Source organism: Amblyomma americanum, chromosome 4 (genome assembly GCF_052857255.1).
Source record: "Amblyomma americanum isolate KBUSLIRL-KWMA chromosome 4, ASM5285725v1, whole genome shotgun sequence".
Classification (NCBI taxonomy): domain Eukaryota; kingdom Metazoa; phylum Arthropoda; class Arachnida; order Ixodida; family Ixodidae; genus Amblyomma; species Amblyomma americanum.
Window position 1 is genome coordinate 147,022,647 of NC_135500.1, and position 144,179 is coordinate 147,166,825.

Here is a 144,179-nt window from a genome sequence, read left to right on the forward strand (position 1 = left end):
ATTGATGGCCTGCTCTCGTTATTTTTGTCTGCGTTTTAAAACAGAACTTGAACCTACGTCCTTCTCAGGAAAATTCCACCTTAGAACACATAATTGTTCCCTCTGTAAAATTTTACTTTATCATTATCGAATAACACAACATGTAAATTCGAAACTGCGTGTGAATGGCTTGAACAGGCTAGAAGGAGTGTGATTGTGGTATCGAATTGACAACGGCGCACTTGCCGGTTGTGGAGATATGGCACGAAAGCAAGACAAGCATCTCCGCGGTGAATGTGGAGGCTTCGTTTGCTTTTTTTTTGTTACTACGGACATTTCTCTTCATGACCTTCAGCACCGAGTATTAGATAAAATATGGAAAGTTTCACATGCGAAAGCTTTATTAGCGTTGTACAAACCATGCATTTGAATGACTTTAGGGGGTGCAGCAGCATTCGTGTACCGTGTTGCACTTGACACGTTTTTGTAGGTGGACACCACCGCCCCCTCATAGCGCGATTGAGGTGTCCACTGACTGAGTGACCACCTATGCTCCTTTACTTTCCTGAAAACCAACGGAGAGTTTAGGCAGCGAATAATACAGCACTGGAAACTAGGCTATTCGCTTCGTGCAATCCGGCGCTGGAGTCCATGAAGTGCGCCGGGAAGGCGATCGCACCGAAGTCCGCAAGTGGAATAATGCCGAGTATGCACAGGAGCGTATAGACACCAAACCGTGACTTTCAGGTGCCCAACCGTGCAGTCGCCTGTGAAATATCAAAATGGGCCAGCCACTCCAGTCCTCTCCGCCACTAATGCCAGTCAGCTTTCGCTGAGCACTGTGGTAAACCAGTAAGCTTAGACCTAATATTTTTTCGAAAGTTTTATCCTCAGCGATGCGTAATTGCGAAGAAAATTCCCTTCAAGTTATATTATCTAAATTAAATCGAATGAGATGGACCAATGAACGTAAGTCTTCTTGTGGCCATTATTTCAATAGGTAGTCTTTAAAAGGATTTTGCAGCAAGAAAACTGAGAGCAAGCATACTGTACCCAAATTTCTTTAGCACTGTAGTCTACACAACTTCGGGTTCAAAAAATATCTGCAAGTAAACATAATCTGTTTTGAAGTCTGATTGCGTGCAGACAATGTCATATCAGCTAATACATTAAAAGACGTTTCTACAGAAAGAAAAGTTGGATACTCATGCGAACATACACTTTACGCTTCCTTAGTGTTCGCAGTTGCGAAGCTCTGGCACATGGAGGATAAAAACCACAACTCAGTTTAATAACAACATTCAAATCAGCTTATTTTATTATCATTTGCCAGCAAGTCCTTTTTCGTACATGTTATGTCTTCTACCGAGCAAGCCACAAAGCTATGCTGGGCAGAACAAAAAGTTTTCGATGATATGTTCACTTTATTGGCGCTTTGTCCTCTATGTTTAAACTCAAAATTCCCGCCGCAGAACAGCACGGACGAAAAATTGAGGGACAAATTATCTTCGCGCGGAGTCACGTCATTACTACAACATCGTCATGCCGCCTCGAATATTTTTTACCGCTGTAAATGCGACGCTCTTCTAAAGTTATTGCACGCTGAGGTCTTTCTTGGTGTTAATACCGCAATGAAACACCAATTGGATTCAGCTATAAAAGCGAACATTTTAAGTATCGAGTCATCAAGAATTACTTAAAATCCATTCCTTATATCGCCGTGAAGCCGTCTCGTCACACTGATGTTTTTGTTCGCATTTCTTGTTTGTTTTATCTTCCAGATTTTTCTTTGTATTAAGAGCGTACCTTCCTTTTCTGCAATTTCAGATATACGTAACTGGCCTTGCAATGATAATTTCATATATTAAATCCACTTTGACGCACAAAAGCTGTACCTACTGGCGCCTTCGAAAAAACAGCAGAAATGGACACCAGTCCAGTCCAAGGATGTGACTGCCCATGCAAGAGCAGGTACGCAGGCGGCTTGTAGCTGAAGTGTGAATACAGTGCAGTTTCAGCGAGTTATGAGTTTTTTTACACCAATGGAATTTTTTAAATATTTCTCTATCATTCCTTATTTACGCCTGGCATGATCGAAATTATCCCGTACCAGCTTACCCACCGTTAACGTTCACATAGAAAGCACGAGTTGTTGGCAAAAGCAGCTAAAGCTATTTGATCCCATTGTTTCTTTTCGATCCATTGACAGCTAGTGCTACTCCTCCTTGTTAAAGATCTAAGGCTACTTCATTTCTTCAAAAACAACATCGAGCTTTAAAACACACAAATCGTTGTGCTTTATCGCTGGAACAAATTGAGTAAGTCGGTCTGAGTCGTGTTTAACCAATGGAAGTTTTTTAAATAATTCTCAAGCATTCCTAATTTACGCCTGGCATAATCGCAATTATTTGACTGCAGTTATGCTGTAAACAATTACTTTGCATTGCACTCATACGCACAAAAAGCTGCCGCTTAGTATTTGTGTCCCATAATCTCAGCATAACACATTACAGCTTTCATTTTTAACTGCCTCCTACTTTCACAATGCGGAGCGGGAAAGTTTGCCCTGTAGTCGTTTCCGAGCAGGACCAAAATACCTTATCCTAATAGTTTTGCACACGACTAAGGCTTTTTAGTAACTGAGAAAAAAATGTCTGTTCTGCGTTTTTTCCACCTTAAATAAGCTCGAAAAACATATAACGTAGGCAACAGCATGGGCTATACACTTTCGTGATGCAATACACCAATGCCTTAAATACAAACCCCGAAAACCGCTACACCAATATGTGGCTGCTAAAATAACCTGAGAACTGTTGTCATCTACGCGGGTGCGCGTCCGTGACCAACTTCAAACAGCTCTCACCTATCAGTTTCAGTAAAAATGACCAAGGCTAAAAAACAAAAGATGCTACTTCATCCCACATACGCGTAGTCCGATCTGTACATATATTTACAAACGCGCAGCCGTAAGCACAACGAAAAAAATAGACTTTAAGCGAGTTCTACCTCGACGAGGGGAAAATAGCGCCGCTAAAGAGACTTCCTTTCGTGATTCGTTGCTTCAGTCTTGGAAAGTGCCAGTTAAGTTGTGGGAGGTTGAAACGGCCCGCGCCGCTCTGCTGTTTGTCTTTCTCGACGGCACTGAGCTCAGCATCCTCGAGGTTCCGAAAAGAGTAACAGCTCTGCGTCCTTTTTCCGGGAGGCGGCTGCAGTGTTTCTGTCCTTTCCACGTCGCCAAAGTTCACCGTCATCACCTGAGAGAACATGCGCCGCATCGGACAGGCCGCCTTAGAGTCACCGTCGTCGCCTTCCGAGACCGCTAACCTGTCTCCCGCTGCGTATTCCGGTGACTCTGGAGGACCCAACGAGTCTGCAGTTGTCACGCGCGCACTGGCCGACCTCTGGTGAGATTTCTTCTCTCCCTTGCGCAGAATACTGCGCAGCCCAGGAAAGAAACCATGCGCTCCCTTGGCTGCTTTCACGACCATGGTGGGGACCGCGCACTTTGCCATAGGGTCTCGGAGGTCATTTAAGGAAAAACGAGCCAATGGCGAAAGGCCACCCCTTTCTTTCCAGCTTCTCGATGCGGCACTGTGATGCGTCTCGTCTTCGTCTTCGTCTCCCCCCAACCGAAACGGACACCTGGGTTTAAACTTTGATGCACACGGTTCATCGTCTTCGAGGTTCTCGTTGTGGTCCTGGTTCCTCGAACCGAAAGGGCAGCATTTCAGCGCCGTGCGCTTGGAAGCCGCCTTGCTTGACTTCAAAGAATCAGAGAGTGTGTTGTCTTGTTCAGGCCTTTGCACATTCGACAAGATGTCTTGTGGACTACCCTCAGATCGTTCTTTAGTGACCAGAAAACTACTGGTGAACGGAGGGTGGGCTGCTTCTGCTTCTTTCGGAGGAGACTCTGTCTCAGGAGCAGATGATTTGCTTGCAGAAACGCTGCCTTTGGGCACTGTCCTGCGCTCGACGCAGGGAGATGCTCCTTGAGAGGAAAGCGTGTCGCTACTCAGAGACGGCTCATGGCTGCTGGCGAGCTCAACGTTGATAATGCACACTACATCGTCAAAAGGATCATCTGCATCGAGGCTGGAGCTGTTCTGGCGAACTGGATCGGCGTCGTCGAAGCTCTGCAGGAACTTGACGTCAGTGCGAAAGTCGGGTGTTGAGTCCTGTCGGCTCGTGGTCACAAGAGGAAACTCGAACACTTGGCCTCGTAGTTTCCGTCTCATTGGCGGCGTAAACTGGCCCGGGTATCCCTGTAACCAAACAGAGTGTGTAAATTAAGGTTCCTCGTGATTATCCATGCGGCAACTCCCAAAACCCGTCTCATTCACTCCTTTGCTAATTTTACTTCGTCTGGGGTATTTCATGTAAAGTCACACATCAATCACAAAATAAATAAACGCGCTACAACGTTGTTCGTGCATGCAGAATCCTTATCCGGTAACTCCAGTCTGGAAACCCCGAAGAAACCTCAGTTCCCGCTGGATCAGTCAGTAAGAATGACTTTTTTGTGATGTAGAAAGGTAACAAAAGAGCTTAAGAAAGGTAGTTATGCTTCATCGTAGCGCTTACTCTTTTCAGGACACTACGCCTGTGTATTTCCCACAGACGTGCATTAAATAGCATCCCGAAGTTAAGAGCCCAGAATGCAGATGAGGGCATGAGACAAGACTCACGCCACTCGTGTCTCCGTCTCGTGTCCTTCCCTGCGTTCTACACAGTTGACTTCATAATAAAAAACAAGACCTCCCGTTGTTCTTGAATATTATGTTTCATATTGCATAGGAACCACAGCTTGTCATAGCAGGTTAACAGTGCAAATATCATTCTGTGCATGTTATTATAGATTCAATAAAGGACGTACACTAGTAGAGCAGTTCTACTTATGGTTCGTATGGTTCCCACATTTTCCTAGAGAAATAATTCTGGCTTTCACAACTAGGTCGATTTCTTTTTCTCTTTCCAAAGCTTATCTCCTTTTCTTTTCTTTTGTTGTTGCCACTGATTTTAACGGCATATGACCTGCCTTCTTAGCTGTGCCCGAAGTGTATTTTGGGCACTTAGATGTATTTGTTGTAACATCAGTCCCAGCTGGTAATTCTAGCAACTAGAAGCAAAAGATTACAGTCACTGACCAAGCCAAAGTAAAAATAAATTGACGCTTCGGAACCCGTACGGGTTCCTTTTCTCACTGAGGCTAAAATGGCAGTGGTCGAAACTTAAATACTCAGAATATGACGTAATGACTGCATGTACACGGGTGGCATCGTCCGTTCCTTCCGGTTCATAGTATCACATGTCGTCTGAATGAATGATGACTCAAGCAAAAGGCGTGTCGTCAGGATCCACTCTTTGGAAAGAATTGCGGCGTTCTCCCAGACGATATCATGCGTTTTTTCATGCGCGTGCACGGCAATCGCATTGGAAGCACTTTATGGTTATCAACATCGCGCTGATGCTCTTTCAATCTTCTGGGGGATTTTCCCGTTTCGCCTATGTAAACCTGGTTACAATCACCGCACGGGATTCGGTAGACAACGCCGGAAAAGCGGTTATCTGGCAGGGTGTCCTTGACTATGAACCGGAAGGAAGGGACGATGCCACCCGTGTACATGCAGTCATTACGTCGTATTCTGCGTATTGAAGTTTCGACCACTGCCATTTTAGCCTCTGTGTGGACAAGAAACCCGTACGGGTTCCGAAACGTCAATTTGTTTTTACTTTTACTTGGTCAGTGACTGTAATCTTTTGCTTCTACTAATGCCTGACCAGACGAACTTTCGTCGAGCCCTTGACTAAATTATAGCAACTGTGCACATGATTATATGAAGCGCATGTCCTGAAAGTGAAAATTCCAAGTTATACAAGCACCAATCTATGCCACATAGCTCAAGAGCGAGCAGCTGGAGCAGCGGGAAAGTAAGAAATTCCATCGGGAGAAGAACGATCCCTACCGTGGCGGTTGCGTTTTTATAGAGGCAAAACGCTAACGCGCCCGTGTGCTGTGAGATGTCAGTGAAAGCTAAATAGCCCCAGGTGGTCGAATTTATTCCGGAGCCCTCCACTACGGTACCTCTTTCTTCCTTTCTTCTTTCACTCCCTCCCTTATCCCTTCCCTTACGGCGCGGTTCAGGCGTCCAACGATATATGAGACAGATACTGCGCCATTTCCTTTCTCCAAAAACTAATTATTATTATTATCCATCGGGAGAAATTCTGCGAAGAAAAAATCATCTGATTTGTGGGAAGGTGTGCGTTGTCGAATGGAATGCGACTGGTGTTTGCATATAGCTAGTCGTTGTTGTTGTCTTTGTTGCCTCAAATACGATGGATGCGTATGCCAGTCGCTCCGAAGAAATATATTTGCTTTGATTCCTCGATAGTTCTTCAGGTTGGTTTTTTCCTTATCCATTTGGAATTCAGCGTTACAGGGGTCGAGTGGTAACTACTAAAGACCCAGGTGTTTTCGTGTTTGCAACGGAAAGATGTGGCCAAGGTGCTGGATACCGTCCCGGTTTGCCTAGGAACGCAAGAGGAGTTTTTATGATTATATTTTCCCATCTCTTGATACGCTGGTTTTAAGCTGTATAGCGAGCGTCGCACCTAACTTTAGCCAAAGATTAAAAAATATATTTATCCACAATAGGCGGATGCCAATTCATCCACTTTGCTGACCGCTGTGTAATAAAGACATAGCTTTTTATATTTTATTGAAGTAAAAAACTGTATGAACTAACTTTACTGCTATTACTCTGTGAACGACCATTGCAGTGCACATTAGTAGAGAGTCTTAAAATGTGTAATTTATTGTTTTTACTTTCACCAGTTTTTTCCGTTTTGAAAACACGGCCTGTAAATTGTGAAGAAAAAAATCCCACTTGATGCGACCGCCCATGCTGCAGTAGGTGTGCTCTGAAATGTGGGACTCGTAATCGTAACCGCAATAGCTATGACTGTGGCGGTGGGGGGAGACAAAACAATGAAGTAGGGGAGCGCGGCAAAATTGAAAGTAAGACCAGCGGTATGGCAGAGCTCACCAGAGACAATAGCGGGCGCGTTGGTTCGCGGTAGAGATACGCTGACCAAAACAGTAAAAAGCGTACCAGTCGTTCCGCTAAACCTGCTCTGGAGATTTTTAGCTCATTCTGCCGACGCCTCCGACGACGCCGGTTTTCCTATTAAACAGGACCGTAATTACAATCGCATTAAAATTCAAGATGCGCGTTCTTTGCACAACTCACTTGCGATGGCGGCTGCTTTACCATACGAGCTATAGGTAGCGCGAGAGAAAAATCAGTTGAGCACTTTACTTCCGATAACGTCCAAAACTTGCGATGCGCTGGAATCCGAAGCGACAGGACTGTTTGCAGTTCGGTTTTGTAGCGATAGCTACATTACGGTAGCATTTCGAGCCTTCAGCGTGGCGGCGCCGCCACCCTGTGGCTGCACCGTCACCCTGTGGCTGCGCGCGGCGGCGCCGCCACAGGATGGCAGCGCAGCCACGCTGTCACGTGGTTGCTCACGTGGTGCGGAGCACCTGCCGGCGGCGCGGCGCCGTGGCTGATCACGTGGTTCGTCACCTGGTTGGTCACGTGACCAACCACGTAGTGCGGAGGAGCTGCTGCTGCCGGCGGCGCGGCGCTCTGGCGAAACCGAGCTGCCACAGCTGTGCGCATGGGCCATGTTAAGTGGTACGAAGTTAAAGAAGGAACGCCAAGCGAAACGGAGCGGCGAAAGACTGACTTTACAATCAACTGAGCCAGTTCCACTCCACCAGCTGTAGCTGTCGCGTCACTCCAGGTTTAAACAGAGCTAAATCACCGCCAATTTTTTTTTGCTTCCCAGGCTAGTCAGCCGTACTGCACGCGGGTGTGATAGGTGGGGAAGGTACACTTTGCTATCGCATTGATATCTGTTTGCCTTAACTGCCTTCTTCGTAGACGCGTTATTACGCGTATGTTATTTTGACATGCGCTTGCCGGGGTTACAGTACAGAACTGTGAAGAGAGCGACGACGGGTAGCATATAAGCAGATATGAACGTCGTTTTGGGCTTGAATTTACGTTCTGCTATATTCAATTTCACGAGCATGAAAATCACATACAGGTCAAAAACAGGTGCAAGTTCGAATCGGGTAAATAGGGTACTTTCTTTGAACCTAGGATTGGTCGGGGAGGCTGTAAACCATTATCAAATACAGCGAACACTGTTTATATGTGCATATCAATAATATACAAGATATAAATTGTATTTCACCTAGATGGGGGGGTCTTTGACCCCAGCTTGAGTAATCGAAAAATACCTTGTGCCACGGCGCTCTTTGGCCATGGACGCGCCCTTGCGCCATCAAAATCCATAATCATCATATTTCCCCTAGATGAGGTCAGGAGGTGGAATGCACCGTTGACGAAAAATTTGCTCCGCACAACGTTGCTCCCGCCCTTATAAGATTTTGAATGCGAAATTGAAATGATAAATGTTTGCTCCATCGGTATTGAAATACCCGATCCTGTCAGTGGGAGCCAAGATCTCTTCGCTTCAATTATAATCTCATGGAATATTCTGGTATGTTGTCGGCCTCTTTAATACACGCAGCTACAGACACCAGCAAGCAGCTATCAAATTTTAAGCAACAATTCGGTTTCAGCAAATAGAACGATGAGAAGACAGCCAACCCTAAAAAGAAAGTTTGAAAGACTTAGTGGTCTAAAAAAGTTATTCCGACATTGCTTGTGACGATCCCATTATCTAATGTCCCATACCATAGCTTTCCGTCCAGGGCACTGACTGCAATCAACTGAAAAGAACACTAAAAAGTGTTCAATAAATGGTACTCTCAGTGTCTATCTAAATCCACGCAGAATTGTAAAAGTAGTAAGAGGGGAACATACTATTATCAACGTATTGTTTGTGCATTGACTATTGCAACGTTCGAACGGCGTGTGTAAATATCACTTAGCTGAAGCCTGCAGTTTAGCTCCTGCTTTGAAGTGTGCAAGTCAAAATAATTTTTTTTTTGTAGGCGAAGTTTTATTCATGCCGTCAATGAAGGTAGAAAATCATCAACGCGGGAAGTCTGCAGAAGTTATTTTCCTAGTCGTCAAGTTTGACTAGACTGTTACGCACCGAAGCCTTGACCATGTCTGCACCGGCGAGTGGCGAGCCCCCAGGCGAAGGAGTGGACGAGCTCCGAGAGCCAGTATTCCTGTCCGAGTGCACAGGTGAGCCCGTGGGAGACCGGAAGTGGCCACCGGCGCCGTACAGCGCTGGCCCAAGCGATGCTGGGTCCGGCGCCACTGCATCTCCCGGTCGCGAGACGCTGTAGCAGCGAACCGACAGCTCGGGAGGAGGCTTGGTCGCCAGGAACAGGTACCCGTCTTTCACGAGGTGCCTGTTTGCACACGGGAGATTGGGTGGCAGGGTGCACTTTTGTCACTCCACCCTTAACAAAGTGTGGGAGTCACATCATGCCATCATAATAGTCAGAGGTGTGAAGTTTCTTCTGCCATGACAAGTCCTGTAATTTATTGAAATGTAGCCCGCTTGCGGTGTAAAGTCCGCAGAGCTCAGTTTTGTCTAAGGCAAAAAAAAAATTGAAAGGTTTTCTAAGCCCCGTGTATAGCCCACAAACAAAACATGAGGAGAACTGCTAATTGCTTTGATCACCGGTCGGGCACAGTATGGGGCACTCTCTTCTTTCCGGAGGCATCGCGACCGTTCTTCTACACGAATATACTTCAAGCTGTTCCTAACAGGGGGAAAAAATGCCCCGAACTACAAGTATTGCGCAAATCGGGTGTTTTTGTACTCCACGGGGATCTTTATAATTGCGAAGAGAAGTAGGGCGAACAACAATCTGAGAAATGAAAATGCCAGTAAGTGCTGGGAAGCAGACGTAAAACGTCAGCTGGCCGATAGTGACGGATGCAGAGTTGGCGTTTGTTTGTATGTATAAAAACATTGTTCTAATCAGAACATAGTTGTACAGGACACAATAAGATGGGCGACTTCTAGAGAGTACTGTATAATCCGCACGAATAGATTGTCCGCAATAAAAGGTATGTTAACTTTTAAACGAGTATATTCGGCGGATTGTATACTGGCAATAATAATGTAAATGTAAGATTTTAAAGGTTTTATGTTTAAAAGAACAGACATCTTTTAACATATCGACTTTAAATAGTCATTTATTTAAAGCCTCAAAAAATAAAAGATGCGTAGAGTTTCGTAGGGTTCAAACCGTATTTATCTAAAGTATTACTCTCATAGGTACTCACCGCTTTGTTTCCTCGCTGATGGTGACATGCTTTGGCAGCCCGTGGCTCTCCACCTTGTTGGCCAGGGTCACCGTGTGTCCGAAGAGACAGTAGCGGGGCATTTGTGTGCCGACAACACCGGCCATGGCTGGACCGGAGTGGATGCCAATGCGTATCTGGGCAGTGCAACAAGATGAGTGCGCACGGGGGTAAGCAACGCGATAAGAGCCAATTAACTGTGGCGTGATTGGCGTAAGCACTTCGGTACTGAAGTCGTGATGCACTGCGATGCAGCCGCAATTATGCCGATGACATAAATGGCACAACTTATTAGTGCAGAGTCAGTATCGTGACCTTAAAAATGAAGGAATAGTTTTCAGTCGACTGCAGTAGACTTTCACGAAAGCACATACACGTGTCAGAATTAAATTAAAAAATAAATATTAAGAAAGAATATTTGCGTTGCTTTTACCTTTCTACACACAAGATTCTCATAAGTGTAAGCACCAAAATGTAGGCGTACTGACCTCACCACGAACGTATATGTGGTTTAAAAGTTCTTCCTCATTAGGAGAACAGAGTATGAATAAAGCTGAGGTATCCATAAACCCTTCGATCAGTTGGAAGTACTCGCCAAACTTTTATTGAGGAAGCGATAACAAAAACTTCGCCTGGAGTTCCACTCCGGAAACAGGGATGAAGCTGAAGTTTTGTATTGTTTTATTGCTTCTAAGCCAACGGGATGCAGTTTCCGCTCTCAAAGTAGGGACAGTTGAGGTTGTCATTCAGACGTCAGCTCACCCGTAGCATCGCGTGAGCGGAATAATAATGCGGCAATAAAGGCGCCCGCCGCCTGAAAGACGCGGGAAAGAATGCTATTGCGTTCCCTCTGCTATCGCCATGGGCCGTTTTTCATCGCCGCGTGTTTTCGATCCATCCTCAGTAGAGCCATTAATTTTGGCAGGACCGTTGCGTGCTTCGGACTCTTTACAGGGGCCACTAGTGAGGATTGGCTCAGAGAGGCTTGGCTATAGGTCAAGCGTGCGTTCAAAGAATGGTGGAGATGAGCAGCATTTTATAGAGCTGCCGTGTTCGAGGTATTTATATTGTTTGAGTCTACCATTGTGTGTATGCCTTTTTTTGGTTTTTTGCCTATCTTTCATAAAGAGAATCATCGCTTTAGCATGCAGCTCAGTGTCATGAGACACGCTCAGAGTTTTCTGGGAGCCCAGAGAAAGAGCAGTGCATTGAATGGCTGAATTTATTCTTTTGCTTTGGGCGCGAACATGCGAGATAGTTGGTGAAATTTTTGGGAATGCAAGATGAAGCCAGTCCTTTTGTGCTATCACGCCGCCCAGTTAGGTCGAGAAGTTTCATGACCTTGAGAAGTGAGCCCGAAATCGGTCCTCTTACCAAGACAGGACTATTGTGGAGTGCTCAGTTTAATCGAAGTGGAGCTCGTGATCTTAATGTCTGCCTACTCATACTGAGAGTGCGAATTTTAGATTTAAAATGTTAATATCGGGGGAGCGGCACCTCAGGTGCGTCATGTACAGGTAAACAAATTTCGGCCATTTCAGCGAGCTACATACAATGCAGAGGTTTATTTGTCTGCAAGCCTTTCGAAACCGGATGCATTTTGGCCCGATGTAGACAAAATTTGTTCAGCCACACAAGCAAGAGCAAGTGCGTTTTCGAAATTACAAAAGCTGGCATACATATTGCTTACGTAGGTCTACAGGCCCCACAATAAGTAAGGAGGCTAACAACAATAGTTATCAGTTAACGATTTATTATCTCTTAGCCAGCCTACTAGTAAGCTCGTCTTAGCTGTATTCTGATGCGCTACAAAGCTGACGATGCTATGCTGAAAGAAGCGCTCTTCCAACAATTCACATAAAACCTGCCTGGATGTACAATGCTACAGATCTTGAATATGCCAAATCTACCTTGCGAATCTTTCTAGTTTTTGAGTGAAGGGTACAAAGGGGTTACAGACAATCTCATTACTAGATACCATTCGAATGTGCATAGGGTGGGTTAGTAAGTTGCCTGAGGCAAACTGCACCGAAAGGACGCATTTGTATCTTGCTGATATTCAAGCAGTCATATTACACGGTGAGACCGTGTGATACGCGTGTTGCACATGCAACACGGCGTCAGACTATCGGTGTCGCCTTTAAAAACGAATTCAACTTACAAACTTTAGTTGGGGGCCACGATACAAAGCACGTCTCTTTAAATGGCAGTGCGCAATTAGAGAGAGGGTATCCCGATTCCTACTTCCCAGTCGCATTTACACCTTTAGAGTCCAAATTGCATTAACTTACATCTCATGTACGCGGTAGTATAGTTTTTTGGAGTAAGTCTCTTTATTCTGGTTAAGATGTTATACGTACATTTGGCATTGAAGCATCTTTTTATCAGCTAAAACCGATGTCTGATGCTGTAGACCCTGAGAGCCTTAAGGATTAACTTGCTAGTGTGGACCAATATATCTGAATATAGTTGTGTCTGTGTAAACGATCTAATGCTTACACTGAGACCTCACTGAGACCATACGTCAGGCACTTGAGTGCTTAAATCATCCCGCGGATATCCTGAATATTCTACCCCTGAGCGTTTTTCCTGAGCAGCATAGCCACATGCAATAGCAGCGCCTGTGCAAAACGCGCGGATTAGAGTATCAGTATTATGCTTTTCCGGTATTAATGCGCGCTAATTTTCAAAATGAGAGCAGTTGCCTCACTTTGCGGACGTGTGAAGTTACAAACATATGTTCAGCGATAAATAAAAATAGCTACCGTATACTAAAAAAAACAAAATGATGTTAATGAAAACCATTCGAGCGATGTCAAAAGTCCAAGCCGTTAACAGCGGCTGTTCTTTTGTTTTCCGCGACTTTCTTTCTTTTATCCGTTAGCATTCTCAGGACCACATTAATGCACTAGCACAGTGTACTGACTAGCTTATCAAGCAGGGCTATAATTGTAAGAAGTGGGTTTACGAATGTACCACTGCCTGCTGATTTAGTGACTCTCGCTGTCATCAGCTTGACTTGTTCTCCTATGTTTTCAGGGGTTGAAGCATACGTGCTGCCTAACATACTTTGCCATCTGAATTGTGTGTCAGAGATTCTTCTGAAAATTGAAAGTGCCCCCCAGAGATTAGAAAAAATGACCTTTTTTTTTGCACTGTGCAAGCTTCATATCTATTCAAGATCGCACAGCCTGTGCTGGCGCGCAGTAGCGTGTACGCAAAATGTAGGAAGTCTTTTTTTTTTATTTTTCAAGAAGGGTACCCCGTAGTTGCCTCTTTTTTTGTGTCTGCTTTGTTTCATTTTTTTATGCTGAACTCTTTATTCGAGAACCGTAAACCTTCAGTGGCCCGCTTTCCAACCTAGAAACTAAGCTCGCATGGAAGTCCCTTTCGAATGTGTCAGTAAACGATATCTCGACGGCGCATCTTTTTCGGAGAAGGGATATCTTTCAGCAGTCCCATTTTGCATGATTTCCTCTGTCCATCCCTACTAAACTGCCCTCAACCGTCCCCCCCCCCCCCCCCTACCATATATTTCCATGACGTGTAATACTCCACTGCCCTCACGCCCAACTGCTCTGCCGGAAGACGGATGGAGAGCCGCGCTAGAACCGCTCTTCATTTTGAAGGCCAATTTTCTCGCCTTCTCTGAGCTTAGCCGTTGGCCGACTGCGCTACGGATTTCCGTTTGGCGTGGAGAAAAGTTTCCGACGCCGTCACCGGCGACTCTCTTCAGCTGTCCTTAATAGTTTGTGCTGCCTCTGTGTGTGAAATATTTTGCCTCCCTCCTTGAGTGGTGCTTCGTATACAGGCGGAGTTTTCCAACTGTCCAGCCTCGTTTTCCCACACACTCATGTTCTGCGGGACGCCAGGCCACACTGGTGACCTGAGCAAACGGACGTGTCTCCGGAATGCATTTGTCGAAAAGTGTTGGCGAGTGCTCACTCATCCATATTGCGCGTGTTTCTTGATAGCATGTGCGGAAGTAATATTTTGGAGTCGTATGCTTATTACCTACGGTTTCCTTAACCATGGACGTTTATCTTTCAACTATTTTCTCCTCACTATTGCTGCAAGCAGATTTCAAAGAAAAGGAGCGGCGCTTGTGCGACTGCGTGGAACATACGGGCAGCTCTCTGAGTGTGAGTACCGGTTGATACGCAAATAAGGTATTGAGTAGGTAATCAGAGAACAAGTCTGCGGCTAACTCAGTGGTATTTGCATAACCTGAATAGCGCCAACTTAGTAAGCACCCAGCAATCACATCTTTAATGGAAAGATATGTAAATGAGGCCCCAGACGGCGCCACACATTAGGAAGAGAAATGAAATTATTTTCTTACTCTCTAGCAGGATGCGTGCAAAGTAAGCCTCAGATTAGCAGCCTGATTTGTCTTAATCTGCTCGAATGTGTCTTATTATTTACGCATACTTCAGAGGATTACGTGTGGCCAGTCACTGACATGATTTCGAAAGCACAGCGAGTTGAAAAGCCTTGTAAACACACATACGCATGACGAAAACTGCGCGTATTAACAACACCAATCATTTCTGCAGAGCACGTAGTATATGGATAAAAATTCGACGTGCACTCCACACTCGTAGAAGAGGCGGAAGAGTTAAATGGAGGTATAAGTAGACGCAATCTTATCAGATAGGAAGGCAGTAGCCAGCCCTGCTAGAATCTTTGCTGATTATGATGATGATGATGATGATGATTATGATCATAATCGTGATAATGATCATATTTTAAGAGAAAAACGTTCGTGCGATATTACTGAGCACAATGTTCCTGAAAACTCATTGCGCAGTATCCTCTGTAATCATTGTCATGCACCTTATAACATATCAATTTCATATTTTAAAATCATTAGAAAAGTCCTGCGGGTCGATCGTTGAACTCGCATGAAAATCTGTGGAAAAGCTGGTGGTTGCCGGCCATCTCTGTTTATTAAAGCAGGTTGGTAGCCTCGGCGGGTGAGTTGGCGAAGCGGGCTGTCGTCCTGATGACTTAGCTGGATGCTAATGGTGTTCTATCCTGAAGCTATGGCGCTGCGCTCTCGCTTAGGCCTCTTCGTCAGCACGGCCTGTGGCGTCAGCACAGCCACTACAAAATACTGAACACTGTAAGGCATTCTATAGCCCACTGAAAGAAATTGTTTTCGTTCTATCTACGAAACGGTTCTTCTTGAGCGTAGATGCGTTAACATTTGCAGCCATTGCGCTTAAATTAACCTTCTGTTATATATTTATTGAAGAAATGCTGTTTGCAACGTTCCTTTTCTCTGTGACATCCGCTTGATTTGCTCAGTATTTCTCCTTCGCATCGCTCCATGCAATCTTCGCTCGACTGCAAAGTGGAGCGTTTCGTGTAAGACACACCACAAGCTTTTCAAAAGTATGCAGTCCATTGGGTTTATTTCTGGGATATCAAGTGCGGCTCATATTTCATCGCCAGTGTTCAAAATCTTTCCAGATCGAAAGGAACTCTTCTCTTCCCAATCCGAAAGCATAGGAGAGCATCACACGCACCATAAAACGAACTGAACTTTCTTTGTTTTTTTGTCACCTTCTTTATATTCCTTCCCACGCGCAGTGTTGCCAGCAAGTTAATGCTTGGTCAGCTTCGCTGCTTTTTCTTCCCCCTGTCTCTCGCCAAAGCTGCTAAGGATACCCATACACTGCTTAGAAGCAAGTACCTTTCGATATATATTTTTCTGAATGGCTCTACAGTATACGATGGCGATGCAATCTCTAAAACTAAGCATCTGCTTCTCTCCCAGTAATGAATGCGCTCCTTTACAATTATTCAACAGCCTTCGCAACTGTAACCTACCTGTTCATTCCTTGAACTTCTATAACGAATACAAGCAACTTCATCTGTGTAAATTTCTTTCCAACAGCTAATGTCCACGACGTAATTCGATCATCAACCGTACATAAGCACCGTGAGGTGCCTTGTAAGGCTTGACATATAAAATTACCCATAAAATGGCCCAAATATACAAAAATTTGTTCCGAACGTCGCCAAGTTCGTCTCGTGGTTACTGTACCTCAATGGTGTGTCCCTCGACAGGTGAGAGGACGGTGCGAGTGACCGCCTGCATGGCCAGACCCATGGCCACCAGCCGGTCGGCGTGGTCCTCAGTGAACTCGGGTACACCAGACACCACCAGGTACGCGTCGCCGATGGTCTCCACCTGTGCAAGCGAAATGAAGGATACCAGATGTCCCCCCCCCCCCTCCCCATTTCGTGTATTTCTAAGGCGCGTGTGTTCGAAATTGAGGTAGGCAATGGCCTCTGCAGGGTACGGTGGAACCTCTCTGGCGTCGACACATGTATGCTTTTCCGTACTCAGCACTACTAATTTCCAGATACTTATAAAATCATTCTATTAAATAGCCTGTTAGATATCTCCCATCCTCACCTGTTTCTGTATTCTGTTTTATTTTATCGGACCGGCTACTTCAAGCGTCCACCGTTCTGTGAGGCAGTTGCTGGGCCGGCGGCGATTACTCCTCTCTTATTTTTATATACAACCTCTATTAGTGCCGCTATATTTATTGTTGAGAGGTTCATGGTTTTCTAACCGCCGGCGAGCGCTTCTTTAGTACGGCGTCAGGCAGTATGCGACCAGGAAGAAGACATGTGAAGACATGCAGACCTAATATTGCCTTTTTTATACCATTCATACTGCAGGATAGACTACGTTTTGCAATCACTGCAAATTTATTTGTCATAGCTAGACATTCTGATCCTAAATGACCTAAAGCTTATTTGAAACGAAAAACGAGAATACCTACAGTTCAAGGTATGTCTTACTCTGTAGTTGGAGGTTAAAATAGAGGAAAAATTTGCGGAAAATGAAATTAACCTTTCGGGGTGATTTGGTTCACCTAGCTTTTCTATAACTTAGCGCTATGTTAAAAAATAAATAAATGACAAAATAAATGCATATTGAAATGAATCTAAACGTTAGAAGTTTGGTTTCCTTTAGGCGCCTGTTTATTTTCCCCCAATGCTTTGCTCAAGTTAGTTTTCGATTCCAGGTGCTGAATCATTTAGGAACAGTTTGTTTGCCTGGATTTAACAAAGTAGTCGGACATTGCGTAATTATGTTAAGCAGCCAGCTTGTTCGTCATATATTCAAGTGGTATGTACCCTACAAAAATGCCTTGTAATACAGAAAATGCCTTGTAAAACATATTCTCTCGAAAAACAATTGTATTATCAGCTCCTTGCGCTAGAGGATCACTAGGGATTCAGCTAAGCCCTTCTTCGGAAATCCGATCTAACCGTTCCCCTGGAGTCGCCCTGAATTTTGAGTCATGTGTGTGTAGGAACCACCCTTGGTCCCTTGCTGGCGTGCTTCTTTGTGAGCACGTCAGTATGCACGCTTTTTATTCCCCGTACTTGTCACAGCAGGGTTTCCAAGAAGAAATTTTTATCCGTGAATTACCAAGCTATTAGAGTGAACAGCATTCGCCAGCGTTGAAGATTAATGAATAGCATAAAAATGTTAGCTCTCCGGTACTGCTTCAGCAAATAAATTCATTCCACGGCGTCAACAATAGGCGCATTCTAAAGGCTCGTGCGAGTTCTGGCCATTTCCTCTTCTGTTTCCAATTATACTTCCCGGTCCTCAGGAACTTGTCTTTATTTATATGGAAATGAGCTTCGCACAAATGTAATCTGCAAAGCTGCGAACGGAACCTGTTTCCTTCCTTTGTTGCAATCCCATTTACCTCCCTTTGAAATGTCCTGTTTTGCAACTCCGCATGATTTCATGTTATTTGCTCTTCTAGCTCATTTGAGGCTTATACAATAATTAACGAATCGTTTCCTACCCTCAGAGATTCTTTCGCCAGCTGTCAAATTGTCTTCGTGTCACCTTAACGTATACGCTATTGTATAGCTCTAGCGTATATTATAGCGGAAAGTATAGCCATAGTCACCGTCCGATATTCGGGCCGATTCCTAAAATTCTGTAGCAGATATTTACTGAGCTTTCCTAATTCGTTGCATGTTATCTAATTTCCTACTCCTCATTCGATAGACTAAAGGTGTCATATGGGCTGAATTGATTAAGTATATACGGTTTTACTTCGCAAATGTCAGTGCGACCAGTACTGAAAATCTTCCGGTTTGTTCTAAGATTATTATTTCTTTTAGATTGCCTTTTCTTCTTGCAGTGTTCTCTTCGGTCATTATTCATTACTGTGGAAAGAGTCTATTATTAAACCAGTCCTTTGTTCAAGAGATGCATATGCCTTGCTTAGCTTTCGTAACAGCCCATGCCACCGGTTTTAGAACAAAGATGTGACTTTGCGCTGTTTTTCTCTACGGCATGCTGACGGGCTGCTGGAATCTGCCAGACCTGTGAAGGAACCTTGTTAGGTGTCTATAAGCACTCGTTTGCGCGAAATATTTTTCGAAATGCTTTGCGAGATTTGCATAAAATTAGCATGACTAAAATTTTTTCAGAAGCACTATCTTATGCAGGAAGCACTACAAGCGCTTGTCAAATGAATCTTCAACAAGAGGCTTAAAATGCCAACTGTAAAGTACACTCGTATTAGATCTTGGAAAGCAAATGTAAGCCAGGCTCATTAACAATTCTAAAGATAGTCTTTGCGGCTTCGACGTGAAATCAAGGTGGGTTAGTACTGAGATTCTCCCGGCTAAAATTTTCTTTTTTGCTGTTCATGTTTCATTTTTGTTACTCACATTTCTTTTGTTTGTGATAGTAAACCCGGCATCAAATTTTTACTGGGGCATGTGATTAGCGGCAGAGAGCTGCTTCCTTGATTATCACAATGCGCACAGGCGAAATAAAGGTGGACATTAAGATTTTGGTTACATGCAATGGCTGGAACAAATTTTATGTCTTTATCGATTCGCGTGCCCCGCATACTTTTCACGCCAGGTGCCTATAAAGCGCATCTTATTGAAATGACAATCTCGCTGCATTCGCTAAAACACGAGCTCACAAAACTGGCAATCTGTGCGGCGGGCTCCCACCTCTGAGATTACATGGTGGTATATTCTCAGTATAAATCAAAGTCGTTTTGAGTGGTTCTATTTAGGTGCTGCGAAGCATGCCGTAGTAGAGGGCCGAAGAATAATATTCACCACATGACATTGCTAAAGACGATAAAACACCTGCACACCGAAGTTTTTTGCATTTCCCATAGTTTAAAACGATGCAGCTCCTGTCGAGAACTAAACCTTCGCCATCATGCTGACTTCTCGCTTACTGCCTTTTTTACGCGCCAAAGAAACTCAGTGACCTACGAGAGAAGCCGTCGCGAATAGCTAAGGAATACTTTCGAACTCCTGTCATTCTGTAACCTTCCCCAAAATATGGCTGCACGACTACACGCCCACAAAAATAGAGGCGCCAAGGGAGGTCTGAGTCCGCGAACTGCTGACCAGCAGCTGGAGGGCATTTGTTTATTTATAAATTTATTTATTTACTCTCAGAGCCGAAGCATTACAGAAAGTAGTGGGTAAAATAAACAATACCACGAACAGAATTTGTTCAATGTCCCCACGTTATACATTCGTTAAAGGTATCCTCAAACAGGCAGGAGTCTGTAATGGAGGCGATGGAAGTGGGACGGTGGTTCCATTAGTTAGATGTCTCGGGAGTGAAAGATGCGAAATGCATTGTTAAAGTTGCTGAACAAACTTGTTCGTATGCCGTGCCAAGTTACTTAATCCTAAACAGTTTTCTTCCCAAGTTGCTCTGTTAGACTGTGGCGCATACAACTGTTAAATTAACTTCGGTTCGTTACCAGATGGTCTGGCGCCACAAGCGCCTCTATTCTTATGAGGCGTACACAAATCTGGCTGCACGATAAGCCTCCTAGAATGGTCGAACTGCTTCTGGAAGAAGGTGGTGAACATTAGTGGCTGTCGGCGACGAACGGTTTGTTGCTATGTACTTGGGTCATTTCTTTTTCAGCGCCTTGCAAAGTTCAGTACATTAGTCGCAGCAGATCTGCCGCCTAGCCTAGATGCGATTGCGCCATCCGTGGTACACCGTTACTGCCTGCTTAGGTTTGTGTTGCAACTCGGAGTAACTCACTAAAGAAATTAGAGAGTTGTAGAGCCAAACCCCGCGTCGGCGCACCAAGAAACGCAGGCTCGAGGCGTTCCTGAACAAAGGAGTAATTAGAGTGGTACTGTGCTGACCTTGTACACACCGTGCAGTCCCGTAAGCGAGTCGAACTGGACGTAGAGGCGGTTGAGCAGGCGCACAATGTCCATGGGTTGGACGTTTTCGTTGCCGCACAACGCCGTGAAGCCTACGATGTCAGAGAAGAGGCACGACACCAGCTCGAACTTCTCAGCTTCCACGGGGAGGTCTAGGCACAGGTTGCGAGCCACTTTTGCTGGGAATATGGAGCACAACAGGTCCTCCGTGCGACGCTTGTCTTCGCGAAGCTTCGAATCGAGGATCTGCGTCGCCATGCAAAGGTATCTTGTTTGGAGGCGCAGTTTGCTGTAACATCAGTTGTTGACTAAAACAGATTAGGAGCTTAACAACGCCACACTCTGCCCGATATTTTCAAACCTTCTTGAGAAGTATGCTGTTTTTTACACGTAGCGGAAAGAAAAAGCGTTCGACAAAGTTGCACAAGAGCTGTTTGTCACGCCTACGGTTTCTTTTCATTGGGAACTATATATTTTGTAGTATTTTGCACTTGGTTTGAGTTGCACCTGAAATAATCTTGACGTTCGAGCCCTCTAATGCCACACAATTTTTATCCTGTTTTACTCTCTTGCCAATCACGCTCATCTTGTTGCATAGCAACAGCGGCCAGTGGTAGTGTTTTATTCTCTGCCACTGAGCGAAAGCTAGTAAAGAACCAAACGCTTTTTGTTGCCTACCCTCTCTTCATATTTTACCCGGCCACCGCGTTGCATTAGCTATCAAGGGGCGTTACTGTAACGCGTCGTACCCATGCCGAGCCGTGCTCTATGGAAGTTCCTAAATACCCAGCGTTTGTGATTGAATGCAGTTGGATAGACCTTGAGGTGATTGGAGGCCTCATCCAGCTTCTCGACCAGCTCGCGCTCCCTTCGACGCTGGTGCGAGATGAGTATGAGGTCCCGCACGGGGTCATGCAGCGCCAAGTCGCTGAAGAACAGCCCGACGCGGTGCATGTCCTCGAGGCTCTTGACCCTCGGAGAGCAGAGGAAGAGCAGGCAATCGGCCTCCGGCAGCGACACCATCTGGCCCTTGAGCCGCAGCACACCGTCAGGGGGAGGCTCAACAGTGCTGTTCAGACGCCGCAGCAGTTTGCGCCGGCTGCTCGCAGGCTGCGCAGATCGAGAGCGGACCATGCGCTTTTTTCTCCCTCTCCCTCCAGAGTGTTACGCCTGTGGATTGCTAATGGCGCATTAGAAACACTGCAGGAGGCTCCAAATGCACAGGAGGAAGCCACAGTACGTTCCATTTGTGGGTCGAGCATTGAGTCCTTTTTCTTGAACTCACTAAATAGCGCATCACTTCGTCAACATCCTGCTAGTAAGCGTCTTGCTTTTAATAATGTGAGTGAAAGAATATATCTGCCTCTTTTTATGCAACAGTCTTAAGCTTTATTTGGTGACCAAGCATTCGGTAGTCATTTCGTAAACAATTCACTCACGACCGCGCCCCTACAGCACCTTTACTTTTGTGAACCCGCCCACATTCCATACTCACTTGGAATGCCTCAGATATCAATTTCCTCCCCTTAAATGACGTTACTACGCTGTATGAGTGCGAAAGTTGTAACCGCTGTTTCTAAAACACGATTATCGGTCTATGGCACCATACTAAAAAATGCAGAGCCTGATAAACCGCTTTTTATGTTCTGAATATTTCCACCCTGACACAGCGTGTAATTCCTCAGAGCCTATCTTAGAGTATGGCCACTTCCTGCTTTGCTGCCAAGGGCGGAAAGCTATGTGTACGCTTCATATCGATGAGCGCGAGGCTTTCACTTCGAAAGTTGCGCATATATTCTTAACTTTTTTGTATTTAGAAGCAGGGAGCGATTTATGATCTTCGATTTTAAAACGTACATTTCATTAATACTGGATTCAAAATGCGTGCTTATTATGCCCATTTTATTCACAGCCTAAGCTTCGCAAATTGTTTTAACAAGAAAATGTCCTTGCGCGTTGCATTCATGTTGCGCATGTATTCCTGGTCATTTAAACGAACAGTACAAAAATATTTGCTTTTAAGGACGTGACAACGAATCGGTGTATTAAACGCCACGCGTATTTCACTCGCTGTCCTTGCCCTCTCACAAAATAGAGAAGGTTTTATAGGCAGGCTTAATGGCCAGTGCTTTCATGGAGGTTCCCAATTCGACATCGATTGCACTGTCAGATATTTCAGAGACACATGATTATTTTCCTATCAGCGCAAAAAGCTCAAAAAGTGCTCGCTCTTATATGTAAGAGATGATGTAACGAGCGATGGAATTAAATTAAAAGTGTATTTCGTGTTTAACATCTCCAAATGATGACTGGGCTTTAGGGACGCGGTAATGGACGTTTCTGGAGTTCTTAAGACTGCCTCGGATTCTTTAGTATGTACTCATATCGCACAATAGAGACATCGCACCTGCAACCTTGGAAAAGATATACTATATGCATCGCTTATTATACTGCTTGTTGCTTTTGTCTGCCTTGCTCGAAATAATCGCTTTATTATGCTGCAATGAAGCACGGTCTTCGAGACATGAAGCCAAACTCGAGTACTGCCACGTTTTAATAATGCATATGCAATCGGTTCGGCACTACAATGGACATTAAGGTCACGCGGATCAGGTCCGTTGTATCCTATGTTCGTAGTAAGTGGACTTTCCGAATTACAGGCAAAAATTTTGTGCTTTTGAATTCTTCAAAAGTAGCGTTAAGTATTCTTTTAAAAAGTGCTGTATGTTCGGCGTCTTCTTCAAAGGAGACACTAAAGCAGTGCTTTCCAAGTTCTACAGAACCTGGCTGCCAAGAATTTACTTTACGGACGTCATGTAAGTAATCATATTTAAAGCGATAACGGCAGCTGGTGGCAGGTCGGCGTACCTAACAGTGTTCCTAGCGGTCGGGAAGTGCGCGTACTTCGCGTGCAAGACTCCGTGAGAGCACGGCTCTGCGATGTTCACGTCCGCACGATATCATCCGAGGCGACTTCGAGCCCGATGTGCTTCAACGACATCTTGTACAGTCACAGGCCTCTGATCACGGTGGTTTGCCGATGGGATTTCGAGGGCGTCATTTATCCTACCTGGGCCGATGCAGCTTTGAAAGAAGGGTAGCGCACATGAGCACAGAATGTAACAGCTGCACTCTCTGCTACCTGCGCACTGCCTGTGCCTGGAAGCAGCCCGAAAGAGGTAGAGCCGACTGGGCGGACTACGGCTATCACGTGACCAGCGAAGTGAACAAAAGTGAACAAGGCATTATAGCTTTTGAAATTGCTGCCGCTCATTGACCCACGTTCGTCGACAGTAGGCATGCGTTCGACGCAGTCTCTGTACCGCGCCCTCCGCGCTTCTGCTTCCCCATTAGATGTCTTTGCTTACCAGCAAACGCACGTAATGGTAGAGCTTTTAGGTCAATGGCAAGCGCATGGCCTACACTTTAGTTTCAATACCCCCTTTTATTCCTCTCCGAAGTCATCGTGCTCTTTTCGAGGTGGTCTCGCGAGGCCTCAGAGGCGCTATTCGGTCTCCTCGCTTCCTGGAAGCGCGATCGAGTTTTCATATTGCGGGGTCGAGTTCACGGCGACTTCTTGATCCATGCAACACAATGATGTGACCGCAGTTAGCTGCATCTGAGACGAATTGTCATTCCCTAACGCATATTTAAAGGTAGCATCGCCCTTACTCTATACTAAGCGAACGTTCGTTCTATCAGCGCCCATTTAAGCAAACTCGTGTGTAGCAAGTGATACTTGAAACAAACTTGTTTCTGTTACTGCTAAGTCACCGTCGCCGACCTTTCGCTGCACTTGCTACTCACCGATGGAGCAGGCCTCGGTTGCGGAAATTTGCGATCCCTCTCGAGTACGCCATCTTTGGCAGTCACCACGTAGACCTGGTTGAGGAATCCCAGGATGCTCTCAAAGGTGCACTCGATCACAGGCCGGCAAATGGTGAACATGTCGGTGAACCGTAGCGGCTGTCCTCGTTGCCACATGGATCGCGTTAGCCGGACGAGGCCCTGCATTGCATTGTTTGACCCATTTAATGGATGCTACATCAAATTAACTACTTTGCCCTCTTTGGTTCAATCGGAAGGTTATTAAACCAAAGATTTCAGGATTCTGATCTCATATTTTGATCGCTTATAAACCAGGATACAAATGCTATGACACAGCAAGCCAACAGTATTTATTTGAAAGCCGTACCCGTACACGATTCTTCCGGTACCCGTATATTCCTTGTCTTTTACCGTTTGTAATTTCGTTCGCATCACCTGCATGCCTCGTGCATTGAAGCCAACTGGAAACAAGCCAGGTTAATTGACCTTCCATGGCTTTCTCCGCGAAAAGATTTCTGAATGGTCGGTGTCTCTGAGAGCATGATTATCATCCCTCCCTCTCCCATCCCCCACCACACCAAAACAACTAGCGTAACACAGACATTAGGAATGAGCTACACAAATATTATTCCAAATGTTTTATTTCCATATTTCTTCCACTCTTCTCGGTAAAACACATAAAGCGCTTACGAATATGGACATGGTTTTAATTTGATAATATATTTTACCGAGTAGGATTAAAGTTATTTAGTAGGCCTTAGCAAACACTGCCCATCCATTTTGAGCAGCAGTCAAATAGTTATCACGGACGCCTGTCTAGCAACTGTCAAGCTTTCAAATCCATGGCTAAGAAAATAATTTAGGTTTATAAGCCAACAACGCGGTTCAGTTTTGTACTTGAAAATTTGGCCTCCAATGCGTCCACGAAATATCTTCCATTTCACAATCCTCCTTCTAACGTCATTCCAGAAAACATTGTCTCTTTCTTTGCAGTGTGGTCGAATGCTCATGCAGTACTGCGGCGGATCCAATATGTACTTATTTTGCAAAGGTAACAGGAAGGAATTTTTCGTACAACGCTGTAGGCATCCCAGAACCTGTTTCACCCACCCATTTTGTGCAAGAAAAACTACAAATCATTATTATAAGAAAACATCAAACAGTAATTCGGTACTATATCGGAACCAATCAAAAGTCCTGATTACATTCGTAGTCGCAAAAACACAAGTGTTTTATAGTTATGCACCTCTAATCCTTCCAAAGTCTGCAAGCGCTGCAGTTTGTCAGACACAAAAAAGTAAAAATACACACACCGGAACTCTCTTTATTAGAAACAATATTCTACATTCACGGCTGTTTGGTGTTTCTTTGAGCTCGACAACTCAGCCGCTTACCTTAAATGAAAAGAACACACATTATATAACGGCTAAATTCCCTTTCCTTGTAACACAGATACTGTGCATATTTCGCCTATTGAGCACGAAAAGAACTCTGGGAGCTGGGAAAAGCGCGGTAAAAGATTCATGCAGGCTCCTTTCGTTTTTAACGCGGATTCTCGCAGGTAAACTCGATTAGGAGCTTACTGTCTTTATCGTTGGGCAAGCTGAGTTTCCCCCCCTAAGACTGCGATGCCGTGTTATGCGTTTCCTTGTGTTCCCTGTGAAAGGCCCCCGCCATGTGCGACGACACTCTACTCGACTGTATTATCTTTTGCCCTTCCAATTTATCGCGCCCATCGCTTTCGTCTGTTCCTTGCTCGAATTCCCAGACATTAACATGACTCATGAAGGAGCAACGTACGTGATGATTCGTGATTAATTGCTTCTACGTCCGACAATTTCATTTTATTTTCCTATTGTCTACATCATTGAAACATCATTAACAAGACATGCAGTTGTTCTTGGGAACGTTTCAGGTTGAGATAACATGAAAAATCTGCTACACATTCGGAATTTCTTATTTTACTGAATAAGGTAAAGGCATTCTCAGTAAACATTCAAACCTCACATTTCTGATAGGGACACAATGAACTCTTTGATAATCACCCATTTGATAAGGACGTGTCCCCGGTGCAGTTCTTTTGTAGAGTGCGGAAAACGTGGGAGAGAAGAAATAGTATGTAAAGAAAAGGAGGTAATTTTGAGAGACATTCCTAGTGGCTGTCCATTTGAAGTGTGAAAGCAAGGAAAGCAACAAAACGTGGACAAAAGAAAGAGAGAGTTAATGAGTAAAAAACTGATGCAAGAGGTCTGTGACACTGCGAAGATGGTTGCTTAAGAAACGATACCAGTTGGTACGTGTCGTTTCTGTGTTATCCTAAAATTAGCGGAAGCTCTTAGAAATATGCATACCAGATATGGTGATGGTGAAAAAGGAAACAGTTTGACAGATAACGCCAAATGTGTACATTAATTTCAGTATATTAAAGTAAAACCGGAATTGCCCAGGCGTTTCCGTAATTCGTTTTCGCTAAATACAACGCGCCGCGGCGACAAAGTACAAGTTCACTGTCACATGCATTAGCTTCTATTCTATCTTTTATCCCAATCTCGGCGGCTCTTAGCCTGTTCTTTCTAATTTAACGCACCGGTCTACTTTTTTACATAGAATCAATAAACTGAGAGCAAAATCACATAAACCCATTAATATGTATAGTGTATAAGCGTGCCTCCCCCTAGCAGAGAAGGCTGGGAACCTTTGGCATGTCTGAAGAAAGTGATCTTGGATATGTGGTGCAACTTTCTCTGCTCACTTTCTTGGCCCCAGCTTTATGAGAACGCGAGCATAGTGTACGTATTTCCATGCTCATGAATAATGTATAGGGGCGTTTTGGTTGCAGCATAACGCACCTTTCCCGCTTGATGAATGACGAAGTCCCGGTCGAAGATGACGTGAAAAGGAAAGGCTGTGCAGAAGGTCTTGGTGTCCACAGGCAAGTCCTGCGGGCTCTGGCTTAGGTGGTCGGTAATGTGGGCCGATGTAAAGGATGATCTCTTTTGCATCAGACCCGGTATTTCGATGGGGGCAAGCTGGATGAAATAGGGGAAGCATCAGAATTAGAAATAAATTGACACAAAGTCGATGCTTCTTTCTATCATCCCCTCATCATCATGACAGAAACATTGGAAGAGATTCGTGACAGCAGCGCAAGAAAAGCTGTTTGGGAAGGTAAACAGCCCTATCATCATTTTCAGGGCACGAACATTGTGACATAATAGCACCCTATTGGTGTACGCTGTACGTAGTCATTAGCCAGGACTGTTATGTTAGCGGCGCCCAGCAGGCAGTGACATAATAGAGCGAGCAGCAAACGACCAAAAAATTATCATGGGGTCTTTTAGAAAATGTGAAGATATGTTGAATTAACAGTGACTACCAGGGAGTGGGTGTGCATTAATCTTATTAATTTTACCCCTGAAGGAGATTTATCTTTCCTGGTAATGAACAGATAGGCAAACAGTTTGAGTAAAAGCATGTGCCTCGAATATGTTCAAAGCAACCACGTATCGATAACATACAAGCGCGCTGTTTAACTGATTCATACGCATGCGTTTATGTACAGTAAGAATTATATTGTTCGCACTGTAACTAATCATATCGAATAATGTTTCAATTTTTCTCGGTGAGTATCTGTTTGTTTTATTGTGTATAGTGAAACTGCAGGTGCGCTATACGAGCGAAATTTACAATGTATAAAATGCAAAAAAATATGTAGGAAATATGGAAATGAGTGTTTTCGCAGCTAATTTATGCCTATTCTGGTGGTTTTGGAGTGAAAGCGCACATCATGTTACTAGGATTTTTCGTGAATTATGCTAGTACTCCGCCTTCCTTTGGCCTTCATTTTCGCCATTTGGAAATAGGAGATGCTGTGATTGATCCAATGACTAGTTGATGGAATTAATCGTTGATCGGTTCATTGGCATTATAAGGTGTAGTTAAAATTTAATACATAATTATTGTTTGATTGAAAGATCTACTGATTGATTGATTGATTGATTGAAAGATATACTGATCGATTGATTGATTGATTGATTGATTGATTGATTGATTGATTGATTGATTGATTGATTGATTGATTGATTGATTGATTGATTGATTGATTGATTGATTGATTGATTGATTGATTGATTGATTGTAAAAATAATACACCCACCACGCCATTGACGCTAACAATTGTTTTGATTATTTTTCACGAAATGAAACGTATTTCCGATCTACGGAAAAGGTTTAGCTTTTACTACTCTGGACCTAATGACTAGACTCATACCACTAAAATGATACTCCACGAAATTTATGACTACAAGAGATTTTTACGAAGCTCAAACAATATAATGCACGCGTGCTAAAATGGAAGAAGTCCGAAAAAGTTGAACTTCTGGTTCCGATTGCCAAGCAGTTGAAAGGACGTGTAATAAAGATTTCCGACCACCAAACAGTTGCAAGGAGATGTACCGAAGATTTAACAGCTTAGTTTACTGGGGGCTTCATTTTGGGCGCACCTGGGGCCAACTGCTATGTTTGCCCAACTTTAAGCTACCGATTGACCACGTCAAGAACCCGCTTTGATTTCTGTGGTTGTAAGAAAGGTGGTCCCAGCGCAGTCATCGCGAACAAATTCAGTTAACAGGTTAGGCTCAGATTCACATAATATGTGCTCTACAGTGTGTAGTAGAAACTTGCGAACTGTGTTCCGAGGCCCAAAGTCGGTGACATTTCGTCAAAATTACTTAGAATGAACTCGGTTTTCCAAAATGCTGGCAATGCTATTCCTTTTGTATTTTCGGCGGCTGCATAGTCTATGACTGAAATTGGTGCACAACATAAGGTACTAAGAATAGGATACTGCTTATAAAGAAAGAATTGGTCACTCAATTACGCAAATTCTTGTAAAAAAATTATACTTTTTGTTATTATTGATTGTTCCTTTGAAAGGCGTCCCGTGCTGCAGCTCAAAAGTTTTTCAGCATAAAATCGCCGCGATAGGCATAGCAGAATTTTCTTCTCAGCCTAGCAAGAACATTTCAACTCTGAATTTACTTTTCGCCCCTAACTGGCCTACCTGAAGCACGTTTTCGGACACCTCCATGATGACGGTGACACGGTCCCCGCGGTCCGTTACTTTGCACGTGTTCACGTTGACTTCCGTGTCGAAGAACTCCCGCGCCACGGCCTTCACCAGACCTTTGACGATCGGGTGCAGGCCTTTGCGCTCACTAAGTCCAAAAGAAGAAGAAAAAAAAAAACGAAGCAAGAGCAGTCGTCAATCTTTTCTGTGATGCTCAAAGTTGTCTCATTTTCAGCACAAAGTTAGATTTCTTGTAAACAGGTTGTGCACTGGAGGGCCAAATGAAGATTATGAAAAGGAAGACGTATACCGTCAATGCGCAGAGGCACCAGAAATGCTGTACAAGTCAAAAATGAACAATTCATGCTGCTTTGAAAACGCTGTCCTAGGTCTGCTGTGAAAAAGAAACTACAATGTCTGTCCACCCAAGCCACGTAACCTCCAAATACGTGTGCGCCAATATTTCTTACCCGCCGCGCTGGCTTCATGGTTAGGGTGCTCGGCTACTGATCCGGAGTTCCCGGGTTCGAATCCGACCGCGGCGGCTGTGTTTTTATGGAGGCAAAACTCTAAGGCACCCGTGTGCTGTGCGATGTCAGTGCACGTTGAAGATCCCCAGGTGCTCTAAATTATTCCGGAGCCCTCCACTACGGTACCTCTTTCTTCCTTTCTACTTTCACTCCCTCCTTTATCCCTTCCCTTACTGCGCGGTTCAGGTGTCCAACGATATATGAGACAGATAATGCACCATTTCTTTTCCCCAAAAACCAATTATTATTATCAATATTTCTTACGAGCAAAACTAACTTATTAGGATTAACGTATCACTCTTCTAAACTTGTAACTTGATGTCAAACTCATTGTGAAACGGGGAGCATTTGAGCGCATTAAGCAGCGCCTTCACCTCAGAACTACTCGTGCAGTGTGACGCTATCAGCGTCTTCATACAACGAATTTCTAGACCTAGAATAATAATGCATTCAATTCCTTTAGGCAGATATCTTGATTTTTAGCACTATAAGTGTAAAGATTTGTTTGCGGCAAAAGAGCACTAGTGCGATGCCAAGCGAAAGGAAATGAACTACATCATTGCACCTGCAGTAATGAAGGTGTAGGCTGCCCATTGGTCCTGGCGAGACTCTAAATGATGGTGCGCTCATGCCGGGGTAGGTGGACGCTAGGTGGTCGTGGAGGTTGTCGAGGTTTGTCAGGAAGTCGGTGAGGTTGGAGCCCAGTACGCGGAGAATGTGGTCGTAGCCGTGTTGCTGGCAGAAGTAGAGGAAATGGCAACCCAGCGCCTCCAGGCACGCGTCTGGTGTCATCTCTGTGAGGGCGAAAAATTCGACAAGTTTGCCAGTCGGTCATTTTACACTGAGGGAGAATTAGTATAGCAACGCTGGCGTCCATTGTATGGATACAGTGCATGCCTGGGCGTCCCTACGTGGTGATACAATACTCACAGTCTTACACTTAATTTCACCTTTCAGATTAGTCCTGAAGGATGTTTAAATTGAAGCACCTTCACGTCGTCGCCCGTCACTGCGCAGACGCCATGTTAATAATAGGCGACATTGTACAGACAATAATTAAAATGAACTTTGTAACTTGTTCAAAACCATAAGCAGGACGTGTTTCAACTGTTGGCGCATAGTATACACAAAGCTCGCCTCTAGGTTGTACGTGAATGTATTCGTCGTATCGTTTCCTACACGTTAGGCACAGAAGCGTATGTCTGAAGCCTAGTCATTTACATCCCCTCATTTACATTCCCTCATTTACAGCCGGATGGCTTTATGTTCCAGTCCAACTGATTTTTAACTCGTCACTTCTACATTGAACACAAAGCACAAAGAATTTTTCAAACTTAATAATTTTGAATGACAGCCCTTCTGTATAATCATGCATGAAATAGTTATGATTTCCGTCTCTAAAATTTGCGCAATAATTTCTACATAAAATCACCATTTAACAAAAACCAGTTTACGGAGTCCTCTCTGCCCACATCGCAGAAACAATTCATTTATCATTTCTCTTCCGAATCAATCTCCAAATAAATAAATTCAGCATTATTATATGCGACAGAAACTGAAGCCACTTGACACTAGGCAACATGGAATAGTTGGTTGATGGAGAAAAATAGCATGACATGAAAAAAAAAACCTTTACTCAAGTCAGGCACTAATGTTGAAACATATCAAACTAATACAAAGAAAACAGCCTTTTTCTTATTGCTGAGGATATGCAAGCGCCCCAGAGTTATGACTGTCCATCTTTCTAATGAAGCGATTGAATATTCGCATTAATAAGGGCTTTCAGCCGCAGTAGGCTAATCAAAATTTGTTGCTGCCTCTGCATGGCCATAGCTAATGTCACACAAACTTTTGTCTTTCCTTTTTCTTTTTTGCAATTTACGGTCAAGGCTAAGGACATGCTTTAAGCATAGTGGACGAATATTTCTAATAAAGGTCATGTAACAATGTAATTCATTCATTTAATGTTCTCGCAACCACCAGGACGGAATAAATAGTCTTGTTCCACCCTATCAGAAGTACGCTGGAGTGCCATTCATTTAATATAAACGACCAATAATGTTTTCCACAGGAAGCATTTACTTCGATATCACACAAATTTTCCTCCCACATGCCCTGTTTGAGATCATAGAAAAGAGAGCTAGAAAAAGGTAATCTGCTTAGAAAATGTGAATATCACGGCAGTGATTCAATATTACATTCACAATTGTTGAAAAAATACATAATTGCTGCATTGTCATATATATACCTTTTTGCGCACCTCCATTTGACTAGGTATCCCCAACCATCTGCCACTTTTGTTTCAGTTCTTCAGGGAAGCGAATATTATGCTCAATTGGGTATACTCACTCAAAAGCCAAATTTTATTTTTTTCAGGCACTGGTATTTGTCACGTCTTTTCTTCCCGAATTATCTTCGAAGCCGAGCCAAGTGATGCGGCATGTGTTCAGGCTACTACTAAACAAGAGATCACTATCAGATTATTCAACTGTTATTTTCAGTCAATTTTTTGTTCATTCGATTGTCTATTGAAGATAATGAACGAGTTACACGCCAAGGAAATCATAAAGTTCTGCTTTATTTTGATATTATTAGCATTATAAGGTAGTCTTACTGTAATCCTGAACAACAACTTTTATCTCTTTCAAGGTTTCAAACTGAAGAAGAGCACCTTTTACCAAGCAAGAAACAAAAGAAACAGCAAGTAAACTTAACAAGAAAAAATGGCTTCGAAGCAATTTACAAAATTTCACTGCAAAGTGAGTAGTATTCGCGAAACAAAGGAAACCATGAGAGCCCGAAGACAAAATGGCGCTCACCCAGCACTTCGGACGCCGACTGTACCAGCTTGAAGGTGACGTCGTCTGCGTACACTCGATGCATGAGGAACGATCCGCCGTGCATCCGAATCTTACTCTTTCGCCTGCACAGTCGCGACAGGAAAACACAAGGTCACGGAGTCGGCCCACTAGTTCCTGCAACCTCTATCGCGTTAACTTTCACTGATTGTTCAGCACAACTGAGGGGGAAAAATAAGAAGGAAAGCCGATAAGATGCACTCTATAAAACTGGCCCTCCTAATGCCCCTGCACAGAATCGATTGCGCTGGAAAATATCAAACTCACTGTTCGTCCAGAAATTCAATCACTGCTAGTGTTTTCGGCGCGAGTTCCATCAGCCGTGCTCCCCAGGTTGGCCCCAGCGGTGCCTATGCTTCACCTTACTCCAACGTTAAAGCCACATTCTCAGTGCAGAGCATACACACACACACATACACAAAATTCCCAAACGGAACTCTCGAAGAAACGACAGACTCTTTCAATTTTATGGATTTTCTTCCGTCTTTAATCTTCCGCCGTGTGCTTTTTTTGAACTGTCTAATTGCAAATCAGTACTGGCAGTGTTTGCTCCTGACTTCTTTTACTGTTCGGCTTCTTGCTTCTCGGTTCAGCTCTTCCAAATGCGAAAAGATCTTAATTAGTTCGCCCTCGCGGACAGGTCACGTTTCGTCGTCTTCTAATCAGATTTGTCGGCTGCAAATTAAAGTCCTCCAAGCACGGGTTTTCACCACCGACACCTTACGCCTTCTCTGAGGCTGCCGTGCGAGAGCTTGCGCAATATGAGTTGAATGGAAGTCAAGCATCGTGCGTCAAATCTAATTTGACCCGCAAGGAAGTGCGCGTTTTTTTGCAATCGACAGGAAGTCTTTCCATTCAGCTCAATTAAGGCGGCGTTAAAAGAGGGCGACAAGTTGAAGAAATCAAACACAGCATACATAATTAAGAAATTTTACTTACTTCACTCTTTTGCGCACTAAAGACGCGTCAACTCCCGTCCTGGTCAACGCTTATTTTGCGCTTCACAGCTACGCATCGGCTTTTGTTAGCTGTTGATTGGGTCCAATAAATTCTGTCCACTCGGACATCTTTTTATGATAAAAACTAGGGTTACGTTTCTGAACAAAATCTCTATACCCTACAGTAAGTATTTTCTTCAGAGTTGGCGCTTTTCTGAAACGCGCTTTTGCTGAACTGGTAATTGTTAAAATGATACGCAACACGTTTGCCATATATTGTAAAATGTTAGACCCAGTTATAATATCGTGTCGTCATGAACCGGTCAGCTTAATATAACAGCTCCACATACAAAAGAAAATAAACAGTGATGCTCCGAAGGCCACTTGTCTTTTGCTTCGACTTCTGGTCGGAACCATGTCTACTTGTAGAGGCTCCGAAACGGCAAATCGTCAGACACCTTTAGGCCTCGCATGATCGCCTCGTACAAACAGTCTAAATTAAGGACCACACGAAGAGCCGTCGTGCAGTGCCGGCTGTCTGTTCGATCACATGCACCTTGACTGGAAGAAAGGTCCTTGCGAGGCAGATAAAAATGAGAAAAAGAACGACGACATGAATATGTTATCCATTATGTGGGGCCAATGGATATGTGGCTAACATTAAGCGTGCCATAATTCAGGAGAGAAGTTGGATAAGTGGCGAAGAGGAGGAAATAGCAATTTTGATTCTCGTTACATTTGCCTCCACAAAACGCAGTAGAAAATTTTCGATGATGGAATAGCTCAAAACGGTGCCCTTTAGCATCGAATGCAGAGGGAACCTTTCTTACAAGTTGTTTTCGTGCCGCTTTGGCATTGTGTCGTATTTGCAGAAAAAATGAGCAGAATAGGCCTGTAGCCTGCAAAACGTTTGAATCGTTTTGGCACATATCAATATTATTACAGAGACGCCTCTGTGCCGACCTGTGTTTCCTGTCTCGTGGACGTATCGTCATTGAGCTCTGCTACTATAATTTTCCAGTGCCTCTCTGTGTGTTGTGCTGCGATGACCCCTTGTATTCCCGCTTCAAAGACAAAGAAAGCATGTTTCCAAGGTGTCGAGGTGAAGGAACGTGCCGCTCATATTGCAGGTGATTTATGGCTGCCATGCTTCAAGCATTCGTGTGTCTTGGCTGTGATGGCAGGAATGTGAGCAACGTAATCGACATGGAGACGTCGCTACATGGGGCGTATTTCCTAGTCTTTCCGGCAAGACAAGACGAGTAGGGTCTCAAGGGACGCGTTCGCTATGCATGACAGGAATAACTCCTGAGACCACGTGTGACACATTTACGGTCTCACTATGTCTCACTATGTCTTCGGTTGTTACTCTTTGATGGCATCGCCTATTTTTTTTCTCGTCTTCGCGACTGTTCTAAGGATTTCCTCCCCTCGCCTACAATAAATATTGTTTCAGGAATGTCGGTTTGAGCGCTGTGCTCTCTTCAACGTATTTTTGTCCTCGTTTCTAAGCTGTATCTGTGTAGACCCATGAATAAGTACCATCGCGTATGCACAGCCGTCCTCACGCGAGTGCCCGATAACGTTCTGCCTCAACAAAAGGCAACCTCGGCCAAGTTCAGAACGTTTCCCTTTACATCGGACATAAATCACGCTCGGTATATTTTCTTGAGAAGCCCACCACTCTTCTTAATCAGTGTACAAGCGCCCAACGGTACCAAAAATATTAAAAATATGCCCATTTGCAAACGGACAATAGAGAGGAAACTGGTGCGGCTCGTGCAAGGAAAGGCGTCTTGCATATAAAGCCACAATTCCCCTATAACTCAGTCGCCGCATTTGGGCGCGTTTAAACTGCTTCGGCAGTGCTGCTTCGGCAATAAAAACTGTATCCTACATTAAGTTGCCACCTTTCCTCTCCCGGCTCTTGGAAACCAAGAGGCTTACAAGCAGAGCGCGACGTTCCATCGTGGAATTCACCCTCTCAACAAGAGGTGCTGCGTGGATATGCTAAGGGATTCGTATTGATATGGGCGGTGGTACGAAAACACACTGTGCTGATCACGCTGATGAAATAATAAGATTCTCTATCTTGTAAACCTGGGGAGAAATATTCATTTTGAAAGAGCCCGCTGCTGTATGGTGCCGTGTTTTACTTCTCTGCAATGTTGTAAACATGTAAAGTACGCCCCCTCCCCCCCTCATTTTTTTTCAAGCTCTTCAACAAAGCACTCTCCTTCTGAGGCAGCAGTGCTTCTTCGAGTCGTGACTTTGTCTGCGGCTTAGCAGCCGTATAGTTCACTGGAGGGAGGGCCCAATTCTAACGCTGTAACGTCGTTGGCACGAGCGCGATAATTTGATGCTGGCTCTGGGAGGCCCCACTTTCACGAAGGCGCTGTGAAAAATGCTTCTTTGGAATTCTCTTTGGAACGAAGGAAGTCGGAATTATTCCGCTGCCTTTCACTGCGAAAATCAACCAAAGATTTAAACTATTCTTGAGCAAGGATTTTGCTCATAGTCTGCATGCCTGAGATCAAGTTAATGTCAAACAAAAAACTCACTAGACGGTTTCCGCTGTTCAACGGGAGATTCAGCGACAGCAGTTTTGTGGCAGTGAATGTAATAGTGTATGAATTCTGTTATTAGTCCTCGCTTGCCTGATGCAAATGACGTGACTAATGACGTGACGAGACGTTACCCTGCTCTGACCACTCAACGTACAGCCTTGTTATGACGCATTGTAATGACGCCATGCATGACGTCAGTGCATGCTGAGTAATAAAGCATAGCGCGGTGTTAATCTAACACCTCAAAACCGCGAACGTCGCATTAACAGCGGTCACTGTAAAAGCAAACCATGTAAAATTCAAGCAGATATTATTTTCTCGAATACTGCTGCATTCGACAAAGTTGCTTCAACTGGTTGCTCCAGTTCAAAATTGCAAATGATTTCGATAAACATGCGACCTTAATAATGTGAGAACTTCCCTGATTTGATGTATATCTAGTCGTTATGAAGACTGCACGATAATGGTGTGCAGAAACATTTTTTTTTTTTGCGGAGTGAACTTAGCTAGTCGTCTGAAAGACTAACAAGTATCACAGAATATGTTTTTCCTATCCTCCTGTGACAAATATCACACTTCCCCGAGTGGCTGTCTGGGAAGCGCTACAATAACTTTTTCCCAAGCACAAGCATCCCGTGAACGTTGGCTGTCGACATTTACTGGAGCTGCAGCAGGCGGCAACATCAGAGGCGAGAAAACTTTCACGTTATTCTTACAAGAGGAAAATAACATAAGAAATAAAGTACACCTAAGCCCGGTCATGACGCAAAGCTGATTAATTTTTTGTTTTATTTTTCTTTCTCAAGGAAGGAAGTTCAAAGCTGATAGAGGAAAAAGTTTCAACTTCACAGCGTAGTCGTCCCATGGGTCTCCATAATAAAACTCCACAAGACTGGCATGATTCCACACGTACTCATTAATTGGCATTCCTTAGAGGGATAGATGGACTCAAATATCAGGCTTTGCAAAGAAGGCTAAGCTTGGAGCGAACGCCTCAAAATATGAGCGCGGATTAATCTCCGTGTGCGGTTAGCTTTTCCCAGTACGGCTATATTTTTTTCATCGCGAACTATCGATACTGAAGAGCGCTATGGTACGTAGATGATATGTATAGGGATAAAAGCACGTATTACTGCCACGCCGAACTTTTGACTTTAATTCAAATATTGGGGGTGACTGGACAACTTTCAGTTGAAGCAAATACTTCTCTAATTATCTTAATGGTCATCGCCTACAAATTTTGCTACAGAGCTAACTACTTCAGGAGAAGCATTTAAATTCGGCATGCTGATCGGATGTTGCGAAGACATTTACTTGTGTGGCACTTTATATTTGGCAATAAAGAGGCCACTTGTTCTTCACACAGACCTCATTTATGCGTTTCTTACACTCTTAAGACTTGTCGCAATTAATTCATCTGGAAGCGGTGTAATGTGTAAAAAACGACGCCATGCGAACATAAAAGGAACGCTAATGCCGAGCCACTTCTACGCTAAAACAACGCCACGCCAACGCAAAAAGAACGCAATTGCCGTGCGACTTTTACGCTTTCCAGGCCACATGAAAAGGCGGCATTGAGACGGAATATTCAACAGAAAAGGCAAATCTGCAGTGATCAAGCTCGATGCATGTGTCAGGTTTCCAGGAGATTGCGCCACAATCAAATCTCGGCAGTGGGCAGGGAACTGGAATGGATCTCGGTCACGCGGGTCGTTTGCGGCAGCAGCGCATATTGGGAAGCGAATGTGGAGAAAAAGAGCGGCACAGAGTAGGCTTCGCTGTCTTGTCTCCGCTTGCTCCTCCCGACTGAGCTCCACCTCTACGCCCCTATATCGAGTTAGCTGACAGCGACGCATATTGAATATGGTAATGTCCGCAGGGAGAAAAGCGCGTGCATTGGTCCGTGCTCGCACTTCGGGCTTCATATCAGACGATGCCCAGGGCGAATAATGCTTTACTCCAACGCGCCCTCCTCTGGCACTGCTCGTGACGTTGTTCTTCCACCTCTACTCTCACCCACAACATTCCCATCGTCCTAAAACCGCTGTATTGCTGTCGCCTTTGACTTGCCTGCTGCATGCCGCGGGGACAGCAGCTCCTGGCAGTTCTGAGAAAGTCGTGCTTAGAAGTTCTCTGGGGTTATGAAAGACGTTTAAAACAAAGATGCGGCATATGGGACAAGAAATTTGCAGCCTCCTTCAAACAATAAAACTACTCAGTCTTTCAGCAAGTGTGTGCGCGCGCGCGCGTGCGTGCGCGTGCGTGCGTGTGCGTGCGTGAGCGTGTGTGTGTGCGTGCGTGTGTGCCTGTGTGTGCGTGTGTGTGTGTGTGTGCGCGCATGCGTGGAAACCTTCGCGCACTAAACGGTAAAGCGGTATTTGTCACTTACGAACCTCTAACCCGCACCACCTAACTTCACCCTCCAGAATCCCACGTAGCAACGCCACAAAAAAGCGACATAGAAATCAAAATTATAAACAAATGGGAAGGCGATCAATGTAAAAGTGAAATGCACAATAAATACTGGTAACGCAGATTATTCTGATCTCATTTTATGATGGCGTAGGCATATTTTTTTCGGACTCCCCAGGAAATCTTCCATCCATCCGAGAAGACTACGTGCAAACCGGTTCCGCTCAGAACTCTAAGCAGAACAACGGAAGGAGCTGCTATTGCTTAACAAAACTGACGAAAGGTGAACTCATAAATAACTTGTGCTATGTGGAGGCAGAATCAAACAAATTTGGAAATCTCTCGTTTATGTTTGACACCATTCGGTGTTTCGTTAACTGTTAATCTGCCGTCAGATTGGCTTCGATAAGTGCTGACTATCATACGAGCTTTAAATCAACGCTAAACTTCTCCCCTACTCGCCCCCAAAGACGCGGTAAAATTGCAAAGTTCTTTGATGTTTCTCGGATGAGGCATGACGATAAGAAACAAGTCGCATGGCTTCCCTACGTCCGCTTTTTTCCAGTCTCTTCGTTAGCCCCACCTGCTGGGTTCTGAACGAGCATCGAGAGTCTAACCTCTTAGACCTCAAGTGAAGTTCGAACGTTCCTCTCATTCCTTGCTGTGTTAGTACATCTTTCTCACAGAGCTCCTTGACTGCCTGACTAGCGCCCCTCTATGAAACTTGCATGAGGAGTTTATCACTTTCAGGTGCTATGCCTTTAGTCGCATGCCTGCTTCGTAAATTACGACCTCATGTAGGAGTGATCGCCGAGGCACCTGTGCTAGAGTACGCTCCGAATTTATGACAACAAGGCGGCCATGCAAGCTGCTCCCAGGCCTCTTCGACAGAATTTTAAGGCGAGAGCGTTCAATGGCTCATGCCGCGTCCGTCCGTCCGTTACGCCCGTAAACATTGGCCTCTGAGATCACCCGCGCCCGGTAGGCAGAGCGTACAGATGATCTCGAAGGCCATTGCTGCGTCATCACGAGTTCACTGTGCATGCGCGAGGTGGCGCCACCGACGCGACCCCGCGCCCACGCCAGACGCCTCCTAGCTGTCGACCGAATCGAGTGCCGCGCAATCTCCCTCCTAGCGGCCCCTTCAGTGGAGTCTCAGAATGCAGGCAAACGCAGGTACTTAATTAAGATCTTAACCGCACATCAGTGACACAAGCAGCAACACCGCGCTAACGGCTTTCGCCTCACCGCACTTTAGGTCGACAAAGTGCCCCCTGAATTTTTTTCAAGCCACCAGTGAGAATGCTTACGCCATAATCTCAGCAAATCCACGCAGCGTTGTCGAAGGTTGTGCTCGTGCCAGGTAATTGAGCTTTATATCGATATGGATCACTTGCAAAGGTGGCAGCTGTCGTATTTGGGCGGTGTCTTGGCATTGCCATTGAACTAGCTGCCCCTCCCCCGGCCGCTTCCGCCTTTTCTATATTCTCCACCCAGGGCGCTTGTCCTTAGCAAATAATTCTTACCTGAAACATATTTATTCAAAACTTCCACTTAATGGAGTAGCCACGAGCTCTTTCTTCTTCAAGGGTGAACAGTTTCATCGGGCCGCAGTACAACATGATTCAGGCCTGGCGCAGCGTCTATAGATAAGCAGGACGAGAGCAAGAGTAACAGGAAGAAAAGGAGAACGCTTTACTCGCTTGGTCATGACGACCGAGGACAGACAGCGGGACGCTGCACGAGCACCAGCGCTGCTGCCTCAACAACTTATGTTTTTGGCCTTGTCTTGTTTGCGATGTAACTCGCGTGCGTGCTTAATAGGTATGTGGGACAATTTCTTCAAACCGTCAATCCCTGTCCGCTTCGCAAGAAAGAACCGATCATTCCGATGCGCAAACCGCAAAAAAAGACACCTTCCTCCAATGCCGAAACCCATGCATTCCTAGATATCTGCGGCTCTTAATTTAGCGGTAGTTACTCTTTCTCAACCCCTTCCTTATGCGAAACTGATAAATCGGCTCCGATTGGGACGGCTGTGCAGTACGTGCGCGGTAATAACCGAGCATCGATGTGAGAAAGTAGAACCTCTAGTTGCGGGTCTGTGGCTTTTACGGATATATAGACAGTTCCTTAGTTTTTGATTTAGGGATGTCTGAGTTTGAGTCTCCCTTTATTTATTCTAGGCCATAATGTAAACCAAGATACCATACAATCAGAGATTTCGAGTTCTTGACAGACGCCAGCGCCTCATGTAGCTGCTGCTTAGTGGGCACACGCAACACTTTTTACAGATATAGCGTTTCTTCACACCGGCTACGGGTGTATGTCGGCAACTAAGTATTGTATACGGCAGGAACGTGTTTTTCGCCCTTTTTTAGCGTTTCGTGGCGAAGCGGCCGGTCTGCCAGAGATTGTGACCCGCCTGTGCCGGCCATTTTATGTTTGCGGGCCTTTTCCTCTCTGCCTCGCCGCCAGGGTGTCATCAAGCGGCAGCGACGGAACGATGACGGTGGTGGTGGTGAAAATATTTATGTAATCATAGAGAGAGTTTCGGGGTCGTGACGTGATGAGGCAGTGGCAACCGAGGCACCAAACATATGCCGACGAAAGGAAGAGTTGCCAACGAACTAAGGAAAAATGCAGGCTTATTATGTTAGCGCAGTTGTACTCAACATTAAATTCCATTTTTCTTAGTTCACCAATGGTGCATTTTTTAAGCTAACAAACTCATTCATGACCGCCTTATTCCTGCTTCTTAAAACCTAGAAAGGACAAGATAACGTCAGAGTGTAGTTTGACAAAGCGTTCAACACGTTTCTGTTTTGAATTTCGGAATTCAAGCGTGAGTAGAGTGTTCAAAAAGTAGCTTTAATTCTTGATCGCTTTATCAAACGCTATTTTGAAGCATTGGAATGCATGGAGATACAGCTAGCTGCTGATAGCGCTATAGAAATTCCATCTTAATCCATAGTTGCTTCATATCGACGTTTTTAATCCACTTCTCTGCAGTCTCAACCCTGCACATTGCGCTAAAGATTCCATTTTTTCATATTTTTTTCACAACCTCTTAATCGCGGCCTCTTAATTTTATTTGATGACCTCCCGAAAATTTTGCTCCACAGTGTTTATAGCTGCTCGCAACAGTTTCTACGATGTTCAAGGTTATCGTGGGTGCCGTAATCGCTATAACTTTATAGTTTTTTTGTTAATTTCAAATTGAGCACGACCGAGAGTGACCGTCCTCCTTGACTTAACTTTCCGGAGTCGCAGCCGCCGAGCTCATTTCCTGCTTACGTGCACAAGAAGAAGCAGTTGATAATTATCGCTAGTACTATCGACTTCTCCAGCCGTAGTACTGTCTCAAGTTCCCGTTCTTTTTCTTGTTGGACATGTCGGACCACCTGCCTCTAACCTTCACCCTGTTAAACTTTATTTTTATCAAGGTATCAAAGAGTTCTCGAGTTTAAAGGAAATATGCCTGTGTTTTTTTTTTGAAGTGTCACCCGGCACAATCAAGCGCAAAACGCTAACACCAGGCCTCAGCCGCTTTTAAGCACCAACCCGTAACCCTGAAAGGAAATCGAACTGTGGAATACGTCGCTGGCATATTTTGCTCTTCCTGGGATTGGTACATACCATTTCGCGGATCTTTAATTAAAAAAACTTTATTTGTCCAACAGATGTAGAGAAGGTTGTAGCCTTCCCACCTAAACGACACCCAGGAGTCCTTGGAACATAGCAGCGGCTTCGGCCAGTCGGACGGTCTTCAGCTGAATCTCCGGATCGGAGCTGAGGAGTAAGGTCTCCCATATGTCTAAAAACTTTATGATTCTTCGCTCAGAGGGAGCCTGAGGACATTCACTGAAGACGTGACTGAGATGAGCTCGGGCTTTAAATAGCTTTACACTGGCTAGATTACTGACCCGGGTAGCAGAGGGTGCACAACACTGGGTTCGGAAATGAGTTGGTTTGCAAGCGACGCCAAGTTGCGATTTGGGCTCCTCTTTAAGGATGTATCGGCTGGAGGGTATTTTAACCCGCCCTAGTATGTATAGTGTTTTGTGGTCACTCGGTAACAAGCTAAGCGGTCGCCCCCCATGAAGCCCACGGCGAACCCACCCGCTCGTAAATTAAGTCCTCGAGCTATTTCGTGAGCCACCTCGTTCCGAGCGAGGGAGGCGAGCGCAGGTGGCCAGATTATTTGAATTTGTCTATCACTGCCATATTCTGAAAAATTCTCTTCGCACTAGGAGAAATTCTGCCTCTCGCAAAGTTGATCACTGCAAGCCCTGAGTCGCTAACTATAATATTCGCTGACGTACTTCCAAGTGCCGAGCGAGCTGTCAAATGCTAAGAATTGCGAAGAAAAATTGCTGGTCACTGAGGTACCTCAAAAAAAAAATGCGGCTGCCACTTTATATGAGCACTCCTACAATGCGCTCCGCCTTTCCTGCAATGCAGTTAATGCTACCATGTACTCTCGGCGACCACATAGAGTGTGAAGTCCTTGTTTTCCTATATATGTTATTTTATTTTGTATTTTTTCCACCATACGGAAGTTGCAAAGACCGTATTATAAACTAAGGTACATCATGGCGCTGACTTTATTCTTTTTTTATTTTCTTTTTTCATAAAACGTTACTTGACCAAGGCCGCGCTAGTTGTGTTTTTACTCGCACCTAACCCCACGTTGCTCCGGTAACGAGACCTATGGGTGAAAAGAGAATTGAATGTGGTCTAAACAACGATTGAGAAAAAACCCAACCTATTTTACGTGAACAGTGCCTTTCAAATAAACCAAGGAATGAGTTCGTAGCCTCCCACACGCCGTTTAAGAAACATTTTTTGTTTAAGGTTTTCCTCGCTCACCGTCTCCACGCCTTGATGTTCACCTAAAAATTAAAGCATATTGTGTTTTTTTTAGTAGCCGACGCCAAAAACCGCGAGACTCTTTTTGCCTCTAATGCAGGCAACATAACAGTTCAGAGAGGGAGCGTGAGCAGGCACCATTAACGCCCAGTTAACATACGGGACAAAGAGAGCTTTGATTATTATTAAGCAGTAGCACTACTCACCAAACAGAATTAATTACTTACCGCCCTCTGTGTGCTCGATCTTTCTAATGAATACGATTGGGATAATTATAATCGTTTTAAATAGCCTTTGTATGTCTGGAATGATTCTCGGGACTTCTAAATTGTTCGGGAGCGCTAGAAGCTGCGACAAACAAGTGGCTTTGCTCATTTTTTTCTTTCTGTCGTTTATAATAATAATTGGTTTTTTGGGGAAAGGAAATGGCGCAGTATCTGTCTCATATATCGTTGGACACCTGAACCGCGCCGTAAGGGAAGGGATAAGAGAGGGGGTGAAAGAAGAAAGGAAGAATTAGGTGCTGTAGTGGAGGGCTCCGGAATAATTTCGACCACCTGGGGATCTTTAACGTGCACTGACATCGCACAGCACACGGGCGCCTTAGCGTTTTTCCTCCATAAAAACGCAGCCGCCGCGGTCGGGTTCGAACCCGGGAACTCCGGATCAGTAGTCGAGCGCCCTAACCACTGAGCCACCGCGGCGGGGCTTCTGTCGTTTCGAATGTCAGAAGTTCTGGATGTCCATTCCTTCAATTTCAGTTTGCTTTCCAGCGAGGGTCGCTGAACCAGGCAGTGTGCAAAATATTAACACCGATCCGAGTTCTTGGAAAAAACCTATCATTTAGAGCGACGTCGTGGTCCGCTCCGATCAATGACAACGTCCGCACACCACTTACGGCGCCGGCCCAGACCCAGTACGTCGAAGCCGGGTGCACCCTCTGATGGTAGGATTTTCAGAGGCGGTCTTCGAGGCGCTTTTTTCTGTTCAAGTTTGGTGCTTTAATCTCAGATTTCTTCATTTTTAGAGCGGCTTTTTGTATCAGTGAGGCCTACACGACCGACTGGTTTAATGACACAAAATAAATGCCGAAATACGGTGCTTGGACCCGCTACTTTCTGTAAGCGGACATCCTATCCCGAAAAGCGATGGCACAATAGTAATATTTTCTCAGTTTTTATTTACAGCCCAAAGATTACTTCTTCCATCGGAACTGAGAAGCTAAGAAGAAAATATGGATGCGAGATATTGACCAGCCAATTTTTTCCCCTGGCATGTTCTCGCATTTTCTATTTTTGCTTCGTCTATAAAAGAGGAGCTCTTAATTTTGCACTTGTAGAAAAAAGATAAGGGCAGATAAGCTTGAGACTTGATGACAGGGCGGACGAATCTTTCTACTCTTTAGCATGTTTGTACTTCAGATCATTTGGCGCCTTTCAGGCCTCCCATGTTCGCGAGTAGCTTTACCAGCTGCTCCTCTCGCGCGCAGAAAAACGACACAAAAAATTGGCGGTGGTTGAGCTCTGGTTAAAGCTGGAGTGAAGCGATAGCTATAGCTGGCCGAGCGGAACTCTTTGAGTTGAACTGCAAAGTCAGTCTTTCGCCATTCCGTTTCGCTGGACATTCCTGCTTCATATTCGTCCCACTTGACACGGCGCATACGCACAGCTGTTGCAGCTCGGTTTCGCCGGCGCGCCGCGACGCCGGCAGCAGCAGTTGCTCCACACCACGTGGCTGGTGACGTGACCAACCACGTGACGAACCACGTGATCAGCCACGGCACCGCGCCGCCGGCAGCTGCTCCACACCATGTGACCAACCACGTGCCAACGCGGCGGTGCAGCCACGCTGAAGGCTCGAAATGCTACCGTAATGTAGCTATCGCTACAAAATAGGCTGGTATTTATTTCGTGTTTCGTGTCATTTGTTTTTCCATTTTTAGGAGATCCGCCTCAGCAGTGACAGCGGTTACGACGCTTAAAATCCCCGCTGGTAACTTCTGTTGTTTTACATAATCAAACATCTGGAAATGACAAAGGCAATGCTCTTTCGACTAAAAAATTGTGGCACCTCCAATACTGAGGAAAATGACAGACGAAAACTCTTAGAGCAAAATTACGGGTTAATTCACTAGTTGCTCAATCACTGCTATGGTCTAAGTTTCATGTATTGGGAAAGTTTTCTTTCTGTCCTCATTCACTTTTAGCATTGATAATCAGAAAGGTTACAACAGGCGCCCAAGAAAATACCTAGCTGCCGTATTTACCCGATATCAAGCCATGGAAGTTAAGTAGGTAGCGTTCACCGTGTCTCGTTGCCGGCCTATGCATTTCTAAAAACAGTCGTGCTTGTGTCCTTTGTAAGCTCTAGTGCTCAAGAAGTGTTTGCACAGGTGAGGTTCATGCAAAAGGAGGCAAACAAGAGACACATTTTTGCGATATGGAAGATATTTTGCCCTTGTTCATTCCCTTATTATAAATTGCACGAAAAAAACTGAATTAAGGAATAGTAGTGCGAAAATAATATTCCGAAGGGCAATGCCCGAGCAAGATCTGGCGACGTTTGGGCTTCGTGCCAAGAGAAATAAGTCTATAAGAATAAATTAGAAAGAGAGAGAGAGAGGGGGTTTATTGATAGGAAAGGCAGAGAGGTTGGCCTGAACAATAAATATCTGGCCTGCTACTCTGCTCTGGGGGACGGGAAGAGGAGATAAAAGAAGGTCACGATGGGGGACGATGATGATTGGAGGAGGCAGATGAAAAACTATCACAAACGCGATACAAGGTCCGTGTCGCTCAAAAAGCGTGAGAGCGCTCGCGTTGCCTTTACAGTTCTAAAACTATCTGGCCAAGCGCCGAGGATCAAATCCTCAGAGAGGAGCGTTGTGTCCATAGGCTTCAGAGCAGATGCGAGTATGAGTCTTTCACGTGCATACGCAGGACACGCCACTAAAACAGAATAAATTAAACAATAATTGCAGTGACTGGAAATAGAAACCGTGACGACGCGAACAGAGCAGCTCCGCTGAACCGTGCTCTAGAACACTACGCTATATCAGCAGTTTTTTTTTTCATTATTGAATGGAAATCAATCCCGCTGAGCCAGCCCAGTACGGCTCATGTTAAACTGCAACACACTCTCGCGCTGTGCCTTGCACATCATCGTCCTCAACAACTTTCACCTGCACAGCGTAGACACAGAGAGAAGCTTCTGTATTCATCTTGGTCGCTTTCATGCATCCAAATCTGCTTTCGCACGTTTATAATATGAAGAGAAACATTCTCTGTTTCTTTTTTATTTCCTGATCAAAATTAACATTCACTTTATAGCAGTCGAATTATGACCAATAATAGACCTGAAACCATTGAGTCTTTGCATGTGTAAGGTTGTGCATTGTAACGTAAATAAAAGAGACGGTTCATGACACACAAGCGCAGCATTGTTTCATTGCGCAGTCTACACCGCTTGAAAAAAAGGCCACAGTATTGTCGCTGAGTAGACATAGACCTAAGGGGGTTGAACAAAGCCAGTAGTAGTTCCCGCGTAGGATATCTGCGCTCTTGGAAACACTTAGTGCCATACCATGGTATCTGTCTTAAACCCCACGTCACTCAAAAGCTTAAGCCTGCGACACATTCTAACGACCCTCAACAACTTCCCTAAAATTTGTATGTAGGAAATACTCAGCTCATGAAAATGAGGCTTTTTGTTTGCTTATACCAAAAGAAAACATAATAAACTGTCGGCCGACGCGAACGGTCAACGGCTGTTCTTTCCATTTTCCTGGTACAACGCAACCTGTCTGCGGAAACAACGAGCTCAAATACACATTTCTATTGAACTGGTTTTATATTTTCTATTTGTTCCCGATAGCTCCTGTATACTTTCGCTTTATATTCACGTTTACATGGAAGAATCGACGAGAAAAATCGGCTGTCTGGCTCCGAATGCCAGGTCGCAGAGACTGATTTACATTCCGCCTCCTGTTGTTATTATTTTTCTCTTCCGCACGCGTTGTTTTTACTGTTTGTGCTTGTTCCTGGGCTTCTGTGCTTGATTGTTGTCGGACCTCGGCTGTCCAGCTCGATCCTTTGGCTGTTCAGCGAGCCGTCCGCCTTGCACTGGAATCACGCGGCTTTTCGCTCGACGCAGCATCTCGCATGCTGCAGAACTCTATTTCTTCTGTCGCGTTCGCGCCCATTTTATCCACTCTTTCCTGAGGGACACACGGTCGGACGTTTCGTCCAGTATGCACGCGAGTCGTAACTGTCTGCGACACTCCAGGTCACTGCCTGCCTTGCAAAGACACCCTTCTAGCAGCTTCTACTTCGTATCTCAATTTCTCTCGGTACTGTCCGCCCGCTCCGCCCTGTGAAAGCGTTCCCGGCCCCTTGTACTCACTCCCTTTTTGGTGTCGCGCAATGTCAATGCGTTTTATGCTCTTCCTTTTATTCCGAACTGCTTCCTGCAACGCAACATCTTCGAATGGTAATCGATGCAAAAGCCTGCGCACACTCTGTATGCTGCCAGCGTTGCTCGACGTGCAGCTTGCCTTTCACTCGCTGGAGACATCCCCATAGGGATGGTGCACGAATAAGAATGTAAGGGGGCGAGGGATATTGTTTTGTTCGGGCGCCATAGACGCTCGAGTGACACTGAGATGCGGTCAAAAAGAAGACTGCTGGGACATGCAGCGAACCCAAGGAACACTAATCGGTGGTGGTTAACCACTATGTGCCTCTTGGCCACTCCCTCTTCTACCCTTCTTTCCGGCCTCTCTGGTACGTCACTCCCACCTGCAGCTGCTTCTGAGGCCAGCAACTTTGTCTCGGCTCTTTTGTGTGTTTCTCTTTATCCCTTCTGCTGTCACGGTGGATGCCGTTTCTCAATCTTTTCTCGATGTCGGAAGGGATCGGCAAGTGCCCTCGTTCTTCTTTTTGTTTGTTTGCTTTTTCTTAATATTCTTCATGTTGTCTAAGTGCGACCAGATCTATAAATTCTCTGCGATCGTGTTTTTTTCGTTGCAGCGCAACAGTGGCTCGGCGAAAATATAGGAGCGTTGGAATAATGTTGTAAATGTTGCAGAAAATAACGAGTAGTCAAATACACCTCAATATTAGCCTAATTCTTTGGTATGACTGTTGTTTCATGTTGTTTAAACAGCCTATGAAGGCGAGACGCTAAGAAAGGAATAGTCAGGGATTTCTTGTATACTTTAGGCGCAACAATTCCTCAAGATGCGACGCATATATCTGGTGCAAGCTCCCAATGTAACTGCGAACGGTCACAGACAAGCTGAATAGTCGACACGTTTTAGGCGCTTTCACACAAAGAGAACAGTAATACGCGGAAGACTTACGATAAATGCAGACATGTCGCATCATTCGGCGCACTTCATTAAACTCATTAACCCCTTTGCTAACCGCAAAATTGCATTGGATGCCCTATGTGGTCACTGGAAGGTATGGTTCTGGTGGTGGCTCCAAATATAACCTGGAAACGGACTAGTTCGGTCATCACTGAAGATTTTTGTCACATCGCTCTAGTTCAACAATGAACGAAAGTACATTTATTTCAACAGCCGCAGTACATTTCTGATAACTTCTTAAATAAATAGAATTTCCATACTCAACCTGCAGAACTAGAGAAACACACACGAAAGACTGTCATGCCGATATTTAAGAAAGTTGGCATAGCAGAGAAGTGTTAGCGTAGACCCACGCACGCGCAGTAGCATGGGTGGGTTCAGGAGGGGTCGGTGCGCGTGCACAGCCGGCGTCCGGTAGCCGGTATACGTGGATGCTAGAATGTATTCGCTATGCTAAAATCATCTACTGCTAAAATAAAGTGTGCTCAATCTGTAGCACATTTAGCCAAAGATTGCTAAGTTGGTAGGCTCAAATTGCGTAAAGTTCGAGAACGTCGACCTCGCATACCTCTTCACAAGAAATTGCACGATTAAATATTGATTTTTTAGTTTACCCTTATGCCGCACACTAGAGGGCATATCATATTGTGGACAGCTCCACGCTATTTTCAGCTACGTGCTTTATTTATTCTATGCCATATTCTCAGTGCACGCGTTTTTTTTTGTTGTGGCTTTATTCTAACGCAGCTATGCGGACAATAACCAAGCGATAGGCGCACGAGATTATTAGCACATTTAAAGCAGTTTTATTGCACGTACGCTCACAATCTATCGCTCATTCGGGAACCATCGAGCTACGACTAAACCATCAGAACACGTAGAGAAGCGTCGAAACAAACTAACAAGTTTTGCGCAGTGAAACCATGTGCACAAGAGAAGGACCGTCATAAAGTTCTTACATGGAGTAGGTGGCCCCACTATTGTCTCATTGTCTACAGAGTCGGTTTTGTGAACCACTATACCTGTTCTTGTCTACGCTTTTCTGCCTTCCTCGCATCCGAAATTTCATTTCCATTAATCACTAATACTCGTTACGTGCGCAAAAAGGGACGGTTCACTAAAATGCGCCTACGCTCTTCTCCTGAATCAACCTCGCTCAGCAACCAGAAGAATTTTTCTCACCACTACATCCAACGTGCATTTTCATTTGTTGTTTGCCTTCAGTAGGATCCAGTGAATTAGGTCATCCTCGTGTTCCTGCTGCAGAAAAATGGCCTGGGATTACGCTTACGCTTCGTCAATGAAGCTATCCTTAATATAATCCCTAACTTCTTGGCGTCGCAGTCACTGCTCGAATTGTTTTCAGACTGCTTCAATGTTCATTTCTTTTTTCCTGTATTCCATCTGTCTGCAAAGCGTAGCCGTTCCTTCTCCTGCGACTCACTTTAGATTTTTGACGCTGGCTCTTCCGCCCGTAGCGAGGGTTCTATTTTTTCCTTCGTCCCAAAGAGCAAATTTCACTTGCATATCGAAGAACTTTCTTCTTCATTTTTACTTACGCATTGCTGTTCTTCTCGGACAGCATCTACACTATCTGCCTTCTTCCCTTTTCAAACAATGACGAACGCTGCATTTGTCACGTTCTCGTTATATGCAGTAGAAGAGGTCGTTTATTTTCTTCTGTAGGGATGGCTTCAAGAAGGCAGCCGAATTTTTTTCTACGTGGCACAAACCAAACTGAAGCCGCTTCTCCGGAACTGGCATACTCTTTCTCATTCTTTTATGGAAGGAACCATACATTCACGTATAGGAAGCGTATGGCTTCGTGTGAAATATGCAACGTCAGTGTGTGACCGGCGGTTCTCCGGACCATTCTTATTAGAAAAGGGTTAAAAAATGCTGTTATTCTGCGTCTGTTTAAACACAGGTTATCTTAAAAGGCACGCTAGCAGACCCGAGGTGTGTTCTGCGTCATATAAAAACGCCAAGCTAAACGCTGACAGCGCGAATGCGCATGATAGAGCGTACTCACAGAATTTTCTCCCATGCGTCCAGTCCGTGCTTCGTGCGCACCATATCCTCGAGAGCGCAGTGAACGAATCCATACTGAAAAAAAGAAAAAGAAAGGCTGAGCACCTCGTTCATAAAATAATAATAATAATTCTCGCCCTGTTAGGAGCTGCAGCCATTGAGAGAGAGAAAGAGAAGACTATTTCTTCAATCAACTTCCTGATGGCGTTGATTTTTTTTTTCACCTTAGTTATTAGCTATCCGTGAGAAAGAATAGAGGAGTGCGAATCTCTGGCAAAATGCATGAATTCAGAAAAACAGAAGTATTCTTTAAGGGCATCATGTGTATAAGAAAGCATAGGGAATCTGCGGTGCTATAGCCGCCTGAGGTAATTCCCGTCATTTTAGAGCCGTTTGTTTTACAGCTCCTTGTATATATTTTAGTTAATAGGATATCATGATTGTATTACTTGTACACACCAAAAAGCCAAGATATTGAACAGTTGCTCTATTCTTCCTCTCTTTCAACATGCATAGGCAAATTTCATTTCAATTTTTCCGCTTCGCGGTCTCAAGTGTGCCTCGCGGTTAGTCCGTTTTTCTTGCCCTACTTTTAGTTATTTGAGCGCCTGCTTTGTTAGCCATGCGTGCCTGTATTTTAGTGACAAATATTTGATTTTCTACATCTAATTTAACCATTAGATGTCGACATGAAGACTGAAACGAATTCCTCTCAGCACCTTCATTTTATTGCCTTTATAAGCGCAATAATACCAGTAACACACTGAACGGCAGTGTTGTATGCCCTGCCATTGACTTTTTTGGGGGGGGCGGGGGGGAGGGCAGATATGTACACGTGATTCCACCCGTTCGCATTGTCCCGACGGATGCAAACGTACTCTTTGGGCTTAGAGTAAAAAATCAGAGTTAGATTTTAACCTCATTTTTAACTGCCCAGAGTTCCGATGTTGACACTGTCACGTCGGTACTATTGAACTGTGTCAAGATCCTCATAAGATAATGCTGTTGACAAGTGCAATTACTTTTATACTTCATGAATGGCTGAAAAATCTTTGAGAATGAAATAAAAAAACACAATATACTGTTAAAAAAGCTACAAATGGCCACTCATTGAGCCACACATCAAAGGAATGTGTTGCTCATATTTCCTCAACATCGAGCATCATCCCATTAGACAGACTCTAGCCAATTTTATCCTAACAATTTTCTTATTGACCCTTTCCTTTTCAGGCACAAGAGGATAGAAGAAGCGTGCTGTGAGCATTACTGCGAGTCATTTGGTTGCCATAGAAACTTCGATATACTCTCTTGGCACTCGACGCTTTTCTGCTTGCAAAAAAGTGAGTCCCGTTAACCTTTATGAGATAAAACATTCCCTTTCTTTGAATGGAAGCAGAGTTCTCGAAGATTGATTGAAGCGAATAAAAAAAGACTCACGACTGTAGAACCTATAGGAAAACACTTTACACGGCTCAGGTTGTTCAGGAAAGCAGGCCGCTTCGAAGAAGAGGGGCGGTTTTGAACTGCCATTTAACGAACCCGTGGAGAGAAGCCGCAGGGACATTGATCGGGCACTGCTAATTGATTGCTAAATGCAGCACAATAGCAAAAGGCTTGTTCCTTTAGAGCAGCGTATTTCGGGTGATCCTTTTCTTTCTAAGCATTTGCGTTTCAACGCAAGTAAAAATTTTTTTTGTGGCCTGACACGAGTAAATATTGTAGAAACTTTACATCACTTTCCTTTATTTTCTCGTATTCTTTGAGGAGAGAAACTAAGCATTCTACATAAAATTGAAAGAGCACGATTGAAAGTTGTTTTTTTTTTTTTTGCACAGCTACAGATAATATGCACTCGTCATCGTTCGAAACAAAAGTTGATAGTTTAGCGCCTCTCTCTGCTTGTCCCCAATCCACCTTGTTGTTTTCCGCACCCCAGTTTTCGTAAGTATTTGTCCCCGACTAGGCCTACTGGAAGTGTTACTCGTATTTATGTTCCGCTTTATGTTCTCACAGTGTAGCCAAACATCATACCCTTTAAGAGGAATCTGCCTTTTGAGCCGATGTAACGAAGACAAGGAGTGGAAACAGTGTCTAAATGCTTGCACCATTCGCCTTATCACATCTGGAGCCATAGAGGGTCTTGTGTATTTTGAACTCAATGACACAAAACTATGAAACCAGAATGAAGGTAACGGGTGTCTTTTATCTTTCCGATGCGTATTATTTTTTGTTTTTTGGTCAATTCTTCTCAAAGCAAAAGGGTTAGCCATGCGCGAAAAATGATGGCGAACACTTCTCGTCACGTTTTCTTGATATAGTGCACTATTTGCGCCCAAATTGCTAACGTCGGCTTTCCGCCCCTCTAGGGCAAACGTAGCAAACCTAACGAAATAAACGAAGCAAACAAAGTACGCCGTACGTAAAGAAAAAAACTACCATTAACACAACTGACCGGCGAACACTTGCAGTGTAATGATTAACACATCTGTTGACGAGAGTAATACAATTTCCTGCAGCTACGCATTGAAAATATGTGGCATGTCCATGACCCCAAGCAGAGTAGATGCAAACTTGTGCCTCCAGTCGATACGGGAAATTTTACCGCAACTCAGCTTTTGGAACAAGAACAACTGTATCAATGAGCGGTGAGACTGCCCTTTTTACTCTGCCACTCACGCTTCCACTGAATGGTAGAGGTTCCTACCAAGCCATAAAATTTCCATGGGCGCGGATTTGTTTCGCCCGTTCGCATAGCAACGACCACAGGCTGTGTCCGCACACGGGGGCGTCTCTGCCACGCCGGGGTCGATCAGTAGTGGGACAGGCGCTTGGGGCACGCGCTCATAAAGCTTACGCTGGAGGGGTCACGGAGACTGCTAGTCAGCGTAGGAAAAGAACGTTTGGTGTGGTTGAGTTAGGTCGTACTCAGCCTCCTCATCATGTCACCCGCTTTAGTCAGTTGAAATTTATAATTGAATTCTCGAGTGCCTCTAAACATCTCAGCACGCTGTCAAAAGAGTGCGCGTTATTCTTTGTTTTGAGTTTCAAGTGGACCGCCTGCTCTTGCATCATGCAAAATAACAACGACGTTTTCACTATTTTTCGAACACACGGAACAGTGATTCTGGAAAACAGTGGTTATAAAACAAGTTCAGAGGGGCTCCTATAAATGTTCGATGCTTCGCTGCTTCTGTAAGACAAAGCAAAGAAAAAACTAGAAAATAATCATCATAAAATAGGTTTTTTTTTGTCTCCTGCAAATAAAATGCCTTTTCATCAAAGGCGCCTCTCATCAAATCACTACGAGATCGAATTCGAACTGAAGTCATTTGCTACGGCGCACGGCATAGCTCTTATTTGGCGATGCTGGCGAGGAAATCAATATTAAACTTATCTATAGGGCATTTGTGCAAATATGTTCTTTATAAGTGCTCTAACCTTAATTTTTTGTACCTTCCCGAAATTGTTTTATCCAAATAAATATTTTCAGCAAGCATTTGACGACAGCGCAGCTTGGTACCTGGAGTACCGCTAACTTCGGAGGACAACAAGGGGGGGGGGGGGGGGAGGGGGAAGGAACAAAACTGCTCATTAACTTCGAAGCAGAAGAAAAAGAAATGCTCCCTTCGGTTCCCACTCATTCAAGCACGGCTGATCCTGCCCTTGGACGTCGATCTGAATGGCGAATTTCCGAGGGGCGTGTTGTTCCTCTTCTCCTTTTACTCGACCGAAACATGGGACACAGCGTGCCTGTGCCTCTCCTAGTGAGCAGAAGCATGTGCCTGCGTCGGCACAATCCTTGCAAAACCGCATTCGCCTCGGACTCGGTGGACCGAAACACTCGGCGTTTGCAGATAGAAGCAAGCCTGGCAGTGTGCGAAGTGAATCAGGCATCCTTAGTTGCGCGCTCATCGGTTTGTGCATCGTGAACAGAAATGCAAGCTTGCCGGAACCATATATTTATTCCTTTATGGGCATCTGTCTTTTCATTTTACCCTGTCCACGAATGCAGCGGTGCTGATTTACAAGTGCTTTTGTACAGCGGCAGCTAAAGTTGTGGAATTTTTTTTATTATTAACGCCAACAACAGATCCAAGATGAAACGCATAGAAAGTTACCAGAGGACTGTATGTCCAGAAGAGTGGAGAGTTGGGCCTGTAGGTTACAGATCATGGTAGGAACAGTGCTGACAGAGGGCTATTCATCCTACTAAATTCTTAAACCAACAGGCCCAACTCACCACTCTTCTCAATTGCCAGCGCCTGTGTGGTGTTCTCGCTTCGTCCTGCTTGTGTCACCGCTGTTTGTACCATGACTGTCTGCGATTCATCACTGTTCCGGAGTGAAATAAGGAGCTGGCAAAACCGCTTATACAGACCGGCCAGTTGAAAGTACTTGGTTCTCTCTCTCTCTCTCTAATTACGAAATCAAATAATTTTGTTAAAGCTGAAAAAGAAACAAATGAGTCAAGCATTTTAAATAGAAAAAAAAATTATTGAACAACGAGCAGATGAAACGATATGGTAAGTGGGGTCAACAAAAAAGAATGAAATCAAAATAATTACCATGCAGAAGAACGTGATAGAATTTTATACCCTAACTTTCTGAAATAGTACCAGTAACATGCGTCGCTTCGTTCCTGCGTGAAAGAAATTGGAAAGAAGTTCGGCGAAGTAGTTTTGAAGCAAGCTTTCTAGTTTTCTCTGCTAATGATGCTTATAAATGCGCTCTCATTGTCAGAAAAAACTTGAAACTCTATACAATTTTTATCTATCAAACTGTTTTCTCAATAATGCCAATAGCCTTGGAAAAAAGATTACGTTGGCCTTAGTTTATTACTGAGACAGTTGTAATCAGCAGACGGCTTATTTACCTGGTATTAGTATTGTGAGATAGAGAACGCCCGGAGCAGACTTTATTGCTACCTGCAGGAACGGCGTTTGCGACGAAGGCAAAGATGGGAGATGATGGTTAATATAGGCAAATGAAGGCAAGATTACGCACAACGCTTATAGTACTCATATTTACCGGCATAATCATGCCTTAAATTTCACCCCATAGAAGCTATCGTTTTCTGCAGATTATGGACACAATTTCATTGAACATTAGGAGGACCCCGTTGTGTTTGAGCTGTCATGAGCTTACTTCTCATAAAGAAACCTCTCCATTAGTGCGAAAGGCCTCACGAAGGGTGCAGCAAAGAGAAAATTTCAAAGTTTAGCAGGTGCATTTCCTAGTAATTACTTTTTTCGAGGCAGACAACTGCAACAGTTACCTCGCGCGTGCCGTTACCATGTCGTGAGTGTTTTAACAAAACACAAGCTTCAAATTCAAACAAATGCACATTTTGTAAATCTTGTTCCGAAGACAAAAATTCTGAGTGTGTTTGCACGCAATGATCTCTCAGTTTAGGCACTAACGAACGACAAAATTGTGTCTAATATTAGTGCCTGTAATAAAATCTACCTATACTTTACAACAAGGTGCCTAGTATAGATTGAAGGCACCTGAAATAGAGCAAGTCACCGGATTCGCAGGTGCTACGTTTGGTACTCACTTTTTTTTTTGGACAGAGTTCCAAGTACTTCGGGCATGTCGAAGCATTTATGGTTGAGCACAAAGATTTCAAACTGGCAAATTATTTCTGTTGTGCGTTCATGGCAAGCAAGATTTACCGTTTAAGTATGTGTAATGCTCAATTGCTTGAATTAGAGGTCGAGGCAATTCAGGAGAAAGTCGCTGGCTGCCTATGCCACAGGTTTGCTGCGGGCTTTTTCGCCTTTCGCAACGCTTTCATCAAGTTCCTTACAACCGCTGTTGGATCGCCGACGCATTGATTCACTAAAGTTTATGCATACCGAGAATAACTCCTCTTCCCGAATGTCTTCAGATGGTTACCTAATTACTGCTTAGCCATCTCGAATTAGGAGTCACCATCGCCTAAATATCGGGCCTCATTTTGCCCGCACCGGCACACTCTTTCTGCTTGTAATAAAATAATAGAATTTTCTGCTCGGTCCTCCTTCTTCTCTTCCTTTGAAATTTATTTTACAGACAATTGAGTTGTTTCGGCTTTTTTGCATTTGGTTTGTATTGTCACATTCTCTCTATTTGCCATCGTTCCGTTCCTTGTTGCTAAACGTTATGTTTTATACGCACCCGCCCTTGCAGTAGCCGAACAAGGCTGCAGTAGGTACAAATAAATAAAAGAAATAAAATACCTTCGGCGTTCCAAACTTTGTTTTGTGCCATTTTAGGTTCAAAGTGTTCATGCACCTTAATTTAAAATAACGTTTTCTCGCACTGAATTTTTATTGACCGCTGGCGCGCAGAGGAAATATTCCAGTCTTCATGGTGGCAGGCCCTAAGGTATCAATTAATTTTGCCACAGATTCCTTCTAAAAGAATATCACACGCTGGTTTAGTAGCTAACGCGTCTTATCACATTACGATGGTCAAGTTACCCGCTTCCATAGCGCATGCGCTGCTAACCTCATCTCGAGAATGGTCATCTCCCACTCTTCCGCATGAGCTCAGTCTTTTTCAGCTTCGTCAGTTTTGCGAATTCGTGTTTCCGTGACCCCGAACTGAGTCTGCTCCTCCGTCTTCCCGCCATGCCGTGAACCACTCTTATGACCCGCAAATAGGAGTTTCATTCGTTATTCGTGAAAGGAGTGATCATTTGCCACGAGCATGGCTGACGGCTGCTGACGCGTTCGGTACAGCATGATGGTCCAGCATATACTTTGTTCATGTCCTTCCTTTAAATCAAGAACCACAAGCGCAGTGCTCAGCACAAGACAGTCCTGACAGCCCCCATGGACAGGTATACGATGGTTGCTAAAACAGCGGGCGTCCATCCTGAAATGTTTGGTGTGCAATAACTTGCTTCATCAGGCCTACACGCTTGTGCTGCACGCTATAACAGTGAACATCTCAGTTCTCCCTTTAATCCTTTTCTTCCTTGATGCACTTATTTGAAACTAAAAAAACACCTTTTCTAGTTAACTTCTCTGCCCTGTTACCTTTCTTCAGAATGCCTTTCTCTGTCTTTCTCAGTTAGCAACACGCCTAAGAAGAAATTAATGCTCTACAGCAGACTGTGATCAGCATGAAGGACATACTGTTCAGGATAATGAAGCCATCAGAGAGCAGCCATTATTAAAATCGCAGTATAAGCTGATCTTCAAGCTTCATGAAGGGAGCCGCCTCGAGAAATATATATTTAGAGCTGCCTGACAGACTCAGCTCTCGTTAAAAAGACTGCACCATCCATTCTCAGGCCATGCAGTCTGGTTTCATGACGCTGCAGATGGGCACTTGATCTCCAGAGAACTATGTCCGCTCCCGTCTACCCCTGCATCTTTTGCGTGAAGGAAATTGGCGTAGGTGATCAAGATATTGTATGGCACAGGGCAAGCAATTTTTCTCTCGATGTAATAAAAAACAAGGCGAGTGATCGACGCCGATGAACACAGTCTCCATATTATCTCAGAAGCGGCTACGCCATGACCCTAGCCGGCAATATTATACTCGTGATGGCGTCTTGCACCATCATATCGGTGCAGCGAGCATGGTCGCGAAGGCGTATAGACTTTCCACTAATCGTAACGTCTGAAGTTTCTTTCGGAGCAACAAAAGAACGCGGCTGATGTGTTGAAGAAGCGACCTTTACGTCGCCCTTGCTTGCTTCACAAGGCATGGTGGCATAAGAACTGTGACTCAGTGCCTATGCAAGCATCCGGGACAAATGATGGAAGACATAAAACAGCTTCCTATGTGTCGATCAAGTCGTTTACAGGGTGCTCATAAAAGGAGGATAATGTGAGTTGCATCACACAAGATTAAACGGAATGACGTTTTCTCTTCGCAATCTGACCTTAAGGCTCATATTCTTTATAGCTGGCGTATATAACTTCCTGTAGCAAGCCAATATAATCGGCTGAAATAGCAGCTTCATAACAGTCTGATGGAGTGTGCTAAAACTAACGTAGTTATTCCAGCGCACCCAAGATGCCCACGTAGTAACACGGGCTGGCAGAAACGGAGTGTATAGGCACAGCACTTTGCTGTTTTCAGGTTAGGTATTCTAAAAACACTCTTGATGCAAGCAGCCGCATAGAAAATGAAGTTGCACAAAGTGACTGCATAATAAAAAAAGTCTGCACCTGACCGAAAGTAGGATTTAACATGAAAAGGACAGCCGAAAGCGCAACCCATTCTAAGATGCCTCATAAATTGTAGGCGTGTATTTGCCAGGTTGCTTGGCTTCTGAACGGGCCGCCGCCTTCAGCCGCGTGTGTTTATCGATCCGCGCAACGCACATGATTTCTCAGTTTTCTTCCAAGTTTTCAGCAGCCGCCACTAAGAGTGGTTTGCCTTGCAGATTACCAGCACGTCGTTGGCGTTGGCATTTCGAAGCGCGAAACTAACAGATGAATTCAAGCTGTAGATCGGACCGAATGTCGAAAAAACACGCAGCCGAGAGGCTGCGAATTGCGAATGTCTTGTTTATGCAAATAATTATCTCATCCAAATGATTCTTAATCCATCTTACGAAACTAAATCGCCCGATCAATCTCTAACCAGGTGCAACTCCCTCTTCGAAAATTGCTCAGCCATGCCTCCCTCTCAGCGATTTGTTTGCTCGAAGTATTTGGTTTTAATATGGTTTAATGCCATTTGCTGGAGGTTTTGTATATACCTTATCTATTTATACAACAATCAATCATTCTAATAAATATCTTGTTTTAAAGAAAGCAGCGCCAAAGACTAAGTTTTTTTTTTAAGAAAAAAAATGATATAATTTCGTGTGCTGCGAAGCTTATCGCACTCCAAGATTATTTTTTTTTATTCTCAGTGCAATTCGGACGGAGAATTTCTGAAATTTTCGAATAAGGTAGGCACCATGTGTTGATTCTGGTTCGCCTTCATATCGGCGCTCAAGTTCACCGCATCTCAAGTCAATCCTCGCCTAGTTTTGCTGAGAATGGGAACAGCAATTATTTCATGCCTTAACAGCCCACATTTCGGCCTCCTGCGGAACGGAGAAAACAGGTACCCTCCCCTTCTTGCCCTGCGGTACCCTCTCCCTAGCGTACATTTTCCATTTGGCTGAGGCCGAATTTTATCCCCGCAACATACATGTGATCTCGATGAATAGCGTCTTCTCTTGACCTACCATCGACTTAAACCGAATCCATCGCTCTGGGGTTGACACTGACAATCCTGAGGTAGGTCACGTTTCTCCGATAACAAGATATTTGTGGAAAAACTTCCGTTATCTGTGGGTATTCCATGGGTATACTACGATTCCTTTCTATGACGCAAAATCCAATTCGTACTAACTGAAAAAAAAGTCTAGAAGATCACAAAAAAGCCGCGCACTTTACCGGCAACAGCATTAAGCTTCGCGGTTGCGCTCAAAGCGAGCCCAACAATATGCCGAATATTAGAGCCTCTTCTCTCTATAAGAAGCACGTTATCAAGCCACCTTTGCCCTGTGCCTGTTACGAATATTTTCTCGAAACCACCGAATTTCGCATGAAAATTCGATCATTCTGAACACTCATTTTCCCGCACCTGTTGTTAAGCAACTCTGCCTAAGCACGTCAAAGTTGGGCGGGCGCAAAGCACGGAACGAGTAAATGTTTCGATAAAAACACACTTTCTCTCTTTCTCTTCAAGTATAAAATGGTAACTGTGATAATCATAATTATAGCGCAACTACAGAAGGGACGTGGGGCGTTCCAAGCCTTATTAGCAACAAAAAAAACTGATCGGTACAGACAAGACAAGGTCACCTGGAAATATTTTCTTATACGCCCTATTTACTTATTGCGTTAAGCGCACGACCTGCACAGTCCACCGAGACATCATTCTAGGTGGTAAGAATGCGATTTACAAGAGAGTTGTAGTAAAATCTCAACACGCGAGCATCATGCTCTATCTGCAAATTTGCCGCGGTGGCTCAGTGGTTAGGGCGCTCAGTACTGATCCGGAGTTCCCGGGTTCGAACCCGACAGCGGCGACTGCGTTTTTATGGAGGAAAAACGCTAAAGCCCCCCGAGTGCTGTGCAATGTTAGTGCACGTTAAAGATCCCCAGGTGGTCGAAATTATTCCGGAGCCCTCCACTACGGCACCTCTTCTTCCTTTCTTCTTTCACTCAATCCTTTATCCCTTCCCTTACGGCGCGGCTCAGGTGTCCAAAGATATACGAGAAAGATACCACGCCATTTCCTTTCCCCAAAAAAACAATTATTATTACTTAAAATTTCACACCCTCTTATTTTGAAAACGAATGGAGATCAGAAGACAATCAGCACGGGCTCAAATCAATGAAAGCTTCAGCGAAATACACCCCCCTCCCCTTTCAGGCTCCCTTTTAAGAATACTCTAGTGCTTATTTTTTGGGACGTGATGTCCGCAATGGGCCGTTTACCTGGAATGCAAACAACGTTATCACAGTCGCGCCTACCCGGAAGTGCATCAGAGAGGGTTCGTCCTTCTGCCTTTAAAGGGAAAAAATACCGAACAGGAAAAGAATGCATACCTAACACCTTGTTATATCCCTCTCGCTACACAGAGTACGAGCAAAAAGCTCTCTTGGAAGCGCAAGCTAACAAGATCCCTTTGCGTGTCTCTGGCCGTCGGCTTCTGGCCGTCGGCTTCTTGTCCAGCAAGCAAGCGCGGAAACAGGGCTTCATTGTGTGTGGTTTCTGAAAGGAGGCTGCGGCAGCGATGACAAAGAAAGGCGCACCAAGCCCCTTTGTCAGTACATTCATTTTTTGCTCCGCAGCGAATGTAGCCATGAAGCAAATAGGGCTATCCTTCAGTGCGACGTGGTCATACTGCGAACCTTCATAACTTGCGTTTTTGTTCATTTCTCTTTTGCGACACGAAGGTCGTAACTTTGCGCTCTTTTTAACTTTTCATGCGTTAGGGCCTTTGGGTGTGTGCGAGTGTGTGTAGGCGTCTGAGATGACCACAAATACGCTCGCACAAATAAGAACCCTGAAAGATAACAAGCGCTTGACCCATCAATTCGCTTCCGATAAAAAATAGCATCAACACAACCTTTAGGAAGCCGGCAGAACTACCTGGACTCACGTGCTATGCGCTTCTTTCAAAAACCCAAATCTTTGGTCGACAAAAATGCAGACGGAGGGATAACTCATTTTTGCTTTCATTACCAATACCAACTAGCCAGTCTTTCTACTCTAACCAGGCGTGCGAGCTCGCGTGTTTGAGCATGCCGGCGTGCTAGTAAGCTTGAGCGAGCTCATGCGACCTGATCCTGCTGTGGCAATAGTACAAGAGAGCGTATATTGATATCGGTTGTCGTCTAATTCACTACACAAGGGAAGGTATACCGTATTCGCTGGCGTAATGACGGCGTTCGCAAAGTGAACCGCACCAACCAGCGATGATGACAGTGAATGCTAGCGGGAGCCCGTTTTTGAACCCCGAAACAATTACGCAGTACAGCAATGCTGCGTTTGTCGTATGTGATGACACCGACACTGGACACTACGAATGAAACAGCCGATGAAATTGTTGCGCGAGAAATACGAGTAGCAGTAATCGTCTCTCCTGGTTAAAAATGGTTTCTCTGTTTAATCCGCAGTATTAATTGTTGTAGAAATTTGATGCGGTTTGACTGCACGCCGCATGCTGAAAGGTTTCGTAGAGTGAATAAACTCTCGTCGTACTTTATATGTCATTACGGACCGGCACGTCAACTACACGTTCGGATTTAAGGTGAAAGTTGCTAATTATGCTTCTGAGGAGATAAATCGTACGCGTGTTTTCTTTTATTATAGACATGAATCGTATCGGACGAATTGTTCACTCCATAAGCCTAGATTTTGGTCCCATTTTCATTGGTTTAAAAATTTTCACAATATATTAACCTGCGTAATCAACGGGCCTATAAAACTTAAGTTAATTTTAGGAAAAGGAAAGTGCGTTCAATATGTATGTAAATGCAGTATGTGACACTAGAAGAAGTTGCACAGTTTTTTGACTTAGGTTTACTTCTCTGACATAGGTCTGACAAATACAAATTGGCCGGTTAGACTATGGCATACCAAAACAGGCAGAAATCACGCCAAATGTCTGAAGTTGCTATGGGAAAAAAAATATGACCGACAAATATCAAACATCCCTCTAGAGTGAGTGCTGGTCGAAACTCGTTTCGGGCCGCCTGTCTTCTCTGACACAGTGTCGGTAGCACGGAACTGACGGGCAACGCCAGAAGTGGAAATGTTTTTGCGAGTGCTGTGGAGCTACGGATACCGCGTCAGATGTGGCGGACGCGTAAAGGGTAGTCTACCCCTGCTCACTCTTGCGCACGCACTGGCAACGAGTTCACCCGCAGAGCTGCGCACTTGCGAGGACGCCGAAATCTGTGAGAGAGGCGGATACCCCTCATACAGCTAACGCTGCAGCTAAACAGTTTATTTATTTATTTATTTATTTATTTATTTATTTATTTACTACAATACCCTCAGGGCTCCAGAGCATTATAGAAGGGTGGGTGGAAAAAGAAAAAACATAAAAAATACAAACAAAAGGCAACAAAAGCAAAAAATCATGATGCAGATGCTTGTTCCCGCAGGATTTACTGCAACACAAGCAGACACGTTACCCGTATAAAGCTATGACACATTATCGTGTCAAATGGGCAACGCTTTTGAAAAAGTATCGCTGTTATCGCTCTAAGCCTGATGCAGAACATTTCAAGTGACCCGTGGGCATCGTCGGAAGCAGTAAAGGACATCGTGGCGCAGAAGAGCTCTTGATCCGATAAGTCGCGGTCCTGCCGAATGCCACTGCACCACCCGCACTGGAAAGCGGAGCTTCATATAACACTATACACCAAACGTAATGTCCTGAAAAAAATGTTCACGTGTTTAGACGTACTAAAAAGAAAAAAAAAGTTTTACTGAGCAGCTAACAGTGCTATATTTCTTACTTATCGGCGCATGTACACTGGGCATTTGGTCCTGCATGGCAAAAAAAAATTGAGACGTGCACCAAGAGTAATAAAAATCAGTCTTCAAAAATAAGCGTAGCTAAGGCTCACCGTACCTAACGAAGTTTTACAGCTTCAGGCACGGCGGAGTGTGAAAATGCTGCTTGGAGGACAGAAGGTTTCACAGGCGCTGAAGAGGTTTCTGATTAGACTTTACAGAAACGGCCGCGCCGCCACCATCATGACAACACTGGCGCTTTCACTGCATTTCATATTCTTCTTTTCTAATGTATTTGGCAGTTTAAATTTCAATTTATGCTAGAAAATCAAGCTTTTCTTGCTGTCATTACCGTTACTGCGTATTCTGACAGAGAGCCGAAGGGAGAAAAAAAAGAGAGGGAGACAGGTAGGTTAACCAGAAACAGCGACCACGACGTTCGGCAAGCCTCCTGAAGTACTGCTCATTCTCTATACCTAAACGATGAAATTCCGGTCAAATGAGCCCCAGAAGAGCAAAAGGATTATCTGCGACCGTGGGATTTTTCGGAAAAGCTTGTACGTAAGACAGCATCAGTACATGCTAAGGAAAGCTCTGCTTTCTAAAGTGTAATTTTTTTTTTCTTATTCGTATATATAAAACAATTTCTTTTATAAACCATCTAGATTTAGTTTCAGCTGTCGTCGAAAAATTGTTATGCTAAATTTAAAGAAAACATATTCAAACGATTTTCGTTTCTATTTTTTATTTTTCATCTTCGACGTCCGCTGCCTTCAGAGAGTTTCTTATTGAACAAGATGATCGCATTGCCACTGAGCACTTCAGAGGTTGCGCAAATGAACCAGGCGTTTGTGCCGTGTCCTCTCTTTGGTACCTATCGTGTTCCCATTAAGAGTGCAGTTTTCAATAGTGCTCTTTTATTATATCAGTGCAGGTGAGTAGATCGGGACGCAGCGTACGGCTCATATCAAGTCTCGAAATTACAAGTCCTGATCGCAAAAGCTCAAGTAAACCAATAGGGTGCATGCAATGCCTGCATTTTCTTTTCCCTTTCAGATGTCTTTATTATGCAGCAGGAAATAAATTCGTGCGCTACGAAGCCCCACAGCAGATGTTCTGCTTTTTTTTTTTGCTACTGTGGCGTGCCTCTATGCTAAACCAGCGTCGGATGCAATAAGCAAGCAGTCCCGAAGGAAAAGTTCCCTGACACACATAAAGCATAGTTTGTTTCCCATTCATGTTGACTTCTGTACGAGTAAAGAAAAACCTACTGCCATGGGCTCTATCTTTGCGAACATAATACGGAAAGAAAGCAGCATGTAGTTAGTTATTTAGAGTGAACCAAAATATCGGTAATTTTTTAGGACTTCCGCAATGAAAGGTATAATGACTAAAGAAGGCTAAAAAAAAGTTGCTACAGTGGAGCACCTTATAATGAATAAAAGGAACTGCCGAAATAAAAGCTTCTCCACCTTAAAACAATCGTAGCGCGTGCAATTTAAAGTTCGAAAATTTTATTAGTGACGTAACTTGGTTTTAAAAGTTTCCTTTGCTTTTCTTCTTTACGTTTGGCCCTTCAATATACTATCACCAATTTGTTGCCGGAGGGTCGCCGTCTTTTTTCATATTAACCTCACAAGACTAAGCTGTGCTCGAAGCTTCGCGACGAGCTCATCTGTATAGCATTCCGCAGGAGTGCGTTGACATTTAGAAGCAAGTTGAAAGACGGTGAGAGTTCATTTATAATAACGTTAGGTTGGGCGAGTTGGCATAAGTTTGAATTGCAAAAAAAAAAAACAGCGCTCAAAAGACAGAGGATCATAAGAAAGAAAATTCTTCATGCTCATGCTTAAAGACGCCGCGAACAGCAATGATGCACAGTATCTTTTAGGGCCTGACACCTCTCTCGGTCTTCATGCTTCGGCAAAAGTGTCAGCATTCCTCTTCAGTTTTCCTCTCAAGTGCGCAAGTGATAGTAGAGCGCATACGCTAGCAGCGAGCTGCAGACAAACTTTCGCACTTTAATTATGTGTCAAAGATGCCTCCTCGCATTTGAAAGCTACAGAATCAGAGCTAACTGCAACCGACTAAATAAATTGCGTCTTCCGGGTCAGCAGCCGAGCACCAAAAGTACTGAACCACCGTGGTGGCTTCAACGTCCACTTGACTAAAACACATATTATACAAGCTGCCGTGACACATGAAGGAGCCTTCCGGACATCACAAAGCCTGAAATAAAACGGAACTGAAACTAAGCTTAGCAAAGAACACTAAATCCCACCCTGCCTTTGCACCACTTCTTGCTGCTAGTGTTTGTCAGAGATATTCTTTTTTTTTGTAGCGACAACTACATTGCGGTAGCATTTAGAGCCTTCAGCGTGGCGGTGGCACGGGACCGTGGCGGCGCCGACACCGCCAACGTGGTCTAGTGGTCGGTAACGTGGTTGGTCACGTGACCAGCCACATGATGCAGAGGAGCTGCTGCTGCCGGCGAAACAAAGCTGCAACAGCTGTGCGCATGCGCCGTGTCAAGTGGGACGAAGATGAAGAAGGAACGCCCTGCGAAACGGAGCTGCGAATGACTGACTTTGCAGTTCAACTGATCAAGTTCCACTCGGCCAGCTGCAGCTGTCGCGTCGCTCCAGGTTTAACCAAAGCTAAACCACCCCCTTTTTTTTTTGTCACCGACCGGCAAAGGAAAACCTTTCATGTATTAAAAGAACCTTCACACTTATGTTGATTTAAATGACATATAAAAACTTTTTTATTCCTGCCAGTCAAACAAAGCTAGCCGAAATCAGGAGCATAAAGCTTTCGTCTGACAACGTATAGCAGCGGCTAATTAATGCACATCACTTGAGAGCCGATGACAACGGAACAATTGGGATAATGGCTGAACCTGCGGAAGAAATGTTACGACAATGTTTTCTGACGAAAAAAAAGCGCAGAAATACGTTTTATAACACGTCACTGCTTCTGTGGATTTAGCACGTGGTGATTTCAAATGGAATAGCCAAAGGAAGCGCAACCCAATACGTAAACATTATGGTCCTGAACATCTCGCCAGCCTTTTCCTTCACGTTCTATGTCCTTTGGTGTTAAGTGCACGTAAGCTAGCTGTTCAAATTTTTGAAAGTTTTCAGGAACGCTAAGATACCCGTTGTCTAACAGGTGAAATTTTCTGTTCCTAGCTGTCCCTCCCGCAGGGCAAAGCAGAAAGCACTTCTTCCGTCCTGAGACCTCGGCCCCGAATTGCCAGTGCTTCCGTTGTAATCGTCCTCCATTCTTCCCGACAGTGCTGCGGGGAACAGACGAAAAGCAGTTTCACAGTTCAACGACGCCGAACCCACGCTCGGAGATTCAATAAGGCCACTTCGTCCGATTTCTCCACTTTGTGAAGGAAACTGGTGAGGTCGCGAATAAAATCCTTTGTCGCTCTGCGAAAATCCTTATGGCCGCTCTTTCAGAGGAAATTGAATGCCGCCGCTTATTTCTAGGTCCGCCCACGATCGGCGCACAGCACAAAGGGATGGACATTCGCGGCCCATGTGATGTCCGTGTTTACACGGCACCCCTCGCTCGAAGTAACTTCAACTGGCAGCTCATCTCCGAAGCGTTCAGGAACCCAGGTTTGAAGTTCAGAGGTCATTTCGAACTCTATTCAGAGGTGGGAGTCACGTCTCTCATCGAAATCGAAGAGGGAATGCGGCGGTGGAGAGCAATTGAGCGGAAAGGATGCAACTGGTTGCATTATGTAGCGCCGCTCGGTTCTCGACGGAAATCTTTCTGATAGGAAAAAGAAGCAAACATAAGCGGTGATGCGCGTTTATCGTTACAGTGGCTTGAAGATATGCTACACACGTCCCACGACAAAATTGTATTTCCACCAAAGAAAGCGACTACATTTGCCAGTAATGTTCAGAAATTCGATGGCACCTCGAGCTATGCCCGCAGGCAGAAGCTCTTTCTTGACCAAGAAAATGGGGATACTGCTCTGTGTGCGGTGCTTTCTTGTTTTGCCAGCGTGTGATATGGGGTCGCTAACTGTCACGCTGTTAAGAAAGCCTAATCGAGAATGTAGAGATGTTTGTTGAATGCCGAGAAGAATGCGCCAGAAACCAGTCGACCTCACATTCCCGCGCAGAACACGTGAGGTTCACACATGATGATCAGATAAATAGGATCATTATTCAAGAATATAAAACCAAATTAAGAAGCACATTCTTAGAGGCAAAACATATATAAACAGTTATGTTACTGTTATATCAGTGTAATTATTATTAGCAGTAGTAAACGAGCTGAAATGTCATGAAAACGCGCAATTAATTTGAACCAGAGCACTGCATTCTTGAAAAGTTTCATCAGAAGAAAAGTCACACTGCGGAACATTGTTCAGCAACAACGCAACACGTTACAGCATCGTGTATTTAAATGACAAGCTGGCGGGACCAACGAGATACTGTTTGACAACGACCCAAACAGATTCAATAGCTTTACAATAAATGAAAGCGAAAAGCCCCGAAGGTGGCAACCAAATATTTGCGCCCACTAGCCTCCATGTTTCCTCTGATCATGTGAAGGAAGAGAAGAAAAAAATCTGTATGAAGATTAAAGATTTGGGCGCATAATAGCATCATTTGGTGGTATGATGATTGGTGGTATGATGTTTGGTGCTTCAAGACTGAACGCATTTCTCTGTAACAGTCAGTCTCTAATATGAAAGCTTAAGTAAAAAAAAAACACATTGCGTTTAAGAAGGAACGCCAGATACGCCAAGGCTTTTAAGAATTACTTCTCAGGTGAGAGTGTGCAAAACTTGAATGGTAGATAACAGGGCCAGACATTTTATAACAGCATACTTTCTTTGTCTCTGCTATTGTGTTCAAATAATATGGAAGCTTATTATTGCACAACAGTGCGGTCATCACGATCTACGTAGTGTTAGCAGCTCAAAAACTTTCTGAATGTGCTGTCATTTGTTTTGTAATGTTGAATTACATAATCAGTACTCAGGATCTTGAACGACGTCGACTTTATTTACACTACAATAACACTACGATATCAGCGTTAATGGTGCTTGTGACATGCAAGCGCTTGTCTTGCGCTTTCTGTTGGCGCAAACGGGAACATCACAGCTCTAATAAATGCAAAATCCTTGGCTCAAGATTTCCAATGGCCCTCAGTCACCCCCAGACGAATGGTTTGCTCAGACCATTAGAAAAATACACAACTATATGAGGCGGAGAAGAGCCTAAATGCCTGCTTCACATCCTGCCACTTCGTGTCCATCGTTTCTGATTTGCAAAAAGAGAGTGATATCGCTATAAATGCGCAATGTTTTAAAGGAGCAAAACTCCGCCTGATTTTCGGTTTTTAAATGCCCTTGCATGATTTCCCGCTTTCCATTCTGTTTTTAACTCGTCGCTTGCTCTTATTGTGGTATCTCTTTTTTTGCAGTGAATACAAATGTTTCTTGACAACTAGGTCCTTGGTGCAGTCTGGCATCGAGATAAACTAGCTCAAACTTTGGCGCTAAGAACTGCTTTACATCTCACCAGTGCCACGCGAACTGCGGGGGCGTTTTAAAATGGAACGAAAAGTGAGCTTGCGGATCGTAGGCATTATCGCATCTCTTGCTGACTACGCTGGGTTAGGTAATCACTAATTCACCAGAGGTCTGGTAAACGGAGTACTAGAGTAAGACTGACTGGTTATGCAAACCTTTCCGAATATTTTTGGAGGAACGGCCTTTCTTGCGGGGTCTCAGATTAAAAATAAAACACATCTTTCACGAAGGCAGCGACTATTTCAGTGATGTAAACTTTTTCATTTTCGTCAGTAAAATATTACAGATAACTTTCTCGGAGCATTACAGACGCCCTCGCTCCTTATGTTCTGCTACCCTGAAAGCTGGAAAGGACAGTATTATGCGCTTCGACTGCACAGGCTGCTGCAGTGAAAACTAAATGACAAGTCTATTCTAGAGAAAAGTTGCGTAGGAGACATTGTAGCAAAGGCCCCCCACACTGGACATCGACATTCTTGCGACATCCCGCAGAGAGCCGATGTAGAGTGCGCTCATTAACGATTTCACTGGCAAGTGCAGAGTGAGGAGGAGAGAGGCAGGTGTGCATTACTCTACTGCCTGCACATAATGGGAGAATATTTTTCTTTCTGCTCTAATTATACGACCACTTACTCATGGAATTGCGTGTGTGCTTTTTCGTAACGAGCTTTATTGCATGGCTCCTTCTTTCCCGGCCTTTCTCGGCGCTGCTTAAAGAAAGCACGCGCTGATGGGGAATATTTAGACGCCGCATGATAACTGTAGGCTTCCATGCACTAAAGCTGCCTTGAGTCGTTGTTTTTGAAGCTCCGGGGTCTTTAAGAAGTACGCTGCAAAATTTTTCACACTAGAAAACTAGGCCAGTTGCCTCATTTTACTTCAGAAAGGCAGTACCCGCGGCAGATGGAGACAACTAGAAACTCTGACGAAGTAATAAAAATTACAATAACAGTCATGAAAATTCTCCTGCCAGGCGTAAAAAAAACAAAACATTCACGCAAAGCACGCCTCCTACGCATAAATGTGGAGTAATGCTCCGGTGACGCAAACAGCGCGTTGAGATTTGTATTAAAAATGAAATTAAAAAGAAATATATTCTGTCAGCCTTGCAAACCTACGCCATTTATAGCAGAGATGAAAGCATACGATATAGTTGCATAAATAGACGTGGCAGGTTTTTCTAGTACATAGGGTAATTGTTAAGCAGGTATATATTATTCTGCGAATATTATACTCCTCTATAGCGTACCATGCAATCATTCTTTTAGCGCAGAAAGAATATTTTAAATTCAGAGTTTGCATGTTTAATCTTGCGTTCTTTTTGTCATACACAAAGAAAAGTTCGTCTATCAGCTGTACGTTATAAGAGATAGATTTCTATGTAAAAAAAAAAGTGTATGTGGCAGCCACGACAGAAGCTTTTCACTATAAGAAGCAATAGATTGTCTTTCCGACCTGACACACCATCATTTAAAAAAAAAGACAACCGAGCCCATTTTTGCAGTTACAACGTCTCCTTATCGCCCATTTTCATGCAACAAATTCCTCGTAGTCCTAGTCCTGCCCACTGACGTTAGCTCTGCGGTGACCCGGTCATCATCGTCAACGCATTACCTATTCTTGCTTTGGCCTGAGAGCTATCACGATCAGCTTCGACACGACCCACGTTTTTATCACGCACAATTAATCGAGCAAGCCATTAATCATCTGTAGAAGGCGGGGCACGCACTAAATCCTGCGTTAACTTCAAATTACGCTAAGAAAAAAGCTTGTTCACTATAACGAAGCATTTATTCCTTAACGGCTCAAAGCGAGCTTTAAGCCGCGACAGCTTGAGAGGGAACCTGTATAATGTTTGAATTAGCACCCTCTTTGTTTTTTCACTCTCGTTATGGAAGATGCGCTGCGGCTGAAAAGAAGCTATATTTGGCAGCTGCTTAAACATCGCGATTACGTGACGTTCCCATTTTTTCGTTCATAGAGAGGTAGTTGTGGACCGTTTACATTGAGAGAATACGGGAGAACCTCTTTCCAGGCTAAATGGTGCATAAATGAAAGGGGTTTATAGCGCAGACAGAAGAACACAGGAAGCGCTCTGTTCTGCCACTTTGTTTATTCCTGTTTTCGTCTGTCTGCGCTGTTAACTGTTTTCAGAATATTGGGATTTCGGTGGTCAGTCGGTAGAATGCATTCCTGCAACAGTTTCATCCAGCATTTCAGAAAGACATTTTTAAAAACCAAACCTGTTATAACCATGTGCAAGCCATTTAGCAAAAAACAATTTATGGGGTACAAGAGCAGCCGTTTAATACTTTACGTGTAATGCGTTACGTGGACACTGCCGCCACATACCTGAAAGTGCCATTGAGGTGTCCACAAATCCGGGGAGCCACTGATACGCCTCTGCTTTCCTTAAACCTAATCAAGTCTAAGCTCTTCGCTGGTTTTGAGAAAAAGAAAGCCGCATTAATTGCTTCTATTTGAAGATGGCCGCCACCGCCACCTCATAGACCGACTCAGGTGTCGACTAGCCCTGTGAGCCATTTCTGTGCCTCTTCTTCCCTCGAAACCAATGAAAGATTTAGACTGCCAATAAGACAATACTGAGAATAAGAGAATTTTCTTCACGAAAGCGGGCCCTCAAGTCCGAGACTTGTGCCGGGAAAGCAATCAAACAGGAGGCCGCAAGCTGAAAAAGGCCGAGAATGCACGTGAACGTTAAGATGCCAAAACCGGTCTGCGAGAGGCCCAACCGGGCAGTTGCTTGAGAAACGTCATAACAAGCCAGCCACTCTACGCCTATCGGCTGCTAATGACAACCTGCTTTAGCTAATTGATCTCCTAACCCAATAAGAGTAGATCTAGTAATTGGTTTTCAATTAATTCTTATTGCACTGGCCAGCGCTGTAACAAAGATGCATTTCAGGCCGGAGAGTTTAAAATATAGTGGTTTTTTTAGCTAAAGAAATGTGCAGTAACTTTGTCACTTCTAAACGGACACCTGAACCACGCCGTGAGAGAAGAAAGGAAGGTGGGAGTGAATGAATGAAAGTGACACCGATGTGCCGGAGTAAATTTGTATTCAGCATACATTTAAAACTTTTCGAAGTACGAACTCGTACTCTTTAAGGCACACTCTCTCGTCAAAAAATAAACGCACAGTGTGTGTTTGCAAGAATCTTTTTCGCTCTTTTTCTTTTAGCATGCAGGACAACACTGTAAGGAAGGAAGCGGAAAGAATACCTGCGAACTATAAAGGGTGTTCTTTCTTTTTTTTCGCAGGAGACTGCGTCCAAACCGCGATGATTTCTAACTACGAGAAGAAATAGGCGTATGCTCAATACGCATTTAATAGGCGCTGTGTTCGTTCTTTATTTCCAGCGGCGCTTTGGGTCACGTCAGAAAGTCAGCAGCAAAGAAAATGAATGCGTAGCCAGGAGTCAACATTTACACGCACACAACTTTCTCCCGCTCTGACTATAATCGACATTCCATTTTTGGTTTTCGCCCAGCGTTTCAGAAAACGGACACCATAGATTGGTTCAATGATTTTGTGGCCCTCCAGTGAGCAACTATGTGAGCGGAAACGCCACAACTGTTCAGGAATTTCTTTTTATGCGTTCCTAGCTGGTGGAGTTGCGCTTGGACAAAGCAAAGAACGAATATCGAGCTGACGGAGGAGAAATATGACCTCTTCCACGTCAATATAAGCTCTGCCACGGTAAGCAGGAAGAGCTCAATCTCTATGGCGGACTACTACGGACAGAAAAGGTCACATTGCTGAGCATGTATGGGATGAGGCCTGGCGTATCAGATACTGGTGGCTTCCGCAAACATGCGAGGATTTGACTAGATCAATTGTTGTTGCTCACTGCAGGAAGAATGAAAAGGAAAGTGCACGGGCCTGCCCACTGTCTCAAGCTGAGCCACAATCGCTGCCCCGTGCAGACAGTTGGAGAGTTGAAAGAGGTGTAAGAGGTAAGATTGAAAGACAAGACCCGCGCGGCAACAACCGCATCATACGAAACGACAACGACGACGGTTTAGCAGCAGATACCCTCCGGTGACAAGGAGCCCCCCCCCCCCCCCCCTACCCCCCACGTGTGAGACAGCCCCTATATACTAGCCCCGTAGGGCCAGGAAGCCACCCAGCTCCCAATCAGTGTGTATTGCTCTGCTGTGCTGGGAATCTACTTCAGATGCTGATCACCTTATTGTCGTACTTACGGTGACTATAGGAAGATAATATTTATTTCAGGGTTCAAGGTTCGTTTATTGTATGTTTATGGTACAAGGTTAGAAAAACGGTGGAATACAGAAGGAGGGCCCAAAGTCAAAGACTGTGCACGGGACTTCTTGTAAGAATAATTGTAAAGAAGTATTACAGACAGCAGATGCAAGAAAAATTAAGTTGTTGGCATCATAAAAGAGCAGTGAGTGAAATACGAGAAATAATGCAAACCCTTATTTGAATGAAAAATGATTACACACCTAATAGCGTACAGACCAATACAAAACACAAATCATTGAATGATATAAATGACAAAGATAGTACCGTATATATACCCAGTAAAATACTATTAGGGGGATTGTAAAAACTCAAGCCGCTCAAGCCGGATATTTCTGAACACGGGCGTGTTACAAATATTCAATGAAAATGAATGGTCCACGAATACGACTGCGTTTAGTTTCCATTAAAAACATGGACGTTATCTGCAGAGCCTGAAATTTATTAAGTTATTTTAGTTTATTAAAGCAGCGACAGAAATAATGAGACCCTCGGTGAGTGTCCGCCTGGTCGATTAATTTGCGACCTAAAATGACTTTCATGTAACACTGGTTCTTCACTTTGAAAACAGTTTTTAAAGACGAACTCTCAGCTACAGACTCAGGTTGATTACTATAAGGACAACCTCCATGACTATTTTGTGTAAGCATCCGAAATATAGCTAACTTCAGCACTAAATTTGCAGAAGAGCGATTGTTTGCATTTGTATCAATCATAAAATGAAGCAAGAAAAAAGTGTTTTCGCCAAAGTACACTTTTTAGCACTTCTTAGCGTCTTCTCTATGTCAGGGCAGATATTCTTGCAACACTTCTAAAAACATTGGAAAGCCTAACTCTTGGTCTCGATTCGAACGTCTATAAATGCTTTTTTTGCATGTCAGTGAAAAGGCTTAAATATTTTGTTTGTGGTTATATGACTCTCAAGTTAAGGTTTATTCGTTATTACAAATAAGAAAGGTGTATAAAGTAAAATATCTTATAGAAGTAGGTACCAAAAGACAAGACCTAGGGCGACCTTTACGAACAAAGCATTTATTGTAAAACTGCCAAGAATGAGACTGTACCGATCCCTTAGTACAAGTACAAAAATTGCAGTAATAATAATAAGGAGCAATGTTGAGCTTAATTCATAGAGCCATTAGTACTAAATTTGCAGTGTCTAAGTAAGTATATAGTTCACCGAAAATAAGACAAAAAGAACGGAATATTTTGCCTCTAGCATGTCAGCATACATCAGTTCTACTGAATACATTTTAGAGTGAAAATCAACTGAGTGAAGAGAGAAGGATTGTTTGTTTATAACGGCCAAGAAATCTAGAATACATACCCGTAAATATAGTGCTAATCTTATCGCAATCAGTCCAGACATTAGGTAAAAAAAGATTATTAAGCTCTTGAAGCCTGGAGAGATTAGTAATGATGAGCTATTTCTAGCACCTTCAGTAGGAGCCCAAAGATTGTTGTAAAATGAACAATGATTGTTGAAAATGAAGAATGGATATTCTGTGATATTGGTCTAAAGAGTGAAATCTGAATGAACAAAATGACTTTAGTCTAACTGCTTGATTGTGAAGGAGCTCAAGTCGTTCGATATGTGTTAAGTATGTATTTCCAGAGCAAACTGAGGATAAAGTTATAACACAACAATCGTATAATGCGTTGTTGAAAATGCTCGCCTGTAATTATGACGATATGTATGAAGAACGAAACTTTATGATAAAGAGATTTAGCGTAGTTCTGAAGCTTGAAGTGTTTTTCTATAGAGAGGCTAGCAAATTGGATGCCTCGGATAATAGCATAACGCAAATATTGAGAGTCACAGATTTCAGAGCTTCAATTATAGTGAGAGGAGAATGAAATACCAAAGAATTTTACTGAACATACCAGCGATACAGAACCATGGTTAACTGCGTTCTGTAGTGAGGGAAATGATATGTCATGGTGCATGTGGAATCATCAACAACATTCAGCCTCTACAATGCGATAGCCTTCGTGATAAGTATTGCATTTTCTCGCTTACCTTTCCAGCATTCTAAGCAGGACATTGATCTATGTATGCAAGGGGGATAAATGCTTAGTCCAAACGCTAGGCACTGCAGCAAATATAAGAGATTGCTTACATTGATTTCGCATATTTTGATGAGCATAGAGACTCTCCCTAGATCAATTTCCTTGGGAGAAAGAAGCAGCACAGCATATGATTTCTATATACGTGCGTAAAACAGTGCCAGAAAATGGTACCTTCTCGCAGCCTCTTATTTGTCTAATAGCGCCTTCAGTGAGGCCCTTCTTCCAATCTTTATGGTAAAGATTTGCGTTATTCCAAAAGGAAACTAACCATGGGGCCATCGATGCGTAATAATGCGCCTTCTCGCAACACAAGTTATTGATGATCCACCGAGCGGCAAAGCCTTTCACAGAACATGTGGGTACTCTGAGGCATACCGCAGCCCACGCAGAACTTTTGTGATAAATGACACCTGTCTTAGCTTAGCGGCCTAGGTTTTTCTTACAGCTACCTTTCATAATCGACAGTGGGGCTACAGAAGAATGTTGGCTGTTATGAATGGCATGGTAGTCCGAACAAATACTTCCCCTGGGACTTTGTTTCGTGGTCAGCTTTATGTTTCGGCAGGGATGGACAAGAACACAAAACATCTCGGGCTCTTTGCGACAGGCTCCTCTAGAGAATATTTAGTTTCCAATAATTTGCGGCACTCATCCCTGGAAATCGCTTTGCTTCAGCAGGGAAAAGAATAGTTAAGAATAGTTAAGAGTCGACGAGGAGACAGAGTTCGACACCGTGAAATGTCCCGTTTCTTCCCCGAGCAGGGATTACAAGTTTGATTGTTCCCAAAGTAGCCTTGCTTGTCGGTGAAGAAACCTGCCACCACGTGTAACTACCCTAACGTGGCCCTGTAATCAGTTTCCACAAGCCTGTTTTCCTTTCGGTCAACATCTCTTCTGCAGCTGCGCTACTGGATGTTGTGCAGCTTCCCCGCCGAACACTCCCAAAACTGGGCTGCAAAACTTCATGCCATTCGAATCCGAGGTCGTACGTTTTATTCTGGTCACGGCAGCTATATTTTCGCAGGGTTGGAGTGCTGCCAAAGCTGCCGCGGACACGGATTTACGTGCACGTAAAATAACCCTGAAACGTCAAACTAAAACGGAGCTGTTCATCAAGGAGTGTCCCAGATTTCACAGGGTTCCATTGGCAAGCAAAAACGAGGCAATTGTTGGGGAAAAATTAGCGCACGCAATACTCAAGCAAAAGAAGGTGAAGATGTAGAGAAAAGTGCGCAGAGACTATGAGGGTGCGGTTGCCTTTTCCATGTGAGCTAATGTGCATGCCTGAATTCTGGTGTATCCGCAAGGCGCGGTCATCTCTCCTTCATAACACTACCTGCTTAGACCCTGTCTCAGCGCTCTAGTTGCCTACCACTCACCCCCACAGTCTCTCTTAAAGTAGCAAAATTTTCAGCCACCGCCGCCCTTCACAATGTTGACTTCTCTCGTGCGATGTGAGTGGGTGTAAAGAATTTACAGGTGGATGAAATTAATCCAGACAGCTCAACTATGGTGTCTCTGTTGTAGCTCATGTACAGCTATGGGAATTTAAGCTCCGTATGCCACGCCGTCTTGTCGCGATTAATGCGCCATTATTTCGCCCTGCTCGCGTCGATGCCTCGACTCATTTCCAGTTACTTTATTTTTTTATGAAGACAAAGCATGGCAGCCCATCATCTACATACTCTCCGCTTCCCCTTCTCTTTTAGCAAGAATCATTTATAGTGAGCACGTCACACAGAAAGGTGTCGTCGCCCTCATCAGGTCGATGTGTGACACGTCTTGCCACGACCTCCGAAGATCGATAAAAAAATGCAGCACAAAAATACGGCAGACCCGTGGAGCAGTTTTGCTTCGTTTCAGTGGACCATCGGCTCCGTAGAGCGTCAGTTGTCCATTAGGCGGATTGCACAGGAGGGCTGGGTCAGGTCACTGATTATTGCTGCATATGTACTTCTCGCGTGCTGCTGGCTTCTTATTGCCTCTGATTTCTGGGACGTGAATGCTAGCGAGTTATTCACATGGTATTTATTCTGTTCCAAGGTGATCGATCCTATGTGACTACGCCAAATTTCCTGTTCCGTAGTACGCCTGCAGATGACAGTATTTCGTACTTTGATTTTTACCGTAAAAAATGTATTTTGGCTTTTTTTTATTTTCTATGATTAGAATTGAAGCGCTCCGCATTTTGTTCAGTCTCATCGCATGTCGTTTAAAACAGGGTGCCAGCACCCTCGCCAGCTACTCGAATTGTCTGGTGTGAAGTGCTCTAAAAACAATTAAACTTCAGGAACTCCTCAAGCAGAGGTGAACATGTTAGCCATGGTGCTCTTTCGCCAAGTTGCCATTACACCTTTAAAATTACATCTTCATCGTCATCTCGGTACCAGCGATTACCAAAGAGATATTTAAGACATTGCAAAAATTTCATAAATATTTATGAAGTAATGCATTGAACGCATTCTTCTTCGCCGCGCCAGGTTCACTAATTTGTTTCCTTCGTGAGCGATACAAGGAAACTCTCAGAAATATAGCATAACTGGGAGAATTTTAGGCCTTGTCTGGTTCCCCGCCTACTCCTTAATGCTCATTACGCAATCAGAAGCTTAGGCTCGTAAGCCCGAATTCAGAAACACGTGTGTGCTTTGACCTTTTATACTGTGCCCTATCAAGCAATGCTTCAAAGACAAAAATGTCTGCGGCTGTGTTGTTTTGCCATGCTCCCTTTTAGAAAAACTGGTGTTTCCTATATGCAGAATGCTACTGTCATTTGAAACTGCTTTATGGTCTGTTTTCTTCCTGCTATATGAAGCCAACCTTATACCTCCCGGCAATGTTCTGTTAAAGTACAGACGGCAAATTATTGCGAAAACCGTTATGTGCGAGCCGTATTATATTCAGCGTTTCTGAAGCCGACGTAAAGAGCACAGCATTTATGAAGCGATGCGGTTTACAGGATAGCTATCTTAAACACATCCCATGATAACACATGTGTGGCTTCGTTTTATGGTCACGTGACCTACCTCCAAACGTCGTCGTCGTCGTCAGTTGGGTTGCGCGGTAGGAAGGATGTGGACTAGAGGTGGGGGGGGGGGGGGGGTCGAGAGCATCAGGTGGAAGGCGTAGTCGTAAGACACCCCAAAAGCTGACAAACGCTTCTCAGACGCCGCTCGTAGCCGGGAGGCGAGAGCACGAAGACATGCAGTGGGTGCAGCATACGTAGCATGAGCTTAGGACACTTTCCGCGAAGGCGCTGCCAGAAAGAATACTCAGATCTTTGCCCACACATTTGATAGACAGAATGCGGCAGCGTTTAAACCACCAGAGGTATTGCAGGGGACTATACAATATGAGGATCGCCCGTATTCGAATTTTACTACCGACAAACCCCCAATGTTCTAAGAATGGTTCATTAGCATAAAACTCGCCGCCAGTGAAAGACACCCAGGCGTTAGCTCTTTATGTCTCTCTCACAATATCATCAACTCTTTTTCATTACCTTAGTTCTTTTTTTTAATATCAACAATGTTTGTGTTCGAAAGGTCTGCTCAAACACTAAGCTTCGACAAGGCCCACAATGTGCCTGTTTGGCTGTAATATTTCAAAGCCTTTCATGAGGTGATTAATATATAATATAGTGATGATATTTTCCGAAAAAAAGACAGTGAAAAAACAAAAATTTCAAAGAAGGACATAATACGAAGGGAAATAAAAATTGATTTTGATTTGTTTCAATTATTCAACACTGGCGAGTAAATGTGTTAAGGAACTGGGTAATCGTCCCAATACCCTTATTTTCTTTTTTACGAAGCTTGTATTTTTTAGGAAGATTTTACACTTATAAAAATTAAAATTAAGTGACGCCTTCATGGCAGAGAACAAGCGCGCTGAAAAGCGAAGTGAAGCCAAGGAACGGAAGCGCATGGTCGATAGTTGTACATGACCAGGATGAGACTAAATTGACCGCATCCAGGGGGCCTTCCCTGGAAAGCCATTTCCAGGTCAATTTCGCTCTGTTCCATGAACTCCAGGGCTATGCAAAAGCGCCTTCATGGAACTAAAACATTGTGCATAGAAGAGAAACAAAGCAAAGAGACAAAGAGACAAAAACCCTGGATCGAGGCTACATGACCTATGTATAAAGAAGTTGGCTGCTTGGAAGAACTAAGAAGATGTGGTAAGAACAGACGAAAAACAGTTTGTAGTACAATTACCCACAGAACCACTAATGATGGGAGAAAACGACGGTGTAATTTCTCCTTCCCCCAATTGCCACGAACGCAGGTGCAAACAACAACGGAATTCCGCCTTCGAGCCAGCGAGTCACGAGAAGCGAAGAACAAATGAAGCACGGGCACCTCCAACAAGTAGCACATACTGGCCTTCCCACTGTCTTTAATTGGAGACTCGGTCGCGATGGAAGCTCGACTGGAGCATGAAGTTCCCCTTGAAGCTGACATTAATAATTATGTCACCTCTCTGCGCGATAGGCAGGAAATACCATCGCTACAAAAAGAGTGGTTACGTGCGTGTTCGCTAACAACGTTGTGGTGTATCCATGGCAAGAAAACACGTCGCAACGCGTATGCTCCTTTAGTCCTGTAGTAAAGGCTTATAACGAAGTTGACCTCCTCCCCCGACCAATTTTTGGGCAAGATAATAAGGACGTGCCTGATTTCGCCAATATCCTGCACCCTAAAAGCGTCAGTGCCGTGCCAGCCTCTGCGATAGGCTACTCCTGCCCCGCAGCTTATTACTGCCGCCGCATTGGACTCCCACGTCCGTTGGATCCACGGAACAACATTTCAGCAGGTGATAGCACACACGCTGACGTAAAGTTTTTACTGACCCCTCTGCCCTGTAGCAAAATGGCCATCATGCATGCCGTGCGTGTGTCGGCCTCCTTGCGCGCAGCGTTGCCCACGATTGGCCTCACGAAATGAGGTTACGACCGCCACGAGGCCGTGGAGTTTTCTCGGCTCTCCCGCGAACGTAGTTGGCCCGCTAATAAGCAGCGTCATCACCGGACTGCAAAGTTCTTCGCTACTGGAGGCGCCGCAACATTATTACCAAGGCAGTAAAAAGGATGGTAACCTTCAGATATTGATACCCGGTTCTGTCTCGCATTCAAAAGCTGCGACGAAGAGAAAATTACTCGGAAAAAAAAACAGTATGATAGACATGCTTTACGTAATTCAAACACAATTCTACGGTACCGAAAAGACAAGAATACCTATTCTTATTGCCTTACAGCTGCAAGGCGATTATTGGGGATCCCAGTTCATGTATAGTGAATGAAGCCCTACTAGAACTCGCCTTCGCGGATGGAGGTAAACTGTTGTACTTAGAGCGCGCCTTGATAAGGAACGCGTAATTGGATTGATATTGTCTACCTAAGACTCCTGCAGCATTCAGTTGTTTCATTTCTCCTCGATAGAAGTACTTATTACCACGAGAGAGTCTGCAATATAGAAGCCGATGGGTGCAACAACCCTGCTGAATCCGGGTACTTGGGGTGAAATCCCAGTTGGTATTGAAACATTTAGATGGGTGTCAGTTGTGTTGGGTACAGTGGCGCATAAGTATATAGAGCTATCATGCGCCAAGCACAAAGTATAGAAAACATTTTGGACTAGAGTTTGTAAAAAAGTTTAGAACAACGGTTTTGTAAAGGGCCCAAAAAGTTATTTCATACCGCCTAGTGAAGGTAAAGAGCACAAGTTCTTCAAAAAGCTAATGATAAAAGCTTTAAAAAAGGACAGGTAACCTCAGCTTCCATCCTTGGCGGATCAAGGATGTTGAAGCTAACAACCAATGAAATATAAACCTCAGCCTTCTTCTCAGAAATGAGAAAGTGACTGAGGTGTACCAAAGAAAAATGAGGCATTCACAGTTTGTCAAGGAAACCAGCCTCTATTAAGAAGTTAAAAACATAAGACATGTCAACAATTGCATTATCACTTAGAAGTAGCGCTGGGTCTAAAGGAATGCATTAAAATTGAATAATTCTTCTCCCTTTGTTTCGATAGAGACGAAATGCAAAAATTCACATGTACTGTATGGTGCTGTAAAACGCTACATTAATACCGTTGACGCTTTGAGCTGTTGGAAAATTCGGTCTGGCTCTCCCTACCATCTGCTGGCCGCCCACAGTAGTTTAGTTGGTAAAACGAATGCCCCGTTCTTTGGGTAGGCAGTGGTCCCGTGTTAAAACCACGGACCGGGAACCGGGAAAGGGGGGTCCAAGAGAAATTTTTCTCAACTGTGAAGCTTGTGAGAAAATTGTACAGCTTCCCTGTGCAGCCGTGTTGCTTCATACCGGTGGACGGTAATTAGTATTAACTCCCCAGTATGATACCAGTGCGCATTAAAGAACCCAAGTGACCATAAGTAGACAGCAGGTCTCCACTACGGCGTCTCTCAAAGCCGAAGTGCAGCTCCGCGATGTTAAACCGCCCACAATTTACACTATTACTTAAATACTAATTTGACGTTCCGAGTACTTCAATACTTCAAACCGAACTTTTTCGAACAAAACCGAACGAGGGCTGCACAGACCAAGCCAGAGATAAACCTGTGTAAAAATCTGTGCTCTTCGTTCAGATGTAGAAATCACAAAAGCGGGCGCCGAGAAATCGGGCACCGAGACATGCGCTAAAACTGAAGATTGATCAAAATCCACAAAATCTTCTGGACAGAGACTCGCTCCTCTGAAAAAGAAATTAAATATGATGTTGAAATTTTTTTGACGTACAAAATTTGGCTCTGAATTGAAACTCTTGTCGAAAGCTTTATATCGTGTGGGACCGAAAAGATGCATTGTAGGTGTTCTACACGTCGGTATGGGTTTCGTGTGCCAGCACACTATAAAAGACTCAGGCAGACGCGCGGTCCGACTTCTGCAGAGACTCAAACCTAACCGCATTTGGAAGCACTACGAAGAATGTGTAAGTGACGAATCTTCAATCTTTTGTATGCTGGCAGGCAAGAGAAAAATATTTACGAAGAAAAATAAAACGCGATGTCAAGCCCTTCTCAAGCCGGGGTGTCTCGTCGCAGTACGAGTGCGGAATAACAAAGAGTATACGTGGGAGGCCCCTTATCTATTCTACACCCCGGCCGAGTGACCACCGCCACGACCAGGGAGGGGTTGGATGAGGCTTTCACATGGCTGGGATCCCGATAAGGCGCCCCGCCGACGCGTGCCGCTCATCCCCAAATCAAGGCAGGGCGTGCCCCCCCCCCCCCCCCCCCCGGTCCGTCTCATTCTCTGCCAACACTCTGCTGAAAGCGGTGGAACGGTGCAGAGATTTGCACAGCATGGGACTTGAGATGTGGTGGTTATGCACGAGCGATCCAACTCCGGCAATTTGTTCCACCCAACTTACGATAATTCTATGTTTCGCGTGCTTGCAAAAATGTTCTTTTTTCGTAAACGGTGCGGCAAAAAGTCTTGAAGCATCCAGAAATATTTTTGTGGGCAAGGCAGATTGCGATGGCCATTCATTTAGGCAACTTCCTCGAGGGGTGTAGCTACCTGCGAGGACGCATTCCCTTCTACCCCAAGCTCCTCCCGACAGAAAATGCTTTTGTTGATTCGCCGCCATTTCTTGGATTTCTAAAATAGCAAACTATCAGGAGCGAACGGTATTTATAAAAAAGTTCCTATCACTCAGCAAGCAGCTAATTTTAGCCTAGTGTTTAGTGCATGACAGCCACAGTCGATTATGCGTCATAAGACCGACAACAACGAATCAGGTTTTTTGTCGAACCAAACACTACGCACCGGGTAATTTTGCCGTGGTGTTAGGCACAGACAGCTCTCTGAATTTTATATAAAGCAGTCGACAGAGCTGTTTCATGGTGTGACGCTATTCAGGTTCTAGACAACATAAATGCAGGGCACTACACGACTTCTACATAAATTCAGCACAGTGCATAGGAAGTTCTAGACTCTACCAAAAATCAACGTACACGGACGTATATGCATCAGCGTAAGGAAAAAATACTTAATCTGAAAATATTCCTCTCGGTTGAAGTGCACATTAGTAGATCGATATTTGCGGACTAGCTTCTCGTTGTCTCAGCACAGTATCCAGGCAATGCACAAGTAGAACAAGGACCACGTTGAATGAGTTCATAAGAAATGACATCGCTTTCCCAGTTGAAAAGATAGAACACAAAAAGGCCCTGGGTTTCCGGTATAATTTGCATAGCTTTATGGAGTTATGAAAATAATTCCATGCAATAGAACCTCTTGACGCTCAAGCTGCACAACGTTTGTTTTACACATGGATGGCTTCATGACCTTCAGAAAACAAAAAAACGTGATATCACCATGAATGTTCAAGAAAGATTTTTAGAAATTTAGTCCTCATTTTTAATGCTTTGTATTGCGTTCTAAGGCTGCAAGCACCGCAAGCGGAAAGAAATTGAAAGAAAAAGAAACAGAACGTGGTTCGCGGAAATCAGAACGTTCGTCAGCATCATACCTGACAATATGTGCACTCCGATAAATTTTTCGACGGTTACAGCATGCGAAAAAGGAAGCGCACGGATGGTCAGTTTTGACAAAGAGCCATTTAAAAAAGTACATGATACTGTGTCCTGAAACTGTGTGACCGGTTCAACTTTTGACACCGTTAACGCTCAGGGGCTGTTTTGGGAATATGGCAGTTTTTTTCTTCGTTGTAATAAGTGAAGCAGCTGTAAGAGAAGTCAGTCAAAACACGATATGTATTCATCCTGAACCCTTACCTGTTTGGAGCGCACCGTTTGCTTAAGCTGCTTTTGATTTGCCAGACTGCATTTACTGGACTCATATAACAGGTATTTCATACACGCAACAGAATCTCGTTAAAATCCACTTCGCTAAATTTGAACTTCCTGTTATCGTGCTCCTGATGTGGTCGCATGCACATGCGCTTCGCCACGATAGGGTGAGTAGCGTACACTACCAATATTGCTACTCAGGTCACAAGGACCGCTGCATACGTTTTTTTTTTCAGTGCAGAGCGGCTGCATCCTCACGAAACGCCTAGAGAATGGTATCGTGTAATTAATTCAGTTACCCGCAACAAGCATAGCATCAAAACTTCGTTTCGATTAGGTTGTTTGGAATTTTATGTCATTTATTACAGTAAATTCTGGCCTCCTAAATAAGATTTATCGATGCTGGAATATAAAATTAACTAATATCAACTTATTCAAAGTGAAATTGCAATTACTGCCCCAATTATCCCCACAATTGCTATTGAAAAAAATAAAGTATCTCACTCTGAAAACCCGAGCTTCTTAACCCTCTCTGGCGGCACCATACAGTTTGACTTCCGTTTTGCACAAAAGTTCTCCCGACGTTACTAATTATTTTACTCCTGATTTTTTAGACAACCGTTTCTTTCCTTTCCTAACACGTGCTATAGAAATCAAAATAAAACTTATGCAGAAAAGAGGCGTCACAGTATAGGAGTGTCCCACACGCCCCTCATGCGCCTACAGAAATCTTGAAAACCAAGCTTGAAAGCTTCAAACAATAGCGAAACGCGTGAGCGTGGTGTGGCGCTCGCAGTGACGAAAACCAAACCTGCAACAAGAAACCACCTGCAGCACAAGAATCGCCATCCGTGCAACCATTTGTTCCTTCATTCTGTTTTTTTTCCTTATTTATCTTTCACGCTCGGACATATCTGAATCGTTTTCACCGCCCCAGCACCCTGTTCACTCTGTCAGATATGTCGAAGCCATGCACTCGCACATCGCAGAACGTGACCGCGTAAAGTAGACAGCGCCGTCTGCTCTTCGGGGCCATCCGCAACGGCAGGCGTCAGTTGAACACGTACGACACGTCTTGAAATGTAGCAAGCAGCAGCACAGTCTACGCCATAAGGCATAAGGAAAAAATCGAAGATAGCTAAAGCAATGGATTTGTGTCGACGCGTCGGCGAATGCAAGTGGACAATTTGAGCCCGCTCTGAACCGACCAAACTGCACGAAGAGCAGACCGGCGGTCGTCTGCCTTGATTTGTCGAATCTGTCCTCTTTTCTTTTTTGTTTTCTTATAAGATGTCCGATGGATGTCCTCATTCTTCGAAGCTGGTTGGGCCGTGTGCATCCTCATATACGTCGTAATGTTCCGCGTTTATTCAGTGCAGGCCGATCACGTCCGATGATGCTGAGTGTTGGGAAGATCAGCATTAATAATTCATGTTAAGAAGCATGAGTAGTGCTTTGTTCACTTCACAGCAAAATGTGGGCATTATACAATCAGCCCTTCCGCAACAGCCAAGTTCAGATTTTGGGCAAAAACTTTAAAAAATAGAAAATTGTAAGACTGTTATGGAAATTTTAAAGGTAATGGTTCATTGTTCTGATATGTGGCAAAATCTTCACCCTTAAACGGTTTCCAGCGAGCGCATCGAACAGTTAAGACTGCCATAAAGAAACTATAGGGAACGCTTTTGACGATAGCAAAAGCGTGAATAGAAACAAAATTACCAGACTGCCTTCGGGAGATCTGCGGATATAATAGTCATAGTGAAATCTTTCATTATACAAAAAAACTGCGTTCATGAATGGTTCCCCGCTCAAAAACTTTTTTGCCCAGAATTTCTGGCTATATGCTCACTTTCTGTACACGCGCCGAGCTGTACACATTGCACTGAGCAACGCAGCGCAATGTGCGGCGCCTTCGTAAGAAGAAAATAAGGGCGACCCTTCGTAACCATTCTTATGAAATGAAGATTCTCGGCCACTGGCCGCGGCGATCGTCGGCGGTAAAGGCCTCCGGGGCACAGCTCCGCTTCTTACGAACCTCTGGCCTGCACGATTGGCTGTGACTTTTACGAACGTTGACTGTTCATAGTGACTCTCATTTCCATTTCATTTTTTTATCCCTTCACACCTTTCTCCCCGTGTAGCGTGTAGGGTAGCAATCCGATTATTCCGGTTAACCTGCCTGCCTTTCCTCTTCTCCTCCTCCTCCTCCTTACCTCTGGTTAGGTCGCAGCTCATAGCTGCCACGCGATGTCTTAAGCGCATTGCAGCGCCCAATGCGCTGTTGATTGGACAATGAAAACGGAGATTAGACGAAAGAGAAAATAAAGGGGGAAACATTTACCCTGTGGCACTCACGTGTCATGAGTAAAAATGTTATATTGTGCCTAAAATAACACTGTATTATCGCGAAAGCCGATTTTATTAAGATAACAAAGGTAGATTACAAAAAACGATACAAATGTGTTTAGCAGAAAGAAGCTTATAGCCATAAAGTGGAGAGAAGATGAACTAAGAAGAGAACGCCACCTCATGACCTGTCAGGGTTTTGTCTTGGGGCCGAAATGATGTTTTTGCACTTTCTCTTGTTTCAGTCGTACTTCCGTGAGGTTTTTCTTATTGTCTCTCCCATACGTGTTCTTTGACCAAGTCTTGAATATCTCACGAACAATTTGCTGTCCCAAAATAGTTCTCCATACACGCAGCCCCACAGAGGTTGTTCCAAGGTTAAGGTGCATTTTAGGAAAGCCATGAACAGATATGAGCCAACGGGAAGTGAGCGCGATATATTTGGGAGCGATAATTCATCGCAAATCTTTTAGGACGCTTCACAGCCACAGTTTTCGACGGATAGCATACTTGAGCAGATACTGCTCGTCCTTTCACCCTTTCTGAAGTTTGAAAACTGCATCCTTAATTGAACAACCCTGAGAAAGTTCATTGAATTTATATTTTCAAACGTGTGCCGGTAGACATGAAGAAAATGATCAGCCTTTGTCATCAGGGCTGAACATATATAAATGCTCTCTTCCTAATCAATTAAGTTCTTTTTTCTGCGTCGTTTGCTCAAGCGGTATCACGCCCAGCTTGCAGCCTGTCTCCGGTCATGTCCGAGATCAGGACAAAAAATTTAAAATGAAATCCCAATAAATGAAGCAGAGCGAAAAGTTGGGAATGTTGGTAATGGTGCATTTTGGTATAACCAGTTTTATGGAAACCTTTGTTGATAGTAAGCACTCGTCATGTGTGGCTTCAAATGGCTCATTCCTTTTTTTTTTTTTGCGCTGCTCTTCTATAGCTGCAAATCTTTAAATCTGACTACTTTTGATCAGCTCAGCTCAGTTTTGAAGTAGCTCAGATGTCAATTCTACTTTTGATTACTTCTATAAGCTTATTTATTCACTGGTAAGTCGTGTGACAATCCTGAAGTACCTGATAGGAAGTCGGGAACCCTAGTGGAAGATGCGAAGCCGGACAGCAATAATACATAGATTTTCTTTCACTTGATGTTCACTTACATTCTTTTCTTCTTCTTCATCACCTCAAAAGACTCCACACTGCTTTATCCAGGTTGCCCTGGGCATCTGCCACTCAGCACGGTGGACGACGTAAGTAGAAGATAATCAGTGGAATATAATCACGTTTGTCCTGATTAACAACGGGGCTTTCAATTGTTAGAGCTTCCATGCCTGCGCTAAAGTACGTAGCAAGCAAGGCAAGGTGCTGCAGGTAATCTCCAAATCACATGGCACACGAATGCCTTAGCGACTTCGTGCAAAGAGTGCTAAGGGTAGACCCAACCTCGAGAGAAGCCCGCATTCAACGCGGTATTGAGGCGGCGCTTTATATGGCGCGCTGACCTTGGCGTTACTATCGACCACAACAAAGACCGATGCCGCAGTCTATTCCGGGCACATTTGCTTTCATGTACCTTTTTTTTGTTGTCTTCTTTTGTCAAGGTCTTTCTTAAGAGCTCGCAGTTCCGGCTTCACGATGTTGGCCTGGCAGCTCTGAATGGCCCCAGAATTAAGCCGCATTCACAGCTGAGCGCATCTCGAAGACAGCGATGTCTCTGCATTACCTACGCCCGTAACCTTCCTCTGGGTGCACTGATTACATGCCCAGTGTGACAACAAAGGAAGCCGAGGCGGGTTAGATGGTGAGGATGGGGGTAGTATGCGGAAGCCCAGAGGGCGCATACTCAAGAAAAAAAAAGAAACAACTCGCTCGGTGGCGTCATTCCAAGACAACTTCCACGCGCCACGTGAATTATCGCATTACCAACAGCCGAAAAGGCGTCCGGAAAATGAGGGAAGGCTGAAGGCGCCCCAGGCAGAACGGTGAAGGGGGTCTGCACACCGCAGTCGGTTTCTCGGCTAAAGTGAGTCGTCAACTGCAGTCGCTGCTGAGTTGTGACATCTCGCAGTAGCAGTCGAGCGGCGGTTTCTGTCCAGATTGCCCCTTGTCTTTCCGTACTTACTCGCTAGGCTCGAGGGCACATTCGCACGCTTATGCACTGAGCGCTTCCCTGTGACTAGGCTGCAAGAGCTTTACATGGGTATTGACATTTTTATTTTTTCTGCGACCAATATAAGGCTCTCACTCCAAGGCGCACGGAGGCCTTACTCGCGTGTGCATTTCTTTCTCATGTTGTGATCCATTCTTTTCTGTTCTTTTTGCACTCTCATTTTATCTAAAAGCCGCAGTTGCAGCTGTCCTAACGCACCGGTGACGTCGGAATGAAGTCCCGCAGCAGCATTTGCACGTACAAGAGGAGTGAGCATAATAGGAAAGCATTCTTAAATGAGTGCTTTACGTACAGTCTTTTGCAATGGTGAGGTGCAATAAAGGGTTTGTGATTCATGCAGATGAACAAGGGGGACTATACGGAGTTCCTTTGCTTCTTTAGTGCGCTCCTGCTAACACACAGGTGGAAAGCGTTCACATGTTCAGCTGCTTTCTTTCTGCTGTTGCCGCTGCAGGCACAGGCAACGAATGGGGAGTTTACTCGGCTGGTTTAAATGGGTAGCTTTGCCATGGCATGGAACGAGACCGTCGAAACGTTGCCCTGTTCCCCGCCTTCACAGCGTAAATATTAAGTCCTGTATAATAGTGGCGCTGTAAAATGAACTCATATTTGAAATCTTGGAAATTAAATATGTAAAAGACTAGAGTACACTTTATGGAGTAATATTCCTCACGCACTCGCACATAGGAGCACCTTCAGAGTATTGATGGCGCTGCATGTCATTGGCACATGAATTTTTCTTTTGTTAAATGACAAATCATGGCTAAAAAAATGAATCGTAATAATAAGCTTGAATATGTGGTGAACTTGATAGTACATATCTTTTTTTTCCACTCCACTGCTACGAATTCTATAAATTGATTGATTGAGTAATCGATTCATTGATTTATTGATTGATCGATCCATCGATTGATTGATTGATAGATTGACGTAAGCAGTGTAGGGGAGATTGGTGGATAGATCTGCAGAGGTAGTCAAATTTTGGTTGAGAACATGCGCTTTTATACTTCAGAAAGAACACTGTATGAACGTTATTTTTCACGTAACCTTCTGTAACTCTGACGAAACGATACACTCCATTAATTGGTGTCTATTCGCACAGCAAAAACTTCGTATGCATTACCGTCATACATCAAAACATCTACACCATTTTCCGCAGCCAAATCTTGAATTTGGACGAATCCTGAAAACTATCTCTCTCGTTCCATTTTCTCGAAGGCAGCGCTGAAAAACAACCGGCAGATGCCTAACCGCTCAGGAGGAGGAATTATTTTGGCGAGCGGTTTTCAGAAAACGTGAGCTCTACTTTTCTCATTCAACTATCTTGGTGCTTACTTCTTTCCACAGTGCGACACCGCACACTATAAAACTGCGCTGTTCTGGGTTTATTAACAAAAGTCAGGGATCCTAGATTTAATTTCAGACATTCCGCTCAACATATTTTTTTGTGCTAGAGCAGCTGCATTCCCACCACCCACTTTATTTTATTTTTGTAAGTCAAACATTGCGATGGATTGAAATAGTTGAATGATTTTATTACGCGTCCGTAGAGGCGTTTGACAAGGTAAGCGCCATCCAATGAGGGAATACTTGGCACTGTTTGCGGAGTGACAGGGAGCCTTGTAATAAAGGCCGTCTAGACGAAGTTCCCATGGAACACCTTGATTTTAGCGAGAGAGCTCCGAACGTGATATGCTTTTTCCGCAAAAAGCGAAACAATGAAAACTTATTATGTTAATCTTGTCGTCATTTATTTATGTCTGGTAACAGGATGAGAGTCTCAGTTTCTTTACCAGTCGGAAGTTTAACGTCACCTTTTTTATTTCTTTTACTTTAAACCAGACAATACCCACACACGATTCGATTCTGAATGAGGAGCAGGGTGACATGCCAGCGGCAACCTTCAGTTTAAATTTAATTTTGCTATCGCCGAATGCGTTCTGCGAACTGCGTTCGGCGAAGCACGCACACATTCCCGCACACGGAGCTCAGTGTCGCACGGAATGCGAAAAATAATCACTGCTCTTACGCGAACAAACACGACCCGTAGCGGTTCGATTCCTGCGCAGCAGACGCTGGCCGGCGAACTGGGTTGCCTCAGAAACCACTCACGAAATTGTTCTGCCATGACTTTCACCTCTATTTTGCTTTCGTGTTAGTTGTACGTCTCTATATTTGTTATATGTCTTTTTGTTTCTTTTGCGTGTTCTCAGAATGTGGTGGCGCACGAGTGTGCCCTTTCAGGCAGCTTCAGTGCCAGCAAGCCTGTTTGCTAAAAGATCTGCACGGCTGACTCGCGGGCTTCCTCTGCCCATCTCAAGCGAAACGTAGAAGCGTTGTTATTACCACTGGGCCAATTTAAGTTTGTGAGGGATGCGATTGTGTGCGTATGTATTTGCTACGAAAAGGCAAGGAAGCCAGCGGCCTAACCAAAGCACCGTGCTTGGTCTTGTGCGCAAGATCTGCGAGCCTCCGCTTCTCCCAAGGTGTATTCATGAAATTCGTGTCACAAAAATATTCCAAATTAAAGCCAATTAAGGCTGTTAAGGTATGCCTACCACTCCGGCCGAATAATGTGTGTTGATTTCCATTTAACTGTTTCATAATTTGTTATAGAAAGCTCCCCCAAAACACTAGTGTTTAATGGCGAAGCGTACAGCAACATATCAACGGATTTTGTGCGGTTATATGTCATTGTCTCGGAGCACTGCGGTTCTGATGGTGATTACGACCAGTTGTACTGCCCTGCCGCTCTCATTGAATCTCGGCGGAAAACAGTACGTGATCGGTCATAAATTAGTCAACAAAAGGAGCCACAGGCTCAATGAGTGCGGCGCCAATCGTGCAGCTCGCTTACAAATTGAAAGGACCCAAAGCTGCCAGAAGGCCTATGAGCAGATTTGATAGCATTTTACTTTGTTCCCTTTATGATATGTTTTGCCGGTAAAACATTGCCATGAATACAAAATCATTGTGCAAAGAGCTACAGCGAGCTTGAACGACGTCGACTCAGAGCAGACACACGTGGAAGAACCCTGTCGTGTTGGAACATTAAATCTTTTGGGCGCTTTCGAGACGAGTTTTATTCTTCTTCTAAAGCTGTTGCTTATAAACGAATTAGACAATTAAGTCTGCACGGCTAATGCAGGTCGCATGAATCACAGAACTCTGCATGTTCTATACTTGTTTTTCTTCTTTTCGTTTCTCGCGTAGGAAAAGCATCAAAAGAGGACTATTAAGTCTTTTTTTTCACACGGTAAATCTAAGCCTCAATAAGATTGCCAAGCTGTGTGTGCTTCAAGACTCTTGAGAGTTGTGCCATCCTCAATACACGCCAAGAAGAAATCATCCTCACTGCTGGATTCCAAAAAGCACGAAGAATCGCAACGACATTGCACCGGACTTCTTCAATGGTGTTCTTCACGAACGCTACTTCTCCGCCTACTTGACTGTTTCTCTTTCTTACCCGGTGCTACGAATTATTAAGTAAACAAGACGCGTTAATCGGCTCCTTGTTTCTAGCTCTTCGATGCTCGGTAAAGGCGAGTATGTTTAGGGACCTGTTAAGTGTCTTTTGCACAGCCTCGCCCACCTCAATGCGTGGCCGTAAAGCTGTCTTTCCCTTCGTGCATGCGCGCTCGCATTCTACTTCGCAACGCACAAGCTGGCGTCTACCTCGACCACGGTGCTTGTTTAATGGATCACGACTCCGTAACCTGAGAATGCACCTGGAGAATGGAGCTTTCTGAAGCGGGAACCATCGCTCTGCACGTGGCACGTTTTTCTTCCGCCTCTCACAGCCCTGTGTGGGTTGAGGTAAGCATGAAAGTAAACTCCACGCCCTTCTTCGGTGAAAAGGGAAGTGTGCCAAGCGAGTTCGACAAAGCACGGGTGCGCAAAAGTCAGGCCTAGTACTTCAGGGCACCATCAGCTTTCACCGGAGGCATTATGCAGGTCGGTTTACAAAGCCACTCTCTTTTGCGAAGGTCCTGCCTGCCTTTAGTCTACTCTGTTTTTTTTTTCTGGGGTAACAAATATAGGCGCTCGAACCAGCTGGGTCTACATCTGCAGTGGCAATATCGTGAGGAAACTTTTTCTTGTTATGTACTGCAAGTTGCCGACACGCTCAATTATTCGGCACAGCTAGTGAACAAGGCCACCTTTCATGGCATATGCCCACAGGACAGCTGGACAATGGTGAGTTTATGTGGATGAACACGTCGTAGCAATAGCAGTAGTGTTCTCTCATTTTTCGGCGTCTCGCCATGCGTTGAAATCACAAACATAATTCTACCTCTATACTTAATTTTATTTTTGTGACATGACTACCTATAGAAAATGTCATTTATTTACTAGACCGCAGCCACAATTAAAAAACACAAGCCTAGGGTTCAATTTCTTACAAAATGTTCGTGCAGAAAAGTCACGTGCGCTGCCAACGCTGTAATAAATTTGAATTGCTGCTTGTGTGTTCTGCAAATGTGAATAAACATTTTCGGACAGGTTTCGGACAGTTGGAAATAGTACCAACAGTTACTCATAAAGACAGTTTTTGTTCAGAAGTTGAGGATTTTTTTTTTGCGCATCTCACCGCAAATCAGGAACCAGTTGCCAAATTCACAATCTTGAGTGGTTCTTAGAAAATTATTTTGCCGCTGTGTTACTAGCAGACGCCTCTTGCGACGTAGCGGCTAGTAAAGTGAAATATGCACCACCTCGTAGCCAGAGGAATACGCCAGCTGGTGCCTGTCGCCGCCAGTTCCGAACGAAGGACAATCTTGTTCATTTTATGCTCTTTGTCCGCATCTACACTCATACTTGCCCTTTCTTGCCGGGTTTATAGCGATCAGGGGCGTTTTACTGAGATGGAGTCAAATACGTCCGCATAAAAGACGTTCACTGCTTGTTTTCTGTGTACCTGAAATAAAAAATGCCGTCGAAATGCTCTGTGAACCATAGCAAAACTGCGGCATGCATCTATATCAGATTTCAGCTATCTAAGGAACAAGTTTGTTAACGTTCACTTTTTTTGTAAATACCCAAGGAAAGTCCTCGGACAACATGTATTAAGGATCTTACTGGCATTCCTCCTTGCCCTTGCAATTATCTTATTCGTCTTTTTAGTTTCCTTGCCCAAGTGCGTAATGGGCGAACATCCGGGAATTCACTGACACATTCTGTTTATTACCTTCCTTCTTGTCTCTTCCAACTTGAATTTTTATGAATATTGCCCTAAAAGCTATTTGCTAAGGAAAGCTAAGGCGTTGGGCTAAAAAAATGCTTCTCTGAATTTTATTTTTCAGCGCAAGCTGCTACACGAAGCCATTTCTGCCGAATTCAGAGCCTAGACCGTCAACGTTCCGTCCGATAGGCGATCGCGTGTCACCATATGGCATTATCTAGGCACCTACGATCATTTTTATTAAGCAGGGTGCCAGAAGCTCTACAGTTCACAGGCTTTATTGTAGGCCTTTGGCCATCAGAGAAAGGCAGGTAGCTGCAGAGCTTCAGCTTTCTGTGGTTTTAACGCGTTGTGAAGAGGACGTGGGAATTTTTCAGTACAATGACATCCAGCCGTGAGTAGACAGAATCAAGAAGCTAAGTTTGCCACGCCGCCATGTTGCGCAGTGAGGAGACCCTTGCTTCCAAAACAGGTTACACAAGCGCTTCTGCGTAGTCCAGCCAGACAGCGCCTACTCTCATGCCCACCTGTATTGCATTCGCTTATCAGATGCACTGCCTAGAGAGATCCTTCACATGCCCGCATACATAGCACTCATGTTACTTAGCGGGAGAATGAGAGCGTATTCGACCAGGACCATCAACACAAGCAACATACTTCACCGGCACTATGCAAAAACGAGTGCTATAGAGCCAGCGAGGAATTCCCTCATACCCCTGCCACCAGTGTAAATTTTTGCTAAAGGCCCATTCTGTTGGTTCGTTTCTCGGTAACTGCAGGACACGCCGGATTCAAAGTCACATTCCTCACAAACACGAACACGCGTATGTTTTGATTTAACCTTTCATTCGAAACGGCTCGGTGCGTATAGAACCTCACACAGCGGAATCGGCAATATGGGCGCTATCATACTTCTACTATCTGCTCGTGCCTCTTAAACAAAAAAAGAAGGGGTAAACTTTTTAGTAATGGTCATTAGGTGCGCTCGTGAACTACGGCCTTTTTTTAAGCTCATTGCCCACCCCAGTTTTCAACTTGGCCCGATCACACGAAGGCGACGGATCAGATAAAGTTGTGACAAAGATGCGCTAGGTATCACAACGCCTCAAGCTGAAGGCCAGCCATTAATACTTCCTTAAAAGACTGCCCATCGATATTTTCCACAACTGTGAGGACACGCAGCGCACTGTTTCATGCTTTTCCTTACTGGTGCGAGGCCATGAACCGCGGCTTGTTTTCGTTGTGCGGGAGACGTGGGAAGAGCGCAGGTGCCCGCCCGAGATTATTCAGCGCAACGCGGGCTAGCGACACCGCACCGTATCACGTTCGCGTCCTTCACCCGGGTGTGCCGCTGCCGGAAGCATGTCGAGGCTTCACAGTGTCTAACAGTGTCGCCGCCACTTTCTTTTGACCTCAAATAGCAGGAAAGTTCGTGCCTAGCAGTGTCAGAAACTGTTCTCGATAAGCTGGAGGTTTGTCACTGAAATATATTTTACTTTGGTGCGGATTATAATTGGCTCTCGTCCTTTATTAGTGGAATCATGTCCTGTCGGCTGTAAACTGTCGTGTGTGCAAACTACGTTATCGTCTGGGAAATTGCCATAGTTGGACGCTGTAAGCGAAGCACTCAATTATTATTATTATTTTTTTATTATTATTATTTATTTATTTAGAATGCACTGCTGTTGTCTTTAGAGGCTTTTGCTAGATTTAGTTACAATATTATGGTTCTACACGCGTTCAGAAAGAAAACAAAAACATCAGCAAAAAGGAAGTTCACACAATAGAAACTCAATCATGGGAAGATTAGTCACCTGCGCATAAACACATGGTGTATTAATATATAACACAACAGGAGTATGGAAAATAAGATTTGTTAGGAAGTGGTGCGTGTAACGCCAGTGTGTAATGGTTCAAATAAACAATTATGATAGGCTAGAAAGAAAGGTTATAATTGCTTGCGAAAAAACGAGTACCGAAAGGTATCAGTGTGAAATTTGTACTCCTCTAAATGCTGTGAATATTTTGATCTGGTTTTTCGATTGGATGAAGGAACCAAGTAAAGCGCGGAATATATTTTCAGTGCGTTGTTTAAGAGAAGAAAGACGAACTAGAGGCGCAAGATTAGAGCGCGCTTATTAACACTGCCGATACTTATTTTCTCAAGTCTTCTGCTCGAGAGTCGGTATTTCTCGATATTGTTGTCGATATTGGTTCCCATTTGCTGAAAGTAAACCTGGCTGCTTTGCGCTGAACACTGTTAAGCAGGAAAAGCTTTCTGAACATCTCAAGTAAAAGCCTTTGCAATAAGGCGTTTTGTAGCGGGTCGTTACCCAGGAATGTCATTAGTTTTGTCACCACTGATTACTTTCTAGTATTGTCATGGTTCTTGTAGAATTACTACTACGTTCAACAGTGTCTGGCTAACATATTCCTCTCTTCTACTCCAAGTGTGCGGGTATGATCTTGCAACATGGCTGCTATGGCGGCCCACCAAATTCAAAACCGTGAGGGTCAGTCTCTGCCACAGAAAACTAGCAGGCCATCCTAAGCACTACGCCACAAGCCTCCGGTCATGTACCCGAGTAGGAGCACAACTACCACATCTCCCCTAGTATAACGATAACGGAAACCATGGCTACGGAATACTTGCAGTGCCCTCAGCTGAATCGAGTGATCTGAACGCTAACTTGTGGCATAGTGTTGGGAACTACGATTTCCATGCGGAATCCCGCCGCAGCAGTCCCTTCTAGGAACAAGTATATTCTATTGGGGTACGTGTGCGCTTGAATCAAGGTGAAAAGATCCAAGATTGAAGCGAATCTAGCTCCACGGTCTCCATTGGCTATGCTCAGTGTCAAGCATGGCGCAATGTTCCCAGTATGAGATCGAAGTGATTCCACCGCTGGACATGGAAATACGTTCGGCGGAGGTTACACGAGTAACGTGAGGTGGACAAACACTTGAAGCATGATAGTAAGCACGGTGTACTCGAGACGTTTTTGAAAGAGGCGCAGCGCTTACTCAGTACAATCCTTTGCAGCACTTAAGGAATGTGTGGAACATTACGCAGCAGTGTTGGTTGCAATGACGACGCTGGTTTTAGCACCTAGCTCCGCATTCATTTCCAACGGCACGAAAAAGGACTTAGCGGAAGGCTGTCGTATGACGTGGACAATTCGAGATCGAGACTTTCGATTCGCGAAAGCGATCAGATTGACGTATATCATTTTTTTATTAAGCAGAAAGGTAATAATCTCGGGCTACATTAAATTCGCTTCAAAGGTATTTCTCTCTTTGGTTGGTTTGAAACCACACGACCTGAGTCTCCTTCTGCGTTCGTACACGAAATAAATGTGCTCTTCATCAACGTATTGTATGCACCCTATAGCATGCGTAAAAACTAGATCAGAATTATTTCGAGCAAATGATGCACACCTGGTCTAAAGTAGTTAGAGATATTTGCAAAAAATAACGCAAGTCGTATCACCTTTCGTAAGGCCACATTTGAACCTCGTCACTCGTCACCGGTGGCATAATGTGCTCTAGGCGCTAAAATTTAGATAATTTCAATTATCAGACAGCTTCGACAGCTTGTTTGCTGAAATAAATTTGAATATTCAACTAATTTATGTTTTTATTATTGAGCAATCTTCAAATACTTGACCGCAGCTATCTGTATCCTCCACACTAGTAAAGAAGTTCGCTTGGATTCCAAAAGAGCGGTTGTGTGACTCTCTGAATTTGAAAATGATGCCTGTTTGTGTGCTCGGGAAAAGCTTCATCCTCAAGGCACAGCATCCCTGCTTATTTGAAGGAGACATTGAGTGACACTGCTAGCAGTTTCTGCGCCCGTATAATATCACTGAAGGCCTCTGCGACTAAATCTACATCTCAGAATAAAGCTGATATGACGCACCCTTCCCTCAGTTCATTTATTTTAACTTCGACTGATCTCTCTGGAAAAAGTCATTTCCCAGCGTCTCTTATGCATAGTTTAATGGGCCATTTAAGCGTTTTGCTTGCGCTGCGCGCTGCTGCTTGTATGAATTAAAGCAAAGGTGACTAGAAAGTAGACTATCTTGAGCTGTTGTGAGCACACAGGAGGACACGAGAAAAAAAACTTGGCGTTAACATTTAAACTGTCTTCACCAATTTATCTCCTCACACCGATCGTCACTGCTCCCGGCAAAAGGACTCCCGGGCCCACTATCTCGGGCCGTAAGTGCGTCTTGTTTTTTACTGTCCTTCATTTTCGCATGTCGGGAGCTCCTCTTTGATTCCATACAGCGTGCGCGTCGCCGACAGAGGCCGTTGCGCTCAGCGGGAGAAGACGTGAGCCTCGCAACTGCAGAGACGTGGCACGCAGGCCCATTAACGGAATGGTATTCCGCAGTTGCCGCCGCGTCGGACAGCAAAGGGAGAAAAAGGCAAGCGGGAGTGTTCGGAAGGGAGCGGCGTGGCCGAGACGTGATTCCTCTGCGGAGCAGTGCATTGTGCGTAGACTCTGCTGGCGCTGCAAATGAGTCGCCATCGCGTTACCGCCGTTGGGGCGAGCTACTTTTGGCTGCCTTTTTTGTCACTTATCTCTTTCATTTTGCTTCGTGGCCGGTACTGGCGGACACAGGGTGGGCATGACCTGTAGGACTCGATCAAATATATTAGCAAGGATATTTGTGCCTACTTTGATAATCGAGAATCTTTGCAGAATTTTCGAAACCTTTACCCGCGTTTAATTTGCATCAGCGTATTAATATATAATATTTGTGATGTTCGGAAGAAACAAGTATGTCATAATGAAATTGTCGCTTTTCTGAAGTTTACATGCAAACGAGCATCATAGTTATGGTGAACAGTACCTCTTGAGAATTTTATCCATACTCTATTGCGAAGCAAAGCCCTCATTGGAAGAGGTTAAACGTTTTACGGTAAGTCAGCTTAAGTCTAATCTTCTCTATGGTTTTAAGTTCACTTGTAAGTAGAGAGACAGTTAACACGATATTTGTGTCAAAGTATAACACCCGCAGAGACCAGAATTTATTAAAAGCATAGAAGACTGACGGCCAAAATGGAGCGTATAGAATGCTTACGAAGACCGTTTGCATGTTTTGACCGATCGATACCAGTAGCTGTTTGAAACCTGGCTTCATGTAATCGACGTCATTCATCAGGAATATAGCTTGCATACCCTTTTCAATCAGTGGAGGCATGAGTTTCAGAACTGTACATGCAAACGCCTAAATTTTAGAGAGAAACAGCAGGCTACAAGCCAGTGGTTACGTACTCGAAAAAATGTGTCCATCTGGATCATGCCAAGGAAGTGATGAAAGGCTGGGCAGCGACCGAGAGACTCTTGGTTCGCTGTTATAAGAGAACTTGGCGTGTATTGTGAAGGAGGACCTACTGTGTGTTCTCAATTATAAGCCTGCCGCGACACATTTCTTCGCGTTTTGTAAAATTGATGGTCATGTGGCGTAACAAGGTCACAGTTTAGATCTTCACTCGGCTATAATTAGGAATAGAATCTTTTGAAAACGAAAGAACTTGGTATATATCTACTTTTCCTGAGCGACACCGTCGTAATAAAATCTTAGCGGAATCTCAGCGATTTTAATAATTTCATCTCTGTCTCTGTTATGTACTCCCAATTTCGCTATCTTGTAAACTTATATATTTGTCGCGGTAGAAATCTGATAACTTTTTTCCTTCGTGTGAAAAATACATTATTAAGACATTTTATTTCGATGAAGAAAAATAGCATTCTTTAGTGAAGAGGATTGAGAGTACTGAACTTCACAGACATACAGGGTGTTTCACCTGATTCTACACAATTTTTAAATAGGCTTTTCGAGATAGAAGAGCGCTTTTTGCGCCATAGCAAATTCATGGGTGCAGTACATCAGAATACAGCGAGTACGTGCTAACTAGCAGGAGCGTTCACTAATAATGAATACTTAAATTTAGCTATTACTGATAGGCTCGTTAATTCCTGAGAGGCGCGCAGTCTCCGTAAGTAATATCCATATCAGTTTTTAGAATTTCGTGGACGCCATTGGCTCTACGCTGTGGTCTATGAAATTTTGGCTATTTCGTCGAGTTACGTCCACTCAAGAGGTTGCTTTGTCAGCAAGCTTGTCGAAAGCGCATGTATTTTGCCGCGATGTAGGCAAAATTGTCTTGATTATGATATAGATATTACTGATATGGATATTATATATGGTTGGCTACATCCATCTCAAAAACTAAGGAGACAGTAATAATTAAAAAGTTTATTCAATATTAGTTAATCAATTAGCTAGGAAGCACTTCGTAGCTGTATTCTGATGTATTACACCAGTGACCATGCTATGGCAAAAAAATCTTTTTGACTCAAAAAACTTATCTTAAAAATTGTGTAAAATCTTAAATGAAACATCCTGTATACTGGATAAAAAGATATTAGATTGAACGAAGAAAAACAAAACCATTTGGTGGTTTTTAGAGCCCTAAAGCTTTATAAGCTGCTCTCCAGAAGGTAAATAAATTTAGGAAGAAAGAACCGATTGACGAAATCTTTCAAGAAACGTGAATTTCAGAAAATAACACCAAGCTAACACAAAAATTATGACAGGTGGCATAAATACTCCTGGATATTCAAGTGATATGTAGTGTGTCACTCCTTTGATCTTTGGCCTTCATGATTAGCTGCTCACCTTACATTCGCGAAGGCAGTGAAACCGACTAAATTCTAATTATTTTCTATAATTTTAGTCACCAATGTTCGTCACAGGGATTACGCTACAAAATGCTATGAATAAATGTTTCTTTCAGATGATATTATACTTAACTGGTCATCTTCAACCCGATGCTTTGCACGCATATGAGTACACTTCGCTTTGCAGCGGAGAGGTTGAATCTGTTTCTTTAATAAGATCAATGAGTTTAGTAAGTAATTAACCACGAGGAGTGAAATACGAAGAAGTTGATGAAAAAGAGATGAGGTTGATGGTTGGATGCCAGTGGGGAGTACAGTGTAAGACATGGCTCACCCGTGGACAAAAGTTTGCTGGTGATGGTGGATGCATCGCTATGACCTGCTGCGTGAAAGTGCCGATTTCATGAATAGCATCACAGAAAAATATCTCGCATTACACTGCAGTAAGTGCAAAGTGTGTCAACACATAGCTTAACCAGATCCTTGTCCTCAGACATTACAAGGACAAAATAGCTATGATAAACTTCGGGGCTAATACCATTCATAAGTGAACACACGCATGTGTGCCAGCACGCCATCAATCAGGCCGTCAGCACTTGGGGGTGGGGTATTTTTATTCGCTCGTCTGTTGAGCTGCATTTTCCTCGCTGTAATAAATGAATCAGCTGAAATCTAAGCTTGCAAGCACCGAAGGATGATGAAAAGCAAACTTTTCATCGAACTAAACTATTTTGCTAAACTATGCGGATGCTCGCATGTACCTAAAGAAAGTTAATGAACAGTCTGAGGTAAATGGAGGGAAAAAAAAGTAGAAGAAACAGAAGGTGACACAACATCGGCCGTCTTCTCTTCCCTAGTCTCTACATTTTCGCATTGCTCCCTCCAGAATGTTCCCGAAGTGTCAAGTCGCCTAAATTGCTATTCTGAATAAAAAACAAGAGAACTATTACTTGGCCAGTGATATTAGAAAACACGTTGTATCAGCTATTGCCTACGCTCTTCGCTCTAACAGATAATTTAGATCACACTAGAATGCAGAACTTACTTTAGGCAGGAAAACCACGGCGAAATTGAAAGCGCTTTTGCCCAGACCCATTGCACTCAAACCAAAACGGCACGGCTTCTTTGAATGAAAATCGCATTATATTCTAATTTCTCAACAAGATCATGGATATTTAACGAGGCAGGAAAAACGAGAAAACTTATTTTTGCCAAGCTACTCAGTCAACTTACATAAAGAAGATATTTTAGTTATCACTAGTTGTTTTAATCCGAGAATGTCCTCTTGGGAAATTTAAGAGTTGAAAATTAAGGGAATAAAATACTTTTCTTCTTAACCAAGTGTGCTGGAGAGGTTGGCACACGATTTAGTTATTTTTTTTCCACAGCACAATTTGGATTATCAAGCTCAGCGTGTATGATTCAAGCGTCAGCTACACCATTTTATTTTTATTCTTTTATTGAACCTTAGCGCACCGCCTATGAATTCTAAAGCAGCCGGCAGATTAAGCATAGTACCTTGTTTTGTAAAATGCAATAACAAAGAAGAACTCAGAGAGGCATGGTTCTTTCTAAAAACGTTCTTCTCATTTTTTCTTTCTTTTGATAAATTGCTAGGCGTTGAGGTGCACATTAGATAATTGGATTTTTGTTTTTCAAAGAGGATGCATGCCTGCCCAATGAGGCTGAGTTAAGAATCAGCCTTGCAGATGATGAAGTCCAGTGAGGCGCTTATATTCTGGTTAATCGGGAACTGGCTGTTATCATCAGGCTGTTTATTAAACGTTTTGCTTGAAGGCGTCCTGTCATTTGTCCAGAAGCAGTTCATTAACGTTATGAGCACGAGGCATACCTTCTTTGCCTTCTCGGCAGTTTTTTTATGAAAGCTAAATTAGCTCGCACCTATGTCTTCCAACATGGATAACGCCGTAATAAATAGCCTCACGCACATATCATGTCTGGCTTTAGTGTTTTATTTTTACGTAGAAAAGCCGCGGGAGAGGACGCCGGTGGCAGTGCTAGGGAAGGAACTGGCAGCTCCCCTGTGTTATCGCCCTGCAGAAAAATGAAAAGAGAGAGCTGCTTATCGCGTGCTACATAAAGTTTTTGGTCTCGCACTACCACTGGATGTTCATGCGTGTTTTCTTTCTTTCATTTTTGGTTGTGCTAATTATGCTGACATCCGGTAACGGGCGTCAGCCTTTTACGCTGGTGACTCGAGTGCTTCTCTAACACTACGAGTGACTCGGCAGACCCTCATTTGCACTTTGGCTGGCTACTCGTAGTCGAAGTCACGGCGTTTAAACTAAACGCGAACAAATTTAAAGAAAACATTTGACTTGTAAGCTCGCTTTCGTATTCCTGGCGTCACTTGCCTCCTCCCATGTTACCTTGAAATTTCTTTGGGGAAACAAACGCGTGTTCCATCAGTGCACCGGGTGAGGCGGGATGAGGGAGATTTATAGAAAGGGTATTTTGTTTTGTTTTTTTTTGTTTTCTTCAGAGCGCTTCATCTGAATTGTTCTTTCTCTGGTCCCTGTATGTCCTCCCCTTTTCAACTAGACTTTTAGGTGAAAGTTCGCAGAAGAAAACACGCCACATATTTCGCTTATGTGAACGACAAAATATCTGGTTTCTCCGGTACCTCTCGCAAAGTCGCGTCTCGAAATCTCTTTTGTTCGTTGCAAGTTTGCGGTCTCAAGCTACTATGTACTGTCCTGTTCGCCTATATCTATTTTCCTGGCGAGTGTAGTTGAAACGGTGCTAAGCTTAGCGGATAGCTCTAACCGTATAACGGTCGGGGTGTTTACAGTGCTTTCAATTTTTCAACCCCGTTTGCCGCTAGTAGTCCTAGTCGCAGCATCAGAAAAGTGCTTCGTGGGAACAATTTCGCAAGACTGGTGGCACGTGTACTTGTTGCCGTTTGTTATTGCACTTTACAAACTCAGTGCCGTGGTGCAGTACAAGTAGAGAAAAAGGCGCGAAATAGATCCGAGCAGCTTAAATTTCTTTCCCCCTTTCTCATTCTCACCCTCCTAGGAAAAAGTGTCAGCAATGCTGTCTCTGAACCTCAAAGGCTAAGCTGCTGTCCATGAAACGCACAGCGAAGCCTAATGATTCTATGACACACATCGTCTGTTACCGCTTCAGCGCCCGTTGATAGACCATCAATTGTTTTCCTGCAGTTATTATCCTGGCAACTGGTTTCACATAACTCCAAAATTTCAATGTTTACAGTATTACTTCCCCTTGCTACCATACTAATTGGAGATGCAATGGTGTCTAATAGCTCATTTTTTATAACCCCCATGAACGTTTCTTCTATAATCCGATTTTACGGTGGCAGAAGGTGATGTTCGCTCAGAACAAAACACAGAACTCTCTCTCACAGACGAAGACGACGACGAGGCTCACGTGACCATCTCAGCGAGCCATCTGCTTAGGACAACTCGATATTTGATAACACTGCAGCGCCAGTTATATCAAGTTCTCAGTTTGCGACCAATACCTCTTAGAAGTGACCGTAATTTAACCCTCTGTTTTTTTGCGCACAGTATTTCTCAGTTTGCTGCCGCGTGCTATTATTGCTTCTAGGCTTTTACGCAGCCTTCCAGTATTACAACACGTTCAGGGCTGGCCGTGAACTGCGCACCTTGTTTTCGCACTCGTTTTGTCCTCGCGCGAATGGCCCTTGTTTTATCCTCGGAAATTCACTGTTCAGGCGCGTACGCAAGAATAGGTCATTTCAGCCGATGCATGGAACCTATGGTAAAGCGCAGCCTATCGGGGCAGAAATGGTTCCTGCAAATAGCTGACTTTCGACTGGCCGGCCGATCAATGAGCTCAGGCGCGCCCCACTTCCAAGGGGGCGACACTGCCGACCGATATTGTGCGTGGACCTTCTTTTTTCCAAGAAGGCAGCTCAGTTCGAAAGTGCTGGTTTCTTAGCATCTCACTCCAGTGAGATACGTTCTTTAAAGCAACGTAATCTCGACGCTATTGATGATTTTTTTGCAGCAGCACTCAGGTCTAGGCCTTGAATCTTCGTTGAAGTGATGTCCATTCATCTTCGCTCAAGCCACATCTCCGGATGTTCTTCACATTTTTACAGCTAAACATCGGTGCACTTCAACACGAACAACAAATGTGAGCTAAAATGTATTCCCTGAAGAGGAGCATAGAGGAAGACAGGCCTTTTCACTGCGATGGAAAAGAAAACAACAGTTATTTTGAACCACTACAGTCAAAACCTGAAGTTGGAACAAAAATACAAAAATAGTTCACAACAGCGTATACAATTCTGTTGCATTCTTCATTGCTACAGCTAATCATTACATTTACTTCAGCTCGTAAAAACAGCTTTCGGACGACTCTTTGTTAATGGCCTAAAATATCGCACTGTATATCCGCAAGTCACCACAAATCGTGCATGCTTAATAACAACTGAACTGATATGGTATACAGACAGATCTGTACTTCTCTGCCCGGAATAAAACAATTATTCGTTTGCGCCAACTACTGGTGTAATCGAGAACAAACGTTGCTCAGAGGGTAGCATATTATTGCCTGCGTTCTTTGAGAGGTAATTAAACATCGGCACCTGCCTGATTTTTTCTAATCACTTAATTTTTTGTGTCACTCACGAATACAATTTTCGGAAAAGCTGGCTGAGCAGAATGGGTAGACGGATGGATGGATACGGCTGAACCATTCAAATCGGGCGGTGGCTCAAGCCACCTAGCCATGACTTATGAAGTTTTACTCTTCTCTTGATATTAGCCACCAATCAGATAACCTTCGCTTGGTTACTTCTACCCGCTTAAAATCTACTTTCCCTTCACTGTCCTTAAACCCCAATGCCTTGAATAAATCAGCCCCGCTGCTTTCCACTGTAGAATGAAGCCCCTTACAGAAAAGTATCAAGTGTTCACCCGTTTCCTCCTCCTCTCCGCACGAAACGCACAACGTGTCTATCTCGCGGTACCTGACTATATACGTCTTAGTCCGCAAAACTCCCGCCCTGGCCTCAAACAACAAAGAGCTTCTCCTACAATTATCATAGATATTTGTAGGGTATACAAGGGGCTGCGCCACCTGCCGGGAAATTTCTGTGGTTTCTTCAAGATCCCCTTAAGTCTGCTCATTAAAATTAATGTAAAAGAAAAGAGCCACAGCTCCTCTAGCTAAAACACCGTAAGAAATGCAACAGTTATATCCAAAACAAGCGAGTAACTTCCCCACCCACTGAGCTGGATTTTCAGCTGCTTCACCATCCTGCAGGTGAAGAAGCCTGTTGGATTGTCCGCTTGTCTCACGTCTGCTAAAGTAGTATTCGTGGCCGTCACCAGCATGCACTTAATTCTCGAAAATGCAAGCATGCACCCATGCTTAATTACACCTCAAAAAACGCTGAACATAAAATGCTACCGTGTGAGCAGTGTTCACGTTCACTCTCGATTAGAGCAATACCGAGCACACAGGATTTTTTTATAAATCTTGACACAAATCTTCAGAAGCATGTATCTGCGATCTAGCGTAAGTCACGCCAAAGAATTAGTAGCAAAGGCGAACTAACAATAACTTTAAAGTTAGATATATGGTCGTGAAACTTAATGCAAAAAAACTAACACACGCATATCTTTTTGTCCCTAACATGGTTTACAAAGATTCCCGCGCTTTTGAATATTTTAGTTTCGAAAAAATAATAATTTGGAAACAGCAGATGTCAGTGAGCAAGCACGTAGATTCAATGTAGAAGCAAATGGCTTTTGCATGGGGCATTTAAATGCACGATATGGTTCATGTTAATAGCTGAATATATAAAAAGACGAAAGTATAGGGGAAAGGTGAAAAATACTTCACCTACAAATAGCCGCACCACGCAGTTGATTCAGTGAGCTAAAAAGAAAATAATGAAGTTTTGCTCTTCGTCTATTGCAGAAAAAAAAAGATCTCCCGTCTCCGCCAGACAGGATCCTAGTGAGGCGTGGTGACATCGTGAACGTCTCCGCCAGGGCGGAGACTCGGAGACTCGATTCGTGAGGAATCCCCTGTGTGGCCTTCGGTCCCCGCGGCTACGATCAGTCATTTGGTGAATGATCAGAAAAGAAAGAAAGTCAGCGGTGAAAAACAAAGATAGAAGCTGACTGCAGCGATTTTGTTGAGGGCGGAGACATACGCTTATCGTTCGTCGCTGACGACGCAACAATGGTACTTGTTTGGGAGGAGACCACGTGACGCCGTCGATGAAAGAGCTCCTTCCCTTTCAAGATACCCATTTTATTATTCTCGTTCTGGCTTCTTGCCCTTGATTTGACGTCTTTTGTTTCGCTTTTATACGGAAGTAGTCGTTCTTGATTGTTACTTTTTTGTATCAACGCCTTCTTCGACCGAGCTTTTATGCACGACCTTGAATGCTCCCTAACACAGCCACGCCAGTTTTTTTTTCTTTTTTGAACTACTCGATGCGAGCGAAGGACAACCTATAAAAAAATGTTTTTGCTGCGCTTCCGAAGAACGAACCATATGTTTCAAAATTTCCGCAAAAGTGATTTAAAATATGCGACAGTTGACCTCAAATTTAAACTGATGTCCAAGAATACATCACTTACATGAGCAATTAGCTTACCTTCACTTTTTGTGTACAGGTCTTTTTCTGCCTCTTTTTCTCACTCAGCGATCGTGAGGGACGTAGCACCTGGCAACCCACTGGCTTAAATACACTCCCTCCATTTCGACATTGTTCAGAATTATTATTTGAAAAATATTATTTGAAGAAACATGAACATATATAGTGCCGAATACCGCTGCCCTTCCATATGTTGATGTAGTGAACCAAAACCAAGAAATAACAGTTTTGATACTTCTTGCAATTCAGATATTTTTCCCATCCTAAACAAAACGAAATGCAAGACGTTCAGTCGTAATTATTGGAGTTTCTGTGTTTTCAACCGCAGTCGCTTCCCCTTTTTGGCGATTGTTTTCACCGTCTTATTTCTATTTCATATATTTGAAACTCTATCATCGCTGTTGTCTGTCACGGTTTAAGAGAGCAGAGAAGCTGTGACCAATAAAAGAGCAAGGGAACAAAGAAAAACAAATGGAAACCTAAAAATAAGTGCCCTTGACTGATATCATTTGAAAGTGAAGTGCATTTGTGACTTTATTATGCCACACATTGCACGCACAGGGTAAGGGACTCGGAAATGTTAACGCAGCCAGCAGTGTTGGTCTGATGTTGCAGTGTGCCCAAAAAGCCAGCAATAGGACCAAATAAATGCGTGTCTTCCTACCCTAGAAAAAAAAAAGAAATCACATTTCCACTCTTCGATTCCGCTATACGGATTTGCGTAGAACCTGAGCTTACTCGGAACACCTCCGACTTGTACCGAAAGAGGAATATGAGGTCTCTTCTGCGTAAATCTCTAGTAGCTTCAGCGGCCATAGCCTTTCTGCATTGCCTTTGCAAGCGCATTGTGTCAAACCTGTTGTGTGGGTATGCAAATCTCCAAGCTGCTCAAGGCTACTTTATTTCCAATGCGAGATCGACTTCGGGTCGGCTGACGTTGGCTTTGTCTCTCATGCATGATGTATGAAAGGCGAGGACGCTACCTCAGTGTGGGCGTTTGTATACGAACCGCGCCAAATTCAAGCGACATTTTCATGACATTTACGAACACCAGTGTTTCCTGGCGTTCGTGGGAGACCATGGCGTGAGAAATCGCTGCCCACATTTGTTGTCTGCATGCATAACTGACATTTGCCAAGAAAGGAGAATAGAAAGTAAAGATGTACACGTGCACCACCCATCAAAAGTTTTCATACCAGATACTTTGTTTCCAGCTGTGTAATGAAGCATTCGAGGAAAGCTTAAAGTTGTATACGTTTTCAAGGCCATGAGAAGCACTGCAATAGCATCTCAGCACCCTTTTGTCTTTAACGGTACTAAGTGTCCGACTTCACTGGTCAAAAGCAGACCTTGTGGCCGAAGACTTTAAACCGACACTACTTCTTTATTCGGTGCGAATATTTTAGTTTTCAGAGGAAATGATAACGAGAGCTGCGGCATGTATCATTTACACTAAAATATTTCATTTTTTAATGCGCGAAAGTTCATTTTCGGCCATCTGTTCTCTATTCAGCACCTGAGCCCATAAGGAGGCGAGGAAATTTCTAAATATATTTACAAGTATTCAAACATGATGCCTTAGAGATCTCTGATACAAACTATTTTGGAGTATATGTCTCTACTCACACACGGTCTCCTGGTACTTTCTGCTTTGAATATTGCAGCAATGTTTTGTGCTGTTTATTTGTTCACGCTCGTAGCTACCGGCACCAGCCTTTATCACTTGCTTTCTGTCAAGAGATGCTGCTAGATTTGACAGGAATGTTTGCAACCGCGCAACTGGTTCCGCGCGATTCTAGATTGTTGCAGGTGAGTGCTGCCCCTTATCTTGAAATTTATTCCTCAGCTTTCAAATGTGCGCAACCGAGAACGGCGCTGATTCTCTTCTTCTACTACCGCCCAGCACGTTGGCTGCTGTCGACGCCCCCGATATGTTCATTTTTTTTTTTTGGCGGGCGCTTATCACCCAATAAAAACTTTCTTTTGGAAGTCATTCGCTGGCTTCCTGACTTTCTGAGAAACATAACTGTGAATATAGTGTCGGCAGAATTGGTGGAAACAGTCCTAAATTCCAAGCAGGTTCATCGCCATAGTAAGGGTTTCATTGAAAAAGCTCTTCCTTGCGCAAAGTATACTGATAGCGATGTATCATGAAAAACCTTCATGGCGCAGACTACAATCCAAAATTTCGGTAGAGAGAGAATCTCTCCCCTCACAGCGCAAATTTGAAGACAAAAAAATTGAACAGCTAATTAACATAATCTGGACCCCTGCGCACGATTATGTCCGTGGCAACGCGGCTGCCCATGAGCTGGCTCGAGATCTCTTCAACTGAGTAGCTCAAGAAGGGCCTCACCTCGAGAACTACAGAAGAGAAGGGCGACTAATATCATATCAAGAAGTTACTCAGCAATACAAGCAAAACCGCAGGCAACTCCCGCCGCCCAGTGTGAAGCTTAATAATCAGCAAGCCGTGGCGTGGAGACGTCTTCAAACAGGAGCCTACCAGCACCAAATATTAGTTAAACATATTATCCCGGAAATCGAGGATGACAAATGTAAGAAATGTGGAGCGAGAGGGACCCTCGGCGGTATTATTTGGGAGTGCAAACAATCTCCAGACACGGCGAATGAAATAGATAGCAGAGACGCATGGAAGACCTTGCTGAGAAGCCCGGACCCTGAGCACCAGGTACTCGCCGCCCGACTGGCTGAAGAGGCCGCCGGGATTCAAGAAATCTAGGCCTGCACCTGACGCAGTGACTCTGTTCACCCCAATCTCTCCTGGCCCTCATCTCTTGACTGAGAGGGAGAGCCGGAGGGTAAATTGAGGTCGTCTTCTTCTTTTGGAAAATGAAGTTTTTTCCTCACTCATGGCGCCAAATCAAAACACTTGTTTTTCTGAGGCACTCTGCGTGAAAAAAGTTACACTCAAAGTCATTGACAAGATAAATTACCAAGAACTTAACTGAAGACAAGGGGCAGACGTTTTTGCCGAAAAAAGAAATCCCAACGTGACTTTCAAAGTCTCGTCTTTTATACGTTTCTTTTTCTAACCGTATATTTCAACATTCCCACATGCGGCACGGCATCCGTCGCTGCAGACCAGATTGTGGCTGTAAGCGGGAAATTTGGAAATGTCGCCTCGTAAAAATTAGCCTTTTGTTGCCTTCGAATATTTCTGTTATCGAGACATTGGCGTGGTAACAAATACCTGTCACGCAATATGCGGTAAGATTGACTATTAAAATAGCACTTAGTTACACATTTCGCTGCATCTGGATATACGTCGCCAGGGGATACGCATCGGGACACTTCTTGCCTCTTAAAGAGGAAATTACCTACAACAGTTGAAACTTTGCGCAAGCCATTCGATGAAAGCCATAAAAGCTTTCCATCGCAAGCTTCCATGAACATCGCAAGGCGTATATAATGGATAACTTCCTCAACAAATTTCCTGATTTTTTCACGATTACAGCTCATACTTGTTTGCTCTAGAGGAAGGCCACAGTTAGAGAGGCTTCGGTCATGTGCAACGGCATCTATGCTATCCGGTCATTTTAGTAAAATTTTAGATTCTACTTCTAGCTACTGATAACAACGCGTTACGTAGCGAATGTTTATTAGGGGGACATTTGACTGAGTATGCATCCTCCAAAAATGTTCTGCAGGTTAAGAAAAACTTTCGAATCCGCTTCGCAAGACACGGACAGCGCACACAGAAGTTGAATTTGAAAACGTTTTCTGGCTGTCCATAAAAAACCACTCTCGCTTTAGGAATCGGCGCGATGCTGACATATGGCGCCACCGTGTTCACTGAGCACAATGTGGAAGTAGCATTAGTCACCGTCGACTGCCGTAAATCTCCGGTGTAAATAAATAAAGAAATAACACAGAAATGAAGATATCATCGAAGAAAAGGGCGGTGGACTTTCTTTGGCGAGATTGCTCGACGCTGAGCTCAAATTTAGTCGATTGACATCACAGCCTGCGCTATGTGCGCTCGCCGCCTCAAAGCACGTTCATAGCTCATGCCGTTTTCTTTCTCGCTTTCATTATTCAGCCAGCTGGAGTTAGTCGCTATTCAGGGAAAGCTAGCGGAGTCGCGGCACTTGACCGGAATGGCTTCAGGCAGGTGCTTCAGGCCAGGCCTCATTAGAGCCTCCATCAAGAACCACCCCTAAATGACTCGACGCGCTATTTCGAGGCAGCTTTGGTTGTCGTCGTTTCAAAATATTATGGTTATAAGCACGAGCGTTTGGCACACGTCATATGTGCGTTTTTGTTTCTCAGCACGTTCTTTCCAAACGAGGAACAAAAGAGAAACTCTACCAGTGTGTGGCCATTTTTGTTGCACCTCAACTCTGAATTGTCGGAAATAAACGTGTTGAGAGGCACTTTCAATCCGCCGTTCTTAGAGGTCCTCATCATTTTATTACGCGCGAGGTGTTTGTGAAACTTCTAGACAACCGACTTTCACGGCACAGCCTCTCTACAAAGGATGATGTGTATCTGTAAAAATGCTTTGAAATTCAAATCAGTGCACAAATTTGTACAAGAGGCTTAAAATTTGTATGGCGATGACATGCGTGTTAATTTATCACGGCAAAGCAAGATCTCTGTACCGTGGGTCTATCTTCCAACAGTAAAAGTAAATGAAGCTTTAAAGGTGGTAATTCACTGAATTACTGAACGTTCGTCTTTTAACCTTCAGTTTATTGTTGGAATTTACGACTGCGTTTCCTGAGCGCAGCTCAAGCGTCCGCGCGACTATTATTAAAGTGACATTCGAGCAACAAAGTGGTGCCCTGCACGTGCTGATTGTTGCTGCGCAGACCGCCGTTTGTAAGGTGTGTTGTGTTCGCATAGTTATGATGTGCTAGAACTAGCTACTCTCCACTCGAAAACAATCATGGCTTTGGCCTTACTGGTGTAGTCACTCGAGGTCACCGAGTCCGCATACCGGATTTCGAGTAGACTGATGTCAAATGACATTTTTCTGCTATTGTGGCATATGAGGTGAACCCCCCATTGCCGCTTCCGCATTCCAGATGTAAATAGGCTATGCTCGCAAGGAATGACAACCGATGTAAATATTTCCCGCATATCCTCGGAGACCCTTGTTTTGACTGGACAGGATTGGTATAGTGGAGCGGGGTTACTGTGTGTCACACGGTGACTTACCGACATGATCGCGCCACCCACTTGCATGGTCTGACCTCCTCAGCGGGCAACGGATGCACCGTCCAGGCAGAAAACTAATGCTTACGCATAGTCTACCGCAGCAATCGCAGTGATGGTATGCAACTTTTGTTATCGTTGTTTTATATCTAGTAGCTTCATTTATGCATCCTGCTGTTTCCAATTACCAAATATTTGTTTTCTTTATTCCTCCCTTAATTTTGCGCAACCTAGTGCAGATTTCTTACACCGTATATTTACCTTATACCTCGTTATGTTGATGTTGCTCTACTAACACAATTTTGCACGTCTTTTTGTAATGCTCGCTACACACTAATTCTCCTAGGAGCAGGTAAGGTACTAATAAATAAATAAAGAGGACATATACTTCCTCATTTAGGCTTAAGTGATTTACTATAGTTACACTGAGATGCCATTACTCAAAGCTGCATCCAGTAGCTGAGATGATATATTGTACGGAAACGACGAGAAAGTTTTTCTGCTACTTATTTTCAGATATTATCTTTTTCTAACTTTGAGACACCTGAAGTAAACCCCACGTGGTTATAGGAGCAACCATATATACAAACAAATTGTCTGCGGTGGAAAATTATGTATGAATTAATCGAATTTTGAAGATTCAAAGGCAAATAAATTTTAGTTTGTAAATTAGTTGGCGCAAGAAATATGGCCACATGTCTTGCTAAAATATAAGGTCACATCTGCCTTGCCACAGCTGTGGAGTACATTTACAAAGGTACGGGAAACACTGCCGAGCGGATTGACTGTGGAATGGACTAGTCGAAATTCTATCTGGACAGGAGTAAGCTCCTTGTTGTCTTTAGGAATGTAGGAATGCAGGTAATTATAATATGTTTCAGACGTTTGAAGTACATGAAAATTATTGATATTAGGCGACAATTATTAATCAAGCCGGTATCACCGTATCTGATCTCGATGCAAGGAAGTTGCCAAGCACAGAGGAATAATTAGGGCCTCTCCTTTGCAGAATCACGCGCTTGTGTGTAATGGGTGCCCTGTTATAAGTGTTAATAAGTGCTTGAAACTGGCTCTATTAAATGTAAAATCATCCCCTTGATTTTTGTCACCACAATCGTGAAGTGATAGAATTGTTTTTTGTTATCTACCGCGATTTGTCAAACGGACTAGTATTTTTTTATAGTTGCTGAAGAGGAGGAAAGTAAGCTATGTTCCCCATACACACGAGATGGCGGCACAGGTCCTAAAATCAGCCGCGCAAAAAAAAAATGGCAGAACTAAACATTTTTTTATGGCTTTAGCTTCTTTGGTTTCATTTCAAAATTTATATTTCGAGTTATCAGGAAGATATAGTACGCTTGAAAGAGCTTAAGGTCACCGTTCATGGTATTCCCGCTGTACATCGGCCTGATTTTCCACTGTTCCATTCGAATGCACGCAAGACACACTCGAACTTAGCTATTTTCAGCTTCACTCCAGTTCAACAGAAAAACTAGTAATGGAGCGCTTACAGTACGACGATATCATCCTGCATTTCATGCGCCCGGATAAAACCACATGGTGCGAGAGCCCTTACCTACATATTTTTCTGCACAACTCCTGCCCTTGCTTCTTTGATTACGTAAGCTGTATAGAGTCTGAAGCCATGCGATCAATACAATTGGGGGTGCCTCGGGCCCAGGAATAACCCTGTGATTAGACTGCGTGGCCCGAATCGGGAGTCTCGTTGAGATTCCTAAGCCCCTTGACCGAAAGCAGCTTACGCTAATCCTATTCCAAAAACGACCTCGCTACACTCTGTTATGCAGCGCGTGCACTACTTCGTCTTCCTAGCGGACTTCAAAGCTGCAGAAGACAATAGTGACAGCGCTAGGCAGGCCCTGTCATTGATTAAACATTCTAGTCGTTAACGCCGGTGAAGTTTCGCCCTAATCATTCATTTAGCTTACGTCCATAAGCAATGGGCTGCAATGTTTTTCAGCGTTTGCAGCAGCTGTGTTCTATTTTCCGGGGAAGCGCTCGTTTCATAAAAAAATAGGTTAACTACCGGAATAGCGACAATCAACTCAATCCCCACAACTGTGTGACGCAGCGAAGGTTTATGTTTTGTAATCTTTTTTTTCACGCAGTTCGCCTCGGGTTTCCTTGGCAAGGGTCTGTAATTTTGATACTGCATTGCTCGCAAATGTCTACTAAGGTGAGGAAAGAAGCGCTTTTCGGGCTTAGTTACAAGCAGCATCGTATTTGCATCGAAGTGACCAAAGCTCTCATTTACAGAACTAAATATATTGAGAATACACTTCACCAAACTTCGCAAAATCTCCCAAGCACATATTCAGTTCCAAACTAAGGATACCCTTGAATATAATGCGAACATATAAAGGCGAACTTCACAGGCAGTGTTCTAGCGGGTGGATAATATTTGATGAACTTGATCATTGAGTAAAATTGTTTGTCCGCAAGAAAATTGAAACTGATGGTCCAAGTCTGTGGGTGTTTTTGCATCTGTGTTCGTAGCTTCCGCTCTGCTGTAATGTCTCAATAAACGGCAAAGTCCGAAAATATTACCGCCAGCCGTTTACGTTTTTTCGGCGCATGCTAGCGGGAAGTAGTCTTCTTCATTACTTTGATACCAAAAAGTATTTAAGGATGCACAAAAACATGGCTGCCACACTTTCCGGTGTTGTGTTTTATTATTTCCCTCTCCTTAGTTGTTCTGCACTTTTATTGGACTCCGAAAGTTTCGCAACTAGAGTTTTTATGGTAATCAGCTGCCAAGGGCCCAAAAAGTAAGCAAGCTCGAACATGCGAAGAAGAACATGTTGATAATCCAATCGGAATGCCAATGCCTCCAACGCACGGAGAACCAAGCTGTCGCTTCAGCGTTCACTCGTCCCATCACGTGTCCGCGCAAAACCGCACACGACCCACGTATAGTAGAGAGCAGTAGGCGTCGTAATGACATAACCTTTTGCAGTAAAGCCATTATCAAAAAAAAAACGCAGCCCACAACATTAGCTTCGCCACTCAGAGTGCGTTAGAACCGGTGGGCAAACGGATGCCCCAGTGTTTGATGCGCTAAGAGCCTTTGAGTGCATGCGTTTCTGTTCATCGAAACTTGCTGGCACATTAGTGTCTTTTTAGTTTTGGCTGTCATGCTGACGTTCAGAAGTCAAACTGGTCGAGTAGTTAGAATGGCTTGGACTGCACATAGCGGCTGGCACTGCTTGGGGGAAAGTAAACATAAAAGACGACTTACAGCTCAAGTCAGGCATGTTATGAGTTAATCCCGAACTAGTGCGACAAAATTTAGTTTTCCACTGTACCGCCTGGAATTCCACTGTCACTGGAAGCATAAACACCCCAATTAAAACTTTTGGGTTCATAAATTCACATGCTTCACTTCATTTTTCTTTAGCACCAGTGACTATTGAACAAGCTCTTGAAAGTTCAGATTAGCCATGTCATCCACGTTTTCTCTCGTATGCTCAGAAGTGCCACATTTGCCGATGCACACCGTGGCGGTTTACCAGCCATGAAAAACTTCTGTTAGTTTTTTGGAGTCACGAAAAGTACATGTTTTCAAGAACGTCATTGAAAAAAACCAGATTTCCACAGGGAAAGTCGCTTGTTCAGCCGAGCAGCCGTCTGTCTGAGGTGACCTTGAGGACCACAATAGTTGAACACAAGCACGCGTTGTGCACCATTGAGTAGTGACAGAAATGATAGCTGAGGGTTCACCGCGATCCCTTTTGCTTCTCTGTAATCGTAACTTCAAAATTTCCTCCGCACTGTAAGCCAACTAACTCAATACTGAGGCCATCGTTTTGGCAATGATAATTGTCTGGAGCACAAATTCAATTGAATTGTAGGCAGCATTATCATAGCTGCAATAAGGCAGTGCTCTAAAATAAAATACATGGGTCCGTGGGTCATTCAGCAACATGTGAGTCTGGAAAGGTGCTGTTGGTGGTAAAAAATTCTGCTGACCAGGTGGGCGGAGTGTTCGAAATCAATGTATCACGGCCGAGTTGCCAAACTCCCAAAGAATTCTAAAGCTCTGTGACGAGGAAGAAAGTTCACCTGATAGTTTTGTTAGCACAAGGCTTTGTGACAAGATTCGAATGCTGTGAAGACACTTGCGAGAAATATTAGAGACAGCTAGAACTCAGATAATGCAGGTGCGCTCTGCAAAGCTTCAGTGACAGTCCAATAATAATGCAATCTGCCGCCAGCAGTACAGACAGTTAGGATGAAGGCGGCACGTGATATACCATAACGCGGCGCAGTTTTTCTGCGGCTTAATATCCTGGCGCTATGCAAGTGCTTCTGCAGAAAGCCGACCGAATGCATGGAGCTACGCGCGAGACTAAATGTCATGGCGTTGCCCCTGTGTACGCGAGATTCGATCGCTTCATGGAAGCAGACACTGGCCGCCACTGCGACAACATGTCAGTCGCGGTGTTTCTCTTATGGATGGACACTGCTGCCCCTTTTGTTGGGAGCTGTGCCACTGACGCCCTCTGGCTGCGGCTTGCATCTGTCTATTCTGCTGCAATAGTAATGTCCTATTGCCAAGGTGCGCTGTTAGCGTTCGAGTATAACGTGTGGCACATTGGGGTAATTATCTACAAATGTATGTCGTGAACACAACAAAAAATTCGCGGTTTATGCTCTTTGAAGACAGACCGTTACTACTGACTCTGTCCTCTTGTCGACGTGGGCACAATACCTCATCAAGTGTCGCACGCTGACACGTGTAGAATGTTTTAAATCATGCGCTGTTCCTTAATCAGCAGTTTGCATGTATTGTTTGCGTTTCTTAAAAACAAAAGCCTGCTTTGTCTCGGCTAAGAGGCGTCCAGATGTAGTTTCGCGTTTGCAACATTTGTGTTTGGAAAATAACAGTCCTGTAGAAATACTATAACGAGGTTCACGGCTTTATTAACCAGCTTCAGAAAATCTGCTTCCATATATTCATTCTTTAGTGCAGCGGCTGCAGCTTGACGTGAATTTGCCAACCGCATTCACGCTTGAAATAGCGAACTCGAGTAGATTTAGATAAGCTGCGTATGCGGCCACTAAACGTGGGTGAAAGTCATGGTTTGTTGTTTTCCTTTTACGGGTATTAGCGAATATAAGTTATTGCTGTTGTCGTAGTTAAGAACTCGAAATGTGGCATGCATGAGAACTAAATGGTACAAAAAGACTCAGACAAACCAGTACAGAGTGAAATAGAGAACCCACAGTCTATGTACAACTCGAAGCTTGTAAAAAGATCTCGGAAGGGCAGAAGTTCTCTCCACAAGAGTGCTTTCATCGTAACGGTACTCATTTCATGCACATTAGTGATCCACGATGTAAACATTTTTTACAAGAACAAAGTGGCTCTCAGGACTCTACGATGTTTTAATTGAAGTTCTCAATCTAATTGAACTCTATTCTAATTGAAGTTTTGAACGGACGTTCACTAGGAAGACAAAAATATGGATCATGGTCAGGCACAATTCATCGGCTCACTGTGTTTTGTTGCGTCTTTCTCGCAAAACCTTGTGGGCACGAAAGACGCTAGACAATCAGTTTACAGAACAGGCCCATTGCTTCCAAAGTAGGTTTCTGCTTAGGGGCTTAAATAATCATGAAGGACAAGTTAGCACAAAATACCGGCATATCAGCAGTGAGTAAGCAATGTATAGGAAACAGCCGTCCAAAAAAATACAACTTTGGCTGCTTTTCTTTTCCACAGTCGTGTCGCAAACACGATGGAATGCATCTGGCCCGGAGTGTTCTCTCTTACGGTTACAGCGCCCGTGTATCTAAATTAAGAGATTCCAGCCGACAACGCAGTTGGTATGTCCGCGGTATGATTTCGCGCTGAGTTTCAGGTAACAGAACAAGCATCGATAATATGAGTGCCCACTTTCCTGTCAGGATGTCATTGGTCAAGTCAATGTCATTTATTCAGTACTTGAGAGTGAAAATCAGTGTCAGAATTGGCCGTTTTTAAAGACACAATTCATACGATCACAGCTTGTCGCATTTAGGCAAAGTAACCTCATGTAATTTATCACGGGCTGTTGTTAATTGTGGGCAGAAGTGGCAGCGCGAAAGACATTTCCTTTTAAGCTCTGCTTTACAAGTCAGATAAGCGGCGAAGGACCGCTGAAACGCACGCGGTTCTTACGCTCTCATCTGGTGCAGTGTTAATTGACTAGCAGCATTATTGACGCATGCTCTCAATAATTATAGAAGTGATTATACGGTGGAACAAAGCTAGCAAGCACCATATTTTCAGGAGCTGCAGTCGTGTTAGATATTATGTTGATTTCACGCTCACTATTCCCTCCTCTCAAAGAAGCGACGAAGAATTTGTCAAAGCAAGTATAATGTTACTTGCACTTAGATGTCGAACCGGTCTTTCCGGAGAGGAAATGTTAAAACAGATGCTGGCCGATCTGTAACGGTGTTTGCGCAGTAACAAGCGGCAATTTTACTAAACGTCCGCGACGAAGAACTGTCGTGAGGCCAATGTTCTGAGAACATCACTTTACACGTATGAACACATGTTACAGGAAACTTTGTCTCGTCGTCTTTGCATAGATCCATAAGTAGTTAATTACATTCCCTGTTTGCTTTCTTGTTTAATGTCTCTCTTCTCGGAAAAGGAACCGTCTGCCAAAAGAGAAGCAGAAAACAGCGGTACCGCTCACCATGCTGGAGCCGTGCCGCGCCTGAACGCGGCGGGCGTCCTCCTACGTTCCGGCGCGCGGTGGCGGCAACAACGTCGGTGGCAGCGGTAGTGGCGCCCCGAGCGGACCAGTCCATGCGGCCGCTGTCAGCGCAGCCGGGCCCCACTCTGTGCTCCGACCGCGTCGGGCGGCTCTCTCCCCAAACGGGAAGCGGAGGTTGAGTGAGAGAGGAGGAATGGGGAAGGAAGAAGGGTGCGTGGGGTGTGCGCGCTAGAGCTGGCGCACACCGGAGCCGCACACCGGCTGGCCGCCCGGCGCGGGACGCTCCTGAACTGCGCACGTGGCTGGAAAGGAATGCGCGACTGAGCCTTCGTAGTTTCGGCAGGGCGCAGCTGCACTTGCGTCGTTTCTTGTGATACAATGTTGATGTAATGAATACTTACTTCCTTCTTTACGCAGTTTTTGCGTTAGTTTCTCATTAACGGTAAAATGATGTAGCGAAACGAGCCGGGGTTCTTCACAGTTTCCGGGTTTTTGATGGCAAGCCAAAACGATCTAATCTAATACCCACTGAACCCTAGATTCTCCTGAGGCAATTAAGATGAAGGAGACCTGGGCGGCAAGTGTGGAAGTTAGGCGCAGCTCCTAATGGTTAATGAAACTGATCGGCATAAATTTTCTGTAATGAGTGTCATTTATCTCCTTCTATTGCAAGCGCACTCCTGCGCTATTATTAAAGCCCTAAATACTCCCAGCGCCTCAAACGATCGGTGCCTTAGGTTTCTGAACTTCGCTTCGTTTGTAAGTATTCCTTCCTCTTGCGGGCTATATTATTAGAACAGTTTTTTTCTGTTTTTTCATATGTCCCAAAGCAGCTAAAAACACAAATTTTCAACAAAATATATGCATTTCTTAAGTTTTTGAGGTTCTCGCGTTTATTCACCGTTTATTGACAAGCGTCATGTGTGTAAACAAAGATGGTGCTGCGGTCGGCAGTGACGCGGGGTGTAAGCAAAAACGCAGCATGCCTACACTGCGCGAAGAGGCGCTGCCTTTGAAACCAACTCGCCTATGCGAATATTTGAAAGCGTGTGGGTCGCTTGTGGTTAGAAATATTTTTGTCGATGCCCGGAATAGTGGTTCTGCACTTTTTCACCCTGTTCACTAGAAGGAATTACTAGGCGGAGGGCTGCATCGGCTCACTTCTGTGCTCCTAGCTGGCAGCAAGCAGCAACGCGGCTACGGCGGGCGACTACTTGGATTGAATAAATGAAATTGAGAAAGCAAGAAAGTATTACTCTACAGTTCTCAACTTATGGACCAATACAGCATAGCCGCAATTGCTATTAAAAGAAGTGGGGCGACACAATGCATGCCACAAAAGTTTTTTTCACATGACGAATCTTATCTGATAAGCTTTCTTTTCTCTCCGAGCCATTTTACTTCGGAAAACGTTCAAAGTATCGGGCACTCCAGTTAAACAGTCACATTGGATAAAGCAAATGCGACTTCTCTGTTTTTTGCAACAATCGGGAGCGCGAACCGAACTTATATGCTTTATTCTCTTCGACGAAAGGGACATTTGTGGCAGAAGTCGAAGTCTCGCTACACCGATACTGTCCGCAAGTAAGATATCTTTTTGATCTCTTGGCTTTGGAACAGCTTCACAAGCGCGTATGTAAATTTTTTTTTCCTCGAACTTCAAACGAAGTTTGAGTTCATTCTACTGAGCGGAATAGGTAATTTTGATTCGTATATAAAACTTTATAATCAAGTGTGCGCCTTTTTCGTGATCAGACTGGTTTTTCGTGTGGCATTTGCTGTGTTCGCCAGGTAGTGATCGACCTGCAACTGGAAAATTAAGAAAACCTTGGAAATAACACTATGTGACTTGGGGAGATCCCAGCGTCGTTTATTCGCTGTCTGTAACTGATATTGAGACGACACACTTATTAAAGCACGCGAAAGGGAAACTTACGCCGCTTTCTTTCTTATTCCGTGCTGCTCAACCAACCGCACCACACCTGATCAGCATGCAAGGAATTAAGTCCAGGAACACGCATGCGGGGTACACCGATTGCGGATGGTCCTGGCTTTTGCCTGTACAATGAAAGTCACTGCTTAGGCAAGCGCCGCCTTATCTCCCTGATGGCACGCCCCGAAGCTTGTCTACATTTTTACTAACGCGTTTTCGGAAAATATTTTACATTACTAGAAACAACCGATACTGTTTTGAGTTCTCAAGAGACTTTCAAAAAAGAAAGCTTAGCTGCGATCCTTCAACATTTGCTCTGAAGTTCTTCTTTGAAATCCTTTTCGTAAGCGCCATGTTGCACAAGGCCTGAAGTGAGCGCGTATTGTCCAAATCTCATTTGTATCATTGCTGTCGAGCTGTAGCCCGTCATTACGTACCGCGACAACGTTACCGAAACACTTAATGCGAACTATTGGAGCACGAAGTACGTGGGTGAGCGCATGTAAAGATTATTATTTCAAGCAATTTTTGCATTTTTAAGCAGATCTTTCAACTGCGCTTACCATAAGCCCTTTGTTAAAGGAAACAGTGCACTACTACTTCATTCATTTCAAGTTACGTGATGTTGGAGGCATGCAGAGTAAACTGCCGGCACGTCATATTCACAGTGCCGCAGGTCGCGACCATCGCAGTTCCCGTAAACTTATCAGAACCTTCAGGATCAGCACCATAGTTCAGTCAGTTCAATAAAATTTTAACGGCGTACAGCATTGTCAAAAGTTTGTAACTGAAGGAGTGTGCTTACGTTACATGATGTATGGCAGGATATTCATTGCTAGCCTTCTATATCACTTGTATCTGAGAAGTACTCTCGTTTGCGACCTTCCGAATGTTAACATTTCCACACATGCTAGAACAACCCCGATGCACGGCTTAGAACCAAACCCGCCCGGGATCTTTTCTTCTGACCAAATCTGAATATAATGCCGGGTAGTATCTCAGTTCCAAGCTGTGAGCGTCAAAAGTGTTCTAATCTTCCATCTCGTAGGCTCGAGCTTTTGTTTGCTCAGTTTCGGGGCCCAGGAGCATAATAGCGAGGAAACTAAAAGCCATAGTCGACTACGCCTCTTTCATCGCTATTGATAACCATGAAATAGCAGAGATGATAAAAGAACGCAAAGAGCAAACGCACGGCAATACCTAAAGAGTGGATAAAATATCAGCTTTTTCAGAGAGTAGCCGAAAGACAGACATCTACCCTACACAAAGGATTTTACCCCAACTCCCGTTTCCTAAAAATAAGAAAATGTCTACAGCGGAATTTTAGTATATTTTAGCTCTATTCCTAGAGGGGTCCAGCCACGTGCTTGAAACTTGCGATTGGAAATGAAAGTTAACGATAATAAGCAAACTGCGATGTGTGCAGTTATCGCTCAAATTCACAGATGCCTTCAGAAAATACCTTAGACGCCGTGGGGCTTCTATGGAAATATCAATCGATTTTGTCATTGTTTAAAAGCGTCCGTGCTGCAAGAGTTATGGCTTTTATTATATATGCTCACGTAAACAGAAATCCTTATTCGGAACGAGAAAATACTCTAATAACATAACGTCTGGAAAGGGCCACTTCTTTCGCTAGTTGTGATGCAGTCACATTGTTCCAGCATTGCTCTAAAATGTCGAGCCTGCTTTAAGTACCACCTCTGCTTGAAGCGCGGCAGTTTCCACCGGATAATTTCTCGCATAAGATGATTAACAGCAATCAGTGCGCCAGTTAGAGTGGTAACATTCTACTTGGTCTTAATGAATGCGATCAAGAACAGTAGACTTTATTTATTGCCTAAAATAAGTTTTTTTGCAGCTTAACAAAACTACGCGGCATCTTTCGGATGTTTATTGACAGGAAATTGAAAAAGTGAAATTTAATGAGCACATCTGAGAAGTCAGCTCACGTCAGGAACAGTTTAACTAAAATTTCGCAACAATATCGTTTCTGGTTATACCTATAAGTGCAAAAACTAGGAAGGGGTAATTACATGCGCATTATGCAAGGCAATGCGCACACCTTGTCAAAACAGTGCCAAAAATGATTAGTGTTCCTAAATTACAGACCTTAGTAGGTGGCGAATACAAAACAAGAGAACTTCGGTCCGGTTTGTGCAACTGCAGTTTGAGTTATATGAAAAGCCAATTCGAATGATTAGGGAGGTTAGAAAATAATTTTTAACACAAATATCTTCGTGTTTCCCGTAAAACCTGTGAGAAAATGAGAGATGGTGAGGTGTCCAACACGATGTCTAGCTGTCACACATTGATGCCATCTTTGGCTTGAACCGCCGTCCTCTTTCGGACGCCAGATAATTTCAGCGGAAAACGCTGCCTGTTCCGAAAGCGCTCACATCAGTCTTTGCATTCAAGCTTTAAAGAATATGGCGCGAAGATTGTGTTATGCGAACTCATGACACTGGTCCGTAAAGGTTTAATTTAGCAAGAATTAAGGAATTAAGAAACTGTGCATATGAGTGCACGTGATTTTACTTTCTGGAACAGACATCTTTAATGTTTTCTTTTAACTCAAAAAAAATAATGCATTGGAATGGACAAACACACAAATCTCACTACCCTATCAACATTTTCTCATCAAGCCGGAAAACATTAGGTAAGTCCTAAACAGGTTCAATTTTGTACTTATGACGAAACCAGGACCATACCCAGTTCCATAAGACATTGTAGTATGGAGCGCTGAAGCGCTTAAAATTTAAGTGCCGTTCTTAATGATGAGTTTATTTTGGGAGTTTATAGTCCGGATCTTAACTTATTTGGCACTTTGGTTCAGCACTACGCGACTTTTTTTATTACCATTAAACGAGAAAAAATGTTGCCCTTAATTTTTCATCTCATACGAAATCATCTCGACACTATTATAGCCAGGAGCTCCTGACTACTGCTCCAAAAACACCAAACCACGAAACATAATACCGTGCGGATAAAGCAGGACCTTTCATTTAAAGCAAATGCGGCCGGTTAAGATTTTTAACCAAACTAACAATTTTAGGGAAGGGAGTTAACACTTCGGCCTCTTTTCTCGCTACCAGACAAGTGTTACGACCTGTTTCCTACGGATCATTTAGGCTTTCCTTGTAGAGGAGGAATTATAGCCAGGTAGTGTCGACACGTTACCGTGTTGCATATTCATTCATTCGCGTGTACACCTGGCCAGAGCTAAGTACAGCGGCAATACAGAGCGGTAATTTCGTCCCCAAAGCAGCCGTCTTCAGTACGAGCGATGCCGCAACTTTCACGCGAGACGCAATGAAATAAAGTGCCATGAACGGATGGTGACCGTAGCGAGCAAAATAGGCGCACGACAGGCGGCAGCACCAGCGCCCGAGACATGCATGAGCAGCGGCACAAGTTGCGTGGAATAAAGCAATGCCAGCATGTGCGCCACCTCGAGTACAGCCGCGCGCCTCTTGCAACTCCGTGCCTTATAACAGCTGCTTTCAGGGTGGCCCCATTAACTATCCATTTGTCGCATGCCAAGAGCAGCTCCCGTGCTACTCCGAGCCAATTAGTGACGGGGCAGCGCGCCTTAATCGGGCAACGGCACCTCGGCTGTTCCCGCCAGCCGGTTTATTTTTCGCCCCACATCTTCGATCGAGAGCACACGCTTTTCGGTCCCTGGACTTCCTTCTCCGTATCGCCACCCGCCACCCACATTGTCACCTTTCTAAAACTCGAAACAGGGTAGCAGCACAATGAGTCTTAATCTGGAAATATTTTAGAGGCATTTCAGAGTTGGAGCGTGTTGCTCCATTTAGAACGCGTATCAAAATGGAGGTCCACGTCTATTTGGTTTTCAGATTTGCGTACAAAATGAGGTCCACGTGTCACAGTATTTTCCCGAATAAAGCCTTCCGAGTGCAGTATAGTCGATATGGTGAGTAGTCGAACCGTTTGCAAAAAGTAAGTTACATAGGCCGCGCGTATCAACTTTTCAGCAGAAAGCATAATAGTTGTCGTAGCAGCTGGAAACCATTAAAAAAACTGTTTTATTGGCTTGGAGATAAGGAGCTTTAAGCTAAAGTTTCTTTTTTGCCCATTCATCGTATGGCACGTGTGCATTATGCCGGATGCCAATGCAGGAGTAGCAGTTAGGTCTAGATTCTGTTAAAGCGAACTCCATAGAGGTCATGCTCCGGGCAGTGTCAGGCAACGTAATAGTACTTTGTTCGTTTTTTTTTTACGCCCAGAAGGCTCTTGTGCTTTCCGGATTAACGCCTTGCTGATCACAGAGCTCATTTAAAGCCTCCAAGACAAGCTTTAACACGAAGCTAGAAGCGTCGGCGTTTGTGTAACACTTTCGTATAGAAATGTGGCAACGCTGAGTGGCTTAAAAACAGTAAAGACACCAGCGGCAGCTGTGACGTCAAGCGCAGTAAACCAGATAACAATATAATCAATAAAGATTGTTATACTTAACACCGCATGCATCAGACACTGAATATCGCATGAAATGGTGGTAAATGACCATATTTTTGCGTTTTGAGTATTTATTGAATGAGCGCTGTTTAATCGCATCGTTTTAACGCAGCCAATTTTGTTTGCTTTTTGTTTCTGGCAATAACTTTCCGAATGCACCTGGGAAATTACTGCTAGACGGATCTGTTGAGCCAGGCCTCTATTAGGCCGGAGAAGTTAAACCTCAGTCAGCTTTACAAAGAAAGACTGAGATGTAATAGAAGAATTTTTTAAAAAAAGTTACCATCCTTGATGGAGGTCTTGCCGTTTCTGTTATTATTACGGTCTTATGCAAGCCACGCTGTTCACAGGAAAGAGGATTTTACCAATTGTGGACAAGGTATGCGTAACTCTAGAGCTTGCTCGTTAATATTAGGCGCAAGAAAAAGCGCCATGACTAATGCTTTTAATATTGCTTTCGAAAAAAGTCAGGTTTTCGATCGGTACGTTGGGTCGTGTTGCGGTACGTAGCAGCATGATCCCGTAAAACAGGCAACTTATCTGTAGTGCGCCTTGAACACAGAGCATTTTGTGCACTCGACCATCTTATCTAACAGCGGTAGTTAATTAGTCAAATTTACTACGCTACTCTGTTTATTTGCTTTTGGGATATGATTATCTCTGACAATAATTAACAGCTGCACATGGAGCTCTGGAAGATATTGAAAACGAAGACCTTGACATAACCACTCAAAGAGCTGTCGCACAAAAACGACGTGTTTTTTTTCATTTTCCACTGCTCCGTGCTACAAATTTCGCCATGCAGAGTAATGCTTAAAAACATCACTGTGTCTTTTTTTAATAAATTGTCACTCCGACAACTAACTTCAAGTTTAATTGGATTAACGAAACTTTCATGTAATTAAGGCCGCAAGTCTTTTCTTTTTTAACTAATAAACTTAATTTCTTGGCACTACTTAAGGTGCCTTAATGAAAACTGGATTCAATTGTAAGGAGCGAATGGCGGCGCATTTGTGTCATGCTTTTCCGTCTGCGTAGAGTAAGCAAATCTAACACGCACCTATTTTCCGCTATATTTAGACGCCCTCTGCTCCTCCGTACATTTCTTTGTCTCCTCCGAAATTGTCTCCACAGAAATTGTCGTTTCCTCGGTGCCTCATGGGAGGAAACATCCTCGAGTGCAAACATCAAAAGCGCTCGCGACGCGCAGTTCTCCCCGGAAATTGAATCTCCAACAATGCGCCTTGCTCCCGCACCTGTCTCCCCTCGGCGCCACAATACACGCTCCTTATCAGCGAAGTTTGTCCTTGCGCGTCCTCTGAGCTACCAACCACGTTCGTCTCACAGCGGGCAAAGACAGTTTCCTGCGGCATGGACCCCTGCGTAAGCAACAAGCGCTCTTGATTTCCGCTGTCTTTCGTATTTGTGCAGTTCATGCGGACAACATCGGCACCGCAACGCTTTCGTACTCGCTAGCTTCCTCCTCGTTTCAGCATTTTCATTCACCGGTTTCTTTTCCACGAAAGCAGCCTAATCATTTTTTGCAATGCATTGGCACGCGTCTGCTGTATATACTCTTCGGTGCGTTCCCGCGGCAGATACTGAGATGAAGAGCAATATCTGCAGCTATAGCCTTGAGTACTGTGTGCGCTCATTGTAATTTGTTTCGGCTGCTGAAAAAACGTGCTTCGCGAAATGATGATTACTACCGCTTGTGAAATGCTAATTCGGTAGTGAGCTTTCTAAGCACTGCATTGATCTTAATTTTTGAGCCTGCTGAGCTGTCTGCAACAGGCCAAGTTTCGGCCTTACACGCCTCCGCACTACCTCTCGGTTGTCTTGTGTACGTTGTAGGTATATGGTAACATCTAAATTTCTTCGTTAGAGTTGTTCAACAGTGTAATGTCCCGCTTTACTGTAGTTAATTCGCATTAGACGACGTTCAGTTATGCCGTCTGGGTTGTCGCAAACACCGTAGCGACGTTATCGAACACCACGAAAGGACGAACGACGTCTCAGCCTCCACATTCGGTGTCGGATAGATTTATAAGCATATTGTCACCGATAAAGGGTCGAAGCACTCAAAACCAGATTCAATTAGACGTGCTAGGTGTCCAGGACAGCAGGGAGCTCGAGCGAGGAAGAAGACGAAAACCTCTAGCCTCTCCAGAGCGCAAGGCATGGCAAGTCCCATCTAAAACAGTTCGGCCGCGGTATGGCGCCACTGGATTGATTGGGACTGTGGCAATATCTGTAGATTTGTTATTTAAGTGCTCTATTTAAACAATTTTGACCCAAATATTATCTCTCATAAAGCTACTCTTCTAAACGTAATTTACTTTTACCCACTGTTTTTAGAAGCGAGGGCAGCTTAGACGAATGTGTCACCCGGCTTCCCACGCCCGACGCATAGATGCAACGGGCAAATATGAGAAACAATCTTCTCGTTCCCGCGCTGCTATGATTGACCACTACAGCACAACATGCCAAAGCGATGAGCGCCAGAATAGACCTCAGGCACGCGGGTCGTTTCCTGCAGGCGCCCCTCTGGCGGGGACAGTGGTACCCCCCGTACCGCAAGCACTTCTACACGCGGGCATCTTCCTTTTCTTCCCTTACCCTCTCTCTCTTCCTTGCATTTCCTATTTCTTCTTCTCAGTGAGGGCAGGGCATATTGAATATGGTAATTCCGACAGGGGCACGCGCTTGGAGCCACTGGCTCATTGAACGGGCTCTATGTGAGGCGCTCAGAGCGAATGACACCGCGACCCTCTTCTGGCATGCTTTCCCCAAGGGCACAATTTTTCTTCACGTAGTTCTCTCACCTCCTCACCCAAAACATTCGCATGGCCGTCCTTTATTCCCTTCTTAATTCAAAGCTTGCTCAATCTTCAGAGCCGCATTTCTTTTTCATCACTATGCTGCTCAATACACACAACCTTCAGAGCTTGTCCCAGTGGAGCCTTAGAGGTCGTAGAAGCGCAATGATAAAACGGATGAGAAAAGTAGGTGCTTTCCGGGGAGCATAAAGGGGTGCCCTTTAATTTTAAAGGGTGTTTTGGATGAGGAATAAAAAGCGTGCCCATAGAGCTCGGGAAGCAGGCATGGTGCGCCTGTACAGATTATCGTAGGCAATATTTTTTTCCAATTTCTGGCAGGTTTCGCCCTTAATTTTTTGTATTGCTGAATAATTTTCGCACGACATTATACACCTTTTCAGCGTCGAAACAGAAGGTTACGCTTTGTGTTACAATGCCTACAAATGAGAATTGACCCTCTGAGAATACCTGCAGAAAACAAAGGGCAATGGATTTTTGTTGCACAATACCGTCGTTGTTCAAAAGCAGTATACTTACCAGCTGAATAACTGAATCATCATCATCATCATCATCATCATTATCATCAGCCTGACTGCACTCACAGCAGGACGAAGGCCTCTCCCATGTCTCTCGGATTAACCCTGTCCTTTGCCAACTGCGCCCACCCTATGCCTGCAATCTTCCTAATCTCATCTGCCCACCTAACCTTCTGCCGGCCCCTGCTACGCTTGCCTTCTCTTGGAATCCACTCCGTTACCCTTAAGGACCAGTGGTTACCTTGCCTGGCGCCATTAAGGATATTCAGATGTCATACTTCACTGCAGGCCTTTTATTCCTCGCTACTCCCCACGCGTCCGTATCCGGTATGTAAGCCAGGCCACAAAAGCGGTGCTCTATTCTGTTTGCTTGGCTGTAGCCAAAACAATGCGGTCTTAGGCTGTAAGCAGTTGGTGGCGTATACCAGTAGTAAGCCACGAAGCGGAACGCGGGTACGACCTCGAAAGTGCCTTGGCGACACGGAGCCGGAAACTTTAGATAGATAAATCGGTACACAGTAGTTAAAGTTATTTCCATCTTTCGAATCGTTTCAAGTATAGTCGGACAACTGAAGACAGATAGCGGAACCATCATCCGTCCTACCGATGGACGCTACCTCTAGCCACTGCTGGTGTTGATTTTCGTTCCGTGCGTGAATGTATGACCGTCCTTACATCTCTTGGATGGGGTAAATTTCAATGATTCTTGGGAGAACGTGCGTTGAGACGAAGCAGGCTGGTTCAACAACCGGAAAACGGAGATATTTGCCCCAAGCAGAATCTTGCATAGCATATCCGCGATCATTCTTCCCCGTGCTCTAACCGGCTTGGGTGGCATTTGGTGTCGCTTCCGCAAACTCTGAGAGATAAGAAATTCAAGAAATATCTGTAGGGTTGTAAAACGGCGCCTGGGGCATACACGCTAGGTCTTGTGGTTTCATTCGGAACCTCACTTCTTCATCTTTCCATTTCTCTGTTTCTTATTCTCATAATCGGGATCTCACAGATCGGGATTGTAAACCTTCTGGTCGTTGCACTGTCGCAGCGCATAAAGTTGATGCACTGAAGCACAAAATATATCTGTCTTTTGCGAGCAGCGCTCTTCGGAAAAAAATATTCTAAGAAGTTTGGAGGCGTTTTCTCACAATAAAGCCCTGAAAGATTAATTTTTTTTTGTCTCTTTTTACATCAAAACAAAGCCGAAAACCGCAGTCAGCAGTTCCGCTGCCGCATATATTCAGCTCACGCACGCTTATAGCTTACCACCAGCATACCAAGGTACTTTGTTATCAGCTATTTTGCCAGTACGCAAATGTATGAAAAAAAGGCTCAATTTACGCGCGTTTTCTTCTTCGTCTCTTGTGATTTTTTTGCTTTTTTGTTTCTTAGTGTGCAGCTGACGGCAGAGCTCAACTCATAGCCTTCTGGCAAATGATTTCTCTTTATAACGTCAGAGCTAAAAATGGCAAGGATGCAAGAATCCGAACCTGTACCAAAATAACTTCGCAAAAGCAACCTATATCTTTTTTTTATTTAATTGAAAACGCTTAAGGCCCAAGCGCAGTAGAAACAATTAACTTGGATCAAGCTATGCTTCATGACCAGAAAACGACTGCTCGTGCTCTACATGGGCATGATTTGGAGCAAAATCCTCAAGTTTGGTTTTGCACCTGCATTATCTAGCAAATAGCTAACTTTGGGAACTCTTTCGGAGAGTGGATCCAAGCCATCTTATGTTGTTGACAGAATAGAATGGATAGTCTACAGCTTAATTCACAAGAAGAAATATGATGAAATATATACTTTCTTACTCTACACGCCATAAGTGCACTGGCCATGTTAATACATAGTCAAATATAAAGCGATTTGAAAGAATGGAAAGAAGGTAATAAGCGCAGCATACCTTTGTCAGATAACACTTATCGGCATGGGTCATTCGGTATGCGCCATATATAAGCTTGGCAGAGCGGCCGCAAGTGTAAAAAGGCGACAGTATTACAAGAAACGCAGTGCTATAGATCATATCATATTTTTATATTTCATTGCTCCAGGTGATATTCTGTGCATAATGGTATATAGGTAATGTCATAACAATATATTTCGAAGGACAAAACGGTTCTCCTATCAAAAAGGCCGCGCGAAAAAGAACAGATGTATGAGGTCAATTTCGTTTCCCTGGCCATGTATGAACGTGAAATAATCAGAGGCCTCTTCCCACCCGCACTCCGTGACCGACATAGCTTTATTCCAAAGTAGCTATTATGCGCATTTATTACCACATTATTCGCATTTTATTTTCGCATTTCATTTCTTGGCGACACGTATGGCATGGATACTAATAATGGGCAGATAAAGATCTTTTATTGCTGAAGACGTTAAGCCGTAGAAGTTCAATATTTACATGTTGCAATTTACTTTACTAGTTTATAGCTGATACGACTAACATCTTCTCTCGTGTATGTTAGTAGTAGCATTATTATGCACCAAATGCAATATTTATTCCCCAAAAAGCGTATTTTGAAATATCACTGGCAGATTTCGCTAAAACGGGATGTATGAATTACATCTATACAGCTATTTTGATTAACACCTAAGTTTTATATGCCGCAGCAGTACATAACAGCACTCTCAAACAAATCTCGTGCCTCATGAACAAAGATGACCTGGAAGAGTGTTTATAGTACTTCATAGCTGTAAACTAAAAGCATTTTTTCGGCAGTACGCACTTGCGAATTTAAAAATATATCATGTGGGAGTGGTGAGTGCAAGGAGGCAGAACACCCACGCCATGCAGAAGAGAACCGCGAGTAAATTTCGGGCACTGCGAATTTTTGCACAGATTTTAGAACAAATCCGAAGTGAATGGAATTGCATTACCGGGTCAAGGCTGCGGCCTGACGGCGGGCACCAGTGCCGACAGCGCCCTATCTCTCCAGAACCTGATTTGGCTGCACTGGCGTAACACTACTTAACGTTCGGCCTTCCGTTTGGAGCGGCCGTAACCTGTAACGAAGCGTAGGATGCTCAGGATCCCTATTTCTCGATAGGCCGCCATTGGAAACCAATATGGCCACATTTTACGCTATATCTTTATTCAGTCAGGCAATCCTAGCAGAGTCTTTCGGGGAACAAGCGGCAACGAAATGGGATATTATAGAGCTTTTTGGGTGTAGGAGGAAAGATGAAGACTGGCGTTAAAGGGCTTGCACGTAGTAACGTGTCTTTGTTTAACGGACAAACAGGAGCAACAAAGAGGCATTCTGCAGCATTAACGAGAGACCGCAAGTTCTCGTAATTTGGCCTAAATAAGAGGCTCAAATCCGAGAGTTTTAAAGCCTTCAAGCTACATCCAGTCATAGTGACAAATTATTCGAAAGGGTCTATGAAGACCTGTAATCGGCAATTATTAAAGTAAAAACACAGTGCACTGTACTAATGAGTGACTTCAATGCATTTGTCGACAAGAAACAGACGAGGTCCGGAAGTGAGGACAAATTGCGTACATTCTAGAAATTTCAAGTGAGAGTAATTAGCAGGGGTCACAGCACAAATTAGTTTGCGGATCATGAATGCCTTCTTGCGCAAACGGAGAAGATGAAAGTGTTTGTAAGAGCTACAAAAGCGGGACTAAAAAATTTGCACGGACACCTAATTGCGTGATGATCTAGCAATGCCCCAGCATCATTTGCTGCTTATGCCTTTATCGAAAATTATGTCACTTCCGATCTATTTATGCCATTTATTTCCAGCCAATGGGTGAATTATATGACTGACGAAGCATGATGGTTCCATGGGACTTCTAAAGCGATCGCATTAAAGTGTAAAAGACAGTACTGAACGTGCATTCTAGCATTGTGGAGGACGTGGAGATTTTCAGCAAGGGTAGATGTAGTGACCTTGATGAAGTGACCTCTAAAATTAGCCTTGATTTGAACAGGAAAAGGAGAAAAATAGTAAGAATAAAGTAAATTAAAGAAAGAGGGAAGAGAGCAGAGTGGGTCAGGGAACAAACGCAGGTTAGTGACATCCTAGTCGAAACCAAGAGGACGAAATGGGCTAGGGCAGGGCTTGCAATGCGAAGCCAAGACAACCGATAGTCATTAAGAATAAGGGAATGGCTTCGAAGACAAGGCAACCGTAGCAGGGGGTGGCACAAGTTAGGTCGGCAGAGAAGATTAAGAAGTTTGCGGGGATAGGGTGAATGCAGATTGCTCAGGAGTGGATTTATCCGGGATATATGGGAGAGGCCTCTTCACTGCAGTGGGCATAGTCAGGGTGATGATGATGATGATGATGGTGATGATGATGAAGATGATGATGATGATGATGATGTTGATGATGTTGATGACATAAAAGGTTTAGAAGTCAAAAAGAAAGTTGAAAAATTCATGATCTTCCTTAAGAATGTTATTAGGGTTTAATAAAAGACAGTAACCTTAGTGTTCAGGAGAATAATAATCTCACAAATATAATTACATTGTACGCAATAGAAGTAGAGGGTACGGTATGATACAGGAAACTAGCAACCTTTCCCAAGCGGCTGAAATATCTGATTTAGAAACGCCCAAGCATAAAAGGCTCCGACCAAGTACACATAATAGAACGGCGCGAACAGAAAAAGCTAACCAATAGCTCAAGATGGCAGACATAAAGAAGAATGATATGCAGAAAATATAGCATGCTCTAAAGAACAGGCGTAGCCTAAAAGAGGTCAAGAATACGCTAAGCATAACCAAAAATGCGATGTACGCAGTTGAAGACACAAAGGGCAATGGCATTAATAATATAGATAAGGTAGTTAGAGCAGCCGACGAATTCCACACAGATCGATACAACTGCACAATTAAGTATTATAATGTCAGAGGCAGTGGTGTGGAGGAACTAGACATACCACTGATAAAAAGAGCTGGAGTAAAGAAAGCTCTAAAATAAATGCAAAAGCGTAAATCTGGCGGTGAATTTCAGGCAACAGTAGATCTGTTGCATGATGGTGCGGAAGTTCCGCTCTTGAACTGCCGCCCAGTGTACGGAATGCCTCATGACCACGACCATAGCGGAATCTTGGAGAAATCCTAATAATATCGTGATCTATACAAAACCGGACAGCAAGGACTAAAAAAAAATACAGACATAATACCTTTCTTTTCGTGGTTACAAGATATTTAATAATGTAACCGCTAATACAAGCAAAGCAACATTAGACATAATACTACAAAATACCAGGCTTCTGAACAATATACCATATCACAAAATCAATCAGATGGCAGAGAAATTCGCAGAATTCAACCGACACTCTAAATATAGCCGTCACAGACTACAAAAAGAATTTAAGTGAGAGGAAACATCAGAAGTCATGCAGGTATTTGGAACCGGATGTAGCAGAGACAATATCTATAGCAGCTGCACAGACCCCATAGCCGGCCGTAGAGAATGTTATGAAACGAAATAAAGGAGGTGTCAGGCAAGGAGACACGATCTCTGCAGCATTAATTACCGTGTTTGTAAAGGAAGTATTGAGTCACCTGGATTAGGAAGAGTTGGAAAAAAAGTGAATAAAGGATACCTTAGCAACGTGAACTTTGTTGATAACGTTGCTGTGCTAAGCAGCACAAGGAAATAACTGCAAATGTGTATCAGGACCAAGGTAGGTGAAGTGTAACGGTGGGCTTAAAGGTCAGTATGAAGAAATCTAAATTAATTTGACAGGCCATCGCAGGCCATGAGTAGCACCTTGCCAGTATCTCTCAAGGGACAAGCCCACAACAGCTGTACCTTGCTCGTACTCTCCTATGCGGCGGAAAGCTGGAGCCTAACGAAAATGGTTTAATTTAAATTGAGAACAACGCAGTTAGCTATGGAAAGGAAAATTAGTTTGACTTTAAATGACAGAAAGAGAGCATATTGGTTGAAAGAGCAAACGAAAGTCAATGATATCCTAACTGAAGCCAAGAAAAAAATCTGCAAGGACAAGATATATAATCTGAAAGGAAGATAACAGATCCTTCTTCATCGTAACAGAATGGGTTCCGAGAGAAGGCAAGCGTAGCAAAAGGACGCTGATTCCAGTGGGCGGATGAGCTTAGAAATTTGTGGGGATATGACCTCGTCATGTGTAGGATTGGAGCACGACGCAAAGTGATGAATCCGGTGCTTAATTAGTGGTCACACCATTTGTCAAAAGTGAAGAGCATAGGGGGGGGGGGGGGGGTAGCATCCTTGGAAACTCTGACGTTTGTATGGCTCAGGTTGAGAGTGCCTGTCACCTTGAAAATATTTTGAACGCCCACCACACGGCACGGCTAGATCTAAACACCTTAGGCTCTACACTTTTGACGACAGTGGTATATTGCGCAAAAACAAGTAGCAAGAGTATGCTTGATCTGCGCATACGGAGAAGGTTAAGCTAAAAAATAGTAAAGCTTTCACCAAGATTATCTTTCCCATGATCCGCTGACTTGCTGCAGACTGAAATGGAGAGCGGCATTATTAGATCTGGTTGCGTCAAACAAGATATCACGATTTGTCGCTGTTGGTGACAGGGAAAGCGAACCAAATTCCCGGGAAGCCAACGGGGCCTAACGGCTGCAGCGCCACTTATTAGCTCGATGATGTGCACCGGCGCTAAGACACTAGCTCATCGGCGAGACCTTGGCTCTTCTGCCCGTCCAGCTGCGTCCTGCCTTGTGCTCCGCTGCGCAAGTGATGCGCTTCTGGAAATATCGCAGCATCCATATATTGGCTTTCGGCCAGGAGGCATGGGGGGCCTAGACAAACTAGTGCCGCTTTCCGTGAGCTTTAATACAATATGGCCGCTTTGCATAGTGATCACTTCAATACTCTCGTGGATACTGCATGCAAGAAAAGTCGTCACCACTCGTACTTTCCTTTTAATCTTATTTGCTGTGTCTCTAAACGAAACTTTCGAGTTCAGGCACTTGTTTTAAAATACGAGTACTTTTGTTGTAAATTAATATAAGCGCAATCCACAGAGGCCAGAAAGGTTAAAATTCAGATCTGTGCAGTTTTGTTTGCATGAAGGCCATACACTGTGATGCCTCAATTCGCTCTGTTATCGATGCTACATAATTGAAATAACTGCATAATTACTTCTGAACTAGTGGGTTTCAATGCCGCGTCGAAATTGCAGTCATGATCTTCAGCGTAAGAAAATATGGTGGATTTCGTTATCTTTCATCAGGTGGGCCGTGAAGATTTAATGTCGTCTTTACACCAACTCCAGTCATATTGAATGCATTTATTGGCAAAGCTTGACTTAGATTTACCGGACCCTGATAAACACGTCGTTATGCGAACCAGGAATAGTTGGAACACCGTCGCTATTGAAATTGTGCAATATCGGGATATCTCCTTCCATGCGGTATCGTGAAGCCTTCCTCAGAGGCCTGCAAATCCCTCGCATGACTACAGCGCTGCATATATGGTCGAATGGCGCCTGCGCCGATACCAGCTGAAAACCTATTTGTGCAACGCTAGCGCGGAAATAAGGCTGAAAGTGTGCGTGCAGAAGATTAAATTAAGAAAGGAAGGCAGTACAGACTATGAGCGTAGAGACGGGAGATGTTCCAACAGAGGAGGATTACCACAGGCCATTCCTTTTCATTAGCAGCTGAGGCCATCTGTACACCCTCCACAGTATAATGCAGCCGGTACGGCTTTCTAGGCTTCACGAGACACACCGATGAGGTCACTCCGGGTACCGTAAGCGTCACGCGAGGCTTTAGTTCAAGGTCAACCGCTCCTGTTATCTATCAGGGTGGCATCGACACGCTTGGCCACGGTAGTGAGGAGTTTGGAGATAGTAGGGAGGAAACTGCGTCGAGATGTGGACACTTCGGTACTGTGTACAGTTTTAAAAGAAAGGTGTCTTTTTATTCATTTGTTTTGCTGAGTGAGCAAATATGAGGCTTTGACATGCTTAATATATCTTATCATGCTCCGTGTATAATTTGTGTGATTCCGCTGCCTGCCGAAGCCTGCCGCCAAGGTCCTATGAGGCTTTGGCAGTCCTGAGGTTTGTACAATTTTTATATTTGGCGGAATTAATTAATAACAATGTTGTTATTATGTCTAGGAGGTTCGTATGGCAGTGTGATGTCCCCCATAATGCGCAGGTCCACACGGGACGGAGAGGCAGAGACACCGTATGGCTCAGTTTAAACAAACAGGTATATTCAATAATTACACATGATTAAGGTTATACATCAGAGGCTGGGGCGTCCGAGCTTACGTGCCGACGACTTCATGGGGGCGATGGAGTGGCTCCGGAGTTGGGCTCGAGCGGTTGCTGGCAGAAGCTGCACGCCGTCGGGCTTCGGCGCTGAAGGCACTCTTGGCGAACGATGTCGTCCTCAGCTCAGACTCGACTGCATCCGTTTACATGTGCTTTTAAGCACTTGATTAACAAAGGACTAAGGGCGGTCATTTCCAGTGGCCCGCCCAAAGCATCAATTCTCCAATCCAAAATAACATGCGAGATGGGGACCACCCCTTGGGTTGGGCTTAGCCTCGAACCCAGAGTCTGTTAACAATACAAACTAAATAAACAACAAAAACGCCACCACTCTCTCTCAAGTGAGAGTATACACAGGCTCTCTCTTCGGAGCTAATTCACTAGCGCCTGTCTTTCCACATTCTTGGCGAGTACTGCCTGTCCGCCATGACAGGTGTCCGTCACGGCCCTTCTGGGAATGCGCTTTTGTTCACGAGGCACGGCGGGAAGCTGTGGGTGCCTTCCCGGCGATAGCCCACGTCGAAAGGGGAAGGAGGGGAAGAATGTTGTCTTCGCGGTAGCGCATAGCGTCGGCTGTGGTACGGCGCGCTCTGGCCCGCTGACAGCTCCCTTGTCCTGGAATGTGCCCGGAAATTGGGGAGGATAAAGCCTGTTTCCCAGGGGCGGCGGCGGGTCCGGTTGTTCTGGTCGTCACTCAAAGAGCATGACTGGGTAATTGATGATGCCGCTGTCACGGGTCTCCGTCTACGCCGCGCCGTCGAACGTGGATCCTCGTAGCACACACGGAATGTCACACTCGCTCACCCTCCAGAAGAATGTTCTCCGAACATTTGAGTCCCTGCAGCTCCCCTTGTCTTTCTGAATCGCCTCGCACAGTGCGTCCGGCAAAACACTTTTCGCTGCACTCAACACCACTGCACAACACCATATGCCTCCGCTGTCATAACTGGCGTCTCCAGGGGCAGCACTGATCTTCTTTTACAGATAAACATGAAACTCAGCACCCAAGCCTCTCCTTTCTAGTCCAAACTGGACGAAATAAATTTACCACAGTTACAAAGGAGCTCCCACTTCTAGCACGATCACGGCACAGACAAAAATATAGATAACGAAAGGAAGTAGGGCAGGTTCTGCATGCGCTCCGCATGCTCTCCTGTGAAGGTGTTACTTAATGACAGAAAGGTTTAACTACTAACTCCGATAACTTAACACATACGCATATAGCAATGTTATGAGCTGCGGCATTACACAATTCTGACCAGTTCACAACTCCGCTCTGTTTACACCATTAGTCCGACTTAGCTTTCCGATTTCGCAGCGGATATCGGCCTTCATGAGTCATACTAAGTAAGTCTGTGACCCTTTGTCTGCTTTGGGACTCGCGAGGGCTCGTGGCAGGAGCCTCCCCTGGCGTTATCTGCGCGGCAACCTCGCGCGCTTCTTCTTCTAGCAATGCATGAAGTAAATCCGGTGGCATTCCGGCCGTCACCTCTGGCGCCTGCCGAACAAATGCAGGAGAGGGCGTTTCTTGCGAACTATCTGCGCGCTCCGCTTCACTTTTGTCTCCATCAAAATCCGCGCTCTCCCTTTCCTCATTTCGTGAATACTGAACCGGTGCCGACTTGAGGCGATTTGCGTGTATCCTTATCAAGCGCCGGTTCACGTCTCGGACTCTGAAGTTTACCGGAGAAAGCTTCTCGACAACCTCGCACGGTCCTCTCCACTTCGTCTGGAACTTACGAGCAAGCCCAATCTGCCTTTGGCAGTTTTCAATGTACACGCTGTCCCCCACATTAAACGGCGCGTCTCTAGCACTTCGATCGTGGACCTCCTTCCTGCGCTTCGCCGCTTTCTTTAAGGCCTCTTTTCCGATGTCCCTCGCCACTTGCAAGCGCGATTCTAGCTCAACCTTATAGTCGTCCAGTGAAGCGTATGGGACACGACGGGGGCCCTCTGGCACTTCACTAGGCTGGTCCGGGTCTCGGCCGTAGAGAAGAAAGAATGGCGATTCGCCCGTGCTCTCCTGTGCTGCGGAATTGTAGGCAAACATTGCATACGGGAGCCACAAGTCCCAGTCCCGCTGGTCGCGCGAAACAAAATGCGACAGGAACCCGGCCACGGTTTGGTTCAGTCGCTCCACCGCGCCGTTGCAAGCCGGATGGTACGGTGTTGTCTGCTCCTTAGCGATCTTAAGCAGCTCGCAAACTCTCCTCATTAGCTGCGACACGAAGTTCGTTCCCCGATCTGTCAAGAGTTGCCTCGGGGGTCCATGTCGGAGCACGATCTGTTCGACAAATGCTCTTGCAACCGTGTCTGCCTTCTGATCTGGGAGTGCTACCGCTTCCGCGTTTTTTGAAAGGTGATCGACAAATACTAAAATGTACTTGTTTCCGGAAGTGGTCGTGGGCAATGAGCCCATTATGTCCATACCTGTCCGCTCGAAGGGAGCCGAAACCTCAGGGAACGGCTGAATTGGAGCTGGTCTTCGTCCCTTGGGTGTTTTTCTTTCGAGACAGGAATGACACTTCGCACAGTAGTCTCTAACATCCTGTCGCATGCCACTCCAAAAGTACAAACGCTCCACACGCCTGCGTGTCTTCGCTACGCCAAAATGACCGGCGCATGGCTCATCGTGAAACGCGCGCAGAACCCTTTCTGTCCACGACCGAGGTATGACGACTCTCTCCCAAGCGGTTTTCTCTGGTCTCCCTTTCCTGGTTGGCCTCGTGCGCCGACACAGGGTGCCGTCTTTGCCAATGAAATAACCTAGCTGTTCGGGGTGAGACGGTGCGTCCTCTAAGCTTTCGATTATTCGCTTCAGGTCCGGATCTTTGCACTGCTCTGTGCGTAATTCGGCGGGGTCGACTACGGTGACAAACTCATCTATAGCTGCCACGGCAGCTGTGCGGCTGAGTGCATCAGCATTCAGATGCGTCTTTCCTGACTTGTGCTCAACTTCAAAGCAGTATTCCTGCAGGTGTAGATTCCATCTAGCGAGTCGCGAGCTAGGGTCCCTGACACTCATCACCCATTTCAGAGGATGGCAGTCTGTGACTAGCTTGAATTTGCGGCCGTAAAGGTAGCATCTGAAGTGCTTTACTGCCCAGACAACGGCGAAGCACTCCCTTTCCGTAGCTCCGTACTTTTGCTCTGTGGGGCTCAGCTGTCGGCTAGCGAAAGCAACGGGATGTTCTTTGCCCTCGATAACCTGAGATAGCACGGCACCCACTGCGAACTTTGACGCATCTGTGGCCATAACGAAGGGCAAATTAAAATCCGGGTGGCGCAACAGCGGTGCACTCATTAGCTTCCTTTTCAGGGCCCCAAAAGCATTCTCCGCGTTTTCGTCCCAGCGAAAGGCGACATTTTTGGCTGTTAAGGCGGTGAGCGGCTTAGCGAGCTTGGCGAACTCCTCTATGTGCCTTCGGTAGTAACCGATCAGGCCGAGAAACTGCCGGACCTGGCGGACGCTAGTCGGGGATGGAATATCCGAGACGCACCTTAGTTTCTCAGGGTCCGGTCGCACTCCGTCAGCTGAAACAACGTGCCCGAGGTATTTCACCTCGTTTTTGAGGAATTGGCACGTAGAGGGCTTCAGCTTGAGACCCGCTCCTCTTAGTCGCACCAAAACCTGCTCAATATTGCGCAAAAGGTTCTCAAAACTGTCACTGTATATGATAATGTCATCCATATACACGAAGCACAGCCTCCCCAGAAGACCTGCCAGGATAACATCAGCGGTTCTCTACCAGACAGCAGGGCTGTTGGCCAGACCCATCGGCATTCTTTTCCATTCATAGTGCCCTGAGGGCGTGTTGAATGCCGTTTTCTCGGCATCTGCCGGATCCATTGCTATCTGCCAGAATCCCGCCGCCATGTCCACTACCGTGAAGTACCTGGCAGAGCCCAGCTGAGAAAGCGTCTCCTGTATATTGGGGATGGGGTATGGATCGATGCGAGTTACGACATTTAGTTTGCGGTAGTCCACTACCAATCGATACGAGCCATCTGGCTTTTCCACCAATAGTGCTGGTGCTCCCCAGGGTGACTTTGAGTGTTCGACAATGCCGCGATCAATCAGGTCCTGCACCTGCCGCTCCATCTCCTCACGTTGGGAGTAAGGAATCCTGTACGCACGCTGGTAAACGGGCGATGAAGTGCCGGTTTCTATCCTGTGCTTTATAACGCCACAGCAGCCCAAATCCAGGTTGGACGCGGCGAATACCTCCGAGTAGTCGTTCAGCAAACCAGCCAGAGCCTCCCTCTCCCTGGATTTTACGTGAGAAAGATCGAACGACACCTTTGGAGCAGCCGAAGGACTAGCATGCTCTACAGTTGCGAGTACCGTATCGGTGGGCTCACGTTGCTCTATCGCAGAGGTGAAGAAAGCCAATGTTTTGTTCTTGGGAAGGCTCAGTGGCTGCTGGCTACAGTTAACCACCCGTAGGGGCACTCTGTGGGCGTCATTAACTGTCACGAGGCACGCGGCTGCCTTCAGGCCATTGCTGAGAGAGTCGACCGGCTCAAGCACTCCCACGGCGCCGCTCTCTACATCTGAAGGCACAAACGCGTACAAAATGTGCTCCGACCAAGGAAGGACGACCGCCTCATCGACCAGCCTGACGGCAACCCGCGAATAAATCTTCTCCAATGATCCCACTGTTTGACGGGTGTCAATATCGGTAATGCGAATCTCAGCCCCTCTCCTGTTCAAAAACGGAACTTTTGAGCCGCCCGAATTAACCTCTTCCTCAGAGAATGAGACTACTACCTTCCCTTTTCTCAAAAAATCCTGCCCTAATATACCTGACACTCCGTTTGGCAGAGACACCGTGTCCGGGCATACGTAGCAGGGGTGCTCCAATGCAATTCCGCCGAGAGAAAAGTGTAACCGGTAGAGTCCACTTATGCCAAGAGGATCCCCCGTTATGCCTACAAATTTGGTTGCCATACCACCCGACGCTTCCAACACCTCGCGGTCCCCCTTCCTTCGAAGCGTGTTAAAACTGCTCTCCTTAAGCAATGTCACCTTTGACCCCGTATCTATCAACAATTCCATACAACAACCATTTAACTTGCAACGCACAACAGGGCATGCCTCGTCGGCCACACAAACTACCACCACCTCATCATCTACTGCTCCCTCCCCACGCTCCTCAGGCTGGGGAGGACTAACTAGTTTTTGTCTCGGTATCTGGAGCCCCGCTGTAGGCTTGCTTAGGGCGTGTCTCGCCTGCTTCTCTTTGTGGCTCCCCACGGCGCACGTTTTGGCAGAACCTGGCGATGTGTCCGCGACCCTGGCAAGCGAAGCATACGATTTCTTCAAAATCTCGCATACCGCGCCTGTAGCTTTGTGGCGGTCTCCGGTTTCCAGCGAATGGGCGCTGTTGAGCGCGCGCTTCAACCTGGCATTCTACCTGCTGAGATAGCAGCTGTTCTAAGCGATCTAACCGCTCTGTCAAGAGAGCAACCTCAGGGTTGAGCACCGCTCTCTCTATGACGCGTACTCTCGCTGCGGCTGTCGTTAACGCCTCATTTTGTTCCTCATCCAATGCGGCCTCCACGGCTTGGTCGAAATTGCTCGGCTTGCGCGAGAGCACGAACCGGCGCACGGGGTCTTGCAGACCAGCCACGAACAAAGCGGTCATTTCCTCTTTAAGTATATCCTCCGCGTATTTCTTCTTAAGCTGGTCTCCTTCCTCCTCCCTGCTTAACGTATCGCGCGCTAAGCGCTGAAGCCGCGACGCAAACGTTCGCACGTCCTCCCCTACCATCTGTCCGGCGTCACGGAACCTCTGTACTCGCACGTGACGTTTTTCAGTGTCAAAATGCTCAAACGCGAGCTTCTTAAATTCCGCAAATGATTTTGTGGATTTTACTTTTTCGTCTCGCCATGCAAAATCATGAGCAGCTCCTGCCATCTTACACCTCGCCATTCCCAGCATTTGAGCATAGGACCATCCCCCCATTTTCCCAATCTCTTCTAGCATGGAAAAGAAATCGCAGATTGGAACCCCTGTCTTATCTCCCGTAAACGTCGGAATAACGCTTCCTAATGCCAGCATGCTTGCTCCGAGCGACGGCTGTGGAGTGGGAGCTCCCTCAGATACAGTCATTTTTTTTTAAGCCCTCCAGTGCCTCAAGCCTCTCAAGTGGGGGTAAAAGTCCCACAATCAGTCCCGTGATTCCCTTTTGATTACAATTTTGAAGTCATGAATGTCACAGCATTCAGAGGACATTTACTTTTGAGACCCCACTTCTGACACCAGTGTGATGACCCCCATAATGCGCAGGTCCACACGGGACGGAGAGGCAAAGAGACAGCGTATGGCTCAGTTTAAACAAACAGGTATATTCAATAATTACACATGATTAAGGTTATACATCAGAGGCTGGGGCGTCCGAGCTTACGTGCCGACGACTTCATGGGGGCGATGGAGTGGCTCCGGAGTTGGGCTCGAGCGGTTGCTGGCAGAAGCTGCACGCCGTCGGGCTTCGGCGCTGAAGGCACTCTTGGCGAACGATGTCGTCCTCAGCTCAGACTCGACTGCATCCGTTTACATGTGCTTT

The 144,179-nt window shown here is 44.5% G+C and overlaps 1 protein-coding gene across 1 annotated transcript; it reads right to left on the minus strand.

Moving 5' to 3' along the window:
• Positions 1-1,272: 1,272 nt before the first annotated feature.
• LOC144130399 (guanylate cyclase soluble subunit beta-1-like) lies at positions 1,273-119,721 on the minus strand. The gene is made up of 13 exons (XM_077664325.1): positions 119,568-119,721; positions 50,975-51,048; positions 32,747-32,850; positions 30,493-30,721; positions 29,392-29,545; positions 27,179-27,358; positions 24,309-24,509; positions 21,321-21,611; positions 20,481-20,747; positions 16,336-16,482; positions 10,266-10,420; positions 9,115-9,379; positions 1,273-4,241 (listed from the first exon to the last, which is right to left on the minus strand). Exons 1-13 carry the CDS (start codon positions 119,568-119,570, stop codon positions 2,982-2,984), a joined length of 3,330 nt encoding a protein of 1,109 aa, XP_077520451.1. The 5' UTR covers positions 119,571-119,721; the 3' UTR covers positions 1,273-2,981.
• Positions 119,722-144,179: the final 24,458 nt, after the last annotated feature.

Excerpts from the sequence above, each read along its gene's own strand:
- LOC144130399 (XM_077664325.1), bottom strand. Across the intron at positions 32,851-50,974 it reads GACGCATGGGAGAAAATTCT|GCGAAAGAGTAAGATTCGGA; the intron begins GTGAGTACGCTC and ends GCGACTGTGCAG. Across the intron at positions 9,380-10,265 it reads ATCAGCGAGGAAACAAAGCG|GCACCTCGTGAAAGACGGGT; the intron begins GTGAGTACCTAT and ends GTGTGCAAACAG.